At 42.6% G+C, this 121896-nt stretch overlaps 1 protein-coding gene and 1 long non-coding RNA gene across 7 annotated transcripts; one reads left to right on the top strand and one right to left on the bottom strand.

The window, feature by feature from the left end:
- Positions 1–2725: 2725 nt before the first annotated feature.
- Positions 2726–78286, bottom strand: LOC112243006 (rho GTPase-activating protein 6). Of its 6 annotated transcripts, none has more exons than XM_024410879.2 (14): positions 77464–77514; positions 29487–29670; positions 29063–29222; positions 28148–28219; positions 24117–24379; positions 22218–22413; positions 21936–21991; positions 19860–20010; positions 17598–17746; positions 16032–16211; positions 7553–7650; positions 6557–6816; positions 5377–5451; positions 2726–5258 (listed from the first exon to the last, which is right to left on the bottom strand). In XM_024410879.2, exons 3-14 carry the CDS (start codon positions 29199–29201, stop codon positions 4639–4641), a joined length of 2259 nt encoding a protein of 752 aa, XP_024266647.1. In that variant the 5' UTR covers positions 29202–29222; positions 29487–29670; positions 77464–77514; the 3' UTR covers positions 2726–4638. The 6 variants fall into 6 exon arrangements, 5 of the variants coding, with proteins under 5 accessions (XP_024266647.1, XP_042175914.1, XP_024266621.1 ...); XM_042319980.1 differs by having other exon boundaries at positions 29554–29670; XM_024410853.2 differs by lacking the exon at positions 29487–29670 and having other exon boundaries at positions 77464–78286.
- On the top strand, positions 17696–28796 carry LOC121846220. Its single transcript, XR_006083137.1, has 3 exons — positions 17696–17793; positions 22231–22383; positions 26854–28796. It is a non-coding gene; the product is annotated as an uncharacterized LOC121846220 (long non-coding RNA).
- Positions 78287–121896: the final 43610 nt, after the last annotated feature.

The following is a 121896-nucleotide window of genomic DNA, read 5'->3' as shown; positions in this document are numbered from 1 at the left end:
CATCAAAACTATTAAAATAACACATATGGAATCATGTTGTAACCAAACAAAGCTGAGCATATGTGGAAACTCCTTCAAGACTGTTGGAAAAGCATTCCAGGTGAAGCTGATTGAGAGAATACCAAAAGTGTGCAAAGCTGTCATCAAGGCAAGGGGTGGCTATTTGAATAATCTCAATATAAAATATATTTTGATTTGTTTAACACTTTTTTGTTACTACATGATTCCATATGTGTTATTTCATAGTTTTGATGTCTTTACTATTATTCTACAATGTAGAAAATAGTACAAATAAAGAAAAACCCTTGAATGAGTAGTTATGTCCAAACTTTTGACTGGTACTGTAGGTGCACACAGGTCAAGAGACACATTTGTTATAATTTCTGTTTAAGTCGATGGAAGGCGGTGCGAACCATGAACCTCTGATGTTTTGAGGTCAGTGTACCCAGAGAAGGAAGGAAGCTAGCTGTCCTCTGGCTACACCATGGTGCTACCCTACAGAGTGTTGTTGAGGCTACTGTTGATCTTCTTTGCAAAATAGTGGGATTTAATAAATTATTTGGTGATGTGATTATATGTAGTATAGTTTTATCTAAAAATGATAACTTTAATGTTTTACAATTTACATTTTTATGAAATTCACTGTGGAGGATGGTCCTCCCCTTCTTCCTCTGAGGATCCTCCACTGGTGTGTACGGCCCAGTGTATCACTGGGGCCGAGCTTCCTGTCATCCAGGACCTCTATACCAGGAAGGCCCAAAAAATGATCAAAGACTGTTCTCTCTGCTACCGCATAGCAAGCGGTAGCACCAAGTCTGGGACCAAAAGGCTCCTGAACAGCTTCTACCCCCAAGCCATAAGACTGCTGAACAGTTAAACAAATGGCTACCTTGACTATTTGCATTGACCCCCCTTTTTTATTCGTATTTGTTATAATTGTTTTTCACTGACTCTTTTGCACAGGCTCGACGTACACTCACTAGACTCTAACCACACACTCACACATACTACACTGACACTAACACACACACACATGCACATATTGACGCTACACATACACACACACACACTGTACATGCTCTGCTAATACTCTGTTTATTATCTATGCACTGTCACTACCTCTATCTACATCTACAGTACATATTACCTCCATTACCTTGACTAACCCGTACCCCTGCACATTGACTCTGTATCGGTACCATTCGTATACAGCCTCCTTATTGTTATTTTATTGTGTTATAATTATTTTTCCTTCATTTTATTTAGCAGATTTATCTTGCTTACATTTTAATAAAAAAACTGCATCGTTGGTTAAGGATTCGTAAGTCACGGTAAATTCTTCACGTTGTATTCTGCGCAAGTGACAAATAAGATTTGATTTGATTGTTTGAATTAGGAATGGTGTTAGACGGGTGATGAGCTGTGTCTGTTTTTTTCCAGACATAGCGCTTTGCATTCAGTCCAAACAGTTCCGTTTTTGTCTCATGAGACCACAGAATCTTTTGGCTTATGCTCTCAGAGTCTTTGCCATGCCGTTTTGTAAACTCCAGGCGTGCTGTCATGTGCCTTTTTCTCATGAGTGGCTTCCATCTGGCCACTCTCACATAAAGCCCAGATTGGTGAAGTGCTGTAGACATCTCAGCCAAGGAACTCTGTAGTTCTATCAGAGTGGTCATGGGCTTCTTGGTCCAAAGTCCTTCTTTCCCGGTTGCTCAGTTTGGTCGGACATTCAGCTCTGCGCAGAGTCGAGGTAGTTCAATATTTTTTAAATTCCCCAATGATGGAGATTATTGTGCTCTTGGAAACTTTCAACACTCTAGAAATTGCTTTATACCCTTCCCCAGATATATGCCTCATCACAATGCATGTCTGAGATCTACGGACCGTTCCTTGGACTTCATGGTACTTGCCCGACTTAAAGGCTCAGTGCAGTCAAAAACATTTATATATATTCCCACACTATGAGGTTGGAAAAATACTGTGAAATTGTGACAATTATGCTACTGGCGTTTTAGTGTAATAGCTGTTTGAAAAGACCGCCTGAAATTTCAGCCTGTTTTGTTAATAGACCAACAAGAAAGATAATAACAGCACATTTTTTGTTTCCCCTCTCAATCCACTCACAGACAGTCCTAGCAAAATTATTGCGATACATTTCTATCTGCTAACAAGCTATTTTTGTTTCTTTTTGACCATTTTAATTGAAAACAATCACAGTAAGGTTGTTACCCCAACTATCACAGTAAGGTTGTTACCCCAACTATCACAGTAAGGTTGTTACCCCAACTATTGAGATATTGAGATAAAAACAGCTGCATTGGACTTTTAAAGTTGGTCATAAAAAGGCAGTAATCAGGAAGCGAGTTTGCCTGTGGTCCAGTCCGGGAGAGGATAGGTGAACTCCCTGTGGCTATGTCTGGGACCCTCTGTTCCACTTCCTGGTTAGTGAGAGAGTTCTCTCACAGGCCAGACAGCTCTGGCTCTTGCACTTCATTAGGGTGTTGAAATGTGCCCAAATTAAATTTTTATGGAGTCTGAGGAGCTGTCAAAACAGCCACCTTCCACTCCAGCTCATTAGAGAATGAACCACTTACATTGTTCCTGACTTCCCTTTACACAGAATAGGAACATAAGAATTAAGGGCAAGAAGAAAGGAAACAGTGGAGTAGTTAGAGGATACTGACAAAATTCTGAAGTAGGAGTTAAAAGGCTTTTTCAAAGAGAGTAAGGGGTTATTGCCACAATGTTTCACGCCACTTTCAGTTTCTATGCATAGTTTTACAGATGATGAAAACAAGACGATAAAAATACTAATATCCCATTTCATCCATCACGGAGGACAAAGGAAAATGCACAATACGGTAATACAATCAGGCTGAAGGGTTCAAGCTGGCAATATACAGAATGAAAACAGCTTAATTGCAATGAAAATACTGATGAGGCACAAGGTACAAAAGCATTACTATTAGCATGTAATGTTAAATCAATGTGAAAATGAAAAAGTCATATTAGCATTGCAAGAAACCTCATATCAGAGACATTAACGGTCATTTTTACTGAACAGATCATAAGGCCTAATATTTGCCCGGGACAAACAAACAACCCACTGGGCACAGACGTCAATTCAACGTCTATTCCACGTTGGTGCAATGTAATTTAATTGAAATGACGTCGGGACAACTTTGATTCAACCAGTGGGAAGATTTGCCAGCAAATATTCAAACAACAAAAATCTTAGTGAAAGTATTGACTTATATATTGCAGTACCTTCATTTCCCCTTAAGATGTGGGGGCAGAAAAACACTTGATATATTCAATAACAAACTAAGATACTTTGGTTATATCTTGAATATTGGGGAATTACATTCATAATGTTCTGTATGTTCAAGTTTCATTTTCCCCATCATAATAAAAACAGGGGGATGACAGTTACACTTGTGTTTGGATGAGTATTAGAATCCGTTACAGCTGTGTTTGGATGAGTATTAGAATCCGTTACAGCTGTGTTTGGATGAGTATTAGAATCCGTTACAGCTGTGTTTGGATGAGTATTAGAATCCGTTATAGCTGTGTTTGGATGAGTATTAGAATCAGTTACAGCTGTGTTTGGATGAGTATTAGAATCCGTTACAGCTGTGTTTGGATGAGTATTAGAATCCGTTACAGCTGTGTTTGGATGAGTGAATGGATGAGTATTAGAATCCGTTACAGCTGTGTTTGGATGAGTATTAGAATCCGTTACAGCTGTGTTTGGATGAGTATTAGAATCCGTTACAGCTGTGTTTGGATGAGTATTAGAATCCGTTACAGCTGTGTTTGGATGAGTATTAGAATCCATTACAGCTGTGTTTGGATGAGTGAATGGATGAATATTAGAATCAGTTACAGCTGTGTTTAGATTAATATTAATATCAGTTACAGCTGTGAATGGATGAGTGAATGGATGAATATTAGAATCAGCTAAAGTTGTGTTCGGATGACTATTACAATCAGTTACAGAAGGCCATGAACATTAGCTGTAAAAGCTAGTGACCAAAACATCCCATTTAAGTGTAACGGCAGTAAGAAAAACACAATGGATTTTCATTTGTTTGGCAACAGCTCCACCAACAGAGAAATAGCACAAAGACACCTCTTGTTTCAATACGATAAATGTATTTGATTTCGGTTATAATATCAGCATTTTATCTCATAGGATGATATTAGAATATAAAAATTAACATTGTACGTAAGTCACTAGTACTGATCCATTCAGATTCATTCATACAGCATTATTCTGAGTTGAATAAAAAATAACATTATAAAACATATAAATGACACGGTATGAAAATAATGTGTTTTGTTACAACCCCCCCCCCCAAAAAAAAAATACTCAGATAGTCACATCTCAGTGATGTTAACTTGTGTCTCTGTTAAGGTATGTCTTAGTGACAAAATGTTGGAGTCAAGCTTCTGAAAAAAGTGTAGGTAACACATGAGGAGAGTGGAAACAACAACATTAACACACACACCGTTACTCACAGACAATTGGCACATCTCAGTAAGTAGCAGATCAACATAATCATACAGGAACCCCCCCCCATCCCTCCTCTCCCCTTGGTAACAGAGTAGTTAAAGTTAGTGGTTCTACTCAACGCATCACACCAGTGTCTCTGGTAGTGTGTCTGTGTTGTCTGTTGATAAGAGCTTCCATATCTGCCAACTCTCTCTCTGCCACTCCGGGCTGACTGGCACCTTTCCTTCCAGAGGACTAGAGGAGGGGTTCTTAGGGGCCACAGTCCGGTTCCTGGGGCTGCAGCTACCCTGGGGGGGGCGTTGGAGGCTCTGTGGGGTCACACACTGGTGCGTGGAGAGGGAGAGGGAAGGTGTAGAGTGAGAACATTCTCTGTGTGTTCCTCTGAGAGGTCCAGGGTAGGGAGGGGGAGGCCTTCCATCCACCCTGCCGCCAGGCCTGCCTCTGAGGGAGGGACTGGCAGGCTGTGACACTCCTCCTCTTAGTGCGAGGTCCTCTGAGCTGCCGGCCCCTGGTCTTCCCTGTGGTCGGTGATGTAATAATGAGTCGGTACCCTGCTGTCTTTGCCCTCTCTCCGTCAGAGGGCTACTACTGCAGCGAATCACCGGGGGGTGTGGTCTGCACTCAGGCACACCTAATGAGGTATAAGTTCGTCTGACAGGCAATTTGCTGTTGTTACCTTGGTGACGGTCGAGTCCCTCTGATGAGCCGCAGGAGCCGTGTTCCGAAACGTCGCCATGGGAACCTAGGGAAAACCATTTATACACATAATCAACGTCTAACTCCATCTAGTCTACAATGTTTATTCTAGGTTGCAAAGTTTCAAAGAGCAAAGAATGAGACATTATGTTTAAAAACTGTACCAGTGATGTGATGATCCATAAACCCTTTCCTTAGAGAGGCATGCCAGGCACCCCAGACATGTTCATCAGGTGTGTCTAATGGAAGAATAAGACATTATGTTTAAAAACTGTACCAGTGATGTGATGATCCATAAACCCTTTCCTTAGAGAGGCATGCCAGGCACCTCAGACATGTTCATCAGGTGTGTCTAATGGAAGAATGAGACATATTCCTCAGCCTAAGTAGCAATATTAATATCACAAACTTCTACAGATGCACAATCGAGAGCATCCTGGCGGGCTGTATCACCGCCTGGTATGGCAACTGCACCGCCCTCAACCGTAAGGCTCTCCAGAGGGTAGTGAGGTCTGCACAACGCATCACTGGGGGCAAACTACCTGCCATCCAGGACACCTACACCACCCGATGCTACAGGAAGGCCATAAAGATCATCAAGGACATCAACCACCCGAGCCACTGCCTGTTCACCCCGCTGTCATCCAGAAGGCGAGGTCAGTACAGGTGCATCAAAGCTGGGACCGAGAGACTGAAAAACAGCTTCTATCTCAAGGCCATCAGACTGTTAAATAGCCACCACTAACATTGAGTGGCTACTGCCAACACACTGTCAATGACACTGACTCTACTCCAGCCACTTTAATAATGGGAATTGATGGGAAATGATGTAAATATATCACTAGCCACTTTAAACAATGCTACCTTATATAAAATGTTACTTACCCTACATTATTCATCTCATATGCATACGTAGATACTGTACTCTATATCATCGACTGCATCCTTATGTAATACATGTATCACTAGCCACTTTAACTATGCCACTTGGTTTACATACTCATCTCATATGTATATACTGTACTCGATATCATCTACTGTATCTTGCCTATGCTGCTCTGTACCATCACTCATTCATATATCCTTATGTACATATTCTTTATCCCCTTACACTGTGTATAAGACAGTAGTTTTTTTGGAATTGTTAGTTAGATTACTTGTTCGTTATTACTGCATTGTCGGAACTAGAATCACAAGCATTTCGCTACACTCGCATTAACATTTGCTAACCATGTGTATGTGACAAATAAAATTTGATTTTGATTTTATTTGAATATACAATACAGCATATTGTGCTATTTTCAGAAATTAAATGACCAACAACTCGACCATTGGGAAGCTCACCTTTGCCTGTGGATGGTGAGTGACAGGTGATGCTAGGACGACCTTTGACGTGGCCAACCAGTGTGTACTGCTCTGGAACCCTGAACAGCCTATCAGAGAGGTTTCTGTCCTCCTGGGGCTGGGAGAGCAGCCGCTCCGACAGCACTGGTGAGTTGTTGTCATAGGGGGACACATCCCCACTGGAGGCCTTGTTGGAGTCACTGGAGCAACGCCTCTCCCTCAAAGAGAAGGGATCCTCAGTCCTCAGAGGGCCTGGACCACTATGGGGGAGAGGAGAAGAAAGAGACATGATGTAAAATGAGATGTATGATGACCAGTAGATTTACCATAGTAGGTATTTCTGACCAGGAACAACTCATTGCCCTAGTTACAAAGTATGCCATGGTGTACAGAGAAGGGAGACAACTGAAATGATATCACAATGATGTCTAGGTAAGAGAACGGAAACTACATTATATCAAATCTAATTTTATTGGTCGCATACAACATATTTAGCAGATGTTATTGCGGGTGTAGCAAAATGCTTGTGTTCCTAGATCCAACAGTGCAGTAATATCTCATGTTTAGGTAAGAACATTAAAACCAAATGCCATCACAATGATGTTTAGGTAAGAAAACTGAAACTATATGTCATCACGATGATGTTTAGGTAAGAAAACTGAAACTATATGTCATCATGATGATGTTTAGGTAAGAAGTGAAAATACACAATAATACCACCAGGGGGTGCTCGAGTACCTTCTCAGAGCCCCATACATCACTGTACAGGATTTTCACAAAGCTTTTACATTTTTGTCATGTAGCAGATGTTCTCATCCAGAGCAAGTAGGGTTAAGGACATATTTTTCACCTAGTCAACTCAGGGATTCAAACCAGCGACATTTCAGTTACTGGCCCAACGCTCTTAACTACTAAGCCACCTGATGCCCATTTGGCAGAGGCACAGCATCACGTCCAATCCTCCATATCTAAGCACACAAAAGGCCACACACTCACGAGTGCTGAGAATCCTTCCTCCTCAGGAGGTAATCCACCACGTCAGGATCCGTCTCTAGTAGACTCATCAGAACCTCATTCTGCAGGTCAGGCGGCACCTGGAAGGGCCAGAAACACACAATCCTTAACTAGACGTCTCAGCTGAACAGACAGTTGTTACATCTATCTCATTCTCTGTTGGCTTAAACTGGATATCTAAGTCCTTCACTGTAAATCAAGCAGCTCAGATGTAGGCCAAGTGTTGAAACAGATATTGACACAATGTAAATATGTACTCTGAAACGCTAAATTACAAGAGCTGAAGCAAGAATGTCTCCTACAGACGATGTATAATAAGCAAGCGGTTCAAGTAAAGTTTAAAGCTATTGCACCATTGGTTAACACATGCTAATATATATACACACTACCGTTCAAAAGTTTGGGGTCACTTAGAAATGTCCTAATTTTTAACAGAAAAGCACATTTTTTGTCCATTAAAATAACATCAAATTGATCAGAAATACAGTGTAGACATTGTTCATGTTGTAAATGACTATTGTAGCTGGAAACGGCAGATTTTTAAAGGAATATCTACATAGGCGTACAGAGGCCCATTATCAGCAACCATCACTCATGTGTTCCAATGGCATACTATGTTAGCTAATCCAAGTTAATAATTTTAAAAGGGTAATTGATCATTAGAAAACCCATTTGCAATTATGTTCGCACAACTGAAAACTGTTGTTCTGATTAAAGAAGCAATAAAACTGGCCTTCTTTAGACTAGTTGAGTATCAGGAGCATCAGCATTTGTGGGTTCGATTACAGGCTTAAAATGGCCAGAAACAAATAACTTTCTTCTGAAACTCGTCAGTCTATTCTTGTTCTGAGAAATGAAGGCTATTCCATGCGAGAAATTGCCAAGGAACTGAAGATCTCGTACTACTCCCTTCACAGAACAGTGCAAACTGGCTCTAACAGAATTGAAAGAGAATGGGTGGCCCCGGTGCACAACTGAGCAAGAGGAAAAGTATATTGGAGTGTCTGTGAGGCATCTGTTTCTCAAACTAGACACTCTAATGTACTTGTCCTCTTGCTCATCAACTTGGATTAGCTAACACAATGTGCCATTGGAACACAGGAGTGATGGTTGCTGATAATGGGCCTCTGTACACCTATGTAGATATCATTAAAAATGTGCCGTTTCCAGCGACAAGAGTCATTTACAACATTAACAATGTCTACACTGTATTTCTGATCAATTTGATGTTTTTTTAATGGACCAAAAAATACGTTTTTCTGTCAAAAACAAGGACATTTCTAAGCGACCCCAAACTTTTGAACGGTAGCGCATATAGCTTAGATGAAGCAATGCAATGGAAAGGGAGGGATGGTTGTGAGATATTTTGTGTTGAAAGATCCCACAGACTAAGGTTAAGAAAAATAGAGCAAGTTTTGAGGAAATCCACGGTTGCTATTCCATCTATTTATGGTCTTATCAAATGAATGACATTGATTCTTGAAGAATATAACTTACAAATGCCTCATGAGCTAAGATCAACGGTCGTACCATATCCGAAACCAAAATACACTGAACAAAAATATATACGCAACATGGAACAATTTCCAAGATTTTACTGAGTTACATTTCATATAAGGAAATCAGTCAATTGAAATGAATAAATTAGGTCCTAATCTATGGATTTCACATGACTGGGAATACAGATATGCATCTGTTGGTCACATAAACCTTTAAAAAAAGTAGGGGCGTGGATCAGAAAACCAGTCAGTATCTGGTGTGACCGCCATTTGCCTCATGCATCTAAGCACATTCTCCTTTGCACAGAGTTGATCAGCCTGTTGATTGTGGCCTGTGGAATGTTGTCCCACTCCTCTTCAATGGCTGTGCGAAGTTGCTGGATATTGGCAGGAACTGGAACATGCTTGTCGTATATGCTGTCATACATGTTGATCCAGAACATCCCAAACATGCTCAATGGGTGACATGTCTGGTGAGTATGCAGGCCATGGAAGAAATGGGACATTTTCAGTTTCCAGGAATTGTGTACAGATCCTTGCGACATGGTGCTGTGCATTATCATGCTGAAACATAAGCTGATGGCAGTGGATGAACGGCACGACAATGGGCCTCAGGATCTCGTCACGATATCTCTGTGTATTCAAATTGCCATCGATAAAATGCAATTGTGTTTGCTGTCCCTAGTTTATGCCCGCCATACCATTGATAGCAACAATGACATCCGCAAACCGCTCGCCCACACGACGCCATACACGTGGTCTGTGGTTGTGAGGCCGGTTGGACGTGCTGACAAATTCTCTAAAACAATGTTGGAGGCAGCTTATGGAAGATAAATTAACATTCAATTCTCTGGCAACAGCTCTGGTGGACATTCCTGCAGTCAGCATGCCAATTGCACGCTCCCTCAAAACTTGAGACATCTGTGGCATTGTGTTGTGTGACAAATCTGCACATTTAGAGGGGCCTTTTATTGTCCCCCAGCACAAGGTGCACCTGTGTAATGATCATGAACCTCAAGGATCATACCCTTTTTTATTTTTATTTCACCTAAAATGACATAACCAAATCTAACTGCCTGTAGCTCAGGACCTGAAGCAAGGATATGCATATTCTTGATACCATTTGAAAGGAAACACTTTGAAGTTTGTGGAAATGTGAAATGAATGTAGGAGAATATAACACATTGGATCTGGTAAAACATGTTTTTTCTATTTTGTATTTTTCCATCATTGAAATGTAGGAGAATGGCCATACTTTCAGATAGGAGTCCAGGTGTAATTTAGATTTTGGCCACCAGATGGCAACAGTGTGTGTGTGTGCAAAGTTTCAGACTGATCCAGTGAAGAATTACATTACTGCACAAATGTTGTATCAAGTCTGCCAGGAGATTGCCTAAATGTGCCGAATTGATAATTTATACATTTTCAAGTACATAACTATAGAGAACATATAAAAATGCTTTGGTGATAAAAAATGTAAGTTTACCCACTCCCAGGAATGTCATACAGTACATGATGGATCATTAGCTTATACACTTTCACAATTCTAGATGGCCGGGTCAAATCAAATCAAATTTATTTGTCACATACAAATATGTATGTAGTTAGCAGATGTTAATGCAAGTGTAGCGAAATGCTTGTGCTTCTAGTTCCGACCATGCAGTAATATCTAACAATATCTAACATCCAATATCTAACATCCTGTGACATCGGGTGGTGTAGGTGTCCTGGAGGGCAGGTAGTTTGCCCCCGGTGATGCGTTGTGCAGATCTCACTACCCTCTGGAGAGTTTTACGGTAATGGGTGGAGCAGCTGCCGTACAGTGGTGGGCGGTGATACAGCCCGACAGGATGCTCTCAATTGTGCATCTGTAAAAGTTTGTGTGTTTTTGGTGACAAGCCAAATTGTTTCAGCCTCCTGAGGTTGAAGAGGCGCTGCTGCGCCTTCTTCACAACACTGTCCGTGTGGGTGGACCATTTCAGTTTGTCCGTGATGTGTACGCCGAGGAACTTAAAACTCTCCACCCTCTCCACTACTGTCCCGTCAATGTAGATAGGGGGCTGCTCCTTCTGCTGTTTCCTGAAATCCACGATCATCTCCTTTGTTTTGTTGACATTGAATGTGAGGTTATTTTCCTGACACCACACTCCGAGGGCCCTCACCTACTCCCTGTAGGCTGTCTCGTAGTTGTTGGTAATCAAGCCTACCACTGTAGTGTCGTCTGCAAACTTGATGATTGAGTTGGAGGCGTGCATGGCCACGCAGTCGTGGGTGAACAGGGAGTACAGGAGAGGGCTCAGAATGCACCCTTGTGGGGACCCAGTGTAGAGGATCAGCAGGGTGGAGATGTTGTTACCTACCCTCACCACCTGGGGGCGGCCCGTCAGGAAGTCCAGGACCCAGTTGCACAGGGTGGGGTCGAGACCCATGGTCTCGAGCTTAATGACGAGTTTGGAGGGTACTATGGTGTTAAATGCTGAGCTGTAATCGATGAACAGCATTCTTACATAGGTATTCCTCTTGTCCAGATGGGTTAGGGCAGTGTGGTGGCGATTGCGTCGTCTGTGGACCTATTGGGGGTGTAAGCAAATTGGAGTGGGTCTAGGGTGTCAGGTAGGGTGGAGGTGATATGGTCCTTGACTAGTCTCTCAAAGCACTTCATGATGATGGAAGTCAGTGCTACAGGGCGGTCGTCATTTAGCTCAGTCACCTTAGCTTTCTTGAGAACAGGAACAATGGTGGCCCTCTTGAAGAATGTGGGGACAGCAGACTGTGATAAGGATTGATTGAATATGTCTGGAAACACACCAGCCAGCTGGTCTGTGCATGCTCTGAGGATGCGGCCGGGGATGCTGTCTGGGCCTGCAGCCTTGCAAAGGTTAACACGTTTAATTGTTTTACTCACATTGGCTACAGTGAAGGAGAGCCCGCAGGTTTTGGTAGCTGGCGGTGTCAGTGGCACTGTATTGTCCTCAAAGCGAGCAAAAAGTTGTTTAGTCTGTCTGGGAGCAAGACATCGTGATCCGCGACGGGGCTGGTTTTTCTTTTGTAGTCCGTGATTGACTGTAGACCCTGCCACATACCTCTCGTGTCTGAGCCATTGAATTGCGACTCCACTTTGTCTCTGTTCTGACGCTTAGCTTGTTTTATTGCCTTGCTGAGGGAATAGCTACACTATTTGTATTCGGTCATGTTTCCGGTCACCTTGCCCTGATTAAAAGCAGTGGTTCGTGTGTTCAGTTTTGCACGAATTCTGCCATCAATCCACGGTTTCTGGTTGGGGAATGTTTTAATAGACACTGTGGGTACAACATCACCGATGCACTTGTTAATAAACTCGCACACCGAATCAGCGTATTCGTCAATGTTGTTGTTCGCCGCAATGCGGAACATATCCCAGTCCACGTGATCGATGCAATTTTGAAGCGTGGAATCAGATTAGTCGGACCAGCGTTGAACAGACCTGAGCGCGGGTGCTTCCTGTTTTAGTTTCTGTCTATAGGCTGGGAGCAACAAAATGGAGTCGTGGCCAGCTTTGCCGAAGGGAGGTCGGGGGAGGGCCTTTACTGCGTTGCGGCAGTTAGAATAACAGTGGGCTAGGGTTTTGCCCTGGTAGCACAATCGATATGCTGATAGAATTTCGGGAGCCTTGTTTTCAGATTAGCCTTGTTAAAATCCCCGGCCACAATAAGTGCAGCCTCAGGATATGTGGTTTCCAGTTTACATAGAGTCCAATGAAGTTCTTTCAGGGCCGTCGATGTTTCTGCTTGGGGGGGAAATTACACATAAAAAAACAAAATACTGCATAGTTTCCTAGGAACGCGAAGCGAGGCGGCCATCTCTGTCAGCGCCGGAAGTGAAGGCACGTGGGGTGGGTGTGGAGCCAGAGACATCAGTGGGGTAAAACTGTAGACCCCAGTTGCTACATTTGAACATAAAAATGGATTTTATCAAACACAACTACATTTATCTCTGGGACCCACGGGATGACAAATAAGAGCAAGATTACTAAATGTATCAAACCAGTTGCCGTGATAAAAGGTTTGTTGTTTTGCACTCTCTTCAAACAATAGCATGGTATTTTTTCATTGTAATAGCTACTGTTAATTAGACACAGCAGTTAGATTAACAAGAATGTAATCTTCTGCCCATATAAGACACGTCTAATGTCCTGGAAAGTTGGCTGTTTTATACAACGACATTCTAGTCACATTAGCAACAACCGTCCCGGTTTAGGGACACTGATCCCGTAGAGGTTTTAAATAATCAACTTATTGATATGCCACACCTGCCAGGTGGATGGATTATCTTGGCAAATGAGAAATGCTCACTAACAAGGATGTAAACAAATTTATGGACAAAACTTTATGGAAATAAGCTTTTTGTGCGTATGGAACATTTCTGGGATTTTTTATTTCAGCTCATGAAAAATTGGACCAACACTTTACATGTTGTGTTTATATTTTTGTTCAGTGCACATGTCATGATAGGAGTGAGTCCCCAGATGCTCCAGCCACACACAACATGCTTTGATAATATGTGCAGTTCATTCTGAAAGTATTCAGACACCTTCCATTTTGTTACGTTACAGCTTAATTCTAACATTTATTAAATTAAATGTTTTCCATATCAATCCACACACAATACCCCATAGTGCCAAAGCGAATACAGGTTTTTATAAGATTTTGCAAATTGAATAATAATAAAACAACTGAAATACCTTATTTACATAAGTATTGAGACCCTTCGCAATGAGACTCGAAATTGAGCCCAGGTGTATTCTGTTTCCATTGATCATCAATCAGATGTTTCTACAATTTGATTGGAGTCAACCTGTGGTAAATGCAATTGATTGGACATGATTTGGAAAGGCACACTGTGAGACATGCACTGTCCCACAGTTGACAGTGCATGTCAGAGCAAAATCCAAGCCATGAGGTCGAAGGAATTGTCCGTAAAGCTCTGAGACAGGATTGTGTCGAGGCACAAATCTGGGCAAGGGTACCAAAACATTTCTGCAGCATTGAAGGTCCCCAAGAACACAGTGGCCTCCATCATTCTTAAATGGAAGAAGTTTGGAACCACCAAGACCTGGAGCTGACCGCCCGGCTAAACTGAGCAATCGGGGAGAAGGGCCTTGGTCAGGGAGGTGACCAAGAACCCGATCGTCACTCTGACAGAGCTCTAGAGTTCCTCTGTGGACATTGGGAGAACCTTCCAGAAGGACAACCATCTCTGCAGCACTCCACCAATCAGGCCTTTGTGGTAGAATGGCCAGACGGAAGCCACTCCTCAGTAAAACGCACATGACAGCTGCTTGGAGTTTGCCAAAAGGCACCTAAATGACTCTTAGACCACGAGAAACAATATTCTCTGGTCTGATGAAACCAAGATTGAAGTCTTTGGCTTGAATGCCAAAGAGTCTGCAGGAAACCTGGCACCATCCCTACGGTGAAGAATGGGGTTGGTGGCATCATGCTGTGGGGATGTTTTTCAGCGGGAAGGACTGGGAGACTAGTAAGGAACGGAGCTAAGTACAGAGAGATCCTTGATAAAAACCTGCTAAAGAGCGCTCAAGACCTCGGACTGGGGTGAAGATTCACCTTCCAACAGGACAACGACCCAAAGCACACATCCAAGACAACGCAAGAGTGGCTTCAGGACAAGTCTCTGAATGTCCTTGAGTGGCCCGGCCAGAGCCCGGACTTGATCCCGATCGAACATCTCTGGAGAGATCTGATAATAGCAGTGCAGCAACGCTCCCCATCCAACTGGACAGAGCTTGAGAGGATCTGCAGAGGAGAATGAGAGAAATTCCCCAAATACAGGTGTGCCACGCTTGTAGCGTCTTACCCAAGACGACTAGAGGCTGTAATCACTGCAAAAGGTGCTTCAACTGAGTAAAGGGTCTGAATACCTATGTAAATGTGAATTCAGTTTGACATTTTTTAATACATTTTCAAAAAATGTCTAGAACCCTTTTTTGCTTTGTCATTATGGGATATTGTGTGTAGATTGAGGATGGAAGAAAAACAATTGAATCTATTTTAGAATAAGGCTGTAATGTAACAAAAAACTTTCTGAATGTAAGCAAAAACTGTGTATACCTTCAAAATATGCTTAACTATATTGTTGATATATTGAGTGGTCAGTCCTTGCGTCAAAATAGCTCTGTCTATGAATTTAAGAGTGACTGCATTTCACCATGTCCATCCCTCAACGTTTTACCATAACAGAGGCGGTGTGTGTGCTTTGTTATTGTTTCAACTGAGGATTGCCCCTTTAAGAAAAATAGAGCTTGGTCTGGAAAGAAACTGTAAAACCACTGTAATCAGTATGTCCAAATCCATAGTGCTCCTTTTCCTGGACCTTATAAGGACCCGTACAGGAGTGAAAAACAAAGGCAGGAGTTGATGATCTTCTCTGTGGAGCTTGGTTTTACAAGGCTTAGGCCTTCTCCAAAACTTATAAAATGCATGTTTACATTTCATTAGATGGAGCCACTCTATTAAAGGAATACATCTGTATTTTGGCAATGAGGTCCTTTTATCTACTTCCCCAGAGTCAGATGAACTTGTGGTTACCATTTTTTTTGTCTCTGCGTGCAGTTCGAAGGACATTCCTAACTAGAACTACTGCAATGACTAACTATAGTAGCGTTACCACAATGACTGGAAGTCTATGGTATCTGCTAGCAGACACTACCTCTAATTTCCTTCATAAAAATGTAATCCATGGGGAAGTAGATAGCAGTCCTCATTGCCAAATTCCCAAAGTATCCCTTTAAGCACAATTCCCCTAAGAACAATTATTCTAGGAAAGGAGAGCAGTGACTAAGAGAGTTCAATTGTTTGTCAGCTGTGCCAATTTTGTACTCTGTTCTCTATCTAGTGTGATAAACACTTATATATATCCATCTATTGGTGCCATGTTACAGTGTTTTCCATAAGTGGATAGCTTACCATGAAGAGGGTCTCATACGTGGTGATCATGCTGTGTACCACGCCAATGATGGCTGTACTCTCCTCTGCCCGGGCAACACTCTGAACAGTAAACTCCTTGTCCGAGCTCTTCTGCTTGTGTAGAAGGTTGGGCCCAAAGACGGTGGCCAAGTTGAGTGATGTCATCTTGTTCCCGGTGATCTAAAGACAGCAGTGGGACAATGAGCACAAAAACATACACACACACACACCTTTCTGAGAAGCTCTCCTGCCAGTGCTGGCAAACATGAGCTCCTTCTGCTCGGTAGGACATGAACAGTTTGTTATGCATCGTCATGAAATCCCCAGTAATAACAGGATAATGAAGCCTGAATTGATCTCATTCTGGCTGTCTGGCCAGCAGCCCCACAACTCACAGCCTCACAGGCCAAGTACGTGATTGTTAGCAAGACATTTTCGTCTGATCTTTTGTGGTTACAGGAAAAAAATCAGGACTATGCTGAAGGTTAGGGTGATGGAGGTTAACTGGAAGGATTAGTTAAGGTAACACTGAATAAAAACGTCAGATAACTTTCTGGTCTTTTAAGTTTAATGTAAAATTAACATGGATAAGCAGTCATTAATACAGATCATTTTTAAAAATCAATTATGATTATGGTAGCAATAGAAAACAATTCATGCACATGGCTGACTCTTGACACACAGAGGTGTATACATATTCAAACCGAGAGGAGTGTGGGAATTAATACTCACTTAAGCCGCTCTTGTCAACATGAATAAAGCTATAAAGTCCGTCAATTTGTTACTCCTCTCTGCGCTCATTTGGGGTGGTGGAAGTACTATTACTAGCATGCTAATGACAATGTAGTCTGTGCTGTAATGTAAAATGCTTGCAGTATTTCGATAGATGAATATGACTCATGACCTAGTCATGAATCATAAATAACCAACATGGGGAAAAACTACAACATTCATCTATGAAAGTTGATCTCAGACAAAATGAGAAATGGACCGTAAACCTGAGTAAATTAATTACACTTACTAACCTCTCATCCTGTCAAGCCCTGCCCTGTCCTCCAGCCCTTTCCTCATGTCCTGCCATGTCCTGCCCTCATGTCCTGTCCTCCTGCCCTGTCCTCCAGTCATCCTATCCTGTCCTCCTGTCCTGCCGTGTCCTACCCTCATGTCCTGTCCTCCAGTCATCCTATCCTGTTCTCCTGTCCTGCCGTGTCCTACCCTCATGTCCTGTCCTTCCCTGCACTGCCCTCATGTCCTGTCCTCCTGTCCTGCCGTGTCCTGTCCTCCAGTCTTCCTATTCTGTCCTCCTGTCCTGCCGTGTCCTACCCTCATGTCCTGTCCTCCAGTCATCCTATCCTGTCCTCCTGTCCTGCCGTGTCCTGTCCTCCAGTCTTCCTATTCTGTCCTCCTGTCCTGCCGTGTCCTACCCTCATGTCCTGTCCTTCCCTGCACTGCCCTCATGTCCTGTCCTCCTGTCCTGCCGTGTCCTGTCCTCCAGTCTTCCTATTCTGTCCTCCTGTCCTGCCGTGTCCTACCCTCAAGTCCTTGCCTGCCCTGTCAATTCCACACCTCATGTCCGTCCCTGTCCTGACTGTCCTCTGCGTGGGCGGTCACCGTGGCCAGGAACTCCAGGAGGCGTTGCAGGGTGTCACTGTTGCATGGCGGCAGCAGATACACCAGTAGCTGGATGGTGCTCTCCTGGTCTGGATGGTCCAGTACTGCAGAGGAAGACAACCATCAACACAACTCCCTCTCATTCTCACAGGTACAGACACGTTTTACAATACAGACGGTATAGGAATCAGGTATACTCTCTTGGTGTATGAAGTGTATGCTTTCTTAATAACAAACTACTGTAGTGTACAGTGGCTTGCGAAAGTATTCACCCCCTTGGCATTTTTCCTATTTTGTTGCCTTACAACCTGGAATTACAATAGATTTTTGGGGGGGTTTATCATTTGATTTAAACATGCCTACCACTTTGAAGATGCACATTTTTTTTTATTGTGAAACAAATAAGACAAAAAAACGGAAAACTTGAGCGTGCATACTGTAACTATTCACCCCAACAAAGTCAATACTTTGTAGAGCCACCTTTTGCAGCAATTACAGCTGCAAGTCTCTTGGGGTACGTCTCTATAAGCTTGGCACATCTAACCACTGGGATTGTTGCTCATTCTTCAAGGAAAAACTGCTCCAGCTCCTTCAAGTTGGATGGGTTCCGCTGGTGTACAGCAATATTTAAGTCACCACCGATTCTCAACTGGATTGAGGTCTGGGCTTTGACCTGGCCATTCCAAGACATTGGAACGTTTCCCCTTAAACCACTCAAGTGTTGCTTTAGCAGTATGCTTAGGAACATTGTCCTGCTGGAAGGTGAACCTCCATCCCAATCTCAAATCTCAAAGAAATGCCCTGTATTTAGCACCATCCATCATTCCTTAAATTCTGACCAGTTTCCCAGTCCCTGCCATTGAAAAACATCCCCACAGCATGATGCTGCCACCACCATGCTTCACTGTGGGGATGAAGTTCTTGGGGTGATGAGAGGTGTTGGGTTTGACCCAGACTTGGTGTTTTGCTTGATGGCCAAAAAGCTCACTTTTAGTCTCATCTGACCAGAGTACCTTCTTCCATATGTTTGGGGAATCTCCCACATGCCTTTTGGCAAACACCAAACGTGTTTGCTTATTCTTTTCTTTAAGCAATGGCTTTTTTCTGGCCACTCTTCCGTAAAGCCCAGCTCTGTGGAGTATATGGCTTAAAGTGGTCCTATGGACAGATACTCCAATCTCTGCTGTGAAGCTTTGCAGATCCTTCAGGGTTATCTTTGGTCTCTTTATTGCCTCTCTGATTAACGCCCTCATTGCCTGGTCAGTGAGTTTTGGTGGGTGGCCCTCTCCCGGGAAGGTTCGTTGTGGTGCCATATTCTTTAAATTTTTTAATAATGGATTTAATGGTGCTCCATGGGATGTTCAAGTTTCAGATATTTAATAAAACAACAACCTTGATCTGTACTTCTCCATAATGTTGTCCTTGACCTGTTTGGAGAGCTCCTTGGTCTTCATATTGCCGCTTGCTTGGTGGTGCCCCTTGCTTAGTGGTGTTGCAGACTTTGAGGCCTTTCAGAACAGGTGTATATATACTGAGATCATGTGACACTTAGATTGCACACAGGTGGACCTTATTTAACCAATTATGTGACGTCTGAAGGTAATTGGTTGCACCAGATCTTATTTAGGGGCTTCATAGCAAAGGGGGTGAATACATATGCACAAACCACAATTTTTTTAAACAAGTTATTTTTTTTAATTTCACTTCACCTATTTGGACTATTTTGTGAATGTACATTACATGAAATCCAAATAAAAATCCCAGGTTGTAATGCAACTAAATAGGAAAAACGCCAAGGGGGATGAATACTTTTGCATGGCACTGTAGGCGTAACTAAACCCTTCACACATTGGGTTGATTAAGGCTATGAGTAGTGTGGTTAGATTGTGGTGAAGCAATTGAGTTATATAGTGTATGAAGTGTACATGAATGTGGGGTATGGGGTAAATGTGGGCTGTTCATGGTAGTGATGAAGGCTGTGTGAAGTGTGGTGGTGAGATTGTGTGTCATATTGTGGTATGAAGTTTAGATGTGAGCGTAAAGTATGGGTTTAGTAATGTGTTTGTGTGTGTGTGTGTGTGTGTGTGTGTGTGTGCGTGTGTTTGTACGTCTGTGTGTGGCCAGGCCAGGGTGTGTGTGTGTATGTCTGTGTGTGGCCAAGCCAGTGTGTGTGTGTGTGTGTGTGTGTGGCCAAGCCTGTGTGTCTGTGTTCCTCACACATGGTGTTGAGGAATGCGGTGTAGAGCTCTCTGGTCAGCAGGGGTTCAGGCATATCCCTCAGGAACTCCTTAAGCAGCGCGGCCACATCATGGACACTGTTAGCCTCATCCAGCTGGACCTCCATTCCCAGGTCACACTGCTCTCTGAGCTGGAAACAGCATACCAACATCCCACATTCCACAGTTTAACACTAGAGACATACTGGAGAAAACATCCCTCCCTCCACATTTTAACACTAGAATCATACTTGAGACAACAGCCATCCCTCCACATTTTAACACTAGAAACATACTTGAGACAACAGCCATCCCTCCACATTTTAACACTAGAAACATACTTGAGACAACAACCATCCCTCCACATTTTAACACTAGAATCATACTTGAGACAGCAGCCTACATTCCACAGTTTAACACTAGAAACATACTGGAGACAACATCCCTCCCTCCACAGTTTAACACTAGAAACATACTGGACTGGAGACAACATCCCACCCTCCACAGTTTAACACTAGAAACATACTGGACTGGAGACAACATCCCACCCTCCACAGTTTAACACTAGAAACATACTGGACTGGAGACAACATCCCACCCTCCACAGTTTAACACTAGAAACATACTGGACTGGAGACAACATCCCACCCTCCACAGTTTAACACTAGAAAACATACTGGAGACAACATCCCTCCCTCCACAGTTTAACACTAGAAACATACTGGACTGGAGACAACATCCCTCCCTCCACAGTTTAACACTAGAAACATACTGGACTGGAGACAACATCCCACCCTCCACAGTTTAACACTAGAAACACACTGGACTGGAGACAACATCCCTCCCTCCACAGTTTAACACTAGAAACATACTGGACTGGAGACAACATCCCACCCTCCACAGTTTAACACTAGAAACATACTGGACTGGAGACAACATCCCACCCTCCACAGTTTAACACTAGAAACATACTGGACTGGAGACAACATCCCACCCTCCACAGTTTAACACTAGAAACACACTGGACTGGAGACAACATCCCTCCCTCCACAGTTTAACACTAGAAACACACTGGACTGGAGACAACATCCCTCCCTCCACAGTTTAACACTAGAAACATACTGGACTGGAGACAACATCCCACCCTCCACAGTTTAACACTAGAAACATACTGGACTGGAGACAACATCCCTCCCTCCACAGTTTAACACTAGAAACATACTGGACTGGAGACAACATCCCACCCTCCACAGTTTAACACTAGAAACATACTGGAGACAACATCCCACCCTCCACAGTTTAACACTAGAAACATACTGGACTGGAGACAACATCCCACCCTCCACAGTTTAACACTAGAAACACACTGGACTGGAGACAACATCCCTCCCTCCACAGTTTAACACTAGAAACACACTGGACTGGAGACAACATCCCTCCCTCCACAGTTTAACACTAGAAAACACTGGAGACAACATCCCTCCCTCCACAGTTTAACACTAGAAACATACTGGACTGGAGACAACATCCCTCCCTCCACAGTTTAACACTAGAAACATACTGGACTGGAGACAACATCCCACCCTCCACAGTTTAACACTAGAAACATACTGGACTGGAGACAACATCCCACCCTCCACAGTTTAACACTAGAAACATACTGGACTGGAGACAACATCCCACCCTCCACAGTTTAACACTAGAAACATACTGGACTGGAGACAACATCCCACCCTCCACAGTTTAACACTAGAAACATACTGGACTGGAGACAACATCCCACCCTCCACAGTTTAACACTAGAAACATACTGACTGGAGACAACATCCCACCCTCCACAGTTTAACACTAGAAACATACTGGACTGGAGACAACATCCCTCCCTCCACAGTTTAACACTAGAAACATACTGGACTGGAGACAACATCCCACCCTCCACAGTTTAACACTAGAAACATACTGGAGACAACATCCCACCCTCCACAGTTTAACACTAGAAACACACTAGGAATTTCACAGTGTGTTTTGATGAGCACCTCATCGATGTGTTCATCAGCATTTTCCAGAGAAACCTCACCTGCCGCACTCTCTTCTTTGAGCTCCCTACACGGAAGATGCCAACTGTCTGTAGACCTAAATTACATGGAGAAATAAAGGGCAAATTTGATGTGACACCAACAGGGAAAATGAGTACATAAACTCCAGTCGCATTTAACAATCCTCTGCAAGTCATATCCTCCATTGACTTCAGTGAACGATTAACATGAAAGTCTGTGTTGTCTGCGCTCACTACAACTGTGAATCGGGCCCAATATGCGTGGCACTTTCTGAAGAATGATGGCAATTCCTTTGTGTGTACCATATTTCTCCAGATGCAGGCAGCACATCTCCACCACCCTGGGAACCTGTCTATAGATGGGGTTGAGGCTAAGCTTCTTGTCCCTCTGCTTCTTCCTGTTGCTGGGTGTCTCGGCTGGTAGGGACAGCTGCAGGGCTTCCAGCAGGCGAGACTGATTGTCATCCAGGTCAGTGATGCAATCCACAGACACTCCTCCCTGCCAGATACACATAGTTGAGTGAGTACGGTACAGTACAGCCATATGGAGAGGTGATGGATAGCATATGGCGACGAGCGCATGGCATGGCATGATGGATTATATACAGTGTACTCGGAAAGTGTTCAGACCCCTTCACTTTTCCCACATTTTGATACGTTACAGCCTTATTCTAAAATGTATTCAATCTATAAACAATAACCCATAATGACAAAGCAAAAACAGGTTTTTTGAAATTTTTGCAAATATATAAAAATAAAAAACTTAAATATTACATTTACATAAATAGTCAGACCTTTTACTCAGTACTTTGTTGAAGCACCTTTGGCAGCGATTACAGCCTCGAGTCTTCTTTGATATGACGCTACAAGCTTGGAACACCTGTATTTGGGGAGTTAATCCCATTCTTCTCTGCAGATCCTCTCAAGCTCTGTCTGGTTGGATGGGGACACAGCTATTTTCAGGTCTCTCCAGGGATGTTCGATCGGGGTTTAAGTCCGGGCTCAGGCTGGGCCACTCAAGGACATTCAGAGACTTGTCCCGAAGCCACTCCTGCTTTGTCTTGCCTGTGTGCTTAGGGTCATTGTCCTGTTGGAAGGTGAACCTTCACCCCAATCTGAGGTCCTGAGAGCTCTGGAGCAGGTTTTCATCAAGGCCTGATTGGTGGAGTGCTGCAAAGATGGTTGTCCTTCTGGAAGGTTCTCCCATCTCCCATCTCCACAGAGGAACTCTGGAGCTCTGTCAGAGTGACCATTGGGTTCTTGGTCACCTCCCTGACCTTCTCCCCTGATTGCTCAGTTTAGCCAGGCGGCAAGCTCAAGGAAGAGTCTTGGTGGTTCCAACTTGCTTCCATAGAAGAATGATGGAGGCCACTGTGTTCTTCTTTCTTCTTCAATGCTGCAGAAATGTCTTGGTACCCTTCCCCTGATCTGTGCCTCGACACAATCCTGTCTTGGAGCTCTACGGACAATTCCTTCCACCACATGGCTTGGTTTTTGCTCTGACATGCACTGTCAACTGTGGGACCTTATATAGACAGGTGTGTGCCTTTCCAAATCATGTCCAATCAGTTGAATTTACCACAGGTGGACTCCAATCAAGTTGTAGAAACATCTCAAGGATGATAAATGGAAGCAGGATGCACCTGAGCTCAATTTCGAGTTTGATACCAAAGAGTCTGAATAATTATGTAAATAGATTTCTTAAAATACTGTTTTCGCTTTGTCATTATGGGGTATTGTGTGTAGATTGATGAAGAAAATGTTTTATTTAATCAATTTTAGAAAAAGGCTGTAACATAACAAAATGTGGAAAAAGGGAAGGGGTCTGAATACTTTCCAAACGTACTGTAAGTGGATGGCATACATTGAAGTGAAGTGGGAGCCCGGCCAATGGTATTTCTACCTCTGCCCATCAAGTTATATGGGGCGGCAGGGTAGCCTAGTGGTTAGAGCTTTGGACTAGTAACCGGAAGTTCAAATCCCCGAGCTGACAAGGTACAAATCTGTCCTTCTGCCCCTGAACAAGCAGTTAACCTACTGTCCCTAGGCCGTCATTGAAGATAAGAGTTTGTATTTAACTAGGCAAGTCAGTTAAGAAAAGGTCAAATAAAATTATATGAACAAGTTGCTTTGTATATAACAGAATACATTCAGACTCATACCATAGGTTTGTTAGAACAGCCCCCACAGGTAAAAACCTACCCTTCTGCGGGTGTGTGTTGCTGCTTCAGGTGTGCTGGGTGATGGTGACTCAGTGGCCGTCTCAGAGGTGGAGCTGAGAGACGAGTTGCTGCTGGACAGCTCCTTGTCTTTGGTGCTCTTCCGTGAGGTGAGGTGTAGCAGGGAGGACACCAGGTCACTGGGGTCACGGTGCTCCTCGCGCTGGGGCTCCTGACGCTGCTTGTGGGTGCGATCGTTAGAGATCACCTGCGACAGAAGTATGCCGAAGGCCTGGGGCATTGCCTCTATGATGCGAGGGGAAAGGGGAGGACCCGGAGTTAATATTCATAAATTCAGCATTCAATTAAATTCAATGGTAAATCCCAAGACTTGCTTCAAAGTATGTGGGCTAGGGTTGGGGGTGGGCTAGGGTTGTCCATGCCTGAGGTTAGGCTGGGATGACCGAGGTTAGGCTGGGATGACCGAGGTTAGGCTGGGATGACCGAGGTTAGGCTGGGATGACCGAGGTTAGGCTGGGATGACCGAGGTTAGGCTGGGATGACCGAGGTTAGGCTGGGATGACCGAGGTTAGGCTGGGATGACCGAGGTTAGGCTGAGATGACCGAGGTTAGGCTGGGATGCCCGAGGTTAGGCTGGGATGACCGAGGTCATTAGGCTGGGATGACCGAGGTTAGGCTGGGATGACCGGGTTAGGCTGGGATGACCGAGGTTAGGCTGGGATGACAGAGGTTAAGCTGGGATGACCGAGGTTAGGCTGGGATGACCGAGGATAGGCTGGGATGACCGAGGTTAGGCTGGGATGACCGAGGTTAGGCTGGGATGACCGAGGTTAGGCTGGGATGCCCGAGGTTAGGCTGGGATGACCGAGGTCATTAGGCTGGGATGACCGAGGTTAGGCTGGGATGACCGAAGTTAGGCTGGGATGACCGAGGTTAGGCTGGGATGACAGAGGTTAAGCTGGGATGACCGAGGTTAGGCTGGGATGACCGAGGATAGGCTGGGATGCCCGAGGTTAGGCTGGGATGACAGAGGTTAGGCTGGGATGACCGAGGATAGGCTGGGATACCGAGGATAGGCTGGGATGACCGAGGATAGGCTGGGATGACCGAGGATAGGCTGGGATGACCGAGGTTAGGCTGGGATGACCGAGGTTAGGCTGGGATGACCGAGGTTAGGCTGGGATGACCGAGGTTAGGCTGGGATGACCGAGGTTAGGCTGAGATGACCGAGGTTAAGCTGGGATGACCGAGGTTAGGCTGGGATGACCGAGGTTAGGCTGGGATGACCGAGGTTAGGCTGGGATGACAGAGGTTAGGGCTGGGATGACCGAGGTTAGGCTGGGATGACCGAGGTAGGCTAGGCTGGGATGACCGAGGTTAGGCTGGGATGACCGAGGTTAGGCTGGGATGACCGAGGTTAGGCTGGGATGACAGAGGTTAAACTGGGATGACCGAGGTTAGGCTGGGATGACCGAGGATAGGCTGGGATGACCGAGGTTAGGCTGGGATGACAGAGGTTAGGCTGGGATGACCGAGGTTAGGCTGGGATGCCCGAGGTTAGGCTGATGACCGAGGTCATTAGGCTGGGATGACCGAGGTTAGGCTGGGATGACCGGGTTAGGCTGGGATGACCGAGGTTAGGCTGGGATGACAGAGGTTAAGCTGGGATGACCGAGGTTAGGCTGGGATGACCGAGGATAGGCTGGGATGCCCGAGGTTAGGCTGGGATGACCGAGGATAGGCTGGGATGACCGAGGATAGGCTGGGATGACCGAGGATAGGCTGGGATGACCGAGGATAGGCTGGGATGACCGAGGTTAGGCTGGGATGACCGAGGTTAGGCTGGGATGACCGAGGTTAGGCTGGGATGACCGAGGTTAGGCTGAGATGACCGAGGTTAGGCTGGGATGACCGAGGTTAGGCTGGGATGACCGAGGTTAGGCTGGGATGACCGAGGTTAGGCTGGGATGACCGAGGTTAGGCTGGGATGACAGAGGTTAAGCTGGGATGACCGAGGTTAGGCTGGGATGACCGAGGATAGGCTGGGATGACCGAGGTTAGGCTGGGATGACCGAGGATAGGTTGGGATGACCGAGGATAGGCTGGGATGACCGAGGTTAGGCTGGGATGACCGAGGTTAGGCTGGGATGACCGAGGTTAGGCTGGGATGACCGAGGTTAGGCTGGGATGACCGAGGTTAGGCTGGGATGACCGAGGTCATTAGGCTGGGATGACAGAGGTTAGGCTGGGATGACCGGTTAGGCTGGGATGACCGAGGTTAGGCTGGGATGACCGAGGTTAGGCTGGAATGACCGAGGTTAGGCTGGAATGACCGAGGGTAGGCTGGAATGACCAAGGATAGGCTGGGATGACCGAGGATAGGCTGGGATGACCGAGGATAGGCTGGGATGACCGAGGATAGGCTGGGATGACCGAGGTTAGGCTGGGATGACCGAGGTTAGGCTGGGATGACCGAGGTTAGGCTGGAATGACCGAGGATAGGCTGGGATGACCGAGGATAGGCTGGGATGACCGAGGATAGGCTGGGATGACCGAGGATATGCTGGGATGACCGAGGATAGGCTGGGATGACCAAGGTTAGGCTGGGATGACCGAGGTTAGGCTGGGATGACCGAGGATAGGCTGGGATGACCGAGGATAGGCTGGGATGACCGAGGATAGGCTGGGATGACTGAGGTTAGGCTAGGATGACCATGCCACTTCTCAAGATTGTTTTTGTTCTTTCCTTGACCGCCCAGGCGACAGAGAGAACTCACATTCATGTGAACATTGTAGCAGAAGGCTGGGCAGCAGTTGGCAGTGCTGATCAGTGGAGGCTGCTGAGGGGAGGACGGCTCATAATAATGGCCGGAACGGAGCAAATGGAACGGCATCAAACACTTGGAATCCAGGGAAACCATATGTTTGATGTATTTGATACCATTCCACTGATTGAGCCCGTTCTCCCCAATTAAGGTGCCACCCAACCTCCTGTGGTGCAGTTGTTGAAGCAGCCCTGGCTCTTTCAGGAGGAGGCTCCTACTGTATATTTTCCTCTCAGAGCTCGGTGGGTTGAAACAGCTGAGAATGCTTGCTCTAGTGAGCTCCACATAGCTCCAGTGAAACGGATCAAAGTGTCAACGGATGGCCCGGCCAGTGTGTGAGATAACGGAACCCAGCTGGACATGAACAAAGGTCTAGAGGACTCGGTGTCTGTCCCACAGCCTCCAACTAAAAAGAGCCATGTTTATCTACACTGAAAGATCAACATCAATATTATCACTGACTACATGCAAGACACTTTTCTCAAATATGCTGTAGTGATGGAGAGAATTTGAGAATCCCCCAATATTGTCATTGTATGGTATGGCGAGGTGAAATATCTCACCTTTTATATATACTTTCCGAGGCAGTGGAGCCTGCTGAGAGGAGAAGGGCTCATAATAATGGCTGGAACGGCGCAAATGGAATGGCATCAAACACATGCAAACCCGCTCCCACCATTACCATGAGCCCGTCCTCCCCAATTAAGGTGCCACCAACCTCCTGTGTTCTGAGGGTATTTTGAGTCTAGGGCTGCACCATTGACATGTGTAATATCCATATCACATGCAATATTTTGAAATGCCACTCAGCAGTGTGTAATGTCCGTTTGTATAGTTTACTCGTTTGTTGTCTCTCTCCTCTAGCGGCTGCTTCCCACACACACCAAGCCCTGCCCCCTGTCACTCAAGCAGTACGCTTCCTCTGCTGTTAGATCCAATATACGTTTGCATGCTGTTCTGTTAGGTCAAATGCAGTCAACACATTGTTCCAAACAAGAACGATGGTGCTCTCCATTTTGTTTCTTAATATAAATCATTGTATTTCTATGATTCCAACAGGTCACCAAAGTGTTTTGATCTATATCGCAAGTCAAATTGCAAAAGCAGTATTTGGCTAACAAAAGAAAATCGCAACGAAATGTTTTTCCCATTTTGTGCAGCCCTACTTGAGACATATTACTACATAAAATAAACATAGCAAACTCATGTGACTAATTAATGGAACTACCTTTGTCTTTACTCATCTCTTTGGCCAGTGAATCCAACTTCCTCCTGAGGGACTTCTTACGCTTTTGACCATCTAAGAAAAAAAACAAAAAACACTTCCACAATATTGCATTACCATACACAAATGTTTTCATCACTCATCACAATCACTCAAAAATATACTTAAACAGACAACCCAAGCATAAATCATAATATTTAAAATGTGGAATATGAATCCTAATCCTAGTTTTCAATAGCACTGTTAAAGTCACATGTGACAATCCACACAAAAACATGGCCGGATATACTGTGTCTTGTCTTTTCTAACTCAATCCATATGTAGAAAGGGTGGTTCTAATGTCTGCTACTATTTCAGATTACATTTCATGTGTTTTTCCTACAGTTGACTGTTTACTTTTCATGCTAGTGTTTTCTAAAGATTGAATGCTGTAGTTATTGCGAGTGACTGTTGATGGCAGTGCATGTCTATAGGGTGCCTGTCCCATGTTAACCTAAAATAGTTAAGGCAGGAGCACACGAGGAAATGTAATCCAAGACAGAGCCTGGCTGACCAGAAACAGACCATGAGGTGAAGATAGACAACCTCACACCACGACAAGACAGTTGAAATAAAAAACTCATACAGCTACATAACAATAATTTACTATCTTCTATACAAACAGTCATTAAATACATAGTTAAAACAGGGTTTTACAAATTCCTATCCATGCAAACGCTAAATACACAGGACATCCTATGTAAAATACACAGAATAAACTAGAAATTATTTATTACATTCAGTTTTGGTGTCAGTATCTGTTGTGTAACATTCAGACTTGTTGTGACAAGAATGTTTTCCAAGTAGCTTTGCTCGTTAAATGGAGAGATCAGGAGATAGTGGATGTTAGATGGCCTCCAAGCCTGAATAGTAGAGTACCTTTGGGGATGGTGATCTGGCAGCCCAGGTTGTATTCCTGGAGCAGCCTGCTGAAGGCCACTTCTTGCAGGCGGACCCTCTCCAGCTCTGAGAGGCTCTGGAGGGGCACAGGCTTCAGACGAACGCTCCGCCCTGACATGCTGTTCCACGTGAAGGCACCCTGTGGTGAGGAGACAGGACACACACACGTCAGAGAGGAAACAAGGGATACACACACATACACACATCAGATACATCTAGCAGTACTGTTACTGGTCATGCATTTGTAAAGCAACAGATATTTCTGCCTGACCTGACAGTTGAGAAACTGGAGCACATCAATCATTTGACAATTCCCATGATTAATTCCCAGTTGGTTTTAGCCTAATATGTGTTCAGATCTAGTTTGGTTTCTATTGTACAACAAATTATTTAAGGAACATACAAATTCTTATTTCTTTCAACTCTGTAAGTAAGTATGAAGCAGAGTTCATGTGAATAATCTCCCTGACAACGGATCTCAATGACGACGAATCTCCCTGACGATGGATCTCCCTGACGACGGATCTCCCTGACGACGGATCTCCCTGACGACGGATCTCCCTGACGACAGATGGTTATTTTGCCCACTAAAGGAAGAGAATGTAAAAACTGGGTCATGCCAACCACTCTAAAAGGAAACAGACTCATGTACTTTCCGCAAACTGAACAAACCTTTAAAAGCGAGACACAAGAGCAAAACTAGAATTTAAAACACATTATCTCTCGACCTCCTAAATGAGAAGTGTGTAGGCCTAACAGGCCTAACAGTATAAAGAGCCTGTTCTGTTAAGTGAAACCCATTTACTCGGCCATTACCAAATATGTCTCTCTCCCGTCATCTCCCCTGGTCTATAATGAGGTCACAGTCCATGGTTTCAAAAGGCCATCAATAAAAGCCTAGTTGTTGTAATTTCCTCTCTGACTGGAGAACATGGTGAATAACACAGCTGGATGGGCTGAAACTCCCACTGTGTGAGAGAGCTTGCCAGAGCACCATCCATGCTTAGGAATGTCAGACATTGAGCCCTGTGTTTCAAGCCTCATTACAGCCTCTCCCAGCTCTGGTTGGAGAGGTAAGTGCTGCTGACATACTGTAGGCCAACTCTCTCTGTCTAATGTTGAGATGGTGTTAAGTGTATATTCATTATCATCTGACAGTATCCAAGAACTGTGACATGGAGAGAGTTCAATACTCATCCAGCCACCACCATGCGTGGAGAACATTCCACACAATACAATTTGACTAACATTTCAGGCTTGAGAAAACACACTGATTTACTTGTATAATGCAAATTCAAGACGAACAAAACAACAGTTAATGATCTATGATGAAAAGGACTCTGCTGAGTTAGTTAATAGGATGAACCCCTGTTGTGATCTACCAGACTAGGAAACCAGGAGTCCTCACTCGCTGCTGAAAACCCTGACCTCGGAGCATCTCTCTAATAAATCAACCCAGCAGATTAGACTTCCTTTGATCTCATATGAGCCATGCTCCGAATCGACTTACGGGCTCATTATCAGGCTTTGCCTACACTACTGTACAGTAGCTTACTCTCTCCTGTTGGGAGAGAAATGTCTTTACTTCACAAAGTCTAAGTACTTTAACTGAGTTAATATCACGCACCTGATACTGAACCATGGACATACATGTACATCTAACCGCTCTGCTCAGGCATGCTCTACCTCTATGGCATTGGACATACATGTACATCTAACCGCTCTGCTCAGGCATGCTCCACCTCTATGGCATTGGACATACATGTACATCTAACCGCTCTGCTCAGGCATGCTCCACCTCTATGGCATTGGACATACATGTACATCTAACCGCTCTGCTCAGGCATGCTCCACCTCTATGGCATTGGACATACATGTACATCTAACCGCTCTGCTCAGGCATGCTCCACCTCTATGGCATTGGACATACATGTACATCTAACCGCTCTGCTCAGGCATGCTCCACCTCTATGGCATTGGACATACATGTACATCTAACCGCTCTGCTCAGGCATGCTCCACCTCTATGGCATTGGACATACATGTACATCTAACCGCTCTGCTCAGGCATGCTCCACCTCTATGGCATTGGACATACATGTACATCTAACCGCTCTGCTCAGGCATGCTCCACCTCTATGGCATTGGCTAACACCTCAACTGCAATCAGAGGTTCTGGGGATGGAGAGTAGAACTATAACAGAATAGAAAAGAACAACTTGTTTTTTTCTGTTGAGGAAACCAACAAACATAGACACTAGGCGTACTTGGGAGATCTAACGGAGATCTAAGGGAGATCTAACAGAGGTCTAACAGAGATCTAAGGGAGATCTAACAGAGATCTAAGGGAGATCTAACAGAGATCTAAGGGAGATCTAACAGAGATCTAAGGGAGATCTAAGGGAGATCTAACCGATTTAAGGGAGATCTAATGGAGATCTAAGGGAGATCTAACAGAGATCGAACGGAGATCTAACAGAGATCTAGGGGAGATCGAACTGACATCTAAGGGAGATCTAGGGGAGATCTAATGGAGATCTAACGGAGATCTAAGGGAGATCTAACAGAGATCTAACGGATATCTAATGGGGATCTAAGGGAGATCTAACAGAGATCGAACGGAGATCTAACAGAGATCTAAGGGAGATCTAAGGGAGATCTAAGGGAGATCGAACGGAGATCTAACAGAGATCTAAGGGAGATCTAACAGAGATCTAAGGGAGATCTAACAGAGATCTAAGGGAGATCTAACGGAGATCTAAGGGAGATCTAAGGGAGCTCTAACGGACATCTAAGGGAGATCTAACAGAACTAAAGGAGATCTAATGGACATCTAAGGGAGATCTATCCATTATACTGTATCAATCATGTTTCACAGCCTTGACGGCCTCCTGACATTACAGTTTTTACCTCAGCTCATTGTGAGGGTTCCTCCCCTGGTAGGGTGTTGAATCATTGAGTCATTTTCCCCAGTCCAACCCTCCATCGGCTACACAAGGGACTGATACTGTGTAGTACTTCCTTCCCTAATCAACAAACAAAAGATTGTTGCGATTCTCTCCATGTTCTGTCCACTGGAGCCAAGATCTCTGCTGTAGCCAGAGAATGTGTTTAATCTCCCTTCTCTGCGTGCCAACCCATAAAGGCCAAAAACACACACACACACGTTTGGTGTTAATTATCCACAGCTGGGAGGCATCAACACCCAGTAATACATCACAGCACGTTATCACACGTTTCCACAATGTGGGATTGAACACAGAGTAAATGGGATAATAAGTCTGCCCAAACAATCCGGTTCAACAACATTACATCTTATTGTGTGGATACACGTGATATATTGTGAAAATTGTCGTCGGTTTTTCTGATATGAGAAAGTGGTCGAGAGGAAGGAAAATAAGATACATTCTATTCTTCTTCTTCTTCTATTATTTTTACAAATCAAACTCAGAGGTAAAGCTCAAATCCCTGCTAGTTAATTGGCTTCCGAGTGGCGCAGCGGTTTAGGGGAGGGTTTGGCCCGGGGTAGGCCATCATTGTATAATAAGAATTTGTTCTTAACTGACTTGCATGATAAAAATAATAATACATAATAAATAATGGTTGAGGCTTGAGCAGGTGTCAGTCCGGGGTTGGGATACAGTCAGAAAGTCAAATAAAGCCGTCAATACAACCCTTTCCAAGATTTAATACGTCTGGTAGGTAACTTAGCAACCACGTAATGGTTTACTTTCCCCCTTGCAGTTTTACATATATTTACATAACAGGCTGTAGCATCTGTCCACATAATTACAGGGTATTTGTTTACAACCCACTCTGATTAAGATGAAAAGATAAGTGGGTTATGTACTGTATACATGGCAAGCAGTGGAGGCTGCTGAGGGGAGGATGGCTCAAAATAATGTCTGGAACGGAGTAAATGGAATGGCATCAAGCACATGGTGTATTTGAAACCATTTGTTACGGCTGTCGTCTGAATGAGACCAAGGTGCAGCGTTGTAGGTGTACATTTTGAATTTATTAAATGAACACCAAAAAAACAAGAAAGATAAACGACACGTAAAGTATAGTAGCGCTAAACCAGCAACTAACAAAAACAAGATCCCACAACAGAAAGTGGAAAAAGGGCTGCCTAAGTATGATCCCCAATCAGAGACAACGATAGACAGCTGCCTCTGATTGGGAACCATACTCGACCAAAAACAAAGAAATAGACAACATAGAACCCATCAAACCCATCAAACTGAAAACCCATCAAACTGAGAATCCATCAAACTGAGAACCCATCAAACTGAGAACCCATCAAACAGAACCCATCAAACTGAAAACCCATCAAACTGAGAACCCATCAAACTGAGAACCCATCAAACAGAACCCATCAAACTGAAAACCCATCAAACTGAGAACCCATCAAACAGAACCCATCAAACTGAAATCCCATCAAACTGAGAATCCATCAAACTGAGAACCCATCAAACAGAACCCATCAAACTGAGAACCCATCAAACAGAACCCATCAAACTGAGAATCCATCAAACTGAAAACCCATCAAACCTAGAACCCATCAAACTGGGAACCCATCAAACTGAGGGAACATCAATCTGAGAACCCATCAAACTGAGAATCCATCAAACTGAGAACCCATCAAACTGAGAACCCATAAAACTGATGGAACATCAAACTGAGGAAAGATCAAACTGAGATCCCATCAAACAGAGAACTCATCAAACAGAGGGAACATCAACCTGATAACCCATCAAACTGAGAACCCATCAAACTGAAAACCCATCAAACTGAGAACCCATAAAACTGATGGAACATCAAACTGAGGAAACATCAAACTGAGAACCCATCAAACAGAGGGAACATCTAGATGTGTGTGCGTTATGATAGACTCATTTGTATATTACCCCATATCCTATTCATATCAGCTTTAACGACAGCTCTCATCTGCTCAATCTGTTCCGATGTTCCTATGAGATCTCACTACATCAGACGAGGCTGTGGGAGGAGTTATAGGATGTAATGGCTGGAATGGAATTAATGGAATAGTATCAAACACATCAAACATATGGAAACCACGTGTTTGACTCCGCTCCATTCATTCCATTCCAGCCATTACAATGAGCCCTTCCTCCTATAGCTCCTCCCACCAGACTCCTCTGCAGTACATCCCATGGTTCACCATCCTATTCAGAGACAGTCCAGAAGGGCATGGTCCCACCATCCTACTCAGAGACAGTCTAGAAGGGCATGGTACCACCATCCTACTCAGAGACAGTCCAGAAGGCCATGGTCCCACCATCCTACTCAGAGACAGTCCAGAAGGGCATGGTCCCACCATCCTACTCAGAGACAGTCCAGAAGGGCATGGTCCCACCATCCTACTCAGAGACAGTCCAGAAGGGCATGGTCCCACCATCCTACTCAGAGACAGTCCAGAAGGGCATGGTCCCACCATCCTACTCAGAGACAGTCTAGAAGGGCATGGTACCACCATCCTACTCAGAGACAGTCTAGAAGGGCATGGTACCACCATACTACTCAGAGACAGTCCAGAAGGGCATGGTCCCACCGTCTTACTCAGAGACAGTCCAGAAGGGCATGGTACCACCCTCCTACTCAGAGACAGTCTAGAAGGGCATGGTACCACCATCCTACTCAGAGACAGTCCAGAAGGGCATTTGTCCCACCATCCTACTCAGAGACAGTCCAGAAGGGCTTCGTCCCACCGTCCTACTCAGAGACAGTCTAGAAGGGCATGGTCCTCACATTGACAACTACAGACATGTGGACTAGACTCTCACATTACCCCACCACTCATAAAGCATCTCTCGTTGAACTGTTTAGTGTAACAGCAGTCTTGGATAAGGTTATTAAGGGAGGGTATACTTACTGGAAACTTTCTACATTTAACAGGGTCACTAGATGTCTTGTGATAGATTACATAAAATCCTTGAAAGATACCAGCATTTTGTTAGTTTACTGGTAAACTTAGAAAGTTTCCAGTAATATCCCCTCCCTTTGCAACCTTATCCAAGACTGCTGTACTTCAGATTATGACAGGTGTCTGTAATTATCTCTGGCCCTCTGTTGGGCCTTATCACATTTAAGATATATGAAATCATTAAATAAATTATAAAAAAATAAGATGACAATGCTGTAAAACATTCTCCTAAATATAAATCATCAACTAAGTGATTACCATTTGTGTTTAATATGAGGGTTTCAGCATTTAATATCCTATATATATATATATATATATATATATATATATTTTTTTACAATGTCAATACGATAGCTGTCAATGTCTTGTGGTCAAACTGGTGGCAGTTATGAAGAAAGTCAATAGTTGGACAAGTTGCAGAGGTAATTGAAAATAATGGCATTGTTGATTAGATGCTTTTCATTAATTAAGCTATTTTCTCTTGAACCATATGGTTTATCTACTAGAACCTAATGTACAATATGGACACATTTATAAACAATGAATACTATACCGTATATGAATACATTTGAAATAAAAAAATTAAAAAGTTATTCAAGCATAAATGACCAAAGTTATGACAGCTTGCCATAGAATTTTTGTTAATTAACAAAATTACTGAAGATTCCGGTAACTTTGGTAAATTAGCGGTAGCTTAGCAACCCTAGTCTTGGTAATGAAATGTTTACTTTGACTGTGTGTGTGTGTGTGTGTGTGGCAACAACACCTTGGATGAAAGCTACCAGCATACGGTGGCTGAGATAGGAGAGCAAGCAGAGGGATGATGATCCGTATAAAATCAGTAAGCATAGGAGAGAATTCCACTAGAGTGGTCAACTCTAATGTCTAATACAATTTATCCGAAGGTTATGATTGTATGTGTGAGTAGGATGGTACCTAATCATATCACAGTGGGGAAAAAAGAGCATTCTATGAAATGGATCAGTCACTTTTCCCTGAACAGCTTGAAAGACATCATGTAAACATGTCACTCTGACTGTGCATTCTTTCACATTAAAAGGAGAAACCTGGTTTTGAAAAGATTGAATGTGTCATTAAAGGGGAATGTTGTTAGTCATGCTAACCCTGAGTTCAATCTCATCTTAAACATGATATGTGAAAACATTACGCAACTCAGTGGTGTTTTCTGTCCAATTACAGGTGAGAGGTGCTGCCCTGCTCACTAAACCCCACCTCAGACGATGAAAGAACATTAACAGAGGTAACATACAGTACTGTACAGTATATAGCCACATGGTATGCAACACATAGCCATAAACCGCCACGTGTGTGAGTAGGGATGCTTATTCCTGTTACTAACAGTTCTGATAGTTAATAACATAAAATAGAATGGATTTCCATTCAGTTTCATGAAATAGTACTTAAATTCATCATGTACTGTAATACTGTAGCATCCTATATGAAAGAGTTGCCACAATGTGCATGTCCTTCAGTGGTCCGTCCCCAATGCAATTAAAAAAAGAGAAAGTGTTAGCCATCACTCAGTGAGGTACAATGAGTAGACATGAGCAAGGGAAACACAAAGTAGTGAGACTGACAGCTCAGAATACAGCCATTAAGGACACTTGAGATAGGTATGTTGGGTGATGAATATTCCTCCCTGCTCAGGAAACCATTGAATGGAACATTTAACTAGTCCTGTTCTCCACAAAGACTTCAAACCGCGGCTTGACTCATTTTAGAAACAAATCCCGAAAACAATACCAAAACCTCTACAAGTCCAACACTAATATAATTAACTAACAAAGTGGAAGAGAAACGGCCACCGTCCCAATCTGAACTAAACATGATTCTGCATGCTGATCAATATTTATGACTGCACCTCAATGAGGTTATTTTCGGGTTGGTTGACTGTTCATTGACTTTCTGATGTCTGGGAAGTTCACAACCTGCACACACAGCAACCATTTATCTAGATTGAGGGGAAACACAACCTCGATTTGTTATTTCCAATCTGATGACAAGATGATAGATAGGGCATAGTAATGACAGCTTCTGTGGCACCAAAGATAACTAAAGGAAACTAGATTCTTGGCATATTCAAAACAATACCATAGGATTTTTTTATAGACATTGTGAACAAAAACAGGCTTCAATGATTACTATTATTGAGCTTTCACTAATATAGTGTTTTTAGAATAATGGTGTAAAACAGTTTATCATACTTCATATAGTACTTCCTGCTTTTAAGCAAATAGTATTCAGCTACAAGGAGACTCCACAATAATGTGTTATCCTTCATACTACATGAAGCACAAGGTCAGATGCACATATTTTCAAGGATAATTCATTTAAAAAACATTACTAAAAAGTGACCATGTAAGTTGCAGTATGATTTTCCTCCTACAGTTTCTACATGTATCACTGAGGTCCAATAAGATTCATAAGAAATATGGTGTTTAGCTCAATGGGCTAACAGGGTCTTGTTCATGTATTTGTTTCGTTTTTACATTTGAGTCATTTTGCAGACGTTCTTATCCAGAGCGATTTACAGCAGCAATAAGGGTTAAGTGCCTTGCTCAAGGGCAAATTGACAGATTTTTCACCAAGTCGGCTCAGGGATTCGACCCAGTGACCTTTGGCTTAACTGCTAGGGTACCTACAGCCAAAGTCATATTGATAACTCTGGTTCGAAACCAGGTCAGTAACATCTGCAAACAGAAAAATCTAAAGCTTGGCACAGCTCCAGACTTCACTGAAAGCACTATAACAGGGATCATCAACTACACTGAACAAAAATATAAACACAACATGTGTTTGTCCCATGTTTTATGAGCTGAAATAAAAGATCCCAGAAATGTTCCATACGCACAAAAAGCTTATTTCTCTCAAATTTGGCACACAAATTTGTTTCCATCCCTGTTAGTGAGCATTTCTCCTTTGCCAAGATAATCCATCCACCTGACAGGTGTGGCATATTAAGAAGCTGATTAAACAGCATGATCCTTACACAGGCACACTTTGTGCTGGGGACAAGGCCACTCTTAAATTTGTAGTTTTGTTACACAACACAATGCAACAGATGTCTCAAGTTTTGAGGGAGCATGCAATTGGCATGCTGACTGCAGGCATGTCCACCAGAGCTGTTGCAGAGAAAGTAATGTTCATTTCTCTACCATAAGCCGCCTCCAACATCGCTTTAGAGAATTTGGCAGTACGGCCAACCGGCCTCACAACCGCAGACCACGTTTAGCCACGCCAGCCCAGGACTGACACACCCGGCTTTGTCACCTGCGGGATCGTCTGAGACCAGCCACCCAGACAGCTGATTAAACTGAGGAGTATTTATGTCCGTAATAAAGCCATTTTGTAGGAAAAAACTCATTCTGATTTGCTGGGCCTGGCTCCCCAGTGGGTGGCCCAATGCCCTCCCAGGCCCACCCATGGCTGCACCCCTACCCAGTCATGTGAAATCCATAGATTAGGCCCTAAATAATTTATTTAAATTGACTGATATCCTTATATGAACTGTAAATCAGTAAAATAGTTTAAATTGTTGCATGTGGCGCTTATATTTTTGTTCATTATAGATTCAGTAACGGGACGATTTGTTTCTTGAGCGGATGGTCAGGGAGCCGGAACATAATTACAAATATTTTGTAGATAGAAAACTGACCGCAAGAAGCCCAAACAGATATAATATTTGACTAAAACATAATAATTTCAAACCTTGCTTACATTTGTATACTATTGCATATACACTATAAATACAAAATTATGTGGACACCCCTTCAAATTAGTGGATTCAGCTATTTTAGCCACACCCGTTGCTGACAGTTGCATAAAATCGAGCACATAGCCATGCAATCTCCAGAGACAAACATTGTCAGTACAAAGAGCTCAGTGACTTTCAACGTGGCACCATCATAGGATGCCACCTTTCTGCTATGCGGACAATAAACAGCTGTACATTTCGATGAAACATGGTGAAACCACAAAATTGCCCTCCCTAGAAGCCTGTGTTTCAGACATAAGGAAGTGGATGGCGGCAAATGTTTTACTTTTAAACTCGGACAAAACAGAGATGCTTGTTTTAGGTCCTAAGAAACAATGAGATCTTCTGTTGGATTTGACAATTAATCCTGATGGTTGTACAGTCATCTCAAATACAACTGTGAAGGACCCTGGCGTTACTCTGGACCCTGATCTCTCTTTTGACGAATATATCAAGACTGTTTCAAGGACAGCTTTTTTCCATCTAGGTAACATTGCAAAAATCAGAAATGTTCTGTCCAAAAATGATGCAGAAAAGTTAATCCATGCTTTTGTCACTTCTAGATTAGACTATTGCAATGCTCTACTTTGCAGCTACCCGGATAAAGCACTAAATAAGCCTCAGTTAGTGTTAAACATGGCTGCTAGAATCTTGACTAGAACCCAAAAATGTGATCATATTACTCTAGTGCTAGCCTCTCTACACTGGCTTCCTGTTAAGGCTAGGGCTGATTTCAAGGTTTTACTGCTAACCTACAAAGCATTACATGGGCTTGCTCCTACCTATCTCTCCGATTTGGTCCTGCCGTACATACCTACACGTACACTACAGTCACAAGACGCAGGCCTCCTTTACTGTCCCTAGAATTTCTAAGCAAACAGCTGGAGGCAGGGCTTTCTCCTATAGAGCTCTCTTTTTATGGAATGGTCTGCCTACCCATGTGAGAGACCTCGACCTTTAAGTCTTTATTGAAGACTCATCTCTTCAGTAGGTCCTATGATTGAGTGTAGTCTGGCCCAGGGGTGTGAAGGTGAACGGAAAGGCACTGAAGCGCCGAACCACCCTTGCTGTCTATGCCTGTCCGGTTCCCATCTCTCCACCGGGATTCTCTGCCTCTAACCCTATTACAGGGGCTGAGTCACTGGCTTACTGGTGCTCTTCCATGCCATCCCTAGGAGGGGTTTGGCGCCCCCCTCAGGTTCGTGCCGTGGGGGGAGATCTTCGTGGGCTATACTCGGCCTTGTCTCAGGGTAGTAAGTCGGTGGTTGAAGATATCCCTCTAGTGGTGTGGGGGCTGTGCTTTGGCAAAATCACCCAGATGGGGAACCCTGCACTAAAGTATAGTTACACTGTTTTAGGGGGTGGCGACACAATCTCAGATATGTTATATTTTCTAAAAACCAAAACAAACCGTATCACAATTCTAGAGATTCAACTTAGCTTCGCCTTCAGACATACTCCAAGAGATGGCTGATAATGTCTGAACTGATCATAAATGCTTTCAGTAGAAAAGCAAGTTCTTCTGTCAGGATGTTGTCAGTCAGTCAGCCCCATAATATTTACTAAGAATTCATGCTGGTTCTGACGTCATCATAACCCACAGTCCTTGTACCACCCCTGGTCCTAAGTAACACTTGATTTAATATGAGACCCATTGGCAGAACTCCCTCTCATTTATGTCAGTGAATTACATTCTAAAACCATCTTTGAAAAAAAGAGAAATTAGCTGTAAACTTAAGCAATTAACAGAGTTGCTTAACAAGTTCCCGCAATGAAGCATTAGTGCAAGGTGACTTGAGCATTAATCCCAGCAGTGATGTAGAACATGCTTTGTGCAGCAATACAGACGGTAAGGAGGACTCACTCTCCCATTGTGGAATTCAGTTTTCCCAGTTATAGCCTCAGGTAGGTTCCTTATAGGCCAGGTATGGGGTCATACAGTTCATAGACCACTGATGGCCTGAACTCACCTAGATCACTGTCTGTAGACTATCACACCCTGACAATTACAGTTTGTGAAGCTACCCACTGGGCACACACTGGTGGAATCAACGTTGTTTCGACATTTCAATGAAATTAATTTGAACCAACGTGGAATAGACGTTGAATTGAAGTCTGTGCCCAGTGGGTATGCTTATTGGTTCTTAGCCCAACGCACCGCTGATATCACATGATAAGAGGTCATGTACGATTGCTTACTGAAATTCCCACATGACTGACTCAGCGATCCACCTAATAAGTATGGGGAACTCCTCGTGGACAAGACAAAAGGGAAGCCACCTGCTCTTCAGCGTTCCTGTTGCCTACCTGTCACTGTTAATTACTGGGCAGCAATGTACTGTATATGAGACGTCACTGTAAAGCCAAACGGTCACATGTGCATGTAGCCATTCCATTAAAGACTGGGACACCAACAAAAACAAACCACGGAGAAACGGCGTCCCATTACATTTTAATTGTGATGATTTCTAGGCTATAACACAATGCACGGCATTACATGTGAGGAGCATTTATTTATTTTTAACATAATTTGAAGTTATATGTCATACAAAAGTCTGAAGAGAAGCAGACATGAGGCATTTCCAATTACAACTAATATCTCCAAAATGATGTTATCGTTGACACTTTATCGAACCAACATTTTTAATACAAAATGTAGGAAATTCTCAATATCTTTTTTTAATCGTTGACACTTTATCGAACCCCCTTTTTTAATACAAAATGTAGGAAATTCTCTATATCTTGGTTAAACATACGCAAATGTTGGTTTGTTCAAAAAGTCTACACAGCTGACGCGGTACAGAAGAGCACGGGACAATACTTACAAAGTACGAGATGCGCCTGTTGAAGGGTAGGAGGTCCCCCATGATCCGAATACCTACACAGCCCGCGACACAGAGCGTTTGTGGAGTTACATTTTAATTTACATCAAGTTTGCTGAAATGTAAGTCGCTACGTCAATGACTGCAAATAGATAACATGTAAGATGTTGCTATATTTGCCCTCAGTTTTACTACATTTTCTCGTTTAATAACTCTCATTTGCGCTTCCCCTTGTCTGGTGAAGCTTAGGTCCTTGAAGAACGAAACGCAAGGAAGCCTGACGATAGACGGGGCGGGGAAGTTTGATGCGCTCTCTCTCCATTGGAAAGTTCAACAACTCAGTTATTAATGACGTGATGACAAACACTGTCACAATCCTAAGAAAGATTCCGCCATTTGTGTTTTAACGCATATTAAACATGCCATCCTTCACACAATACATATTTTCCAATCCAAAATGTACCGACTTGTCTCACTGTGATAAAATATATTCTAGACTAGAGGTCATACCTCAACATCATTCAATATTGTATTTACGTTCCACTATCAATGTGCTGTCCGCGAAATCTATTTGCGTGAATAATTTACAAAGCAGACCATTTGGTTGAGGAAGTTGATGGGAGGAATGTCTCTGTGTCGTAATAAAACTGTTTATATAGTATGAAGTGTCCAGACCAGATGTAATGCATCAGGACATGCAGATAAATGTAAAGACCTTTGTGATGTAGTAATTATATGGGTAGCCTACTTAAATTACGTGCTATGCAAACGACAGTGCTATGACCCTGCTAAACATGCATTACACTATATAATATGTTGTAGTTGTATTAACCTGCTTCTCACGCTTGAAAATATATTAAATCCAAATGAGATCCAGTCTACATGGTTACAACATGGTCCCATTAGCCTACTGTCCACAAAGGGTAAACAAATGTCTCTATTGCCTGAGAATGTGGATTGACTCTCCCTTATGGAGAAGAGAAATGGACATGTTTGTTATTACTGTGACATGCTGACATCTTCAGCAGCTTTGCCCATCTAAATAGGAACAACTCCTGTTCGAACAAAACAAACAAACTGCAGGTAGAGGCCAAAAACCGTGACCACTCTGTTTTTGCACAACAAATCTAAGTTATAACCCTCAACTTTCGACCACATTCTTGGGATTAGCCTGAGGATCGAGTTTCAAGACATGAGGACACAGTACTTGTGCAAGGATGAACAAAAACGTAAGTGTTTTTCATTGAATATCAGCTTGTTTGACTCGGTTTGTATTTTACATTGTTTTTCTATAACATTTATTATCATATTTATAAATTGTGACATTTTTATGATGCAAACATACAATGTTTTCTGTAATTAGAATTAACAATTTTTCAAGCCAATAACTATTTTTGGCTCAGGGGTTCAATATGATTAGAAGAAACTATAATCTGACTAGGAACATAGTTGTAAAGCCTATAAATGTGGAAAATTGGACTTTTAATGAGACTTTTAATCAGACTCATGGGATAGCTTTTCTCTGCAAGATAATGGCTCAGTAACGTTTGATCCAAAATATATCTGATGAAATGGGGTTACAATTTTAAAAAGCTCTTGAGATTTGCATTGCAATCCTCTGTTTTCTCAGTATAGTGTGGAGCAAAGGAGGCTGCTGAAGGGAGGACAGTTCATAAGAATGTCTGGAATGTAAGACAATGGAACGGCATGTATTTAATATCATTACACTTATCCCGCTCCAGCCATTACCACAAGCCCATCCTTCACAATTAAGGTGCCACCAATTCCCTGTGGTGTGGGGGAATACCAAGATGCCTAGCCCACCAGAAACAGCCATGCATTGCGTAACATTCAGAGCAGGTTGTGCTTTGCTAACATACTGATACCATCGCAAAGCCTAACTAATTTGATTATTTGAAACCATCCAAACAGCTGGATCGTCATCTTGACTACTTTCTTATGTCATTCTCGGTGACAACAAAAGTTTTTAAAAAAGTGTTAATAGGGGACAGAATGCGGTCGGACCGTCAAATAATTGGCATATCCACTACCGTTCAAAAGTTTGGGTCACTTAGAAAAGTCCTTGTTTTTGAAAGAAAACATTATTTTTTGTCCCATAAAATAACATCAAATTGATCAGATATACAGTGTAGACATTATTAATGTTGTAAATGTATATTGTAGCTCGAGACGGCTGATTTGTAATGGAATATCTACATCAGGCATACAGAGGCCCATTATCAGCAACCATCAATCCTGTGTTCCGATGTACGTTGTGTTAGCTAATCCAAGTTTATCATTTTAAAAGGCTAGTTGATAATTAGAAAACCCTTTTGCAATTATGTTAGCACAGCTGCAAACTGTTGTCCTGATTAAAGAAGCAATACAACTGGCCTTCTTTAGACTAGTTGAGTATCAGGAGCATCAGCATTTGTGGGTTCGATTACAGGCTTAAAATGGCCAGAAACAAATAACTTATTTCTGAAACTCGTCTGTCTATTCTTGTTCTGATTAATGAAGGCTATTCCATGTGAGAAATTGCCAAGAAACTGAAGATCTCGTACAACGCTGTGTAATACTCCCTTCACAGAACAGTGCAAACTGGCCCTAACCAGAATAGAAAGAGAGTGGGAGGCCCCAGTGCACAACTGAGCAAGAGGACAAGTACATTAGAGTGTCTAGTTTGAGAAACAGATGCCTCACAAGTCCTCAACTTGCAGCTTCGTTAAATAGTACCTGCAAAACACCAGTCCCAACATCAACAGTGAAGAGGCGACCCTGGGATGCTGGTCTTCTAGGCAGAGTTGCAAAGAAAAAGTAACATCTCAGACTGGCCAATTTAAAAAAAAAAGATTAAGATGGGCAAAATACCACAGACACTGGACAGAGGAACTCTGCCTAGAAGGCCAGCATTCCGGAGTCGCCTCTTCAATGTTGAGACTGGTGTTTTGCAGGTACTATTTAATGTTGAAGAATGGTATTTTCCCCTTTGTTCAGAAATGAAATAATCTCCAAAATATTGCTATTTTTAAAACAAGCCATAGAAAGTTGGTTGCAATTTCAGTTTAATCCACCAGAAAAGACAGAACAAATATCACAGTAAATATTCTGGTTAAACTAAAATATACTAATTAATTATTTTTTTTAACTATATTTTTTTTGAAAAAAAAACAAGAAAAAACCCCCAGTATAATCTTTTTAAATTCTGTCATAAATAGGACTGGTGGAGTTATATCACACATTCAGCTAAAAAAAAAAATGGAAATGTCTGCTATACCCAACATCACAACCAACTAATTGCAGCATTACCACAAAAATGGAAGAGGCAAGTGGAAGGGGGAGAACGTAAGGAACTTGTTTGTCGGCTCTGCATTAAAGATCAAAATTGTGATATATATATAATTGTGATAAATAAAAAAGTATACCAGTTTCATTTAAGGACCAAATTTAAGGACTAAATTAAAATTTTTGCAAATTCATAAAAAATTAAAAAATTGGAAATATAACATTTACATTTATTTTCAGACCCTTTACTCAGAACTTTGTTGAAGAGATGTTCGATTGTGTTCAAGTGGCTGGGCCACTCAAGGACATTCGGAGACTTGTCCCGAAGCCACTTTCTTGGCTGTGTGCTTAGGGTTGATGTCCTGTTGGAAGGTGAACCTTCGCCCCAGTCTGAGGTGGCTTCCGCCTGGCAACTCTACCATGTAGGCATGATTGGTGGAGTGCTGCAGAGATGGCTGTCCTCCTGGAAGGTTCTCCCATCTCCACAGAGGAACTCTGGAGCTCTGTCAGAGGACAATCAGATTCTTGGTCACCTTCCCAAACAAGGCCCTTCTCCCCTGATCAGCTCTAGGAAGAGTCTTGGTGGTTCCAAACTTCTTCCGTTTAAGAATGATGGAGGCCACTGTGTTCTTGGGGACCTTTAATGCTGCAGAAATGTTTTGGTACCATTCCCCAGATCTGTGCATCAACACAATCCTGTCTCAGAGCTCTACTGACAATTCCTTCAACCTCATGGGTCGGTTTTTGCTCTGACATGCATTGTCAACTGTGGGATCTTATATAGACACGTGTGTGCCTTTCCAAATCATGTCCAATCAATTGAATGTTCCACAGGTGGATTCCAATCAAGTTGTGGAAACATCTCGAGGATGATTCATGGAAACAGGATGCACCTGAGCTCAATTTTGAGTCTCATAGCGAAGGGTCTTAATACTTATGTAAATAAGGTATTTCTGTTTTTACTTTTTAATAAATGTGCCAAAATGTCTAACACCTGTTTTTGCTTTGTCATTATGGGGTATTGTGATGTCATTATGGGTTATTGTGTCGATTTATGAGCATTTTTAGTTATTTAATTAATTTCAGAATAAGGCTGTAACGTAACATAATGCAGAATAAGGGAAGGAGTCTGAATACTTTCCGAATTAACTGTATATATGGGGGATACAACCATCCCAGCTCTGCAGATTTTGCTGTGAAGAGACAGAATCATTAAATCATTTGTTTTGGTACAGTTCATATGTAGCTTGTTTTTGGTCGCAGGATCAGGAATGGCTGAAGAATTGCAACATTTACCTGGAGCTTACTCTGCAAATTGCACTGCTGGGTGATTTAAAAAGTCATACTTAATTGATTAATATTATAATAATACTCTTAGCAAAAATGTGTATCTTTAATTTACAATCTTTAGAAACTATGAGAAAATAACATTTCAGAACATTTGTGAAACATCACAGCTGAAAAATATATGGCAAATAGAAGCTGGAAGGTCTTCATAGATAGATGGGAGGGGTTGAGTGTAGCTGCAGGCTGGGACTGGATGGTCTTCAGAGATAGATGGGAGGGGTTGAGGTTAGCTGAAGCCTGGGACTGGATGGTCTTCAGAGATAGATGGGAGGGGTTGAGTGTAGCTGAAGGCTGGGACTGGATGGTCTTCAGAGATAGATGGGAGGGGTTGAGTGTAGCTGAAGGCTGGGACTGGATGGTCTTCAGAGATAGATGGGAGGGGTTGAGGGTAGCTGAAGGATGGGACTGGATGGTCTTCAGAGATAGATGGGAGGGGTTGAGGGTAGCTGAAGGATGGGACTGGATGGTCTTCAGAGATAGATGGGAGGGGTTGAGGGTAGCTGAAGGCTGGGACTGGATGGTCTTCAGAGATAGATGGGAGGGGTTGAGGGTAGCTGAAGGCTGGGACTGGATGGTCTTCAGAGATAGATGGGAGGGGTTGAGGGTAGCTGAAGGCTGGGACTGGATGGTCTTCAGAGATAGATGGGAGGGGTTGAGGGTAGCTGAAGGATGGGACTGGATGGTCTTCAGAGATAGATGGGAGGGGTTGAGGGTAGCTGAAGGATGGGACTGGATGGTCTTCAGAGATAGATGGGAGGGGTTGAGGGTAGCTGAAGGCTGGGACTGGATGGTCTTCAGAGATAGATGGGAGGGGTTGAGGGTAGCTGAAGGATGGGACTGGATGGTCTTCAGAGATAGATGGGAGGGGTTGAGGGTAGCTGAAGGCTGGGACTGGATGGTCTTCAGAGATAGATGGGAGGGGTTGAGGGTAGCTGAAGGATGGGACTGGATGGTCTTCAGAGGTAGATGGGAGGGGTTGAGGGTAGCTGAAGGATGGGACTGGATGGTCTTCAGAGATAGATGGAAGGGGTTGAGGGTAGCTGAAGGATGGGACTGGATGGTCTTCAGAGATAGATGGGAGGGGTTGAGGGTAACTGAAGGATGGGACTAAAAACAAACAAAAGATAACTATTGTAAAATATACTCTGTCCATAAAATGTATATAATATGTATAAGCTGGAAGTAGAAGTCTGAGTGATGTTGTCCATTAGTTTACTCCAATTAGGGGAGGGATGGTAGGATTAGGGGAAAATAATAAAGGAAAATATGATTATATTTTATATTTGCAAAAAATATATATGGGGGATTGGAAATTATGCTGACAATTACATGGAAACCACAGTCTATCTGCAATATTAAAACTGATCTACCTCCTAATGAAATACAAAAAAATATTTTAACAGCTGGATCTTGCCAAAAGCTCAGACAAACACAGTTTGATCCTTCTTCCAGTAGACTAAACACATTTCAAATCAAATCAAATTTTATTTGTCAAATTGCGCCGCATACAACCTTACAGTGAAATGATAACTTACAAGCTCTTAACCAACAATGCAGTTAAGAAAAATAAGAGTTAAGACAATTAAATAAACTCAAGTAAAAAATAAAAGAGCATCAGTAAAATAACAATAACAAGACTATATACAGGGGGTACCGGTACTGAGTTAATGTGCAGGAGAACAGGATAGTCAAAGTAATTGAGGTAATATGTACATGTATGTAGGGGTAAAGTGACTATGCATAGATAATAAACAGCGAGTAGCAGCAGCATATAAAAGGGGGAGGCGTCAATGCAAATAGACTGGCTAGCCATTTGGTTAGCTGTTCAGCGGTCGAATGGCTTGTGGGTAGAAGCTGTTAAGAAGTCGTTTGGACCTAGACTTAGCGCCCCGGTACCGATTGCAGGGAGTTTGTCCCCAGTGATGTACAGGGCCGTACGCATTACTCTCTGTAACGCCTTGCTGTCGAGGCAGAGCAGTTGCCATACCAGGCAGTGATGCAACCAGTCAGGATGCTCTCGATGGTGCAGCTGTATAACGTTTTGAGGATTTGAGGACCCATGCAAAATCTTTCCAGCCTCCTGAGGGGGAATAGGTGTTGTCGTGACCTCTTCGCGACTGTCTTGGTGTATTTGGACCATGATAGTTTGTTGGTGATGTGGACACCAAGGATCTAGAAGCTCTCAACCTGCTCCACTACAGCCCCGTCAATGAGTAGTCCACGATCAGCTCCTTTGTCTTGATCACGTTGAGGGAGAGGTTGTTGTCCTGACACCACACTGCCAGGTCTCTGATCTCCTCCCTATAGGCTGTCTCATCATTGTCGGTGATCAGGCCTACCACCGTTGTGTTGTCGGCAAACTTAATGATGGTGTTGGAGTCGTGCTTGGCCACGCAGTCATTGGTGAACAGGGAGTACAGGAGGGGACTCAGCACACCCCCCCGATGGGCCCCCGTGTTGAGGATAACAGTGGGAGATGTGTTGTTGCCTACTTTTAACATCTGGAGTGGCCCGGATCCAGGATCCAGTTGCAGAGGGAGGTGTATAGTCCCGGGTTCCTTAGCTTATTGATGAGCTTTGAGGACACTATGGTCTTGATTGCTGAGCTGTAGTCAATGAAAAGAATTCTCACATAGGTGTTCCTTTTGTCCAGGTGGTAAAGGGCAGTGCTGAGTGCAATAGAGATTGCATCATCTGTGGATCTGTTGGGGCGGTATGCAAATTGCAGTGGGTCTAGGGTTTCTGGGATGATGATGTTGATGTGAGCCATGACAAGCCTTTCAAAGCACTTCATGGCTACAGACGTGAGTGCTACGTGTCGGTAGTCATTTAGGCAGGTTACCTTGGTGTTCTTGGGCACAGGGACTATGGTGGTCTGCTTGAAACATGTAGGTATTACAGACTCGGCCAGGGAGAGGTTGAACATGTCAGTGAAGACACTTGCCAGTTGGTCAGCGCAAGCTCGGAGTACATGTCCTGGTAATCCACCTGGCTTTGCGGCCTTGTGGATGTTGACCTGTTTAAAGGTCTTACTCTCATCAGCTACTGTGAGCGTGATCACACAGTCTTCCGGAACAGCTGGTGCTCTCATGCATGCTTCAGTGTTGCTTGCCTCAATGCGCGCATAGAAGTCTTTTAGCTCGTCTGGTAGGCTTGTGTCACTGGGGAGCTCGCGGCTGGGCTTCCCTTTGTAGTTGGTAATAGTTTGCAAGCCCTGCCACTTCCGACGAGCATTGGAGCCGGTGTAGTAGGATTCAATCTTAGTCCTGTATTGACATCTTAGGACATAGCGGGATTTGTTTTATAAGCGTCCGTGTTAGAGTCCCGCTCCTTGAAAGCGGCAGCTCTACCCTTTAGCTCAGTGCGGATGTTGCCTATAATCCATGGCTTCTGGTTGGGGTATGTAGGTACGGTCACTGTGGGGACAACGTCATCGATGCACTTATTGATGAAGCCAGTGACTGATGTGGTATACTCCTCAATGCCAATGGATGAGTCCGGGAACATATTCCAGTCTGTGCTAGCAAAACAGTCCTGTAGCTTATCATCTGCGTCGACTGACCACTTCCGTATATTGATTAATTAATGACATAGTATTAATTTTTATGGTTTTAGCAGGAGCTGGTTACATCTGGTTTTCTACATCAAACCTCAAACTGTCTTATTACCTTATTATCTCCAGTGTTGGTTTTAGCTATTGGTATAATGATATGAGTTTAATGATATGAGTATAATGATATGAGTTTAATGATATGAGTATAATGATATGAGTTTAATGATATGAATATAATTAAAAGAGTAAAACATTACGAGTATAATGATATGAGTATAATGATATGAGTTTAATGATATGAGTTTAATGACATGAGTTTAATGATATGAGTATAATGATATGAGTATAATAATATGAGTTTAATTAAATGTGTAAAACGATATGAGTTTAAAGATATGAGTAAAATGATGTGAGTAGAATGATATTAGCATAATGTTGTACGACACAATAAGATGACATTTATGAAACACCCATATTTCAAACAATTAGCAGTACTTAATCAAGCCTAGATTTGATCTTGACTTTTTGAATTTTGTATAGTCGTGGTCTGTGAGAGCTACGCAGGATATCGTTTATGAAAGCCCTCTGCTCCTCCTCCAAGCCCTCTAGTCTCCTCTCTTCTCTCTAGAGCTCTTAGGAATGCAGTCGGCATTCCGTCCAAACACTGGGAGCTAACTACCCACACTGCAGTCCTCCAGACACACACCTCTCTCTCCCAGTCAGCATCATATCAATCAACCATGACTTCTCTTTCTCTCTGGAGGAAACATACAGATTTCCACTTCAGCTTGGAGTCTAAAATCAGAAGACCTGCATTAATTAAATGATGATGGGCATGAGGGCCATCTTACAGTACTGATATACGGCTGATACTGTCTGTGGGTCAAGTATGCCCCTGACTCCCAGCGCACCAGAGAAAGTGCATTGGACCAAAGGTCAGACAGAAGAGTCAGTCTGCTGTTATTCCTTCCAGCTGCCAGCAAGCTGGAGATGTAGCACCATCCAAACAGGAAGCTAGAGATGTAGCACCATCCAAAACAGGAGGCTACAGATGTAGCACCATCCAAAACAGGAAGCTGGAGATGTAGCACCATCCAAACAGGAAGCTGGAGATGTAGCACCATCCAAACAGGAAGCTGGAGATGTAGCACCATCCAAACAGGAAGCTGGAGATGTAGCACCATCCAAAACAGGAAGCTGGAGATTTGGCACCATTTAAAGAGGAAAACGTCCAAACATTCCTCTCATGCTATTGAATGCAATGATGTCCTATATTAAAAAAAGGTGACATTTGGAGTGTGCAATGGCTGGTTTCACATGTTGGGCTAAAATTAAGAGCATTTTCAAGTGCAACATTAATGGCGGTGGTATTGGGAAACAGCTCATAGATTTGCTCCTACAAACAATGAAGTTAGCATTAAGATGCTTTAGTGAAAACCGGGCCTAGAGCAATTAACAGGATCAATAAGTGTGTTATTCAAGGGCTCATCAACATATTTTCACCTAGTGGGCTCAGGGATTAGAACTAGCGACCTTTAGGTTATTGGCATAACGCTCTTAACTACTAGGCTACCTGCCACTAGGCTACCTTTCGCATGTGAAAATCGAATTTGCTGTTTTACATGTAAGAAATATGTGGAATTTGTAGTTCACATGTGGGGGTGAAATAGTGTTATTCTCCTCACGTGAAAAGCTGGTGCTAAAATGTTGCAATATCAATGTTTCCACATGTGGAACTGCAAAATACCATTCTGTGAATAGATTACTTAACCTACTTCTTATTCCTGTGCCATCCACTCCATTATTATTGTAGTCCTCTATGGTGTTGAATTGATATACTGTACATGTTACCACTAAAAGGAAGGCATTCGGAGTGTTACATCCACTCCATTATTATTGTAGTCCTCTATGGTGTTGAATTGATATACTGTACATGTTACCACTAAAAGGGAGGCATTCGGAGTGTTACATCCACTACATTATTACTGTAGTCCTCTATGGTGTTAAATTGATATACTGTACATGTTACCACTTAAAGGGAGGTATTCGGAGGGTTACTTCTGCAGGCCTCTTCTTCATACTGAAAGAAGCCCAGTGAAAAGAACAGAGAAGCTTTCTCTCCGTATCTCCTTATTTTTCTTATCTTGTTTTCCAGTTTGTATGCATGGTTACGTTTTCAAAATCTAGAGACAACATGTTTAACTAAACTGTGTTGAGTTTTCTGGTCATTTTGATCTACAGTGCCTTGCGAAAGTATTCGGCCCCCTTGAACTTTGCGACCTTTTGCCACATTTCAGGCTTCAAATATAAAGATCTAAAACTGTATTTTTTGTGAAGAATCAACAACAAGTGGGACACAATCATGAAGTGGAACGACATTTATTGGATATTTCAAACTTTTTTAACAAATCAAAAACTGAAAAATTGGGCGTGCAAAATTATTCAGCCCCCTTAAGTTAATACTTTGTAGCGCCACCTTTTGCTGCGATTACAGCTGTAAGTCGCTTGGGGTATGTCTCTATCAGTTTTGCACATCGAGAGACTAACATTTTTTCCCATTCCTCCTTGCAAAACAGCTCGAGCTCAGTGAGGTTGGATGGAGAGCATTTGTGAACAGCAGTTTTCATTTCTTTCCACAGATTCTCGATTGGATTCAGGTCTGGACTTTGACTTGGCCATTCTAACACCTGGATATGTTTATTTTTTAACCATTCCATTGTAGATTTTGCTTTATGTTTTGGATCATTGTCTTGTTGGAAGACAAATCTCCGTCCCAGTCTCAGGTCTTTTGCAGACTCCATCAGGTTTTCTTCCAGAATGGTCCTGTATTTGGCTCCATCCATCTTCCCATCAATTTTAACCATCTTCCCTGTCCCTGCTGAAGAAAAGCAGGCCCAAACCATGATGCTGCCACCACCATGTTTGACAGTGGGGATGGTGTGTTCAGGGTGATGAGCTGTGTTGCTTTTACGCCAAACATAACGTTTTGCATTGTTGCCAAAAAGTTCAATTTTGGTTTCATCTGACCAGAACACCTTCTTCCACATGTTTGGTGTGTCTCCCATGTGGCTTGTGGCAAACTTTAAACGACACTTTTTATGGATATCTTTAAGAAATGGCTTTCTTCTTGCCACTCTTCCATAAAGGCCAGACTTGTGCAATATACGACTGATTGTTGTCCTATGGACAGAGTCTCCCACCTCAGCTGTAGATCTCTGCAGTTCATCCAGAGTGATCATGGGCCTCTTGGCTGCATCTCTGATCAGTCTTCTCCTTGTATGAGCTGAAAGTTTAGAGGGACGGCCAGGTCTTGGTAGATTTGCAGTGGTCTGATACTCCTTCCATTTCAATATTATCGCTTGCACAGTGCTCCTTGGGATGTTTAAAGCTTGGGAAATCTTTTTGTATCCAAATCCGGCTTTAAACTTCTTCACAACAGTATCTCGGACCTGCCTGGTGTGTTCCTTGTTCTTCATGATGCTCTCTGCGCTTTTAACGGACCTCTGAGACTATCACAGTGCAGGTGCATTTATACGGAGACTTGATTACACACAGGTGGATTGTATTTATCATCATTAGTCATTTAGGTCAACTTTGGATCATTCAGAGATCCTCACTGAACTTCTGGAGAGAGTTTGCTGCACTGAAAGTAAAGGGGCTGAATAATTTTGCACACCCAATTTTTCAGTTTTTGATTTGTTAAAAAAGTTTGAAATATCCAATAAATGTTGTTCCACTTCATGATTGTGTCCCACTTGTTGTTGATTCTTCACAAAAAAATACAGTTTTATATCTTTATGTTTGAAGCCTGAAATGTGGAAAAAGGTCGCAAAGTTCAAGGGGGCCGAATACTTTCTCTCAATTCACTTGAGTGTAGCCAAGCTAAGTAGCTAGCTCATTTTGTATGCAAGTCAATGAGAACATGGCATTTAGGTAGATTTTTTATTTCCGTTAAATGTTTTGGCTCTTAAATAGTTTTAATTTTACAAACAAGGGTACATATTAAGTGTATTTACATGTGGACATATGAACCACGCTAATGACATGTATTTAAATGCTCCTTTATATATGACATTTGTATCTAATGGTCGCATGCTAATTGCTGACAGCTAGCTAGCATAGTAATAGGTGATAGCTAGCCTTCCATCTTGTCCTAGCTAGCTATTTTTAGCTTATGTTATTGTTAACTGTCCATTAGTTTTTGTGATGTTAATTACACAGTCCTACAAAGGATTTTAATATATGTGTTTTCTATTGGATTGAATGTAAACAGATACTTTTCTACATTTTATTTTTTTAGTTAAGAACAAATTCTTATATACACTGATTGCCTAGGAACAGTGGGTTAACTGCCTTGTTCAGGGGCAGAACAACAGATTTTTACCTTGTCAGTTCGGGGATTCAAACTAACAACCTTTCGGTTACTGTCCCAATGCTCTAACCACTAGGCTAGTGGTTCTGACAGCTCCCCTGTCAGAGAGCTGTCACAGAGCTGTCAGAAGAGCAGTCAGAGTTAATCAATTAACTCAAGTTAACTTTTTGTAATTTTAGTGGATTTTTTTCTTTTATTGTGATTATTTGCGTTGTCTGAAAGTGTTCAAAACACTGAAAACATCCCATATACAGCTAAAAACAACAATGTGATCTCAAAACAAGTTGACATTGAGGTACAAGAAAGTGTGCTTTATCAACTTACCAGATTCTCCTAGCCGCTACTTCGACAATCTTCTAATGCTTTTTACATTAAAAAAAAATCATAAATTACAGCTCAATTTGATCAAATTCTGAATTTGAGATTAATTGTGATTAATAACAGCAAATCCTGTGATTAACTTGATTACATTTTTAAATGTTTGTCTGCCATATTTTGACTGGTTCCATTTTCTGACTGTTTTTTCCAAGGATGTTTATTCTGGAAACCAATATTCATTGGACAGCTCTTCTTCCAATGACACGTCATTATTACACGGCATGTAATTTCACATTTAATCAATTATAATTGTGTTGAGACAAATGTTAAACTATTAAAAACACATGTACTGTATAGATTTTGTTGAACAGGTTATCAGCAGTGTTAAAGTAATGTGGTACATGTCTCCCTCTAAAGGACATGAGAGGACTTAAATACTATCTATCTGCTGGGAAATAAAGGAGATGCTGTGCAATAGATTCAAATATAAAATGTCTTCCAAACGATTGATTAATGAAAGCATGTCAATAATAAGCCAATCACTGAATATTACTTTTCATGCATGTTTTGACGTGGCTAATTAATTGAATACAAAGGCTAGTTTAATCTCTTTATTTCTAAGAGATGAAAACAACTCATTAAATCATTGAATCATTAAATCATTGAAAACAATGATTTAAGAATTTCATATTGCAAAGGGTCAGGTTAGTTCAGGTCATAAGATGGTGAATGACAGTAAGTAGCCAGCAGATATCAGCATTGGGCTATACCCTGAGATTCAACTGAGCTTTACCATCATACTGTACATGGAGGAAAAGACAGAGCATCCCCCATAACAGCCATCATCAGAGAAAACAGCAACACACAGACACAGACCCACAGTTGTATCATATACAGACATTCATTTGGGGTCCACAGTAATTTGTGTTTAAAAAAAAATGACATGACTAAATCTCTACATTTCACATTTTTCTCAAAGGGTGCACCAAGTTTCCTACTGTAGCCGGTGGCAATTTAATATCAAAGCAACGTGATATCGTAAAATCAACCTAAATGAAACCCAAATCCTCCATTACTAATGCAGCGGAGGTTGCAGATAGACAGAGAATATCCACAGCCACATGAAACATGAATTCACTTACTGTAAGGCTTTGATGCCTAAAGCAGTTATATCAAAGAATCTTTGTAAACATTACGACAAAGCTCTACTGCTCAGGAGAGGTAGTCCCTTAGAAGCAATGAAAGGTCATGACTTCCTCTCTAGGTCTCTATGTATATTCATATTAGGTTCACTGCCTCATGTGTCTCTCATCTAATCTCCTTCTCTAGTGAGAGATCATCTTTTTTGTCTTAAGGCTGGGTTGTTAAGAGTGAGGTGATTATTAGATTTAATGAGACACAACCAGCCCAAGCTATTACTTTGTGATGAGCCACGGAGAGCAACACACTAATATGAAGCAATATGATCCCCATTGAAGATCCACTCCCTGAGTGTGACAGATGAATGTTCCTTCTCCTCCATTACGTTTTCACATCCGCAAGAAGCAGCCGCTGTGCCATCTATATTTAGAAAGGCTTTCTCACCAAATAACAACAACAATGTTCTGTGGCGAGCTCTCTCACTCAGCCCATTTACACTGAACTAGGTAGAAATCCATTCCAGTCTATTCTCTCTCTGAAAGAGGGAGTAATAAGTCCAGTAATTATGTGAGGAGGAGTGAAGAGTCTTCTCTTATAAAATAATTCAGGAGACTGTCAACTAGTACTATAAATACTGACAAAGCAGGCAAACAGATGAACACCTTTGTCACACTGGCAAGTAAAACAGGCACTTTCATCACCTCGGCAAGTAAAATGTTAGGAGGAAGTTGATCGTCTTCATACTGCTCTATTTTTAACGTAGAAAATATGGATTATTTCGAACAGATCAGAAATACTTGCTCGACATATTCCGTGGCAGTCATCCAGGCTGTGGGTTGGAAAGGCTTTCTGGGCTCAAACTGAGTTGCTACAGTTTTGCAGCTATTCGGGCAGAACACATTGAGCTGACTGGCCCTCTGGGTCACCGTCTGAGAACATAGCCATACGGACCACAAAATGAAAATAACCATTGATTTATTTATTGAAATGTTATTTTCAGGTTCACAGTTTCACTATCTAACTCGTAGATTGTATATTTTCGCCCCTTTTCGACAGCGGAGGCGTAGGTACAGTGCCTTGCGAAAGTATTCGGCCCCCTTGAACTTTGCGACCTTTTGCCACATTTCAGGCTTCAAACATAAAGATATAAAACTGTATTTTTTTGTGAAGAATCAACAACAAGTGGGACACAATCATGAAGTGGAACGACATTTATTGGATATTTCAAACTTTTTTAACAAATCAAAAACTGAAAAATTGGGCGTGCAAAATTATTCAGCCCCCTTAAGTTAATACTTTGTAGCGCCACCTTTTGCTGCGATTACAGCTGTAAGTCGCCATCACAGTCTTTCGCAAGGCACTGTATATGAGCATACGCTACTTTGTGTGGTAGGTTCTACAGGCAGGTCTAGTTCCATGCCATACACACTGACTGTCTCCTGTGGGAAGAAATATTTGCCTGGGGGAATGTTGCCAAGGATCAGGTTCAGCAGTTCTGCTGTGAGAAATAAGAGTTGAGATGTACTTCATGTAAACCAGATGTCCCTTTTAGCTTTACATTTCAACCCAGCCATCACAGTCCTCAAGTAGATCCTATTCAGGGCATGTTCTACTGTATATGAAATATACAAGAATAAAAGTGAAAACTAGACAAGGTCTTCAATGGTATCTAACGAATGAAATATAAATCATGTGTCAAATCACTATGCTAGGATAGGATTGACAATGATGTGCTTTTTGGGAGATTGTAATGCCATAGCAACCTCGGTCCCGAGGCTAATTGCTACCACATAGAGCCGACTGGGGGACAACACTAATGCAATAGTGATCCTACAGTGTATATATTAGTGGATAGAATAATGAGAATAATAGTCAAATCATTCAGTTTTCTTTATTTGTAAAGTGTATTGTAACATGTTAAAGGCACTTTAAATACATTGAGATTTGATTTGATTTTGAGTGTACCACTATCCAAAATTACATTGACATCTCCCCCTTTTCGATTCCATGGGGTTCAGCAATGATTGAACCAGCTTGTTGATCACTTGCATACGACACTCTATATCAAATCAAATCTAATTTTATTGGTCACATACACATGGTTAGCAGATATTAATGCGAGAGTAGCGAAATGCTTCTGCTTCTAGATCCGACAGTGCAGTAAAATCTAACAGGTAATCTAACAATTCCCCAACACACACAAATCTAAAAGGGAGGAATAACAATATGTACATATAAATATATGGATGAGCGGCATAGGCATGGTGCAATAGATGGTATAAGGTACAGTATATACATATGAGATGAGTAATGTAAGATAAGTTAACATTATAAAAGTGGCATTGTTTAAAGTGACTAGCGATCCATTTATTAAAGTGGCCAGTGATATGAGTCTCTATGTAGGCAGCAGCCTCTGAGTTATTGATTGATGTTTAGCAGTCTAATGGCCTTGAGTTAGAAGCGTCTCTAGGTCCCAGCTTTGATGCACCTGTACTGACCTCGCCTTCTGGATGGTAGCGGGGTGAACAGGCAGTGGCTCGGTGGTTGTTGTCCTTGATGATCTTTTTGGCCTTCCTGTGACATCGGGTGCTGTAGGTGTCTTGGAGGGTAGGTAGTTTGCCCCCAGTGATGCGTTGTGCAGACTGCACCACCCTCCGGAGAGCCTTGTGGTTGGGGGCGGTGCATTTTCCATACCAGGCGGTGATACAGCCCGACAGGATGCTCTCGTTTGTGCATCTGTAAAAGTTTGTCAGGGTTTTAGGTGACAAGCCAAATTTCTTCAGCCTCCTGAGGTTGAAGAGGTACTGTTGCGCATTCTTCACCACACTTTCTGTACAGCCAGCTGCCCTACCTGGACCATTTCAGTTTGTCTGTGATGTGTACGCCTAGGAACTTTCCACCTTCTCCACTACTGTCCCTTCGATGTGGATAGGGGGGTGCTCCCTCTGCTGTTTCCTGAAGCCCACGATCATCTTCTTTATTTTGTAGATGTTGAGTGAGAGGTTGTTTTGTTGACATCACACTCCGAGTGCCCTCACTTACTCCCTGTAGGCTGTATAGTCATTGTTGATAATCAAGCCAACTACTGTTGTGGCGTCTGCAAACTTGATGATTGAGTTGGAGGCATGCATGGCCACGCAGTCATGGGTGAACAGAGAGTACAGGAGGGGGCTGAGCATGCACCCTTGTGGGGCCCCAGTGTTGAGGGTCATAGAAGTGGAGATGTTACTTCTTACCTTCAACACCTGGGGGCGCCCCGTCAGAAAGGCGGCCCGTCAGAAAGTCCAAGACCCAATTGCACAGGGCGGGGTTGAGACCCAGAGCCTCCACCTTAATGATGAGTTGAGGGTACTATGGTGTCGAATGCTGAGCTGTGATCAACGAACAGCATTCTTACATAGGTATTCCTCTTGTCCAGATGGGATAGGGCAGTGTGCAGTGTGATGGCGATTGCATTGTCTGTGGACCTGCTGGGGCGGTATGCAAACTGAAGTGGGTCTAGAGTGTTAAGGTAGAGGTGATATGATCCTTGACTAGTCTCTCAAAGCACTTAATGATGACAGAATTGAGTGCTATGTGGCGGTAGTCATTTAGTTCAGTTATCTTTGCCTTCTTGGGAACAGGAACAATGGTGGCCATTTTGAAGCATGTGGGGACAGCAGACTGGGATAGGGAGAGATTGAATATGTCCGTAAACACACCAGCCAGCTGGTCTGCGCATGTTCTGAGGATGCGGCAAGGGATGCCGTCTGGACCAGCAGCCTTGCGAGGGTTAAAACTTTTAAATGTCTAACTCATGTTCGCCACGGAGAAGGGGTCCTTGTTCGCGGGCCGCGACGGTGGCAATGTATTATCCTCAAAGCGGGCATGATAACTGTATGCCTATAGGGCATTAAACATCCAAATGTATTCTGCATGCATGTTACATCTACAGATGTATTATCTAAATTTGACAAGTTTCTCACCACAGGAAAATAATCCTGCAGCAACAGGAAATGTAAATGATTATTTGGATTTTAATTTTTTTTTAGTTAGGATACATCAAGTCTGACATTTTGAAATGGAAACTAGAAAACTTTTAAAGTATTTTTAAACCTTGAATACACTACAATTATCATTTCCTGCTAAACAGGAAAATGATACATCAGAGTGATCTCATTAAGATAGTCTATCTGTAAGTGACAGATAACGCTCCTTACAGAAACAGAATATCTGTGGACATTTTAACACGACTCTCGGATCTGGGTCTGAACCTTTAACAACCCAATGGAAAAATGTACCTTAAACCACCCCATGGAAAACATCACCTTTAACAACCCCATGGAAAACTTCACCTTTAACAACCCCATGGAAAACTTCACCTTTAACAACCCCATGGAAAACATCACCTTTAACAACCCCATGGAAAACATCACCTTTAACAACCCCATGGAAAACTTCACCTTTAACAACCCCATGGAAAACTTCACCTTTAACAACCCCATGGAAAACTTCACCTTTAACAACCCCATGGAAAACTTCACCTTTAACAACCCCATGGAAAACATCACCTTTAACAACCCCATGGAAAACTTCACCTTTAACAACCCCATGGAAAACATCACCTTTAACAACCCCATGGAAAACATCACCTTTAACAACCCCATGGAAAACATCACCTTTAACAACCCCATGGAAAGCCTCACATGCTGCAGTTACTTTGTCCTAACCAGGGACCCCAGGCTAGTGCGGCACAAGTTACAGAACATACTGTACATCTTATTATAGGAGAGAAAGAGAGAGCTGACTCTTGGTGGGGGAGAGGTGCCGTGTTTCATACAGTGGGGAAAACAATGTCAAACTGACTTCACTGTTGTTATTCAGTCGGACTACAGTCTCTTAGATACAGCATGAACACAGGGCCACAGTCTCTTAGATACAGCAGGAACACAGGGCCACAGTCTCTTAGATAGAACAGGAACACAGGGCCACAGTCTCTTAGATAGAACAGGAACACAGGGCCACAGTCTCTTAGATACAGCATGAACACAGGGCCACAGTCTCTTAGATAGAACAGGAACACAGGGCCACAGTCTCTTAGATACAGCAGGAACACAGGGCCACAGTCTCTTAGATAGAACAGGAACACAGGGCCACAGTCTCTTAGATAGAACAGGAACACAGGGCCACAGTCTCTTAGATACAGCAGGAACACAGGGCCACAGACTCTTAGATACAGCAGGAACACAGGGCCACAGTCTCTTAGATAGAACAGGAACACAGGGCCACAGTCTCTTAGATACAGCAGGAACACAGGGCCACAGACTCTTAGATACAGCAGGAACACAGGGCCACAGTCTCTTAGATACAGCAGGAACACAGGGCCACAGACTCTTAGATACAGCAGGAACACAGGGCCACAGTCTCTTAGATAGAACAGGAACACAGGGCCACAGTCTCTTAGATACAGCAGGAACACAGGGCCACAGACTCTTAGATACAGCAGGAACACAGGCACACAGTCTCGTAATGGCACCTTGGGCCTATTACATGTGACTGTGGTTACTGATCTGCACTGAGATATTCTTAAACAATAAGGCCCGAGGGGGTGTGGTATATGGCCAATATAGCATGGCTAATGGCTGTTCTTATGCACGACGCATAAGAAGAAGATGCAGAAACCTCATTGAGCATTTGTAATGAACATCTGTGCTTCGTATCACCATCACACAAACAACATGAGCCAAGAAGAACATCTCATCATCATTCTTACCGTTGATGAGTCAGTCTTCAACAGGTTTTAATCCAGAAGACTAACATAATTGGTTTATCATGTATATATAGTTTTAAATCAACATTATAAACCGTATGCAAGACGTAACACAACATTTAAATCATGTTACTATAGCATAAGTAAATATGCATAACGCCCACTAATCAACGCACTTGTGGTGTTGTAAACACAGGCAGCTGATTTCCAGAACACGAGCACCATGTAAGATCTGCAGCCCCAATGACGTAATAAATCATATTAAGTATCCCATTGTCATAGAACGAGTCCTCCTGCTATTAATCAGCCTCAATAGAATTTATAGTGATTACATTTCTGAGTGGTCTGGCTTTGGATTCGGTGTGAAGAAACCAGAAGCCTGGTCTTCATTAAAAGCCTATCGTAATGTCGCCGTCTCAATACGTCTCGGTAGAACTAAATAAACAGCACAGCCGTGGATACCTTCTTAAGGAAGTGCTGCTAGGACTTGATGTGCACAGCCTCAGAGATCCCTGCATTTATCCTTCACCTTGAAGTACTGCCACTGAATTGGTAAACTGCTATGGCTTTAAACTGCCCTTAGTGTCCTGAGCACAGGAGGTTGGTGGAACCTTAATTGGGGAGGACAGGTTCATGGTGATGGCTGGAGCAGAATCAAACGCATGGTTTCTATGTGTTTGATGCCATTAGCTCTATTCCAGTCATTATTATGAGCTGTCTTCCACTGGTCCTAAGGGTTTGCGTCCATCAAGAGCTGTAGGAAATGTGTCAATTTACATATTATTTAACTAGGCAAGTCAGTTTAAGAACAAATTCATATTTACAATGACAGCCTACTGGGGAACAGTGTGTTAACTGCCTTGTTCAGGGGCAGAACAGATTTTTACCTTGTCAGCTTGGGGATTTGATCCAGCAAACTTTCATTTACTGGCCCAACACTTTAACCACTAGGCTACCTGCTGGTTAGTGGCCCAACACTCTAACCACTAGGCTACCTGCTGGTTAGTGGCCCAAAACTCTAACCACTAGGCTACCTGCTGGTTAGTGGCCCAACACTCTAACCACTAGGCTACCTGCTGGTTAGTGGCCCAACACTCTAACCACTAGGCTACCTGCTGGTTAGTGGCCCAACACTCTAACCACTAGGCTACCTGCTGGTTAGTGGCCCAACACTCTAACCACTAGGCTACCTGCTGGTTAGTAGTCCAACACTCTAACCACTAGGCTACCTGCTGGTTAGTGGCCCAACACTCTAACCACTAGGCTACCTGCTGGTTACTAGGCCCAACACTCTAACCACTAGGCTACCTGCTGGTTAGTGGCCCAACACTCTAACCACTAGGCTACCTGCTGGTTAGTGGCCCAACACTCTAACCACTAGGCTACCTGCTGGTTACTAGTCCAACACTCTAACCACTAGGCTACCTGCTGGTTACTGGCCCAACACTCTAACCACTAGGCTACCTGCTGGTTAGTAGTCCAACACTCTAACCACTAGGCTACCTGCTGGTTACTGGCCCAACACTCTAACCACTAGGCTACCTGCTGGTTACTAGTCCAACACTCTAACCACTAGGCTACCTGCTGGTTAGTGGCCCAACACTCTAACCACTAGGCTACCTGCTGGTTAGTGGCCCAACACTTTAACCACTAGGCTACCTGCTGGTTAGTGGCCCAAAACTCTAACCACTAGGCTACCTGCTGGTTACTGGCCCAACACTTTAACCACTAGGCTACCTGCTGGTTAGTGGCCCAACACTTTAACCACTAGGCTACCTGCTGGTTACTGGCCCAACACTTTAACCACTAGGCTACCTGCTGGTTAGTGGCCCAACACTCTAACCACTAAGCTACCTGCTGGTTAGTGGCCCAACACTTCTAACCACTAGGCTACCTGCTGGTTAGTGGCCCAACACTCTAACCACTAGGCTACCTGCTGGTTAGTGGCCCAACACTCTAACCACTAGGCTACCTGCTGGTTAGTGGCCCAACACTCTAACCACTAGGCTACCTGCTGGTTAGTGGCCCAACACTCTAACCACTAGGCTACCTGCTGGTTAGTGGCCCAACACTCTAACCACTAGGCTACCTGCTGGTTAGTGGCCCAACACTCTAACCACTAGGCTACCTGCTGGTTAGTGGCCCAACACTCTAACCACTAGGCTACCTGCTGGTTAGTGGCCCAACACTCTAACCACTAGGCTACCTGCTGGTTAGTGGCCCAACACTCTAACCACTAGGCTACCTGCTGGTTAGTGGCCCAACACTCTAACCACTAAGGCTACCTGCTGGTTAGTGGCCCAACACTCTAACCACTAAGCTACCTGCTGGTTAGTGGCCCAACACTCTAACCACTAGGCTACCTGCTGGTTAGTGGCCCAACACTCTAACCACTAGGCTACCTGCTGGTTAGTGGCCCAACACTCTAACCACTAGGCTACCTGCTGGTTAGTGGCCCAACACTCTAACCACTAAGCTACCTGCTGGTTAGTGGCCCAACACTCTAACCACTAGGCTACCTGCTGGTTAGTGGCCCAACACTTTAACCACTAGGCTACCTGCTGGTTAGTGGCCCAACACTCTAACCACTAGGCTACCTGCTGGTTAGTGGCCCAACACTCTAACCACTAGGCTACCTGCTGGTTAGTGGCCCAACACTCTAACCACTAGGCTACCTGCTGGTTAGTGGCCCAACACTCTAACCACTAGGCTACCTGCTGGTTAGTGGCCCAACACTCTAACCACTAGGCTACCTGCTGGTTAGTGGCCCAACACTCTAACCACTAGGCTACCTGCTGGTTAGTGGCCCAAAACTCTAACCACTAGGCTACCTGCTGGTTACCACTGGCCCAGTGGCCCAACACTCTAACCACTAGGCTACCTGCTGGTTAGTGGCCCAACACTCTAACCACTAGGCTACCTGCTGGTTAGTGGCCCAAACACTCTAACCACTAGGCTACCTGCTGGTTAGTGGCCCAACACTTTAACCACTAAGCTACCTGCTGGTTAGTGGCCCAAAACTCTAACCACTAGGCTACCTGCTGGTTAGTGGCCCAAAACTCTAACCACTAGGCTACCTGCTGGTTAGTGGCCCAAAACTCTAACCACTAGGCTACCTGCTGGTTACTGGCCCAATGCTCTAAGCACGAGGCTACCCGCTACCACCATCAGAAGAGCCTAGGCTACCTGCTACCCCCATCAGAGGAGCCTAGGCTACCTGCCAAACCCATCAGAAGAGCATAGGCTACCTGCTACCCCCATCAGAAGAGGCTACCTTCCAACCCCATCAGAAGAGGCTACCTGCTACCCCAATCAGAAGAGCCTAGGCTACCTGCTGGTTACTGGCCCAACTCTCTAAGCACGAGGCTACCTGCTACCACCTTCAGAAGAGCCTAGGCTACCTGCTACCCCCATCAGAAGAGCCTAGGCTACCCACGACCCCATCAGAAAAGCCTAGGCTACCTGCTACCCCCATCAGAAGAGTCTAGGATACCTGCCAACCCCATCAGAAGAGGCTACCTGCCAACCCCATCAGATGAGACTACCTGCTAACCCCATCAGAAGAGCCTAGGCTACCTGCTACCCCCATCAGAAGAAAAAGCACTGCTGTGGGGAGTGCCTTAGGAACAGGTGAGTAGAAGCCAGACTTACTACTAAAGGCTTAAACACCACCACCTTCCTCTTCTTCTTCTTCTTCTTCTTCGGTGAGGTTTAATGGCGGTTGGTATCCAACATATGTTGCATTACCACCACAAACTAACATCTAACCCTAAACTCATTAAAACCCACCATCCTACCATCTAACCCTACACTCATTAAAACCCACCACCCTACATTCTAACACTACACGCATTAAAACCCACCACCCTACATTCTAACCCTACACTCATTAAAACCAGCCACCCTACATTCTAACCCTACACTCATTAAAACCCACCATCCTACCATCTAACCCTGCACTCATTAAAACCCACCACCCCACCATCTAACCCAAAACTCATTCAAACCCACCATCCTACCATCTAACCCTACACTCATTAAAACCCACCATCCTACCATCTAACCCAAAACTCATTCAAACCCACCATCCTACCATCTAACCCTACACTCATTAAAACCCACCATCCTACCATCTAACCCTACACTCATTAAAACCCACCATCCTACCATCTAACCCTACACTCATCAAAACCCACCACCCTACATTCTAACACTACACGCATTAAAACCCACCACCCTACATTCTAACCCTACACTCATTAAAACCCACCATCCTACCATCTAACCCGAAACTCATTCAAACCCACCATCCTACCATCTAACCCTACACTCATTAAAACCCACCACCCCACCATCTAACCCTACACTCATTCAAACCCACCATCCTACCATCTAACCCTACACTCATTAAAACCCACCACCCTACATTCTAACCCTACACTCATTAAAACCCACCATCCTAACCCATCTAAAACCCACCATCCTACCATCTAAAACTCATTCAAAACCCACATCTAACCCTAAAACCCATCATTCTAACCCTACACTCATTAAAACCCACCATCCTACCATCTAACCCTAAACTCATTCAAACCCACCATCCTACCATCTAACCCTACACTCATTCAAACCCACCATCCTACCATCTAACCCTACACTCATTAAAACCCACCATCCTACCATCTAACCCTACACTCATTAAAACCCACCATCCTACCATCTAACCCTACACTCATTCAAACCCACCATCCTACCATCTAACCCTACACTCATTAAAACCCACCACCCTATTCAACCCTATCTAACCCTACACTCATTAAAACCCACCACCCCACCATCTAACCCTACACTCATTAAAACCCACCATCCTACCATCTAACCCTACACTCGTTAAAACCCACCATCCTACCATCTAACCCTACACTCATTAAAACCCACCATCCTACCATCTAACCCTACACTCATTAAAACCCACCATCCTACCATCTAACCCTACACTCATTCAAACCCACCATCCTACCATCTAACCCTACACTCATTAAAACCCACCACCCTACATTCTAACCCTACACTCATTAAAACCCACCACCCCACCTGTCACGTTCTGACCATTATTTCCTTTGTTTTGTATTTATTTAGTCTGGTCAGGGCGTGAGTTGGGTGGGCAGTCTATGTTTGTTTTTCTAGGTTTTGGGTATTTCTATGTTTCGGCCTAGTATGGTTCTCAATCCGAGGCAGGTGTCATTAGTTGTCTCTGATTGAAAATCATACTTAGGTAGCCTGGGTTTCACTGTGTGTTGGTGGGTGATTGTTCCTGTCTCTGTGTTTGCACCAGATAGGACTGTTTAGGTTTTCGCACATTTATTGTTTTGTTCGTTATTTCATGTCTAGTTCCTTTATTAAAGAACATGAATAACCACCACGCTGCATTTTGGTCCGCTTCTCCTTCACCACAGGAAAACTCTTACACCACCATCTAACCCTACACTCATTAAACCCACCATCCTACCATCTAACCCTACACCCATTAAAACCCACCACCCTACATTCTAACCCTACACTCATTAAAACCCACCATCCTACCATCTAACACGACACTAATTAAAACCCACCATCCTACCATCTAACCCTACACTCATTAAAACCCACCATCTTACCATCTAACCCTACACTCATTAAAACCCACCACCCTATTCAACCCTATCTGGCCCTACACTCATTAAAACCCACCATTCTACCATCTAACCCGAAACTCATTAAAACCCACCATCCTACCATCTAACTCTACACTCGTTAAAACCCACCACCCTACATTCTAACCCTACACTCATTAAAACCCACCATCCTACCATCTAACTCTACACTCATTAAAACCCACTACCCTACATTCTAACCCTACACTCATTAAAACCCACCATCCTACCATCTAACTCTACACTCGTTAAAACCCAACACCCTATTCAACCCTATCTGGCCCTACACTCAATAAAACCCACCACCCTACCATCTAACTCTACACTCATTAAAACCCACCATCCTACCATCTAACTCTACACTCATTAAAACCCACTACCCTACATTCTAACCCTACACTCATTAAAACCCACCATCCTACCATCTAACTCTACACTCGTTAAAACCCACCACCCTATTCAACCCTATCTGGCCCTACCCCAGTCCAACAGCGGATTATAGGACACCACCACTCAACACGCCCTGTAACTCTTCTGAAGTCCCCCAAGTACCCCCGAATACTGTACTTCTCTGCTGCAGCCACCATAACATCTATTTTCTGTGACTAATCTCTGCTGTAAAGTTGATAAACATAGCTATATACCCTAATCCTTCTGTGCTGGCACAGATTTACTACTCACTGGGATCCTCTCAGGATCCTTCCCCCTTGACCCATCTTCCTCTACTTTCTTCACTGCCTCAGCACACAATACCCCCTGCTCTACTCTTACCCTGGCAACCTCAACCTGCATCTCTAACACAGGACACTTCTGATCCCCAGCCCCATAGGCACCCCTACAATTAACACATACCGCTTCTTTCCCCAATACTACACATTCCTTTGTCCCATGCCCTTCTGCACACTTCTCACACCTAGAAACCTCCCTCCTACACATTCTTGCCACATGCCCATAAGCTTGACACCTGTAACAGTGTAATGTAATCGGCACAAAAGCTCATACTGGATAACGGAAAAATCCTAACTTTGTCGGGCAAAGACGAACTCTTCTGTCTCACCGCTACCCCAGTAATCACTCCTTTCAATTGTGTCCTGTTCCGAAGAGCAAATCAAGAAACCGATCTTGGTCCCGAGTTGCGTGACACGGAGCTCCCGCTCCCTCTGGGCGGAGGAAACGCACACAAATATCCCATGCCCACTAGAGGGTACCTTTACTGACTCAACTGTCCCCAACTCCTTTCACACCCTGAAACTTCAAATGAATCTGCTAAAAAGGCAAGGATCCAAAAATGTCACACCTACTGGACCAGATTCTTCTTTAACATATCCATTGACGCCATGCTCGGATTCCGAGCTCTTCACCACATCTTTCACTTCACTCGCCGTCAATCACTTCCCTTTCACCTCCGGAACTCAACCTGGCGTACTGCTCACTCTGTTTGTACTTGCCCCATCATCTCCCTTTCTATCGCCAACTTCATCAAATTCAACCTCTGGCTCTTTAACACCTTCTTCCTCATTTTCACCTTCCCTTTCACCTTCCATTCGCCAAAGTTCCTGTGTTTCCCGTATGTCTCTGTAGCCTTTTTCCACTCGACCGAGCTGTTCCTTTGTTTCACCGGCCTGTCGAACAAAACTCGATGGTAAACTAGGCAAGCTCAGGTAAAGGACCTTCTTCACATTCACGTCCCAACACCACAATCTTACAACGTCGGCGATTTAAATCCAGGGTCAAAAGGGGTCCATCTGTAAACAGGACGTGCCGCTATTAGTGAAAGCGAATGCTTCGCCAACCTGAGGATCTGACTTTTTCAGCCATCTATTTCCTGTGTTTGAGTGTCGCAAAATCCACTTGGCACTTAAATCTTACTGTATTGATAGCTTTCATTTTACTCCTGTAACTCTTTCATACTCTTGCTTGTGCCAGTCATTTTTTCCCCCGTTAACATTATGACTGTGGAAATGTTTGTAGTGACCTGTCAAACACACCCCGTGTAATGGCTGAAATGGTCTCAGTGGAATATACTGTCTGTCCGTTGCATCTATGAGAACACTTCGTCTGGGATGTAACGCATCATCTCGACACTTACATCCCAAGAAAGAGGAGTGGACCGAGTGGTGCAGTGGTCTAAGGCACTGCATCTCTGTGCTTGTGGCATCACTGCAGTCATCCTGGTTCAAATCCAGGCTGTATCACAACCGGCTGTGATTGGGAGTCCCACAGGGCGGCCAAGTGTCTTCCAGTGTATGCCGTCATTGTAGTTAAGAGTTTGTTCTTAACTGACTAGCCAAGGTTAAATAATTGAAAAAACTTTTTAAAAGATCACTTTATTCTGATGGGTGTTCATTTGTTTGTGGAATTGTAAAAAGTTAATTTAATATAGTCAAAGTGTTTACAAATTAGATGAAAGCAACTTTCGAAAATGAACACTTGCATTGCAGTGATATTATGTCTGATCTCGCAAACAATGTCAAGTATGTGTTAATTTTTGATCTGGGGGTATGCTGCTATTGACACGATTGTTGAATGATGCAACAGAAAGTGACAACAACAGTAACTAATGAGGCAGTCTCGACAACGCAGGTGAGTGCAGGTAGGTCTAGACAGAGAACGTTTTTGGTGGTTGCAGCAAATAAGGCAGAGAGAATGTTCTTTATTTTAACACGAAATACACTGAGTATACAAAACATTAAGAACACCTGCGCTTTCCATGACATAGACTAGACTGACCAGGTGAATCCAGGTTAAAGCTATGATCCCTTATTGAGCCAACTTGACACATCTGTGGGAAGCATTGGAGGCAACATGGGCCAGAATCCCTGTGGAAACGCTTTTGACACCTGGCAGAGTCCATGCCCTGCCGAATGGAGGCTGACAATGACAATACATTGAATACCTGAATAACCACAAAAATCCCTGAACTCCATTATTTGTGCTATAATTCAGTCAATGTCTGATGAATTTTAAAAAGTATAAAAGTTTGGAGTATCTTCATCCTTTATCCAACTGTTGCAGTTATTAGAATTGTTTTTAAATCCTTTTGATGACCGTTGCTACAACTATAGACTGGTATTGCCTCTGGATATTTTGTTTGGAGGTAAATAAGTTTGTAGATGATATTGCTAATTTGCACCATCACAGCAATTCCTCGCTTTGTGACTTCCAAGTTAATAAAGTTAAATCACGACAGATCTTAGGATTTCCAAAAGCTATCAAGACGTGAGGGGAATGAGCTCGCTATCCTGTCGCTTACCAAAGTCTGTGCCAAACCAAAGTTAACCAATTAAAATAGTTTCTTTGCAGAAATGACAGGAAATGAAATGCTTGAGCTGCAGTAAGAAAGTCCACAAAGAAGAAACAACACACTACTCCAGGCAGAGTAGTCACAGGGATTTGGGTTTTCTGACTCATCTGCAATAAGATGTGTATAACTCTTACTCTGTATCTGCTAACAGTTACTAGGCCCAGTTTTAAGAACTGCCAGATTGAACGAGACAATGCAAACAGACACACAGATGTGCAAGAATGGGTGAGAGAGGGTGGGCTATCTACAGCACCATATTGTTTGAGTGCATTGGCTCCACGACACTATGGAGCAAAGGATACCTACTGCATGCATCTGTGAGCTGCATGCCCCCCCCAAAAAAAAAAAAAAAACACATGCCAAATGTGCAGTTTCACATGTGAAATAGCTGTTTTCATATGTTGACACCCTATTTTCACAGGCATTACATTTAGAGTTCACATATTAACACCACCTATCACATGTGAGGAGAAAAACATTTGCAGTTTCACATGTTACAAGTGTTCACATGTGAAATTCTCACTTTCAGATATAAAGAAAATGTCACGCGATGTGTGTGTTTCACACGTGTCCCAAAAACCATGTTTTTTTTTAACATTGTTTTTTTCATGTGGATAATTTTTTTTTTGTAAGGGGCCTCCTTATTGAAACACATAGAAACAATGTAATGCTGTAACACTACATACAATTACTCTTAAACGTGTGTAGTAACACTGCAATTACTACAGTAGCAACATTATACTTTAGATGTTGCTACTGAGGTATGTTGAGATGGATAAAAAAAAAAGCTGTATGCATAGCTGGACTTTTGAAACTGCTCAACAAGTTTACTTATTAGGAAGAAGTGAACCGGCATGGGGAGGGGTGAATGATCCCACACTGCCCTGGCCACAGGAATGCAGCTTGTCCTGATTATGCCAACGAGGACTACATCTGCTCGAAACTTCAGAATTTAGGGAGAGCAATGGGAGAGAAAACGGATTGGGGGCTTCAGACCCACCTCTCCTGCAACATTAGACCTCCTAGTCATCTCCTTACTAGCATTTTTTTTATAGAGATGAGACACAATATGGGGTGTGTGCCTGTTTGTGTGTGTGTGTGTGTGTGTGTGTGTGTGTGTGTGTGTGTGTGTGTGTGTACGTGTGTGTGTGTGTGTGTGTGTGTGTGTGTGTGTGTGTGTGTGTGTGTGTGTGTGTGTGTGTGTGTGTGTGTGTACGTGTGTGTGTGTGTCCATAGAGTCAGGTGTTTGCTGAGTGTCTATATCCTTGTAATGGGATTGGACTCAAGAGGCGATGCAGTGTGCTTTTGGCAGCAAGCTCCAGACAGAGCTAAACACACCAATGGTCCAGAACAACCCCCCTTTATATAACTTTCTATAATGATAACGGATACACCCCGATTACATTAAGTATTTAAAGTGCAGCAATATGCAAACACAGTAACCGTACTGAAATGGAAACATCATGCAGTAACTGACACCAACCCTGCCTTGTGTTTCAAGACACATTCCTGGCTATAAAAGTTGACATAAAAAAATAGTACAACATTCACTTAAGAACTATTACAACCATGTTACAACACTCTACATAATAAAATAAATAATAATAATATGGCAACAGTAACCCTTTTACAACAACAACCACACAAAAAACACATGAACTAGCTGTTTTCACATGTTGAGCTTAAATTTCAGACATATTACATTTAGAGTTCACATGTTAACACAACCTTTTCAAAACTTTCTCATGTGAAAATCTCCTGTTCACATTTGGAATTGCAAATCTAATTTGCTGCTTCACATGTAAAGACGACAGAAATCTCACATTCACATGTCGAATTGTAATTTAATAACAGGTACTGGTGAAATAGTGTTATTCTCCTCACATGTCAAAAGGTGGTGTTAACATGTTGCAGTAGCAATGTTTTCACATACGGACTTGAACATTCTGTAATGCCATTCTGTAAAAAGTTAACTTATCAGTGTCCAGTGTGTTAAAAATAATCATTTCATACTTCTGGGCCATCCATTCGGGGGTGGTACTGCTGAAGGCACCTCTCTTCTTCATATGTTGGTCATAGCCTCCAATACCCTACTCAACAAATTGAATGCAGTCTATCACAGTGCCATCCGTTTTGTCACCAAATCCCCATATACTACCCACCACTGCAACCTGTACGCTCTCATTGGCTGGCCCTCGCTTCATACTCGTCGCCAAACCCACTGGCTTCAGGTCATCTACAAGTCTCTGTTAGGTAAAGCCCTGCCTTATCTCAGCTCACTGGTCACCATACCAGCACCTACCCGCAGCACGTGCTCCAGCAGGTATATCTCACTGGTCACCCTCAAAGCCAATTCTTCCTTTGGCCGCCTTTCCTTCCAGGTCTCTGCTGCCAATGACTGGAACGAACTGCAAAAATCACTGAAGCTGGAGACTCATACCTCCCTCATTAGCTTTAAGCACCAGCTGTCTGAGCAGCTCACAGATCACTGCATCTGTACATAGCCCATCTGTAAATAGCCCATCCAACTACCTCATCCCCATACTGTATTTATTTATTTATCTTGCTCCTTTGCACCCCAGTATCTCTACTCGCACATTCATGGATATATATATATATATATATACCATATATATATATATATATACCATATATATACCATTCCAGTGTTTAATTGCTATATTGCATTTAGTTCGCCACCTTGGTCTATTTATTGCCTTACCTCCCTTATCCTACCTCATTTGCACACATTGTATATAGACTTTTTCTACTGTATGTTTGTTTACTCCATGTGTAACTCTGTGTTGTTGTATGTGTCCAACTGCTTTGCTTTATCTTGGCCAGGTCGCAGTTGCAAATGAGAACTTGTTCTCAACTAGCCTACCTGGTTAAATAAAGCTGAGAGAACAAAAAGGGGAAAGTTCAGTTCTCATGACACCAATTAATTCTTACGGACCTGAGTTTCTCAAATGATTGCCTCGCCTGGTTCACCAACTACTTCTCTGATAGAGTTCAGTGTGTCAAATCGGAGGGTCTGCTGTCCGGACCTCTGGCAGTCTCTATGGGGGTGCCACAGGGTTCAATTCTTGGACCGAGTCTCTTCTCTGTATACATCAATGAGGTCGCTCTTGCTGCTGGTGAGTCTCTGATCCACCTCTACGCAGACGACACCATTCTGTATACTTCCGGCCCTTCTTTGGACACTGTGTTAACAACCCTCCAGGCAAGCTTCAATGCCATACAAACCTTCCGTGGCCTCCAATTGCTCTTAAATACAAGTAAAACTAAATGCATGCTCTTCTACCGATCGCTACCTGCACCTACCTGCCTGTCCAGGCTATTTTGTAAATGAAATCGCCGAAGTCGAGGATCGGTAGGATGGTCAGTTTTACGAGGGTATGTTTGGCAGCATGAGTGAAGGATGCTTTGTTGAGAAATAGGAAGCCGATTCTAGATTTAATTTTGAATTAGAGATGCTTAATGTGAGTCTGGAAGGAGAGTTTACACTCTAACCAGACACCTAGGTATTTGTTGTTGTCCACATATTCAGAAGTCAGAACCATCCAGAGTAGTGATGCTCTCTATTATGCATAGAAATACTTTGGAACCGAATCTCTAAATTAAAATCACTTGGAGTTGACGTATGTTTTTATAGTCTTTCAGGTCAAACAATTTAAACAAAAAAAAACTTGCTGGGCCAAATAAATTCACCTGTCAGTTGGGGAGCCCTAGTATAGTCTAACACCTACCATAATAGTAGACTCAGGCACTTTGAGCTGACAAGAATAATATGCCTTTACATTTAACACAGGTGTTCCTATAAATTGATGTATTTGTGTAATCCACCACTCAAAAAGCTCTGTTGATTCTGACTGGTCATTCTAACTGACCACATTGTTTGAATGCATTGAAGAGGAAATGGCCCTGCTGCCTTAGATGAAAGGTTTTCTATAAACACATGGTTCTGTTTATCTAAAAACAGGACATACAGTCCACAGGGACAAGAGTCCCTCTCTTAGTCTCTTCTGCAAAACTACTCAGACAGAGCTGTAATCACACCGCCAAATCCTGGAGAAAGATTATTTTGATCTCTGATATACAGTACAAGTCAAACGTTTGGACACACCTACTCATTCAAGGGTTTTTGTTTATTTGTACTATTTTCTACATTGCAGAATAATAGTCAACTCATCAAAACTATGAAATAACACAAATGGAATAATGTAGTAACCAAAAAAGTGTCAAACAAACCAAAATATATTTTAGATTTTAGATTCTTCAAAGTAGCCACCCTTTGCCTTCATGATAGCATGATAACCTCAGGAGGCTGAAGAAATTTGGCCTGTCACCAAAAACACTCACAAACTTCTACAGATGCACAATCGAGAGCATCCTGTCATGCTGTATCACCACTTGGTACGGCAACTGCTCCACCCACAATCGTAAGGCTCTCCAGAGGGTAGTGAGGTCTGCACAACGCAACACCGGGGGCAAACTACCTGCCCTCCAGGACACCTACACCACCCGATGTCACAGGAAGGCCAAAAAGATCATCAATGACAACAACCACCCAAGCTACTGCATGTTCACCCCGCTATCCTCCAGAAGGTGAGGTCAGTACAGGTGCATCAAAGCTGGGACCGAGAGACTGAAAAACAGTTTCTATCTCAAGGCCATCAGACTGTTAAACAGCCACCACTAACATTGAGTGGCTGCTGCCAACATACTGACTCAACTCTCTAGCCACTTTAATAATAATAAATTGGATGCAATAAATGTATCACTAGTCACTTTAAACAATGCCACTTTATATAATTATTACATACCCTATATTACTCATCTCATATGTATATACTGTACTCTATACCATCTACTGGTACTACTACTCTATACCATCTTGCCTATGCCGTTCGGCCATCGCTCATCCATATAATTACATGTACATATTCTTACTCATTCCTTTACACTTGTGTGTAAAGAATTCAATAAGGAGTTGACAAGAGGGCTAAAACAGACTGGCACCCAGGCTAAGCTATAGATGCTACAGATTTCTATAAGTTTCTATAGGCTATAGTTACAGCTTCTAAATGCTATAGTTACTATATACTTCTATAGGCTATAGTTACTATTTGCGTATATATGCTTCTATAGGCTATAGGCTATAGTTACTATATGCTTCTAAAGGCTATAGTTACTATATGCTTCTAAAGGCTATAGTTACTATATGCTTCTAAAGGCTATAGTTACTATATGCTTCTATAGGCTATAGTTACTATTTGCGTATATATGCTTCTATAGGCTATAGGCTATAGTTACTATATGCTTCTAAAGGCTATAGTTACTATATGCTTCTAAAGGCTATAGTTACTATATGCTTCTAAAGGCTATAGTTACTATATGCTTCTAAAGGCTATAGTTACTATATGCTTCTAAAGGCTATAGTTACTATATGCTTCTAAAGGCTATAGTTACTATATGCTTCTATAGGCTATAGGCTATAGTTACTATATGCTTCTAAAGGCTATAGTTACTATATGCTTCTAAAGGCTATAGTTACTATATGCTTCTAAAGGCTATAGTTACTATATGCTTCTAAAGGCTATAGTTACTATATGCTTCTAAAGGCTATAGTTACTATATGCTTCTATAGGCTATAGGCTATAGTTACTATATGCTTCTAAAGGCTATAGTTACTATATGCTTCTATAGGCTATAGGCTATAGTTACTATATGCTTCTAAAGGCTATAGTTACTATATGCTTCTATAGGCTATAGGCTATAGTTACTATATGCTTCTAAAGGCTATAGTTACTATATGCTTCTAAAGGCTATAGTTACTATATGCTTCTATAGGCTATAGGCTATAGTTACTATATGCTTCTATAGGCTGAAGGTTTTATCCTTCTGAGGAAGATAGACAGAAATTTGCCAGTGACATCATGCTGTACGCCTAATTTATATCCCATTGCTCATGTGTGACATTGTTCCATATTTCAGAGACTAACAAATATGCATTTGAAAGTTTGATATGAAATTTGAGATCAACAGGTGTAACTATTACTCATGAGTCATGACTCTAAATACATGTTTTTGCATGTTGACAACTGACACTGTCACACTGTTAATAAACTGTGGTCTTGCCACTATACTACTACAAATGCTACTACTTTCACCACCACCTTCAATCATCATCATCAGCTTTAATTAATTAACTAAGCTTCTTTAATTTGATTATTATTGTGTAATACAGCCCAACCTGGTCTCAGAGCATTTCGTATAGTACTGTATGTAAATCTGGGACACTCGATTTAGTATGATATGCTTCATTTAGTATGGTTTATTTTAATTTGTGGATGTCCATGATCCATTTCGTATGATATGTTACAATTTGCAAAACCTACGATATGTTACGAATTCTAATTTTCTGTGGCTAACGTTAGCTATGCTAGGGGTTAGGGGTTAAGGTTAAGAGTCAGGTTAAAGGGTTAAGGTTAGGGTAAGGGTTAGCTAAAAGGGTCATGGTTAGGGGAAGGGTTAACTCACATGTTAATTAGTTGCAAAGTAGCCAAAAAGTAGAAAGCAGTTGAAAAGTTGACAATTAGCTAAAATGCTAAAGTTGTCCGTGCTGAAATTCGAACTCGCAGACCTTCACGTTATACGGTGACCCATCTCACCCCAATAACCTTCCTCTATTCGTGTTTGTCTTTAATGCCTTTAATTAACTTTCTGTCTTATGTAACCACAACAAACATAACATATCATACTAATTTGAGTGTTTTCGATTTACCTTTAGTGTTACGTCTAGTCTATGAGACCGGGCTGTACAACATGAAGTCTACATAGGGTTGCAAAAATCTGGTAATTTTCCCAAAATACCCAGGTTTTCCGTAAATCCCGGTTGGGGGTTCCTTATTTCTGCAATATTTTGGGAATATTTCAACCAGGATTTCTGGAAAAACTGGCAATTTTCGGAAATTTACCGGAATTGGACAGTTTGAACAACAGTAATATGATCATGATCACCACCAGCATCATCATCAACAACAACAAAAGTGGAATTTTAACACTTACTTACCTCGGATTTCCATACAGCGTATGATTGAGGGATGGATGGTGGAGAAGGCTTCTTTTGAAGCCACTTTCTAGGTGAAAATAAAGTGCTTGAGCTTCCGGTTGGAGTAACGGGGCTTCTGACAAGAAAAGGTAAATCCCATGCCGTGCTTCTTTTAGTGGCCTTGGAATCGTAGTCGAATTGGCCAGAAGTATCCAAATATATTGACAGGCTTGAGGATGCTGACTGACATTGTTTTGCCCCAGCTGTAAGTGGCGCATCCAGTTTGGAGAGGCTTTCGTTTGAGGCTCGGAGGTAACGACCATGATTTACACTTAGGTAAAGCGACTTTTGATCTGTTTGACCCGATGTCCCATCCGTTTCGGTCCCATAGTGTCTTATCAAAGTTGAATCCAAACTTCTAGTCTGTCTCAGTCTCCGTTTGGACATTGTTTTGGATGTTGGCGAGGAGCATGAGAAAACGCTGCTCAGCAACCCTTGCGCGGACATATCATATATCAGTAGGCTATTCTCAACGTTCCACAGATGATCCTACTTGTAAATATCGAGTTCATTAAAGCGATCAGAGATTAGATTGTTCACTTGAATAAACATCATGCAATGTATTCCGTCCTCACAGTGATACTGGCTACCTGTTGCGCGCCATAAGGAACCCGAAGTTCAACCAAGAAACCACACAGACTGAAGTCATTGACCTTGTTAGTTCTTCGTTAGTTCTTCCTTCTCGGAATTTACAGGAACAAGGATGGGGGGTACATAGCCTCTCCCGGGACAGTTTCACAATTCTGGCCCCTTGCGCGTCACAAAGCTTCGCCCCTCTGAGTAATATGTAATGAATGTGTCTGCCTCCTCGCTTGAGCCGCTCTGCTCCCGGTTCCGCCACCATCATACATCAAGGCACCCCAGCATGGTCCCAATCAGTGGTGATTTCACATCTAAACAATGTAATGACATTGAAAGGACGTCTTTAATGCCTTGTTCACACTGCAGGCCTTATTGATCAAATCCGTTTTGTTTTGGAATACTTTCTATCCAAACAGCAAGTTACAAGTGATCAAATCGGAATTGCGTGCTCAGACAGCAGTCATTTGCTGACATGGCTACACTAGTTGTCATAATACTAACTGGTGTGTGTGCAGTGATGTAGGCTGATTGGTGGTGGTGCTCATGCTTCCTATCACTCAGAATTATCTAGCAAGTTATAAGGTGACAACAATACCTGTCATGGACGTTTCCCAGTTGCTTTGAATGTTCAAAAGCATAATGTAAGAACACTTTTCCTCAAAGGATAAGATGATCCAACTTTCAAAATAACTATTTTTTGACTAGCCACAACAGTCAACTGGCAGGTGGGTGTTTAGTTTTCTAGCACATTCACTAATTTCTTTGTAAACATTTAACAAGTTAGTTAGCAACCACATGTTCTTGTCAAACTTTCAACAGAGTAGATGGCAAGCAACAAGATATTCCAAATAACCGTCAAAAAAAAAAAGAAAAGAAGATTTGACCATTCATACACAAGTTGCATGGCCTGGAATCATGTTAGTATCTGACTTTAAGGTGGTTTGAAATGTGACCTGAAATGTAAGATTCCATGTGCCTTTTCGCTGTTCAGACTCCAGTAAAAAGAACAGATTCTGTTCGGATATGCCAAAAATTCTGTTTTGAATCACTTCATACAGTCAATGTGAACAAGGCTTTAGACGTCTTTGCCAGAACATTGACACCACGTGCACTTCAGGTGCAGAAGAAAAAGTTATAAGACGTCAAAACACAGATGCCTCTTAATATGAAAGAGGAGCAAAGAGAAGATCGCAATAAAGCATGTATTATTGCTCCTATCTATGACATGCACATATGTTAGGTTCTTGAAAAACTTTAAAAGTGACAACTGACGTTTTAGGCAATCAATCATATAGAATAAACCAAAGACCCCTTCAACTACAATAACATTCTCAGTAACAGTTAGAGATGTATTTTTCTTGCTATGACTGTGATATGTTGTTGTTTATCTACCTTAGTTGAATGTACTGACAGTAAGTCAATCTGGATAAGAACGTCTGCTGAATGACCAAAATGTAAATGTAAAGTAAACATTTGCAATGAGCTCCGCCTCCAAACAAGTACTCATTTGGTCTTTGCGGGACCAGATCCAAATCTGAACATTGAAGAGGCGTCTCCGGGATGCTGACCTTCTAGGCAGAGTTCCTCTGTCCAGTGTCTGTATTCTTTTGCCCATCTTTATCTTTTATTCTTATTGGCCAGTCTGAGATATGGCTTTTCCTTTGCAGCTCTGCCTAGAAGGCCAGCATCCCGGAGTCGCCTCTTGACGTTGAGACTGGTGCTTTGCAGGTACTATTCAATGAAGCTGCCAGTTGAGGGCTTGCGAGGCATCTGTTTTTCAAACTAGACACTCTAATGTACTTGTCTTCTTGCTCAGTTGTGCACCGGGGCCTCCCACTCCTCTTTCTATTCTGGTTACAGTTTGCTCTGTTTTGTGAAGGGAGTAGTACACAGCGTTGTACGAGATCTTCAGTTTCTTGCCAATTTCTCGCATGGAATAGCCTTCATTTCTCAGAACAAGAATAGACTGACGAGTTTCAGAAGAAAGTCCTTTGTTTCTGGCCATTTTGAGCCTGTAATCGAACCCACAAATGCTGATGCTCCAGATACTCAACTCGTCTAAAGGCCAGTTTATTGCTTCTTTAATCAGGACAACATTTTTCAGCTGTGCTAGCATAATTGTGAAAGGGTTTTTAATGATCAATTAGCCCTTTAAAATGATAAACTTCGATTAGCTAACACAACGTGCCACTGGAAGACAGGAGTGATGGTTCCTGATAATGGTCCTCTGTATGCCCATGTACTGTAGATACTCTATAAAAAATCTGCCGTTTCCAGCTACAATAGTCATTTACAACATTAACGATGTCTACACTCTATATGTGATCAATTTGATGTTATTTTACTGGACAAAAAATGTGCTTTTCTTTCAAAAACAAGGACATTTCTAAGTGACCCCAAACTTTTGAACGGTAGTGTAGATGTCTATGATTGGCTTAGATTTGGTCCGGACCAAAATCTGAACCAATTATAGAGGTCTATGCTTGGGCCAAATATAGGCCGGTCGATACCGGACGTCTGTGGAAGTTGACATTAAGGTCGGCCTGGGCCAAATCTGAACCAAACATAGACGTCTATGTTTGACCCAAATCAAGGCCTGGACTGGGCCTAATTTGAACCAATTATACACATCTATGTTTGGCCCAAATATAGGCCGGTTCCAGACCGGATGTCTGTGGAGGTTGAAATCAGGGCAGTTCTGGACCGGACCAAAACAATACCTAAAAAAGACTGCCGGTCTAGACAGTACCAAAACAATACCTAAAAAAGACTGCCTGTCTGGAAAGTACCAAGAAAATAGGCAGCCTGAAATGTTTAGTGAGATGTGTTTATGTGCTGAGTGATCTTAATTTTCTCCATGCATAATCATATAATGAATAGTGTACAATGTTCCTCAATGCTAATTATTTTGACACATTTCCAAAAGCTGCACAATAATAACTTTCAAATGTTATCATTTGTCTCTGTCTGGATTAAAACTCACCACTTAGCTCACCAGCAAATAAACTTTGCCATAGCCCTTTCCCCCTTCAGGAAAGCTGCTGATGCTGCTGAGACATGTGGCATGGGAACAGGCTCTTCCTGTGGGAACCCCATGGAAAGGACATGTCTGATAACATAGCTTGTTAACCAGGACTGTGTAGCTCTGATAAACATTCATCAGATACTGGAAACCACTAAGCAGACACAGGAAGGGATGTTAAGATTGGCTTCACGTTTGATCCACTTATTTGCTCACAAGGTTGAGTAAGACCCCCGAATGTTCAAATCAGACTTCCCATTAGGTCATTCCCTCTACAGGATAACTACTCCCTGGGGAGCTTACATCCATTGACTTTCTTAAACCTACTGACCTAAAGGCTATGGGTGGAGCTGGACAGTGTATGGGGCAAATGTATACTCTACTGGATATGAAAACATGCACTTCCCTGTCCAAGGGAGCAAGGACAGTTGTAAATGGTGCATTTCAATGTCCTGTATTTGCTATATCCGAAGCAGTTTGGGAGCCACAGGTTCAACATAAACATCCAGCACATGTAAGGACAAACTGTTTGACGTGGACATATCTATCACCTATCTCTGCTACACAAGCACCACTTTATTCATCCGCTTTTTGCCTCAGGGTTGGACGCTGTTTATTAAGTCATGTTGAAGGGGATTTTTACATTGCACTCAATTCTGGCCCTGGTTGGTCATTCTGTTTGGTGTGACGTTAGGGTTCGTCACTGTCATTCATTCTCTATAGAACAGAGCCACCTTGTGGCATTACAATGACATTAAATGCTGCACCCGCACCTTGAATACAAACTCTGAATAGCCTACTTGATGTGCCCTTGGTAAATGGGGACCTTAGAGCAGAAGTTATGCTCTTATTTAGACTACAGTTGAAGATCGTGGTCTAGGGGACGCGTTGGGGAACTATTTACAAAATAATTCTCAGTATGACTAAAGTATGACTCTCTGCCACCCCAGGTAACTCAAGATAGAAATAAAACCAGATTAAGAAACATAAAATAACACGGCACAACGGGGACTGTGAAGAGACACAGACATTTCTATATATTATCTATTGTATTTTGTATTGTATTTTATGTTGCATTTTGTATTGTATATCATATTATGTAGTGTATTTTGTACTATATTATGTAGTGTATTATTTTTCACCTTTATTTAACTAGGCAAGTCAGTTAAGAACAAATTCTTATTTTCAATGACAGCCTAGGAACAGTGGGTTAACTGCCTGTTCAGGGGCAGAATGACAGATTTGTACCTTGTCAGCTCGGGGATTTGAACTTGCAACCTTTCGGTTACTAGTCCAACACTCTAACCACTAGGCTACCCTGCCGCCCCGTACTGTCACGTCTACTCCTGCTCCGGTGCTCAACGTCGCCGGTCTACCATGCACCGATCCTGACAACCCTCATGACGCAGTCATCACTCCACTTCATCATCATCACTCCACTTCCTGTTTACTCCCCCTTTATCTACCACTCTATTGTTATCACACATCAGGCAGTATGGTTTCTGTGTTATGTTCAGATGCTACTCTTGTTCTTGTACTCTCTCTATGTTCGTTCATATTAAACTCACCGACTGCACCTGCTTCCTGACTCCCTACGTCTTTTTCACAGTATGATGTATTGTATTATGTACAGTATGTATTTTATGTATTTTAGTAATGTTGTTTCCTGTTTGGACCCCAGAAAAACTAGCCGATGCCTTGGCAGCAGCTAATTGGGGATCCTAATAAAATACCAAATACTTATGAAAGATAATGCCTTGCAGCAAACAAACTGTCTATTCCTTAAAGACTAAGATTGGAGTGTACTGTACCAGGCTCATGTCAGCCTCCCCTCGTATTTACCAAAATAAATCTGTCCGTAAGCCCTTTTCCTGGGACATACCACTGTCAAAATTATAATTAACCACACACTTAATGTAAAAGGCATATTCCAAAATCCTTCATGCCATTGTATAATAATATCCCTATAAAAATGAACTTGTTTGTAAAACATATTCACACATGGAAATTCACAGCAACATTCAGAATGTTGTCGTCCTCCTTGTATAACGTCTGCTTCCAACTCACACTCTCAAACACTGAGATCCCCTGAACGCAGCTCACTCTCCAGATCTCAATCACCTGAATTCAAATCACCTGTTCCCACACCTGTATGTCATTATCACGCACTATTTAGTTCCGTTCTTTGCACCCCATCACTGGGAGGTGTTGTTTGTTTTGTGACACGTCTTTCAGAGCACTCTGTGTTGCCAGTAATTTACACCTTCCATGTATGATAGTTTTTGCCTGCCTCACTAACGATGCCTTTTTTGCTTGTACTTCGGATTTCCTGTTATCTACCTATTGCCTGATCTCCCGAACTACGTTACTAGCCTTTTCCCTGCCTGTACTGTTGCCTTTGGAACGCCTGTGTATGACCTTCTGCCTGCTCCTGGACCCACGTACCTACCTCCTCCTGTGGTCCTTACAATAAACACCTGCTGCTCCCTGCGCTTGAAACCAGCTCTCTGTCTCCCATCGTATTCATTACACCTTGGAAGGCCTGCAGTCATTCTCCTTGGGAGGCCTGCAGTCGTCCTCCTTGGGAGGCCTGCAGTCGTCCTCCTTGGAAGGCCTGTAGTCGTCCTCCTTGGAAGGCTTGTAGTCATCCTCCTATACCAATCGAAACGTGCTTGCACTCAAGTTGATAACTTTGACCAGATATTTGACAAAGAGTTACTCCCAGTGCTGAAAGTGCTGTAGAGAACAGTGATGGTGAGTATTGAGGATGCGGTGATGGGGGACATGGAGAGAAGGTTGGAGAAGCAACAGCTGAAAGCAGAAGCGCTGGTTGATTCTGATGATGCGTTGTTGAGCAAGCTGGGCTAGAGTGACTGGAAGACGACGGAAAATAGAGCCAAAAGAGCAAAAGATGTAAATGAACATCACTTTCTTAAAGGAGTGTGATTTGTTAATAATTATGTATACTTGAGAGATCTAGTTGAGGTCACAAAGATGATAAAGGATGCATTAGTAAAGGTATAATCAGTCAGAGTTACCAAGAAGGGTTTTGTTCTGATTTCATGCATCTCGGAAGAGCAGAAGGAGAAGCTTTGTGGCCCTATAAGTTGGCAACATCTGAAGTGGAGAGCTTTGATTTTTGGAGCAGGGAACCGATTAAATTAAAGGTGTTATGTATTGCTGGAAATTGAGGCTTCATGTCTTGAGAAGAAGATTCCAGGGAGGGGTGGAAGCACGATGCCTGTACGTGTAGTGGATGGACAGAAGGACGAAAGCCAGTTGGTTTTACTGATGTTTGATGAAGAGTATCTTCATCACATGTTATTAAGATGGGATACGTAAAGGCCTTCTTAAGTAAACAGTTACAGTGCCGGAATTGCCGAATTCCCGGAGGTCACTGCAAGGGTAAAGGAGTTAGAAGTTGCAAGGATCCGAACTGTACAACCGGTCTCCTACAGAGAGGTGCAGGGAAATAGTTGAAGGAGCAAGTGGATGCAGTGTATGACCTGCAGCCGATTCAAAATGTTGAGAGATACTGACACACTGATTGTAAAGAAGATGCATTTATTGGTGTTTATTGTGCAGTTTATTAATTGTACTGCCCAAATGAACAAGAAGTCTGATAAACTGGACAGAATTGTAGTTGGGGGCTGAAAGGTTTTTGGGTCTACAAGAATTAACAGCCGAATACTGAATGAAGATGTTCCCCCTTCCCAGACCCCTGAGCCTGCACAGGGATTTTATTCTATACTGTACAAAAATGTAAACGCAACATGCAAAGTGTTGGTCCCATGTTGCATGAGCTGAAATAAAAGATCCCATATGCACAAAAAGCTTATATCGCTCAATTTTTGTGCACAAATTTGTTTACATACCAAGATAATTCATCCACCTGACAGGTGTGGCATATCAAGAAGCTGATTAAACAGCATGATCGTTACACAGGTGCACCTTGTGCTGGGGACAATAAAAGGCCACTCTAAAATGTGCAGTTTTGTCACACAACACAATGCCACAGATGTCTGGGGGGGGGGCTGAGCAGTGTTTATGTCTGTAATAAAGCCCTTTTGTGGTGAAAAACTAATTCTGATTGGCTGGGCCTGGCTCTCAAGAGGGTGGGCCTATGCCCCCCCGGGCCCACCCATGGCTGCAACCTTGATCCATAGATTAGGGCCAAATGAATTTATTTCAATGGACTGATTTCCTTCTATGAACTGTAACTCAGCAAAATCTTCGATATTGTTGCATGTTGCGTTTATATGTTTGTTCATTATACATCTACTGATGTTAACAATGTTGCAGCCATGGAAAGGAATGGTGTAATGCTATACAAAAAATGTATTGGGAAAAATAAAATGGCGGGAGTTTGGAGAGTGTGAATCGCCACAACCTTGATGTAACAGTTGTTGCTTAGTCTCATGGTAAAACTTTTGAGGTTAGTATTTGAACCAACCATGGGCGTTGCAGCTGGTGTTCTGCTAGCCCGATTTTGGACTATAGAAGCCTAACGTTACTCCTTATAGTCCGAGTACCTTACATGTCTGTTTAAAGTTTAATTGGCTCTGGAAGTCAAAACCGCCAAATACTCCATCTAAACGTGAATCGATTATCAATTGTGGTACTGTTCTAGAAACATAACACCCTTTACTTTAATATCACATCAAAATAATTTCCCAAATGCAAAATACACACTTACTGTACACTGTTTTATCACAGTTTCAGCCTACAGTACTTTTCAGTGACAACACGTTTGTAGTGTTCGCCTTCCATTTACACACAGGTGCATGATGTAAATATATCACTAGCCACTTTAAACAATGCTACCTAATATAATGTTACATACCCTACATTATTCATCTCATATGTATACGTATATACTGTACTCTATCATCTACTGCATCCTTATGTAATACATGTATCACTAGCCACTTTAACTATGCCACTTTGTTTACATACTCATCTCATATGTATATACTGTACTCAATACCATCTACTGTATCTTGCCTATGCTGCTCTGTACCATCACTCATTCATATATCTTTATGTACATATTCTTTATCCCCTTACACTGTGTATAAGACAGTAGTTTTGGAATTGTTAGTTAGATTACTTGTTGGTTATTACTGCATTGTCAGAACTAGAAGCACAAGCATTTCGCTACACTCGCATTAACATCTGCTAACCATGTGTATGTGACAAATAAAAATTTGATTTGATTTGAGACGCAGATAGCTAATTAGCACAGGTATTCCACTCTGTCTTACATTTGTTTTCCATTAACAAGTGCTGTAACATGGAAATATGGTCGTGTGGGAACCCTAACCCTATAAAGGTGTGCATCAATTTAACCTTTTGTTTTTGGAAAATGATATGAAGGATAAGGTCCTTATGCTTCCAAAACCGTACAGCAAGCGGTGCGTGTTCATGTTCAGACTGAGCATCGGGACTCTTAATAACAGAACTCCCACCTACAGAAGACGCCTTCACCCAATGACTCTTATGTGTAATATAATGGAACTAAGAGTCACGATGAAGGCCTAGTATAATGCTATCCATTGATTACCCTGTTGGTTTATCCCCTTCTTACAAACCATGAATAGGCCTACTATTTCACCAATTGCTATAGCAGTTGTTTTTTCTCAAAGTACAATGGTTGAAGACTATGACCCATGAGCTTTGCAGCTGTTGCACTTCTAGTCATTAACATAGCCTACCCTTTTGCTTATTGTTTGATTCAAAATCCCCACAGTCTAACTGGTAAGGTTTTTCCTCCAGAAAAAAAAAACTATTTACCAGAGGATCCTGACATTGTAGGCTACCAGGGAGGTGGAACTGGAACATACAGTGCTGTGTGTGACTAGCAGAGGGTTCATAATGCTGCCAGAAAGGTGGTTGTCTCACTGAGCCTGCTGCCTGGAGCCTACTGCCTGCTGCCTGGAGCCTACTGCCTGGAGCCTACTGCCTGCTGCATGGAGCCTACTGCCTGGAGCCTACTGCCTGCTGCATGGAGCCTACTGCCTGCTGCATGGAGCCTACTGCCTGCTGCCTGGAGCCTACTGCCTGCTGCATGGAGCCTACTGCCTGGAGCCTACTGCCTGCTGCATGGAGCCTGCTGCATGGAGCCTACTGCCTGCTGCATGGAGCCTACTGCCTGCTGCATGGAGCCTACTGCCTGCTGCATGGAGCCTACTGCCTGGAGCCTACTGCCTGCTGCCTGGAGCCTACTGCCTGCTGCCTGGAGCCTACTGCCTGCTGTATGGAGCCTGCTGCCTGGAGCCTACTGCCTGCTGCATGGAGCCTGCTGCCTGGAGCCTACTGCCTGCTGCATGGAGCCTGCTGCCTGGAGCCTACTGCCTGCAGCATGGAGCCTGCTGCCTGGAGCCTACTGCCTGCTGCATGGAGCCTGCTGCATAGAGCCTACTGCCTGCTGCATGGAGCCTACTGCCTGCTGCCTGGAGCCTACTGCCTGGAGCCTACTGCCTGCTGCATGGAGCCTGCTGCCTGGAGCCTACTGCCTGCTGCATGGAGCCTGCTGCCTGCTGCATGGAGCCTGCTGCCTGGAACCTACTGCCTGGAGCCTACTGCCTGCTGCATGGAGCCTACTGCCTGCTGCCTACTGCCTGCTGCATGGAGCCTGCTGCCTGGAGCCTAGAGCCTGGAGCCTGGAAGGCTTCTGGGGCTTCTGAATGTGGGAGGCATTTATTTCCATTATTTATTAGGTTACCTTTTACACCATTGCCATGGGATTTCAAGTGGGGTGCAGATTGAAAAGATGAGAGGAGGTCTGAACTTCATTATCCCAACTCTCCTGCACTGACTCCTGTCTTTGAGAGAATGTATATTCACATCAGGAAGGCTGCGTTTACACAGGCAGCCCAATTCTGATATTTTTTTTCGGCTAAATGGTCTTTTGAAAAATATCTGATGTGAAAAAATCTGATGTGATTTGTCGAAAGCCCAATTAGTGAAAAAAATATCAGAACTGGGCTGCCTGTGTTAATGCAGCATACATCATCATACATCATTTCACATCATATGGTTCTTTGTATGACTGTAAGTGTGTCATGGATGTGACATATACATTTTGAGGTATAGATTATTCATTTAATGAATGATTACCTTCAGATGGTATTTCCATATTAATATTGTTAAACTGTAGCAAACAAGATTAATTCTGAAGGTGTTCATTTGCCTTCAAAATGCAGTTCTCCCATTGGACACTTGTCAGTGCTGTTGTTTGGTCTAGAAGGGCAGTACATGCACTCAGTGTCAACACTTCTCTTGAACTGTAAGATTCGCTGGGCTATAATTTCAAACTTTTGCTCATCTTTTGCTCAACGTCTTTTTTATAAATGAAAGTAGGTTCCCTTCTCCTGTTTCTCAATAAACAACACACCTTTCTTTTTTTCCCTTCAAATTTTACCCCTTTTTCGTGGTATCCAATTGTTGTAATAGCTACTATCTTGTCTCATCCCTACAACTCCCGTACAGGCTCGGGAGAGACAAAGGTTGAAAGTCATGCGTCCTCCGATACACAACCCAACCAAGCCGCACTGCTTCTTAACACAGCGAAGCCAGCCGCACCAATGTGTCAGAGGAAACACTGTGCACCTGGCAACCTTGGTTAGCGCGCACTGCGCCCGGCCCGCCACAGGAGTCGCTGGTGCGCAATGAGACAAGGACATCCCTACCGACCAAGCCCTCCCTAACCCGGACGACGCTAGGCCAATTGTGCGTCACCCCACGGACTTCCCGGTCGCGGCCAGTTATGACAGAGTCTGGGCGCGAACCCAGAGTCTCTGATGGCACAGCTGGCGCTGCAGTACAGTGCCCTTAACCACTGCACCACCCGGGAGGCCCAAACAACACACCTTTCAAGACTCCCTGCGTTTCTCAATAAACAACCTTCACAGACTGAACTGAAGCATTTCAGATCCTTTCCCTAATTAGCCTAAATCCCAGTGGAAGAAGGGACAGACATTTTCCACATGAGTTCAGTTTGTGCTGTTTTATTATGTAATACACCTTAATTGCTTTTCCCATTTTTACATTTCAGTAATTTAGCAGACACTCTTCTCCAGAGCTACTTGCAGTAGTATATGTAAAAAAAAAAGTTTTTTAAACTTGATTCATTCTGGTCCCCCATGGGATTCCAACCCACAACCCTGCCTTTGCAAGCACCATGCTCTACCAACTTAGCCACACAGGACATTCCCTTGTAATTGTAGAGAATTGTAATATTCTCCTTCGTATGAGTCAACTACTTTGCACTTTGGAAATTGATTAGTAAACTGGATTATTGCAATTGTTTTGTTTTCTTTAAATTATTGAATGGTTTCCTCTTTTAATGCTCAGGTTTCCATGTAGCTTACCTAATATTTACAAACATCTTGCATCAGTATACAGTCATCTGTGTTCTGGTATAGGCTGCAAATGTAGTCTTGGGAGACTAACATACCACATTGATGTGTTTTGCTATTTGATTGCATCTTCGAGAGCATCCTGAAAGGGTTGCATCACTGCCTGGTATGACAACTGCTCGGTCTCCGACTGCAAGGCACAACAGAGGGTAGTGCATACGGCACAGTACATCACCGGCGCCATTCCTACCATCCAGGACCTCTTACCAGGCGGTGTCAGAGGAGGGCCCTAAAAATTGACAAAGACTCCAGCCACCCGTCATAGCCGCTCGTCAAGCAGTACAGGAGCACCAAGTCTAGGTCCAAGAGGCTTCTAAACAGCTACTACCCCAAAGCCATAAGACTCCTGAACAGCTAATCAAATGGCTTCCCAGACTATTTGCATTGCCCCCCCCCCTTTGCCGCTGCTACTCTCTGTTATTATCTATGCATAGCCACTTTAAAACTCTACCTACATGTACATCATTACCTCAATTACCTCGACACCAGTGCCCCCTGCACATTGACACATTGACACTGTACCGGTACCCTATCATGACACTAGCCGAGACCCAAATACAGACACTAGAGGCAGATGGTTGGAGTTTAAGATGTTTAATAAATCCAAAGGGAATAGGCAAGAGAATGGTCGTGGACAGGCAAAAGGTCATAACCAGATCAGAGTCCAGGAGGTACAGAGTGGCAGGCAGGCTGGAGGTCAGGGCAGGCAGAATGGTCAGGCAGGCGGGTACAGATTCCAGGACAGGCAAGGGTCAAAACCGGAGGACTAGGAAAAAGGAGAAATGGCAAAGCAGGAAAACGGGAAAAACAGCTGGTGGGCTTGGACATAGAAGACGAACTGGCACAGAGAGACAGGAAACACAGGGATAAATACACTGGGGAAAACAAGTGACACCTGGAGGGGGTGGAGACAATAACGAGGACAGGTGAAACAGAATCAGGGTGTGACAACCCCCTGTATATTGCCCCGCCATTGTTATTTACTGCTAATCTTTAATTACTTGTTATTCTTATCTCTTACTTTTTTAGAGATTTTCTTAAAACTGCATTGTTGGTTAAGGGCTTGTAAGTAAGAATTTGTTGTATTTGGCACATGTGACAAAATAAAATTTGATTTGATTTGATTGCTTCTCTTGACAATATTTGTGTCTGTCTCCCCATGAATGATTGCAATGACTGGGTGTGGGCAATAGTTTTATTTACAGCTGCCAAAATGCTAAAATGGTGCCAAGTGTCACAGTGACACAAATGATGCATTTTCCATGACATCTCACCCATGTTCTTAAATTGAGTCATCTGCAGTTATACGGAAGTACTGAACAATATTTCTAAGTAGAGGACTTTGGAACATTGACCTTCAATAATAGGTTGATATCATTCTCTCGTGAAATGCATCATATTTTACAGTCATTCAGATGGTTTCAGACATATTTGTATATGGGAAATCAATGCCAAAAATATAATTGGATTAGATCCTAAACATTTCCAAAGTACCATCAATAGTGAGCACACTATTGTGGATGACTCTGGAAACAGTGTTCAGGTGCCCTACTCGGCGCTGAACAATATGGTACTATTGAAATACAATTGCTATCAGCATTATGACTTTGTAATTATAGTTATATTGTAGCCTAAATCTTCTGTATCTGTTCCATGGTTTTCCAAGTATGAGATATTTGCTAAACCTCTGGGAGGCATTTTAATATATTTAAATGGCTGGTAATGTGTGGGAGCTATCAGGTCTAATTACCAGTCACTTGATAGTCCATCTCCTCTACAAAGAAGAGGAGAATGGGAGTAATGGTGTGAACAAAATGCAATTTAGATGTCAGATAAAGCTCTTGGTTAACCACTTACAACAGCTACCCCAGCATCAGGGGCAAGGCCTTGAACGTTGAAACATAACTGGCCCACATTTATTGATTTCCTCGTTCTGGCTGCTGATAAGATTTACATTTCCGGTCAAAAGTTTTAGAACACCTACTCATTCAAGGGTTTTGCTATATTTTTTACTATTTTCTACATTGTAGAATAATAGTGAAAACATCAAAACTATGAAAAAACACATATGGAATCATGTAGTAACCAAAAAAGTGTTAAACAATTCAAAATATATTTGAGATTTGAGATTCTTCAAATAGCCACCCTTTGCATTGATGACAGCTTTGACATTATTGGCATTCTCTTAACTAGCTTTATGAGGTAGTAACCTGGAATGCATTTTAATTTACAGGTGTGCCTTCTTAAAAAGTTAATTTGTGGAATTTCTTTCCTTCTTAATGTGTTTGAGTCAATCAGTTGTGTTGTGACAAGGTAGGGGGGTATACAGAAGACAGCTCTATTTGGTAAAAGACCAAGTCCATATTATGGCAAGAACAGCTCAATTAAGAAAAAAGAGAAACGCAGTCCATCATTACTTTAAAACACGAAGGTCAGTCAATACGTAACATTTTAAGAACGTTGAACATTTTTTTCAAGTGCAGTCGCAAAAACCATCAAGCACTATGATGAAACTGGCTCTCATGAGGACCGCCACAGGAATGGAAGCCCCAGAGTTACCTCTGCTGTAGAGAATAAGTTACCAGCCTCAGAAATTGCAGCCCAAATAAATGATTCACAAAGTTCAAGTAACAGACACATCTCAACATCAACTGTTCAGAGGAGACTGTGTGAATAAGGCCTTCATGGTCGAATTGTGAAAAGAAACCACTACCAAAGGACACCGATAATAAGAAGAGACTTGCTTTGGCCAAGAAACACAAGCAATGGACATTAGACTGGTGGAAATTTGTCCTTTGGTCTGGAGATCTCCACATGCGTATTTCCCACCGCAAAGCATGGAGGAGGAGGTGTTGTGGTGTGAGGGTGCTTTGCTAGTGACACTGTCAGTGATTTACTTAGAATTCAAGGCACACTTAACCAGCATGGCTACCACAGCATTCTGCAACGATACGCCGTCCCATCTGGTTTGGGCTTAGTGGGACTATCATTTGTTTTTCAACAGGAAATTTACCCAACACACCGCCAACCTGTTTAAGGGCTATTTGACCAACAAGGAGAGTGATGGAGTGCTGCATCAGATGATCTGGCCTCCACAATCCCCTGACCTTAATCAAATTGAGATGGTTTGGGATGAGTTAAACTGCAGAGTGAAGGAAAAGCAGCCAACATGTGTTCAGCATATGTGGGAACTTCTTCAAGACTGTTGGAAAAGCATTCCAGGTGAAGCTGGTTGAGAAAATGCCAAGAATGTGCAAAGCTGTCCTCAAGGCAAATGGTGGCTATTTGAAGAATCTCAAATATAAAATATATTTTGATTTGTTTAACACTTTTTTGCTTACTAAATGACTCCATATGTGTTATTTTATAGTTTTAATGAAATGTATATAATAGTTTTTTTTTAAACTTGAATGGGTAGGTATTCTAAAACTTTTGACTGGTAGTGTACATCAGACTCACAATCTCCAGGAAGGAAGACAGTCAGGGAAGGCTGGACGAGAAGCCCTCTACCCACTTCCCATCTCCCCTTCCACCTTAGTTCCAGGATAGACGAGGCACATGGTAGATTTGAGATTTTTTCTCTTTTTGTCCGATAGTTGGGAGCCTACCTTAGAGGGAGAACATGGAGACAGACCATAGTGATAGTGGTGTACCTGCAGTAGAAGACATTTGTGATGTCAGTATTTCCGGTATCGAACGAGCAATAATATATATTGCTTGTTGATATAACAATATAAACAGAGGTGAGTGAACTGCTAACACTGTAGTTTATTTTATGTTGATATATTCTACTCCAACATGCTGATATGACAGAAAATACTGTACAGTACAATGATTTAAAACTGCATTACAGTGTATGAAGTGTACTACACATGGAATAATGTGCATGTGTTATTTCTGTGTTATTGCTCAGGGTCTATACTGTAGGTTATTTTATTAAAAGCACATTTCTTGTGTTAGCATTTCCAAAGACTTTGTAATTTATCAAGATTTCACAGCTATTTTTTTTTTTTAATGTTACCTTTATGTCCTTTATTTAACTAGGCAAGACAGTTAAGAACAAATTCTTATTTTCAATGGCGGCCTACCGGGGAACAGTGGGTTAACTTCCTTGTTCAGGGGCAGAACGACAGATGTTTACCTTGTCAGCTCGGGGATTCTATCTAGCAACCTTTCGGTTACTGGCCCTAGACTGGCCCTGGCCCACTAGACTACCTGCCATCCCAGATGTTTTTTTTTGCTGTCAATTCATAAGTCTTCACAGCTGTTGCAATATTCAAACAGGATAGTGCAACACCTTTGAGTGTGGAAAAACACATGACTGTTTATGTCTGCGTTACAGTATATTTGTCATGTAGACTTAACAAGGACATACCATGTGATTTCTACCTTTGACAATTGAGACAGTCATGCTTTGAAAAAAGGTTCACCCAGCCCAGCAGCCAGTCTCTGCTGCAACCTAAGTGGCACCCTGAGCTTTGTGATCTTACTGGCTTTCCATGGCCACATTGATTTTGCTCCCACGTTACAGATAATTGCTAGGTGCTGCGAATCCTATCCTCCCAGAGATGTAGCAGTGAGGTGTTGTAGTGTGTTGAGAGGCTATCTGATATTGGGAAGATGATAGCGCCTTAATCTTATTGACTGTGACAGACTTATGGGTTTCACTGCTTGGCGTAGAGAGCAACAGCTCTCAACTGTTTCTCCATTCAGTAATAATACATTAGAATGGTTGTAGATAGTTTATGATGCAGTTAAAATTGTATTGAATTAATTAATTAACCTTGTTTTCTTAGAGAAAATACGGTCCCACTTTAAGCAAAGTCCAACTTATAAATGCTTTATATAGCATACATAAAGGCTTCATAAGAACTACACAAATGCTTAACAAATCATCTATAAGCGTATGTCATACTATGTTTATGGTGTATTAACATGCATAGTGTGTTATGTCACATTTGGCAATTCCCCCTACAGTGGTAATGGTTATGTCCCCCTACAGTGGTAATGGTTATGTCCCCCTACAGTGGTAATGGTTATGTCCCCCTACAGTGGTAATGGTTATGTCCCCCTACAGTGGTAATGGTTATGTCCCCGTTTATACACCACTGTGTATTGTGTATGACATACGCTTATAGATTACTTGTTAAGCATTTGTGTAGTGTAGGGACCGAACATTACTGTATCATGTGTACGAGATACCAAGAAATGGTAATAGGCTACATTACAGTTTTTGATTTTGATTTAGAACCGAGAGGGAGTATTTTACACACCAATAACCATATAACCTTTCTCTGACTTAATTTTATTACAGTATGTCCATATAGCTAATATACAGTGCCTTGCGAAAGTATTCGGCCCCCTTGAACTTTGCGACCTTTTGCCACATTTCAGGCTTCAAACATAAAGATATAAAACTGTATTTTTTTGTGAAGAATCAACAACAAGTGGGACACAATCATGAAGTGGAACGACATTTATTGGATATTTCAAACTTTTTTAACAAATCAAAAACTGAAAAATTGGGCGTGCAAAATTATTCAGCCCCCTTAAGTTAATACTTTGTAGCGCCACCTTTACACCGATTACAGCTGTAAGTTGCTTGGGGTATGTCTCTATCAGTTTTGCACATCGAGAGACTGAAAATTTTTCCCATTCCTCCTTGCAAAACAGCTCGAGCTCAGTGAGGTTGGATGGAGAGCATTTGTGAACAGCAGTTTTCAGTTCTTTCCACAGATTCTCGATTGGATTCAGGTCTGGACTTTGACTTGGCCATTCTAACACCTGGATATGTTTATTTTTGAACCATTCCATTGTAGATTTTGCTTTATGTTTTGGATCATTGTCTTGTTGGAAGACAAATCTCCGTCCCAGTCTCAGGTATTTTGCAGGCTCCATCAGGTTTTCTTCCAGTATGGTCCTGTATTTGGCTCCATCCATCTTCTCATCAATTTTAACCATCTTCCCTGTCCCTGCTGAAGAAAAGCAGGCCCAAACCATGATGCTGCCACCACCATGTTTGACAGGGTGGGTGATGGGTGATGAGCTGTGTTGCCTTTACGCCAAACATAACATTTTGCATTGTTGCCAAAAAGTTCAATTTTGGTTTCATCTGACCAGAGCACCTTCTTCCACATGTTTGGTGTGTCTCCCAGGTGGCTTGTGGCAAACTTTAAACGACACTGTTTATGGATATCTTTAAGAAATGGCTTTCTTCTTGCCACTCTTCCATAAAGGCCAGATTTGTGCAATATACGACTGATTGTTGTCCTATGGACAGAGTCTCCCACCTCAGCTGTAGATCTCTGCAGTTCATCCAGAGTGATCATGGGCCTCTTGGCTGCATCTCTGATCAGTCTTCTCCTTGTATGAGCTGAAAGTTTAGAGGGACGGCCAGGTCTTGGTAGATTTGCAGTGGTCTGATACTCCTTCCATTTCAATATTATCGCTTGCACAGTGCTCCTTGGGATGTTTAAAGCTTGAGAAATCTTTTTGTATCCAAATCCGGCTTCAAACTTCTTCACAACAGTATCTCGGACCTGCCTGGTGTGTTCCTTGTTCTTCATGATGCTCTCTGCGCTTTTAACGGACCTCTGAGACTATCACAGTGCAGGTGCATTTATACAGAGACTTGATTACACACAGGTGGATTGTATTTATCATCATTAGTCATTTAGGTCAACATTGGATCATTCAGAGATCCTCACTGAACTTCTGGAGAGAGTTTGCTGCACTGAAAGTAAAGGGGCTGAATAATTTTGCACGCCCAATTTTTCAGTTTTTGATTTGTTAAAAAAGTTTGAAATATCCAATAAATGTCGTTCCACTTCATGATTGTGTCCCACTTGTTGTTGATTCTTCACAAAAAAATACAGTTTTATATCTTTATGTTTGAAGCCTGAAATGTGGCAAAAGGTCGCACAGTTCAAGGGGGCCGAATACTTTCGCAAGGCACTGTATTAATGAGCAAAATGTATTTTATATATATATATATAGTATATGTATATATATAGATATATTATATCATATATTCCAACGTATTCATATATTAATGAGTAATATTTAATGTATATGTTATATTTCATTATATATTCCAATATATTCATATATTAATGAGTATTATTTATTATATATGTTATATTATATTTTATTTTATTATATATTCCAATATATTCATCTATTAATGAGTAATATTTATTATACATGTTATATTATATATTCCAACACATTAATATGTTAATGAGTAATATTTATTATAAGTTAAATTATATTATATATTCCAATATATTAATGAGTAATATGTATTATATATGTTATATTATATTATATATTCTAACATATTCAAATATTAATGAATCCTATTTATTGTATACGTTATGTGATATTATATATTCAAACATGTTCATATATTAATGAGTAATATTTATTAAATATGTTATATTATATGATATATTCCTGTATATTCATATATTATTGAGTATTATATATTATATATGTTATATTATATTATAGATTCCTGTATATTCATATATTATATATCATATGTTATATTATGTTATATTATATTATAGATTCCAATATATTTATATATTAATGAGTAATAATCTTACATTTATGAAGATTTCACTCTGATTGGGAAACTTATAATCATTCACTTTTCATATTGTGTAATAAATCCCGCTATTAACTTGACAGATCTGGCTAATACATTTATATCCTTTTAGTACAGCGTTTGGTTTCTTCCAGAGCTACAGTTGTTATATTAATATTAATATAATTTCTGCATGGTGCTACTCTCATCGTTTTATGCAAATCACTGCACCCGCTGCTTGTTCTGCTTCATAAACTCTGACAGCTACTGATGAGAAAATCACTCCCCTCTCTCTTACTGTATGATGATGTACTGCCTCACTGGGAAAGACTCCGTATCTGTTGATTGGTAGACATTCTCAAGTCTGTCACATAGCTACATAGAAGGCATTTCAGTGTGCTTGCTGACTATTGTACGGGTACTAGTGTACCAACCGTGTTTATTTTATGCCGTTTATGGCGTTTATTTTATGGCTTAAGAGTGTGGTTGATCATTCTGAATTTTAGAACCTAGTGTGACAACCATGCTAGCTGGTACAGTATTTTGTATGGCGGAAGGCAGCTGATGATTTAGGCTATACTTCCCACACACTGGCATTTTTTTTTCAGTCTCAAACCATCCATGATCATTACTGTGGCGATGACCATGGTGCATACTGACCTGACCTTTACATGTAGGCTAGCAATGAATTAAGGCCTACAGAAAGATCAGCAGGGTTGCCTCATGTGGAGTGGCCCCCAAAGCATCCTGGGAATAAATGGTGTGCGTTGTGGTCTCTGTGTCGTTGAAAGAGAACCCAGTGATGCAGTTCACTGTGGCCCAGGGGCCAGTGGCAGGACACAACTGGATGGCTTCATGTCAAGTATTTATGTCACAGGGAGAAATACATGTTTGACCTCGGCCTAGGCCATGTGTTTATCCTTAACTTTATACTAATGAAAAAAGGGGAGGGGCGCACGTAGAAGTATTATATATGATGTCATGTGTTGTTATGGCACTCTCTGAGGTAAAATATACAGATGTCCAACAATTGGTGATTCCTAGCCTGTACCTACCCATTCAACATCTTGATCATGCAGTAACTGATCAGCGCTCATAGACCGCAGTCCAAAACCGACATGACAGCCGATCTGTTATGTAACTGAAATAGTCTTTGATTGCAGAGAGGGGCATTTCCATCTAGAAGGATCCATGAGCACCAACATGAGAAGTTCATAGGAGCATATCAAATTGGGCGTCAAATGAATAGCTAAGAGTCAATATTTTTCAACCATTTTCCATCCCAAAAAATGTGAATAAGCAAAGGCTTTGATTTCTGGTAAAACAGATAGAAAAGAGGTTTTAGACAACATTGACAAGAAAAGTTTTAAAATCTATAATAAATACATCAAAACACAATAATGTTGATGTAAAGAGCGCTGCTAACTAATGTCAACACTTACTGTGTATATAGTTTTGGAGAAATTATTTGCAGTGGTGGAAAAAGTATTCAATTGTCATTCTTGAGTAAAAGTAAAGATATCTTAACATGATGCAAGGTGATGCAAGATGGCGCCGACAAACATGGCAGCTCTGCATCTAGCTCTTAAGCAACTTTGCAGTATTTCGTTTTTTTTGTGTGTTATTTCTTACATTATTAGCCCAGAACATTTTTTGTGATATTACAAACTTTTGAATATCAGAGTGACGGTAACTCACCAGCTTTACGACCAGGAATACGACTTTCCTGAATTGGATCCTTGGTTCATACCCATCAGGGCAATTGAACTTATTCCAGGGGCTTCTCCAAGACATCGCCGGCGGAGAAGAAGTATTCGGAGTATACTTCTAGTCCGACTCAGGATGCATGCACACCATCCACCGCTTCCAAGTATATTACTATCTAATGTTCAGTCTCTGGAGTAGACGAGCTCAGGGTGAAGATCTCCTTCCAGAGAGACATCAGGGACTATAACATACATGTTTTGCATAATTATGGCTCTCTCGGATATACTGTCCCTGTCCATACAGCCAGCTGGGTTCTCAGTATATCGCACAGACAGGAATAAAAAACTCTCCCGGAAAGAAGAAAGGCGAGGGTGTATGCTTCATGATTAACTACTCATGGTGTGATTGTGATAACATACAGTAACTCAAGTCCTTTTGTTCATCCGACCAAGAATACCTCACAATCAAATGCCGACCGTATTACCTCCCAAGAGAATTCTCTTCGGTTATAGTCACAGCCGTGTATATTCTCCCTCAAGCCGATACCACGACGACTACACTGGACATTATGCAAACTGGAAACGACATATCCAGAGGCTGCATTTATTTTGTATAGGCTGTATCCAAGCTGTATAACAACTGGCCGTGATTGGGAGTCCCATAGGGCGGCGCACAATTGGCCCAGCATCGTCTGGGTTTGGCCGGTACAGGCTGTTATTGCAAATAAGAATGTGTTCTTAACTGACTTGCCGAGTTACATAAAGGTTCAATAAAAATAAAATAAAATAATGGTAGCTGTCACGACTTCCGCCGAAGTCAGTTCCTCTCCTTGTTCGGGCGGCGTTCGGCGGTCGACGTCACCGCCTTTCTAGCATTCGCCGCTCCATTTTTCATATATCCATTTGTTTTGTCTTGTTCCCTGCATACCTGGTTTTCATTCCCCAATCAATTCATATGTATTTATTCCTCTGTTCCCCATCATGTCTTTGTGTAGGATTGTTTGTGTTACGTGTATTTTGATATTGTGGATATTGTTACTCGCATTACTTTTTGTCTATGTTCCATGTTTTGAACATATATTATACTACTTTGTGCTGTCATTTTGACCGGAATAAAAAGTGCGCCTGTTCACTACTCTGCTCTCCTGCACCTGACTTTGCCTCCAATAAACAATCCTAACAGTAGTTGGGGATTTTAACAAAGCAAATTTGAGGAAAACGCAACCGAAGTTCAATCAACACATTGACTGAAGTTCTCGCTGTCATGTCATGTGTGTAGGTGGCAGGGAAGTCAGGCGCAGGAGAATCAAACTTGGTATAATGGAGTAGTTTAATAACGTAACACATAAACTCCAAAACCAAAGTACATAATAAAATAAACGTGGGTACAAGAACCCGTCACGCACCAATCCATAAAACACGAGCATAACAATAAACAATCTCTGACAAGGACATGAGGGGAAACAGAGGGTTAAATACACAACAATTAATGAATGGGATTGGAAACAGGTGTGTAGGAAGACAAGACAAAACCAATAGAAAATGAAACATGATCAATGATGGCTAGAAGACCGGTGACGTCGACCGCCGAGCACCGCCCGAACATGGAGAGTCTTTGACTTCGGCAGAAGTCATGAAACTCGCTCTAGGTAAAACACTCTGGTAAAACACTTGCTCCTCCCTTCCTATAGGCAGAAAGTCAAACAGGAAGTACCCGTGCTAAGGTCTATTCAACGTTAGTCTGACCAATCGGAATCCATGCCTCAAGATCATCAGGAAGTGTATAGATGATGTTGTTCCCACTGTCATGACATAGGTTTATGACAGTCATAAATACCTCTTTCCCCCTTTTTCCTCTCTCTACCCTACTGATGTTACATTTGCAAAACCCTTGGTTAACATAGAGATTCTGGGAACATCAGAAGGTGGGGGGAAATTAACTATATTCTGGTAATCCGACCAATTGAACATATGCGGTGGTACTTAATGAATATGATGTCAGTTCGGTGGTCATCTGAGACATTCTCATCAATGATAAGATAACATAAACTCTACTGTGCAAAGTCTACACATCAGAGTTATCGGATTCACATGGAATTGTTGTTCAATTAAATTGTTTGTATATGAAATTATTCGTGATGGGATGAAATGTGAGTTTAGCTTCTAAAATGTGAGATTTGGGTTTTCATAAGATAGGGCTCTACTCAATCAGTGGCCCGCCCCTGTGAAGGGACATGGGCTATAAAACTTTTCAAACACGCCCTCCTCTCCCTTCCTATATAATCCCTTGACGACAATATAATCTCCTGTTCCGAGGACATGAGGACGACGGTCCGATGTCAGAATGGTTCAGATAATAAATACAGAACGAAGCCAACATCAGCGTGAGCTTTGGTTGCGAATGGTATGAACTTTGAACTCTTATTCACTACAGAAGTGATACCTCCTAGCCGTTGAGTTAGCAACAGCCGCTGCAAACGAGGGTTAGGAAGGAACCGACAGAGTATCCCGTCTACCACACAATGACGTTACTACAACGTATTCAATTTACCAGCAGAGACATTCTTCAAAGGACAAAAGACTCGGTTGAGCAACACGGCCTTCCATCTACCACCAACCTACCGAAGCGCAGCTCCGAGTAAATATTTATTGCATTTTCCTTTTCCAAATGGGCGGTAATTTAGAATGCATAAGATACTGTATTTACGATAGCACAGCTTCTTCCTTTGTCCCTCAGTCTTCCCGCTCTTTCACTCAAACCCAGACCCTTTTCTTTTGTGTAACCAGCTGTCATATCTGTTCCTCCCGCCAGGGACGTTTGCCTTTATGACGTAATTTGTAATCAAGTTATGATTGAAATATGTGTATGGGTAATTCTGTGTGATTAGTTAGGTATTTAGTAAATAAATAATTAAACAAAATGTTGTATTGCTGATTCAACTGTTAGCCAGGGTTCGTGCAGATAACCAAGAATTTACAACTTTCAGATGAGACTGAATTAAGATGACGATTAATATTGACTGCTATTGATGTAAAATATTACTAGGTCTTTAAGAGTTTATTCGGAAGATAACAGCTCTATAAATATTATTTTGCGGTGCCCGACTCTCTAGTTAATTACATTTACATGATTAGCTTGACTGGGAATATGGTTGAATACAAACAGTATAGTTATTACCTCCGTAAGGCAAACAAACAGGCAAAATGTCAGTACAGAGACAAAGTGGAGTCGTAATTCAACAGCTCAGACATGAGACGTATGTGGCAGTGTCTACAGACAATCACGGATTGCAAAGGGAAAACTAGTCACGTCGTGGACACCGACGTCTTGCTCCCAGACAAGCTAAACACCTTCTTCTTTGAGGATAACACAGTGCCATCGACGCAACCTGCTCCCGTTCTCCATGGCTGCCGTGAGTAAGACATTTAAGCGTGTTAACCCTCGCAGGCTGCCGGCCCAGACTGCATCCCTAGCCACGTCTTCATAACATGCACAGACCAGCTGGCTGGAGTGTTTACAGACATATTCAATCAATCGCTATCCCAGTCTGCCATCCCCACTTGCTTCAATATGTCCACCATTGTTCCTGTACCCAAGAAAGTAAAGGTAACTGAACTAAATGACTATAGCTCGTAGCACTCACTTCTGTCATCATGAAGTGCTTTGAGAGGAGTGTTAAGGATCATATCCCCTCTACCTTACCTGACAACCTCTACCCACTTCAATTTGCTTACCGCCCCAATAGATCGACAGACGATGCAATTGCCATCGCACTGCACACTGCCCGATCCCATCTGAACAAGAGGAATACCTACATAAGAATGCTGTTCATTGACTATAGCTCAGCCTTCAACACCATAGTACCCGTCAAGCTCATCATTAGGCTCTGGCCCCCCCGTGCAACTGGGTCCTGGACTTCCTGACTGACCGCTTGAAGGTAGGAAACAACACCTCCATTTCACTGATCCTCAACACAGGTGCCCCACAAGGGTGAGTGTTCAGCCCCCTTCTGTACTCCCTGTTCATCCATGACTGTGTGGCCACGTACGCCTCCAACTCAATCATCAAGTTTGCAGGCGACACAACAGTTGTAGGCCTGATTACCAACAATAACAGGACAGCCTACATGTAGGAGTTGAAGCCCTGGCAGAGTGGTGCCAGGAAAATAACCTCTACAGACATGTGTCTATCACCGCCTGCTACGGCACCTGCACCGCCCGCAACTGCAGGTCTCTCGAAACAGGTGCGGTCTGACCAACGCATCACCGGGGGCACACTGCCTGACCTCCAGGACACCTACAGTACCCGATGTCACAGGAAGGCCAAAAGGATCATCAAGGACATCCTCCACCCAAGCCACGGCCTGTTCACACTGCTATCATCCAGAAGGTGAGATCAGTGTAGGTGCATCAAAGCTGGGACCGAGACTGATTCTATCTCAAGGCCATCAGACTGTTAAATAGCCATTACTAGCCAGCTACCACCCAGTTACTCAACTCTGCACCTTATAGGATGCTGCCCTACGTAAGGGACCCATGTGGCAGCTCCCTTATGATTGATGAGGATTTTCATAGGGCAAATAGACGGTCCCTTACTAGACGTCTGCGGGTGCTATTAAAACAGGTCGAAGGCCTCAAGTCGCCCCCTAAGACCTGGTCTTCCGGGAAGTCAAAAAATAAAGTTTCCAGGACACTCGGTTTTCAAGATATGTATATATTTTCTTGGGGGGGACATTTTTCTGCATTACCGGAAAATTCCACCAGATGGCGACTGACTGTATATGGCAAATTGACATTTCATAACCAAATGGACATGGCCGTTTCTCGTAAATGGAACAGACTTCAATGACAAAACTCAGTGAGCACAGGGGTGGCCAAATGTACTTTTAGCCCAGAAACAAGATGTTGTTGAGGCCAAAACACTCTGAGTCAATGCACATTTTGTGGGATTAAAGGTTGAAAACAGTAATACAGCGCTAATTTGACCGCTTTACGTCAAAGTACATAAATTTATGGTGTAAGAAAAATAAAACCAACCTATCGTAGTTTACGAGAAATCGTACAACGTTCATTTCATGATGCTAAAACAAATGTTAGTTTTTTTTTTACAAAAGAGTTACTATCCACTGAAACCCTGTAGAGTGCTACACACACAAAACCCACCTTCATTACAAAGTGAGTGTTTTAACAATCTAAAGGACACAAGACAAAATAAATAAGCATAGATATGGGTTGTATTTACAATGGTGCGTGTTCTTCACTCTCTCTCTAACTCTCTTTCTCTCGCTCTCTTTTTCTCTACTCTTCCTCTCTCTCACACACAGTTCACATCCACCACCCTGACCTCCACCACAGCGCCACCCACCCACCCACACACACACACACACACACACACACACACACACACACACACACACACACACACACACACACACACACACACACACACTTCCAAGATGGAGTGACAGAGTGTGGGGCTTACTGACACACAGAGTCTACAATTTTTTAAATTTTATTTAACTAGGCAAGTTAAGAACAAATTCTTATTTTCAATGACGGCCTAGGAACAGTGGGTTAGGGAATTCTTATTTTCAATGACGGCCTAGGAACAGTGGGTTAGGGGCAGAATGACAGATTTGTACTTTGTCAGCTAGGGGGTTTGAACTTGCAACCTTCCGGTTACTAGTCCAACGCTTTAACCACTAGGCTACCCTGCCACCCCAATAGTTACCGGCATTCGAACCATCAAAGAACCGTCAGACCTAGAGCTCTGAAACTTTATAAACCTGTTTGAGAGCTTAAGTCAGTAGTGCATTGTGAGTTACGTGGCTCTAGAAGGTTCTCAGGCCGAGAAACAGCCTTGTTGCGAAAATGTCAACATTTTAGATCGGGGACCCGCGATTATATTTCGTTACCATAATTCATTACCGGATGTAAATCCACTTAATTTACTGTAGTTCAATAATCAAAATAAATGTTTTCAAACTAAATGTGTCATGTTTTAGCTGACACCCTGTTCTTTCACCCCATACTGTATATTTGAATCTTAATTTGTAGGAGATAGTTAACAGTTTTTGGACAACATGGTCGCATAAAAACCAGAGGGAGATTTAACCGTAATTCTGTTACCAAATTTTGCATCTGCACAGTTCTTCCAGTACATGTGTTTTTGTGAACATGCCTGTATAAATTAATCAAAGTAGTCCTTGTGCATTGAGTTGTATGTTGCTAAACTTTGTAATGAATGTTTTTTGTTTGGCATACATTTTAAAGTGAGAAATCTGAGTCAAATTGTTATCCCTTACTGTGGAATTGGCCAGAGGCAAAACACACACGCTTCACTTCATAACACAGGCTTCTTCTAATGGAGAACTGCTTCACTTCATAACTAATGGAGAACTCCTTCACTTCATAACACAGACTTCTTCTAATGGAGAACTGCTTCACTTCATAACTAATGGAGAACTCCTTCACTTCATAACACAGACTTCTTCTAATGGAGAACTGCTTCACTTCATAACACAGGTTTCTTCTAATGGAGGACTGCTTCACTTCATAACTAATGGAGAACTGCTTCACTGCATAACTAATGGAGAACTGCTTCACTTCATAACACAGGCTTCTTCTAATGGAGAACTCCTTCACTTCATAACACAGGCTTCTTCTAATGGAGAACTGCTTCACTTCATAACACAGGTTTCTTCTAATGGAGGACTGCTTCACTTCATAACTAATGGAGAATTCATTCACTTCATAACTAATGGAGAATTCATTCACTTCATAACTAATGGAGAACTGCTTCACTTCATAACACAGGCTTCTTCTAATGGAGGACTGCTTCACTTCATAACTAATGGAGAATTCATTCACTTCATAACTAATGGAGAACTGCTTCACTTCATAACACAGACTTCTTCTAATGGAGAACTGCTTCACTTCATAACTAATGGAGAACTCCTTCACTTCATAACACAGACTTCTTCTAATGGAGAACTGCTTCACTTCATAGCTAATGGAGAACTGCTTCACTTCATAACTAATGGAGAACTCATTCACTTCATAACTAATGGAGCATTCGTTCGCTTCATAACTAATGGAGGACTGCTTCACTTCATAACTAATGGAGAACTGCTTCACTTCATAACTAATGGAGAACTGCTTCACTTCATTACACAGGCTTCTTCTAATGGAGGACTGCATATGCCATTCAGTCATGAGAGCATCTGCTCAGCATAACCCAGCATGAACTATTATAATGCTGTCATAATGCTGTAATGCTGCAGCTTTAAGGGGGCATGCTGCCCTGACAATCCCATAATCTGAACACCTGATAATACAACAGACGTTATTCATTAATGGAATACCAAATAGACAACCACTCTATAGAACGACAGACATGCTTTTTGTTTATAAAATAATTTAGAAAAATAATTGTATTTGTGCCTTTTTCTTAGTGAAGGATCAGAAGTGCACCAGCACATCCACCCATTGGTTTCCAGCTGTTCACCATTGATCCCTCTTTGCTTTCTGATGCACTGGCCCGGAATGTGATGTTATTTTATTACTGAGGCAGAAGAGACAAGCTGGGTCCCTGCCCTGAGGGCACCTCTCTCTCTCCCTGACTGGGACAGGACCACAGTATGTGAAAACAGCTGGTTCAGGCAGGCCGGTTAGCTCAGTCAGTCGCCTATGGTAAATCCTGCTAGAGCGTGGAACAGACAGACTCTGGAGAGAGAAGTGAAGGAGCAGAGCAGGTGAAAAGGATCGGTATGGAGAGACGGAAGGAGAGGAGAGGAAAACGAGGGCTGTGTCAAGGCCTGTCATTAGCTATGGACCCAGATGACAATGAACTTGGAGTCTTCACGGTCATTCAGTGAGTAGAGATTTCCAGTCCTAATAAATGTGCAGTTCTGTATTGTACTTTGATGCATCCTCAAGGACCAACTCTATGATGATTTCACTGTGTTATCTCCATATTCTCTGACTAGATTAATATGGTTTGATTACACAAAAAAAAACTGCAACATTTTCAACTTTTAACATCTGTGTTAGTGATGAATTAATAGACAATTGTTTAGGATTAGATTCAGGATTGTGGATTCATTTTATACAATTTTAAGTCTACAAATGACAACATTTATCAAACCAACTGAGAACAAGATTTATATTGTGTACCATGTGATTCTCCTCTTTATTTGATTGGATTAGTCTCTAAGGCAGGGGTTCCCAAACTTGGCCCCCCTGAGATTTTTGCCCTAGCACTACACAGCTCAAATCCTCAAAGCTTGATGATGAGTTGGTTATTTGAATCAGCTGTGCACCCAGGGTTGGCCCCAGGACCGAGTTTGGGAACCCCTGCTCTAGAGAAGGTTGAGTATGGATACTGGGTGGGTGTCGGTGATGTCACAGTAATTGGCCATGTGATGATTGTACTTTCCATTGATGTTATGTAAATGGTTGCATTGACAGATGGAACCTCCTAAGTCCAAACATGCTTTACACAACGGGTGATTCTAATCCTGAATGCTGATTTGTTAAAACCGCATTACCACTGGCTAAATCTATGACGTTAAAATGCCTATTTACTCTGTTCCATCTGACTGCGCAATCCACTGTCTCATCAGCCCAGCCAGGCAATTTATGAACTTGATCTCCACTATAGAAAGCATCTAGACATTATCTCACATTTCTTTTAGACTAACATTTAGTTTTCAACAGCAGAGATTTGTATAAACCTTGCTGTCTGTCTCTCCGACATTTGCAACATTGTTTCAATATTCAGCTGTCCCATAGTAATGAACGTGTCAGGACGAGACAGAGGCAGGTAGCGTTTCTCAGCCAGTCGAAATCAGTCGAAATCACTTGGCATCATTTTTATGGATATATATAAAAGAAATGTCAATTGAAAAAACGAAAAACAAAACAAAGTTAAGCTAGTTTAACACCAATGTGGCTAGGTTACATCACCAATGTGGCTAGGTTACATCACCAATGTGGCTAGGTTACATCACCAATGTGGCTAGGTTACAGCACTGTTGTGGCTAGGTCACAGCACTGTTGTGGCTAGGTCACAGCACTGTTGTGGCTAGGTTACAGCACTGTTGTGGCTAGGTCACAGTACTATTGTGGCTAGGTCACAGCACTGTTGTGGCTAGGTTACAGTACTGTTGTGGCTAGGTTACAGCACTGTTGTGGCTAGGTCACAGTACTGTTGTGGCTAGGTCGCAGTACTATTGTGGCTAGGTCACAGCACTGTTGTGGCTAGGTCACAGCTCTGTTGTGGCTAGGTCACAGCTCTGTTGTGGCTAGGTCACAGTACTATTGTGGCTAAGTTACAGCTCTGTTGTGGCTAGGTCACAGTACTATTGTGGCTAGGTCACAGCACTGTTGTGGCTAGGTCACAGTACTATTGTGGCTAGGTTACAGCACTGTTGTGGCTAGGTCACAGTACTATTGTGGCTAAGTTACAGCTCTGTTGTGGCTAAGTTACAGCACTGTTGTGGCTAGGTCACAGTACTGTTGTGGCTAGGTCACAGTACTATTGTGGCTAGGTTACAGCACTGTTGTGGCTAGGTCACAGCTCTGTTGTGGCTAGGTCACAGTACTATTGTGGCTAAGTTACAGCTCTGTTGTGGCTAGGTCACAGTACTATTGTGGCTAGGTCACAGCACTGTTGTGGCTAGGTCACAGTACTATTGTGGCTAGGTTACAGCACTGTTGTGGCTAGGTCACAGTACTATTGTGGCTAAGTTACAGCTCTGTTGTGGCTAAGTTACAGCACTGTTGTGGCTAGGTCACAGTACTGTTGTGGCTAGGTCACAGTACTATTGTGGCTAGGTCACAGCTCTGTTGTGGCTAGGTTACAGCACTGTTGTGGCTAGGTCACAGTACTATTGTGGCTAGGTTACAGCACTGGTTTGTGACTCATTTCAGGAAACTAGGCATATGTCGCGGATCACTACTTCAAAGGAGAGCCATTTTGAACGTAAAATCTAAATGTTTTTTTGGGGGCAGAAATGGCTTCTCGAACATGTGAACTTTCATGTGCCTTAATAACAAACTTGTATGCCATCTGTAAATAGAAAATAAAACGGTTAAATTATGGGCCTAGTTGTTTAAGCCACAGAAAAAGTGAGAAACCTTCCCGCTACCCATGATTGGTTGAGATAATGAGTGGACTGGACATGCCGAGAGATGAGTTTGGATTGGTCTGCCATACAGCATGCTTCTGTCTATTTGAGCTAGTCAGTTTGTGTAGGTAATCCTGTCTAACGCGGCTTTTTCTTTAAATGTATTGTGTAGTAAAACTTAACAGAAGACTATTAGTTCCTGATTTTGTATATCACTGTGCTCTTGTATGACTCTTCATGAGGAAAAATAACTAGCTAGCAAAATTACTAAACATTGTGACAATGATTTGACAGTTTGCAATTGTGAGAAAAAGAAGAAAAAAACACAGTTGGCTATGTCCTGCACAAATTCTGTGAAAGGACGTTGGTTGCCAGTGCAGTCACTTGATCAGCTGTGTAGCCAACTGTTGTAGCTAGCTAGCTTACTTACATACAGTGCACTCAAAGTCTTCAGACCCCTTTACTTTTTACACATTTTGTTATGTTACAGCCTTATTCTAAAATTGATTAAATTATTGGCAACCCGTCGCTTATACATCCAGAGCCTTGATCGGAGCACCCAGAGCCTTGCCAGGAGCATCTAGAGCACCCAGAGCCTTACCAGGAGCATCTAGAGCACCCAGAGCCTTGACAGGAGCATTTAGAGCATCCAGGGCCTTGACAGGAGCATCTAGAGCATCCAGAGCCTTGCCAGGAGCATTTAGAGCATCCAGGGCCTTGCCAGGAGCATCTAGAGCACCCAGAGCCTTGCCAGGAGCATTTAGAGCATCTAGAGCCTTGCCAGGAGCATCTAGAGCACCCAGAGCCTTACCAGGAGCATCTAGAGCACCCATAGCCTTGCCAGGAGCATCTAGAGCATCTAGAGCCTTGCCAGGAGCGTCTAGAGCATCCAGAGCGTCCAGAGCCTTGACAGGAGCGTCTAGAGCATCCAGAACACCCAGAGCCTTGACAGGCGCATCAATTATTAATTTGTTTAGCAAATGCATAAACAATAAATATTTTTTATTTAAATAAGTATTCAGACCCTTTGCAATGAGACTCAAAATTGAGCTCAGGTAGATCCTGTTTCCATTGATCATCCTTGAGATGTTTCTACAACTTGATTGGAGTCCACCTGTGGTAAAATCAATTGATTGGACATGATTTGGAAAGGCACAAACCTGTCTATATGAGGTCCCACCGTTGACAGTGCATGTCATAGCAAAAACCAAGCCTCGAGGTCGAAAGAATTGACAGGATTGTATCGAGGCACAGATCCTGGGAAGAGTACCATAACATTTCTGCAGCATTGAAGATCCCCAAAAACACAGTGGCCTCCATCATTCTTAAGTTTGAAATCAACAAGACTCTTCCGAGAGCTGCCCGCCCGGCCAACTGAGCAATCGGAGGCCTTGGTCAGGGAGGTGACCAAGAACACGATGGTCACTCTGAAAGAGGTCCAGAGTTCCTTTGTGGAGATTGGAGAACCTTCCAGAAGGACAACCATTTCTGCAGCACTCCACCTTTATGGTAGAGTTCCCAGACGGAAGCTACTCCTCAGTAGAAGTCACATGACAGCCCGCTTGGAGTTTGCCAAAAGGCACCTAAAAACTCTCAGACCGTCAGAAACAAGAATCTCTGGTCTGGTGTAACCAAGATTGAACTCTTGGATGGAATGCCAAGCGTCATGTCTGGAGGAAACCTGGCACCAGCCCTATGGTGAAGCATGGTGGTGGCAGCGTCATGCTGTGGGGATGTTTTTCAGGGAAAGATGAACGGAGCAAGGTACAGAGAGATCCTTAGTGAAAACCTGATCCAGAGCGCTCAGGATCTCAGACTGTGTTCACCTTCCAACAGGACAACGACCCTAAGCACACAGCCAAGGGTCCTTCAACAAAGTACTGAGTGAAGGGTCTGAATACATATGTAATATTTAAGTTTTAGATTTGTTATAAATTTGCAAAAATGTCTACAAAACAGTTTTAGCTTTGTCATTATGGGATATTGTGTGTACATTTATGATGGGAAAAAAAACGATTTAGGATAAGGTTATAACATAACAGAGTGTGGAAAAAGTCAAGGGGTCTGCATACTTTCCGAATGCACTGTAGATGACATAACATTTTTGCATTAGCCTGTTTAAATTACGCTGAAGTTGTAGACATGCAGCCCCACAATTAAGAGGAACCGACTGTTATCAGAAATCACTCAGTCGATTTTATTTTACATTTTTTTAATTTAACCTTTATTTAACTAGGCAAGTTAGTTAAAAAAATCTTATTTACAATGACGGCATACCCTGGCCAAACCTAGACGACTCTGGGCAAATTGTGCGCCGCCCTAAGGGACTCCCAATCACGGCCGGATGTGATACAGCCTGGATTCGAACCAGGGACTATTGTGCCGTCACTTGCACTGAGATGCAGTGCCTTAGACCGCTGCGCTGTAGACCGCTGTAGATCAGCATGTTTCTCCACGATCGTATCGTCGGGAGGCTACTGCAATTACTCATGGCAGAACAACAGCTGCATCATTAAACCTCATAATTAGCATAAATTAGCAGTGTTGTTCGAGTCAAAGATGATTTCAGTGGACTGGCACAGCTAATGTTAGCAAACCAACGTTGATGTTGGACAAATTAATGGTAGCTTTTGTGCCCATAGTCAAACTTCAGCAAAACTGCTAATTGATGCACAATAATTCTTAGGTAGAGGTATAATGGGGCGATTAAGACTTCCTCACCCCAAAAACATGAACATTACTGACATACAGTACCAGTCAAAAGTTTTAGACAGGCCTACTCATTCAAGGGGTTTTAAATATATATATATATATATTTTCTACATTGTAGAATAATAGGGAAGACATCAAAACCATGAAATAACACATATGGAATCATGTAGTAACCCAAATGGTTTTGAACAAATCAAAATATATTTTATATTTGAGATTCTTCAGAGTATCCACCCTTTGCCTTGATGACAGCTTTGTACACTTTTGGCATTCTCTTAACCAGCTTCATGAGGTAGTCACCTGGAATGCCTTTTCAATTAACAGATGTGCCTTCTTAAAAGTTTATTTGTGGAATTTTTCTTCATTCGTAATGTGTTTGAGTCAATCAGTTGTGTTGTGACAAGGTAGGGGTGGTATACAGAAAATAGTCCTATTTGGTATAAGACCAAGTCCATTATATGGCATTATGGCACGACAGTCCATCATTACTTTAAGACATGAAGGTCAGTCAATCTGGAAAATTTCAAGAACTTCATCAAGTGCAGTTACAAAAACCATTAAGCACTATGATGAAGCTGGCTCTCATGAGGACCACTACAGGAAAGGAAGAGGATAAGTTCATTAAAGTTACCAGCCTCAAAAATTGCAGCCCAAATAAATGCTTCACAGAGTTCAAGTAACAGACACATCTCAACATCAACTGTTCAGAAGAGACTGCGTGAATCAGGCCTTCATGGTGGAATTGCTGCAAAGAAACCACTACTAAAAGATCCCAATAAGAAGAAGATAATTGATTTGGCCAAGAAACACAAGCATTAGATTGCTGGAAATCTGTCCTTTGGTCTGATGAGTCCAAATTTCAGATTTTCTAACTGCCGTGTCTTTGTGAGACGCAGAGTAGGTGAATGGATGATCTCTGCAGTGTGATTACCACGTGAAGCACGGAGGAAGAGATGTGATGGTGTGGGGGTGCTTTGCTGGTGACACTGACAGTGATTTATTTAGAATTCATGGCACACTTAACAAGCATGGCTACCACATCATTCTGCAGCGAAACGCCATCCCATCTGGTTTCCGCTTAGTGGGACTATCATTGTTTTTTCAACAGGACAATGACCCAAAACACACCTCCAGGCTGTGTAAGGGCTATTTGACCAAAAAGGAGAGTGATGGAGTGCTGCATCAGATGACCTGGCCTCCACAATCACCCGACCTCAATCCAATTGAAATGGTTTGGGATGCGTTGGACCGCAGAGTGAAGGAAAAGCAGCCGACAAGTGCTCAGCATGTGGGAACTCCTTCAAGACTGTAGGAAAAGCCTTCCAGGTGAAGCTGTTTGACAGAATTCCAAGAGCATGCAAAGCTGTCATCAAGTCTAAGGGTGGCTACTTTGAAGAATCTCAAATATAAAATCTATTTTTACTTGTTTTTTGGTTATTTCATAGTTGTGTGAATGAAACTATAATACCATTCAAGCTCATTGCTGGAGCTCAGGTAAACCTGTTGTCTCCTAGATGACTACAAAACACTGAAGGTGTTTCTAGTTCTAGTTTCCTGAAGGTGAACAGCAAAACACCCCCTGTGAATAACATGGTTACTGGTTATACTGGGGAGAACAGAACGTACCAGGCACAGGAAGCGGCATAGTAACTGTACAGCACAAGGGAAAACAGTTCAAAACACATCTTCTGATCGTGGAAAAGACTGTACAGCCTATCCTAGGAATCAGTGCATGTGAAAAGCTCAATCTGGTGGAAAGAGTGTTTGTAGTGGCATCACAGAACGGAAAAAAGAACCACTACTGACCGACTACAAGGATTTGTTCGAGAGCACAAAATATGTACTGATGACAAAATTACTCCAGTTGTGCAGAAAAGTTCTATTTGCACTGAGGAAAAAGCTCAAGGAGGAACTCAGACGCCTGGAAAAAGTTGTACATCATCACAAAAAATGGATGAACCCACAGATTGGATAAACTCACTGGTAATTGTGGTGAAAAAGAGCAGCATTCTCAGAATATGTCTAGACCTTAGAGAAGTTGGCAACCGGCAAAGCGGTCCAGTAAGCTTGACGCCTCATCAGGATTCTGGCAAATGAAGATAGATGACACAAGCTCAAGCCTATGCACCTTCCACACACCTGAGAGCAGGTACAGATTTCTTCATCTACCATACGGGATTCCCTCAGCGCCAGAGGTCTGCCACAAAACAATCCACATGATCTTCGGGCACATTCCAGTAGAGCCCATGATGGACGACATCGTCGTCCGGGGGTCCACAAAAGAAGAACACGACGCGAGAGAGAGACAAGTGCTGGACCTGACACGGAAAGTCAACCTGAAACTAAACAAAGGCAAATGCGAGTTTGCCGTGGTATTGTTTAATGGCACAATCATTATTTTAATAAACCATTTTTGGGTGGGCTTGGGCTCATATTGTGGCCTGTGTGTATGCACAAGCTACAGTAGTATGGGTGTTCTGAATGAATCATCACCTTAGAAACAGCTGTCCATTTAGTTAAGTTAGGCTTTGAAACAACATCCACAACAACCATGTTTTCCACTCAGTCTTAACCTGTAGTTGAACTTCTCTCTTCAAATTGATCATCACAGTGAGGTGAGTTTTAAAAGCATGATACTGTTTTGATGATAACTGTGTGACGTGATTTTCGATTAGATGTGCATTGATGTCAGAGTGGTTAGAGGGACAATAGAGTGCTGTGTTCCAGGCCATTAGCGACCTGATGGTCGTTAGCGAGTTAGGCACTACCAACGCATGTCCAGAGTGCATAAGAGAATACAGTGACTCAACAGTCATGTGGAATTTTACAGCGGCCCTGACTTATGACTTCCGGTGTGGTGGCAATACCGCAACAGCCTTAACCAGAAAGATCTGAGGAAAACATCAGCCATAAACAACAAGGACGACGTGAGACGCATGATCACCTACCATTGCAAAGTTCATAACTCAACTGTCACCACTCATATGACTTCTGGAACAGAATAGCAAATGGGAATGGTACCATGAGCAAACAAACTACTTCACAAACCTCAAAAAAGACAATCACAGAAGAGCTATTGGTCAGGTTCTACAATACAGATAAAAGCACAAGGATATCCGCAGACGCGTCACAGTTTGGCCTGGAAGCAGTTCTTCTGCAACAGCATGTCGATACCTGGCAACCCATCGCTTATACATCCAGGGCCTTGACAGGAGCATCTAGAGCATCCAGAGGATCTAGAGCATCCAGGGAATCCAGAGCCTTGACAGGAGCATCCAGGGAATCCAGCGCCTTGACAGGAGCATCCAGGGAATCCAGCGCCTTGACAGGAGCATCCAGGGAATCCAGCGCCTTGACAGGAGCATCCAGGGAATCCAGAGCCTTGACAGGGGCATCCAGGGAATCCAGCGCCTTGACAGGAGCATCCAGGGAATCCAGCGCCTTGACAGGAGCATCCAGGGAATCCAGAGCCTTGACAGGAGTATCTAGAGCATCCAGAAGATCTAGAGCATCCCGAGCCTTGACAGGAGCATCCAGGGAATCCAGAGCCTTGACAGGAGCAGAAACAAGGTACGCAGAAATAGAGAAAGAACTCCTGACGAGCACCTACCCGTGCAAAAGGTTTTATCAATAAGTCTACGGACAAGCCTTCACTTCCTGTGTCTGCCGTGAGAATGGAGCAGATCAAAAGAGAGACAGCAGCTGACAAAACAATGACATAGTTGAAAGAAACAATACTGAACGGATAGCCTGCACAGAATAACAACTGTCCAAGGAGAAAACAGGATTATTGGATGTGTCATGATGCCGCTTGTCCTTCCTGTAGCAGGTGAGCTTGCGCTAGAGGTCCTTTTTAGCGAGAAAAAAATTAATAAAAAGAGAACCTTGACAGGAATATCCAGAGCGGGGTGGGAATAGTGGGCAATACCATCGTATATATCACAATGTTTTGTGGGTATTTAATCACGATAGGACAAACGTTGACATCCTCCAACCCTACATTTTTGTTACCGACTACTAATCAACCTACCCAGAAGTAGCAACACTGCCAACTACCTCCAAGCTGTGTTGGCCTACCTGAAAACTGTTTCACAAGACCCGTTGCACTCCAACAATTGCCCGCAGTTCTCCAATTCTGAATTCCACCAAAGACTGGAGATTCACAACACCTCTAGCCCCATTTACCCAAGGTCCAATGGCTTAGAGTAAGAGAGTTCAGTTAAAACAGTGAAAAGAAGGATTTCCTAAAACGTCTGATGATCCACATTCATGAGGACTTGCTAACACCCAAAAGGTGATCGCAAAGTCAAACTTGCAAAGGATAAACATGAAGAGAAACAAAAACAACGACGAGACAAAAGCGCAAGACACTTGCCTGAACTGAAACCTGGAGATTAGGGCCTGGATGATACCAGGTGTCGCAATATTTTTTCCATTGCAAATGAAAACACGAAGCAGACCAAACTCCTTGGTCCTTTAAACACCTGCTGTATTTAAAGAAGTGTGTCCTATAGCTTGGAAAATATATACATGAGACTCTGGATGACAACATAATGATATTTGCTTACAAAGTTAGGGCTGTTGTACTAAAGAAGTTAAATCCGCTTTGTGTTTTGTTTCCTTGCCATGACAGTAACCAGTATCGTGATACTGGAATCTTCCTGGCCCTACTGAAGATCATGTACAGCAAGGATGTGTGCAGAGACAAGTTTCCCCTCAGTCCTACGAGATTCAAGGGGAGCATGGGTCACAACAACTCAGATGAAACCTAGTAGAGGCTTCAGTAAAGGCTTCAGCCATTCACTCAAATGACTGAGAAGCGTCCGGATTACAACCCTGAAGTGTAAAATGCTTCCAGTAATGAACAAAGCAGTTAGAACACTGTCCAACGGCTTCAGTAAGCACTCTAGCATGAGATTTGATATGTGCCATGTTTAGTTACAGAGAAAAGTGGTTATTTTAAATGAAGGGAGATACTGTATGTTGTCATTTGTTAATTACATTAAGACTACATTACCCTTGAGGCAATGCGCCACCCACACTGGGTTGTTGGGGGTATTCCTTGCATGACTACAGACAATGATATTGCTAGCTGAAGTATCTGTTTATTAAAATGTGTTAGACCTGTGCCCCGGTTTGTCATTAAACAAGAAACTTTCATAGTACCATGTACAAATACTATTTTCCTTCACAGTCTGATGCAGTATCGGTCTCAAATGAAACATTTTGATATCTTGAATGAGATTATATACGTGTGAGTATGTGCTGTTCTTAAATCACTGTTATACGCTAAAATTCCCAATGTGATTATTCCATAGCCTCCTGCTTATAGGTCTTATTTTAGCTTTCTTAGCGAGCAAATTGAGCCAAACTCTGGACTTGCAGAATTTAGCTTATCAAGGGTGGATTTTTAATATCCCAGTGTCGTCAAAGACTGAAATCAGCTCTTTTTAAAACGAGCTCAGGGAGAGAGGAAGCTAGGTTAGGGATCAGAGTGGAAGCTTTGATTGGTTCGAGGCCTGAGTCACACTCTCCCTAGAAGTCCTCCTGTCTGACCTTAATATCCTCTGCCACTCTGCTGGCCTTTGGGCCAGGCAGCGGCCCAAATGGACAAACAGCCCAGAATACGCTGAGTCTCTCCTTCTCTCCCACAGCCATGGGACACAGTGTTTGCAGATCAAGCAGGCTGTCAGACATGGTCCACTCACTGATCTGATCTGGGTGTACTAGATGCACTGGGTGTTTGGGCCTTATGAAAAAAAAATATTGTAAAGCACAGTATAACTGCAGAATGCTGCAAATACTGCGTCCGAAATATCACAGTTATCTTTACTGCAGTAATTTTGCTGTATAACTGCAATTAGAGTGCCGTATTACTGCAGTATGCTGCAAATACTGCGTCCGAAATATCACAGTTTTCTTTACTGCAGAAATTTTGCAGTATAACTGCAGTTAGAGTGCAGTATTACTGCAGTATGCTGCAAATACTGCGTCCGAAATATCAAAGTTTTCTTTACTGCAGTAATTTTGCTGTATAACTGCAATTAGAGTGCCGTATTACTGCAGTATGCTGCAAATACTGCGTCCGAAATATCACAGTTTTCTTTACTGCAGAAATTTTGCAGTATAACTGCAGTTAGAGTGCAGTATTACTGCAGTATGCTGCAAATACTGCGTCCGAAATATCACAGTTTTCTTTACTGCAGAAATTTTGCAGTATAACTGTACTATTTTGTAAGGGGGACCTAAATATGATCTGCTCCAAATATTACTAAAATGGTTATGCCTCTATATTTCACACTGTTGTGTCTGTGAGCCTGTTTATTGACCAACCGTCTGCAGAATGAGATATTTCCTTACTGGTTACTGATGAGCTTTAGAAGTTAAAGTCTTCCGAGGGTCAGGATTCCTGAGGCTCAAGGTCTCAAATCAAATCATCATTTTAATTGTCTCAAGCGCCGAGTACAACAGGTGTAGACTTTACTAGGAAATGCTTACTTACGAGTTTTTCCCAACAATACAGAATTTTAAAATAATAATGCAATGAAATGGTAACACAAGGGGGAATTTCTTGTTGTTGATATTATACAGCTTTAATTTGAAGGTATTTTCATCCATACTAGGTGAACCGTTTAGAAATTACAGCAATTTAGTACATAGCCCCTTCATTTTAGAAGATTTTAGAATTAATAGGGCAAATTAATTTATGTGTATTAAAGTAGTCAAAAGTTTAGTATTTGGTCCCAAATATATAGCATGCTGAATGGATTTGCTGTTTGTTCGAGAGCTGATGCTCCGGTACTGTTTACTGGATAGTAGCAGAGTGAACAGTCTATAAATTCGGTGGCTGGAGGCAATTTTAGGTCCTTCCTCTGACACCGCTTCGTATACAGTGCATTCGGAAAGTATTCAGACTCCTTCCCCTTCTTCCACATTTTGTTAAGTTACAGCATTATTCTAAAATGATTAAATCAATACAACATCTCAGCAAAATACACACAATACTCCATAATGACATCACAATACTCCATAATGACATCACAATACTCCATAATGACATCACAATAATCCATAATGTCATCACAATACTCCATAATGACATCACAATACTCCACAATGACATCACAATACTCCATAATGACAAAGTGAACACAGGTTATAAATTATTTGCAAATTTATAAAACAGAAAAACAGAAATACCTATTTTTACATAAGTATTCAGACCCTTTGCTATGAGACTCAAAATTGAGCTCAGGTGCATCCTGTTTCCATTAGTCATCCTTGAGATGTTTCTACAACTTGATTGGAATCCAGTTGTGGGACATTCAATTGATTGGACATGATTTGGAAAGGCACACACCTGTCTATATAAGATCCCACAGTTGACAGTACATGTCAGAGCAGAAACCAAGCCATGAGGTCGAAGGAATTGTCCATAGAGCTCTGAGACAGGATTGTGCCAAGGAACAGATCTCTGGAAGAGTAAAAAAAAAATCCTGCAGCATTAAAGGTCCCCAAGATCATAGTGGCCTCCATTATTCTTAAATAGAAAAAGTTTGGAACCACCAAGACTCTTCCTAGCTGGCCCAACTGAGCAATCGGGAGAGAAGGGACTTCTGGGAGGTGACCAAGAACCCAAAGGTCACTCTGATAGAGCTCCAGAGTTCCTCTGTGGAGATGGGAGAACCTTACAGAAGGGCAACCATCTCTGAGGACTCCACCAATCAGGTCTGTATGGTAGAGTGGCCAGAGGGAAGCCACTCTTCAGTAAAAGGCATATGACAGCCCACTTGCCAAAAAGGCACTTAAATGACTCTCAGACCATGAGAAACAAGATTGTCTGGTCTGGTGAAACCAAGATTGAAGTCTTTGGCCTGAATGCCAAGCATCACCTCTGGAGGAAACCTGGCACCATCCCTACTGTGAAGCATGGTGGTGGCAGCATCATGCTGTGGGTATGTTTTTCAGCGGCAGGGACTGGGAGAGTAGTCATCTTTCCCTTGATCCTGAAGGGAGCAAAGTACAGAGAGATCCTTAATGAAAACCTTCTCCAGAGTGCTCAGGACCTCAGAATGGGGCGAAGGTTCACCTTCCAACAGGATAACAACTCTAAGCACATAGCCAAGACAACGCAGGAGCGGCTTCGGGACAAGTGTCTGAATGTACTTGAGTGGCCCAGCCAGAGCCCGGACTTGAACCCGATCGAACATAGCTGTGCAGCGATGCTTCTCCAACTTGACAGCGCTTGAGAGGATCTGCAGAGAAGAAGCTTGTAGCGTCAAGGCTGTAATTGTTGCCAAAGGTGAGAAAAGGGTCTGAATACTTATGTAAATGTGAGATTTATGTTTTTACATTTTTACATTTGCTAAAATGTCTAAAAATCAGTTTTAGTTTTGTCATTATGGGGTATTGTGTGTAGACTGATGAGGGAAAAAAACGGTTTATTTTTAGAATAAGGCTGTAATGTAACAACATGTGGAAAAAGTCAAGGCGTCTGAAAATCTTCTGGATGCACCGTAGATATCCTTAATGGAAGGCAACTGGGTCCTAGTGATGTACTGGGCTATCCGCACCACCCTTTGTGGTGCTTTGCGGTCAAGGGCAGTGCATTTGCCATACCAAGCAGTGATGCAGCCAGTCAAGATGCTCTCGATGGTGCAGCTGTAGAACTTTTTGAGTATCCGAGGGCCCATGCAAAATCTTTCCAGCCTCCTGAGGGGGAAGAGGCGCTGCCATGCCCTCTTCACATCTGTGTGTGTGTGGTCCATGTTAAGTCCTTAGTGATGTGGAAGCTCTACATGGGTAATGGGGTTTTCTGATCAAGTACATTTCTGCCTTACATTAACGACAGCAGCCTAGTCATGAGTCATGAGGACCAAACATTATTTATTGCACGCCTCACCCCTAGCAAAGGCACTCTGAGTCTCCAGACACTGACAATCTGTGGCATTTTAATATGGAATGGTTGTCTGCAGGGGAACGGTTGCAAAACATTGTTTTAAATGTCTTGGCCTAAGCATCCAATATTATATTTAACATTGCAGTGTGGGATAATATTATTGAAGAGATTAATATTCTGTCAGGCCTACATATTAGTTGCAACTTTTCCTCCAACCCAACTGAGTTGGATATATGAGTAAATAGGTGTATCGTGCCCTCTTGGTCTGCTTTAATGTCAATAGCTATAACTGACATACACTGAGTGTACAACACATCAGGAACACTTTCCTAATATTGAGTTGCACCCTCTTGCACCCTCTTTTACCCGCATGGACTCTACAAGGTGTCAAAAGTGTTCCACAGTTGTGTCCTTTGGGCGGTGGACCATTCTTGATATACACAGGAAACTGTAGAGCATGAAAAATCCAGCAGCTTTGCAGTTCTTGACACACTCAAACCGGTGCACCATGCACCTACTACCGTACCCCGTTTAAAGGCAATTCAATATTTTGTCTTGACCATTCACCTTCTGAATGGCACACATACACAATCCATTTGTCTCAAGGCTTTACAATCCATAAATCCAAATATAAAATCCTCCCCTTGGATATAACAAGTGACATCAATAAGGGATCGTAGCTTTCACCTGGATTCACCGGGTCTGTCTATGTTGTGGAAAGTGCAGGTGTTCCTAATGTTTTGTACACTCAGTGTATAGCCAATCTCCCATGTGTCAGATGAGAATGTAATTATTTGGTAAAGGTTAAGGAATGATCATAGTAGTGGCTGGTGCCTTCATCTACATAGCTGGTTTAATACAAGACATTATAAGTAGACTAGGATTTATTTTAGCTACTTTTTAGTGCATTGTGTGTATGATGGCACATTGAGAGAGAAAGAGACTGCATAGATAGCCTTCATTAACAAGGAGAAGAGGTCATTTTATCAGCATGACGGAGGCAACATGAAGTAGTATTAAACCCCGTGGATCAAATGATATCAAGGGCTTCTAGGTGCTATTTGACACAAGGGCCAAGTCTGTAATGTAGACTGTAATTAATGAGGGGTGATTCTTCCTCAATTGGAAAATAGACATTCGGTGATCCATCATTTGCATGTGAGAATGCACAGTGGGCTGACTCTGGGGTACTTTGAGTCTGTTCCAAGGTTGCATAGGCTACATTCCAATATGTTTCCTTTGCTAATATCCTCACATCCATCAACATGATGAATTCCGTAGACCCTACTGAAAATGTTTTTTTTTTTAAAGCAATGGCTTTACATGGAAAAT

This window comes from Oncorhynchus tshawytscha, linkage group LG03 (genome assembly GCF_018296145.1).
Source record: "Oncorhynchus tshawytscha isolate Ot180627B linkage group LG03, Otsh_v2.0, whole genome shotgun sequence".
Taxonomy (NCBI): domain Eukaryota; kingdom Metazoa; phylum Chordata; class Actinopteri; order Salmoniformes; family Salmonidae; genus Oncorhynchus; species Oncorhynchus tshawytscha.
Note: the sequence above shows the minus strand (reverse complement) of the source record. Positions and strands in the feature narration are given on the sequence as shown.

What these genes read in the sequence shown, in the direction of transcription:
- LOC112243006 (XM_024410853.2), bottom strand. Translation starts at nt 77,949, where the DNA reads ATGTCCGCGCAAGGGTTGCTGAGCAGCGTTTTCTCATGCTCCTCGCCA. An exon ending in CCTGCATCTGGAGAAATATG is followed by an intron (nt 21,992 to 22,217) that starts GTACACACAAAG and finishes CATGTAATTTAG; the next exon opens with GTCTACAGACAGTTGGCATC. An exon ending in CGTATGAGACCCTCTTCATG is followed by an intron (nt 7,651 to 16,031) that starts GTAAGCTATCCA and finishes TGGCCCTTCCAG; the next exon opens with GTGCCGCCTGACCTGCAGAA.